Source organism: Mixophyes fleayi, chromosome 7 (genome assembly GCF_038048845.1).
Source record: "Mixophyes fleayi isolate aMixFle1 chromosome 7, aMixFle1.hap1, whole genome shotgun sequence".
Taxonomy (NCBI): Eukaryota; Metazoa; Chordata; class Amphibia; order Anura; family Limnodynastidae; genus Mixophyes; species Mixophyes fleayi.
This window is the reverse complement of record NC_134408.1, coordinates 2,360,248-2,504,426: the sequence shown is the minus strand read 5'-3', so window position 1 is coordinate 2,504,426 and position 144,179 is coordinate 2,360,248. Positions and strand designations below refer to the sequence as shown.

The 144,179-nt window shown below is 37.5% G+C and overlaps 2 protein-coding genes across 2 annotated transcripts; one reads left to right on the top strand and one right to left on the bottom strand.

Annotated features, from left to right (window-relative positions):
* Positions 1–41,277: 41,277 nt before the first annotated feature.
* On the bottom strand, positions 41,278–82,673 carry LOC142098202 (taste receptor type 2 member 40-like). Its single transcript, XM_075180845.1, has 2 exons — positions 82,589–82,673; positions 41,278–42,086 (listed from the first exon to the last, which is right to left on the bottom strand). The coding sequence occupies exons 1-2, from the start codon at positions 82,671–82,673 to the stop codon at positions 41,278–41,280; spliced, it is 894 nt and encodes a 297-aa protein (XP_075036946.1).
* Positions 82,674–125,450: 42,777 nt separating this feature from the next.
* On the top strand, positions 125,451–126,357 carry LOC142098196 (taste receptor type 2 member 119-like). The gene is made up of 2 exons (XM_075180836.1): positions 125,451–125,865; positions 125,999–126,357. Exons 1-2 carry the CDS (start codon positions 125,451–125,453, stop codon positions 126,355–126,357), a joined length of 774 nt encoding a protein of 257 aa, XP_075036937.1.
* The last annotated feature ends 17,822 nt before the right edge of the window (positions 126,358–144,179 follow it).

Below are 144,179 nucleotides of genomic sequence, written 5' to 3'. Positions count from 1 at the left end.
GGGAAACATTGACGAGTTTCACACAGTAGCAGATGGAGAGCCAGGTGGTGTTCCAAAAACTCATATTGTACACAACAAACATGACATATTGAGCAATGAATAATAAATTTCGGAAATGTTCTCTCTGTGTCGGAAAAAAACACAAGTAACTATTCAACAACACTGAGCACTCTAGAAGGACACTAGTGAGAGCCATAGTGAACAGGATTTTATCACAGACACCAGGACTAGTGGTCTTTCTCCAGAGTCTGATGTACACAGTGAGGATAGATGAGTTTATGATGATCCCATGTGCCCCGATGATAACTATAATGATGTTTATCACAATCTGCTCAGCCAGCTGCATTCTGTAAAACTGGACGACTTGTCTTGTTTCCTTTGGTATTAATAACAGCAGATCTGAACAAGTGTCAGTGGCATAATGATTTCATACTGGGCAGAGTGAGGAAGGAACGTGATGATGAATGCAAATCTGTTCAATATAAGGTTTCCCTCTGCATATTTTGGTTAATGTCATCAGTGAAACTTGAAGAGATGGGAGGAGAGGATGCTACAACAGGGTAACAGATGAAAAGGTAAATTATACTAATTGTACATACATAATTGTGCATTCAATGAACCAGTGAAAGGTAACAACAGAGAGGACAAGGATTAAATATTATTACAGTTACTTTCTACTCAGTATATAAGACACAGAATGTATTAAAGAGGGAACATGATATCTCTCTACATTTGTACGTTTTATGGGTATTGGGAAGCCAGGCTATATGTGAACAATATTAGTAAACACATTTTGAAATTAGTTACGATGTGTTCCTCCTCCCTCACTAAACTAACAACAGTAATAAGTGTTCTGGGCAGGGGTAGATTGGGATTTTCCAGTTTAAGACCAGTATTTCTGTCCAGAAACAAATAATTTTATCTTAAAAGTCATCTAGTGGGTACAATCACTTCTGGCTTTTGTTAGTTCTGTACAGGCTGATTAAACATTGCAGTCATATTAGCATAGGTACAAACACTGCAGATGGAAATATCTGCATTATTTCCCCAGCTCTGTTTTTCTAGCTCTTACAAATTATATATTATTAGTTCCATCAGTTCGATATATTAGTTCTCAGACTTCTGCTGGGTAGTTTATTTAAATATAGAAAAGGGTAGTATTAGAGGCATCAGACGGGGAAGGGGTACATTTCAATAAGGTAGCTCACATATGTTACACAGTAACACTATTTATTTATAGGGAGGAAACCAAATCCACCAAAAATGGCTATTTTTAGTTTTTTGCAGGGAGACACACTATTATTTTTATATGACTTTTAGTTTTCACTTATTTTGTTTAATATTTCCAGTAGTCTTATTTAGCAGGCATACAGTTCAACTCCTGTCTAGTTCCATGCAATATGTAGCAGGATAGCACCAGGGTCATGGTGGTGATACCAGAGGAACCTATCTACATGATGTGTGAAAACAAGAGAGAGTTACGCACAGAGATAGAACTGATGTTGAACATTGTACGTTGGAGGTGGATGAAAAGCTAGAAATATTGTTTCCTGCACTCAAATTTTGTGAATTGCTGGAAATATCATAATAATTTTTAAAAAATGGAAATTTACCCAAAGACCTCAGCACTGGTCCTAATTTTTAAGGACCATATTTGCTTAAAGTTAAAAATATATATTATATGTAAAAAGGGCAGTATTGCATCCCCCCTCTATAGTGAATACCAGTCCTAGATGCAGGACTTGTACTTCTGGGGGTGGGGCCATAAAACTCCACCCCCTCCTAGAAGCTTCCAAACTTTCTCACTCCCAGTATAAAGGAGATGTCACTAAGACAGATTCATATTGAATCATAGTGAATCAAAGCAAATTAAAGTGAATTATACTGTAAATCACTTTGTAGTTGCCCTATAAATACATATCTGTTCTTAAATCTCTGGTATGACGCAGAAGACAGTGAATGTAAACTTCATTTACTGTCAATTTTCAGAAATTATTAATACTTTGAAAAACTGATACATAGAGATCAATGATTATGTCAGCATTAATACAGCAATATATTATACTTAGCATGTAAGTGACATATAATGGGTGCAGTTACTTTCAGCAGAGTAAATATAACCAGGCTAAATAGACAGCGCCGCGATCATGTGTGTATAGAAATGCTCACATGATCATGGCGTCAGCGTCCCTCTTCCCCTCTCGGCTTGCAATGAATGTCGGGAGTGACATCCAGTGAAGACCCACGCACAGAAGAAGACAGAAGAGAGAAGAGAGAAGAAAAGAAAATAAAGATGAAAGAAAGCAGTACAGAGGTAAGTGAAAGAGGAGAAACGCAGAGAGGCACAGGGGCATAAAGAAAAGAGGGACAAGCAGCATGGCACGGGGGTTAAAGAAAGGAGGGACAAGCAGCATGGCACAGGGGGTTAAAGAAACGAGGGACAAACAGAATGGCACAGGGGGTTAAAGAAAAGAGGGACAAGCAGCATGGCACAGGGGGTTAAAGAAAAGAGGGACAAACAGAATGGCACAGGGGGTTAAAGAAAAGAGGGACAAGCAGCATGGCACAGGGGGTTAAAGAAAGGAGGGACAAGCAGCATGGCACAGGGGGTTAAAGAAAAGAGGGACAAACAGAATGGCACAGGGGGTTAAAGAAAAGAGGGACAAGCAGCATGGCACAGGGGGTTAAAGAAAAGAGGGACAAACAGAATGGCACAGGGGGTTAAAGAAAAGAGGGACAAGCAGCATGGCACGGGGGGTTAAAGAAAGGAGGGACAAGCAGCATGGCACGGGGGGGTTAAAGAAAGGAGGGACAAGCAGCATGGCACGGGGGGGTAAAAAAAGGAGGGACAAGCCGCATGGCACATGGGGTTAAAGAAAAGAGGGACAAGCAGCATGGCACAGGGGTTAAAGAAAAGAGGGACAAACAGCATGGCACAGTGGGATAAAGAAAAGAGAGAGACGAAGACAGTATGGCACAGGGGGATGATAAAAGAAGGGGGCAGAGGCAGCATGGCACAGGGGGATGAAGAAAAGGGCAAAGGCAGCATGGAGGGCACAGTGTGATCATAAGGGGGCATAGCGTGGTGATGATAAAGGGGCACAATATTGTGTGTGTTATGGTACGGAGCTTTTGGCAATGTAGTGTGTGAGAGGTAGATGGTGGCTAATTAATGGTTGCTATTTTGTTTGCGGGGTAATGAGAATACTATTTTAATTTTGGGGCTGGAGGAAGGCCTAATTATTAATCATGGATGCTATTGATTTAACGGTGGGGCTGGCTGTAATTTTCTAAATGTAGCCATTTTTTTCCCAAATAGGTCCTTTAACATTCCAGGATCCAGACAAGCCGCAACTAAAGAAACCAGCAGCCACATGCAGTAAAAGTGAGAAGAACAGGTAGGACAGAGCAGCACAGTGTGTGTAATGTTGTGATTCTAGTAGGGACAATGCCAATGTTTGGTGAGTGTTTGGTGAGCCCAGTGGGTGCAGGTCAAGGCTGAACTCTTTCTGTACACACTGCATTCTTCCAATACTACACAAGGGTGCTAGATGTCCTGAAAGTCAGGAGTGCTTGGACAAATGTCACACTCCGGGGAATTCAGGACCTAATGATTTTGTTGTGCTAGCCACGCCCCAATGGCGCATTGCCACGCCCCCAATTGTGTGACCACACCCCTGAATTTTTTTTTTGCTTACTCAACTATAAGGGCAGGGGGGGCATCAATTAGTTGTACCGGGGCTCTGAATTCCTCTTGGCAGCCCTGTGTAACAGTATTGAAAGATGTAAACTAATAAGACACATTATAAAGTATTTTTAAATCAAATAATTGTGTCAAGGCTGCTATAAAATTATATAAGGCTAAAACCAGCAATAACATAATATTTTATATTTTGTATATTCATAGCTGTCTGATGGGGTATGGAATATAGCACTGTTTTTATTGAAAAATTTAAATTGTCCCTGCTTAAATGAATGAACGAGACCCACAGGCATTAATATGTAAAGGTGTACATGTCATCATCATCATCAACATTCATTTATATAGCGCCACCAATTCCACAGTGCTGTACAGAGACATGTCACATCAAAGTCCAACTTTGTCCCTCTTTAGTTTCATATCCTTTCACCTAAAACTCATTTTTTTACTCTCATTTATGGCCTAAACTAATGATGATTATAAAGGGACATCAGGGGGTAAATGTATCAAGCTGAGAGCCTCCGACGGGTTTAAAATGTGGAGAAGTTGCCTAATCATTTTGTAGAAGGTACTAAATAAATGATAACTAGAATCTGATTGGTTCCTGTTGACAACTTCTCCAATTTTCAAACCCGCCGGAAACTCTCAGCTTGATACATTTACCCTCAGGACTGTTATATAGTGATTGTGTATGTCTTGAACTGGTTATTACATTCTTGGAATGCATCTGGAAATATGCTAAAGTCACAATATTCCCATTTATAATATAAGAATTGGAGAACACCAGCTCTGAGCTTGTTCAATATTAAAGCTTCTTCGTGGAGTGGACTTCCACTAAATATGTACCCTCTCCAGTCCTTTAGCTCCTTACAATAATCTCCCTTTACATAAGCAAATCTCATTTCTGCACTGCTCTTCAAAATAAATCACCTGGTGCTCCTCCTCCATACATCAGGGGGTGACGTCCTCACTCCCCTCAGTCTTCTCCCAGTACTCCTCTGCCTGTGCAAACCTCAGCTTCATAGGCACCAACATCTTTCTCCATAAATCCATGTACCCTGGTGGATATCTAAATGCATTTATGGAAATCATGGGGTACAACCAATCCACAGCTGCTTCTGTCCTGCACAGTGAACCATTTGTGTTTTTTAAATTTAAATCTTTAACTTGGGATTCACAAGGGCTGTCTAAGTGATTAAATGCTAAGAGAGGTGTAATAGCTGCCCACAGAGATCACTAGAATTATAAAGCTAGCAAATCGATATTTATCTGGAAGCTCATGTCTACAATGGCTCAAACAGTTATTTTTATCTTCAAATAATATTAAGTTTAGGATATCCAAATTATTACAAGGCAAGGCAAAGTAAAGTCAGAATATTTTGTGTACAGCAACTAAATATCACACTAAACAGAATCATAATTCATTGTAATTTAAGTCATAATTGAGTCTTCTGTAATATTTTGAGGATAGTTAAGACATATTGTACAGAAAAAGATATGCTAATGACATAGGATTAGAGATGAGCGGGCGCGGTTTCTTTGAAACTGAACCCACCCGAACTTCCGGGATCTCGCGCCTATTCAGATTCCAAAATGAGGCAAAACGTCTTTGTGACGTCGTCGGATCTTGGATCTCGCTAGTTTTAGAATAAATAAATACCCGCTTCCACGGTGATCTATTACCATTTGAGAGAGGGACAGAGAAGGGTTAGGTCACAGTATAGAGCAAGGAAAGTGATAGAGTAGAAATAGGAGGGTGTGTATGTTTCTGATTTTGCACTACAAAGTGTTTGGGGTGTCATATTTTCCCCCTTCTAAAAAAAGCTGTATTTTCTCAGTGCTGAAATCCTAATATAGCACTGTATTTGTCTAAATTTGCACTACAAAGTGTTTGGGGTCTCGAATACCCCCTTCTAAAAAAAGCTGAATTCTCTGAGTGCTGAAATTCTAATATAGCACGGTATTGTTTAGGGAGGGCCTAGCAGGGATTAAACTGTATTTTTCTGAATTTGCACTATGTTGAAGAATCTTCTCCTATGATATGATTCTCAAGCTATTTCATGCATTGTTCAAAGTATCTCCCCTCCTCCCAGCCACATGGCAACATTAGCTATTTTGCATGTGTTTGTAAAACCCCACACACAACTCAGGTATTAAAGCTGTTATCTGAAACTGACCAAATAGAGACAAAGGAGGGTGTTGGAACACTGGGAGGGTCACTTGCTTTTTACTGTTGGACACATACACAGTGGGAAGAACTGCCAGGGGTGATGAAATCATCTCCCATGAATACAAGAAGCTCCACGTGTGTGTGGTGAATCGCCGCACACATGCTGCTGCTGGGGAGGCTTGGAGTTTCCGGGTCTGGACTATAAAAAAGTCCAGACCCGGGACTCCCCCTCTCTCTTGCTGCCTGCTGCCCCTGGACAATGAGCCTTACACTGCACTACACTAGGGCCACAATACACTACAGAAAACATATAGGACACACTACACTACAGAAAAGGTATATTATAGATATACTACACTACACAAAATATACATAATATAATGCACTACAGGAAAAATCTATAGAAAACCTACACTAAGCTACAGGAAAGGATTCTATACTACAAGAATGTTCCCTACACTGCAGACTAAGAAGTGGATCCAGGATACAAGGATTCAATAGGTTTCTTTGATAATATATACATAAAACTATATGTATGTTTCTAATGTGGATTTAACTATTTATATACATATGACTGTGTAGCTACTGTCTGATATCTGTCATAGTTAAATCAATATTATAAATACTGATTCTTATCAAGGATACATATGTAAAGCTAGGATAGTGTAAGGAATAACGGTGGTGAACCTAGGATTAATGTTATATTAACATACTATGTTATGTTAAAAAACGTTATAATATATGTGTGAACTGTGAACACAAGCTTTTCTGTGTTAACAGTAAACCCACCCGAACTTTGGGTATCCAAGTACCGAGCCGCGTAGTTCGGAATCCAAATCGAGGCTGAACGTCATTGTGACGTCGTCGGATCTCGGGGCTCGGTTCTCGTGAAGATTATAAATATACGCCTCTACAGCAATCCATCGCCATTTAATAGAGGGAGAGAGCAGAGTGTAGTCACAGGCTGATTAGAGCAGGAACAGAGAATGCAATATTCTTATTCCAATTGAGCTATCAAAAATTGCTAGAGAAGAGAGGAGGATAGAGGATTTTTTTTCAATATTTGGCACTCCCCAGTGCTTTTGGGGTGTCCCCCATAATTGTGCTCAAATCTTTCTAGCTGTCAAAATTACTATCTGTCAGCAGTATCTACCAAATAATTTCTAGCACTCCACAGTGCTTTTGGGGTGTCCCCCATAATTGTGCATAAATATTTCTGGCTGTGTACTTTCTATGTAAGTGTAGGGTGCAATCTGCCCCCAAAGAGGAAAGGGACTTGGGGCATTTCCATTCCATATCACGTACCATCTTGAAAGGCTGCTGTTTAAGCAATTTCTCCTTAACGGTAGGGTGTCATACACAGAGTGACCCCAAACTGGCTTTTTCCATTTCTCTTAATATTGTACAGTCTATAACAGCTGATTTTTTTTTGTATTTTCGACAAGTGGAGGGGGGCCTAAAGAGCCAGAAACCAAACTGGCTTTGTCCATTTCAATTAATATTGTACAGTCTATAACGGCTGAATTTTTTGTTTTTTTTGACAAGTGGAGGGGGGCCTAGAGAGCCAGAAACCAAACTGGCTTTGTCCATTTCAATTAATATTGTACAGTCTATAACGGCTGAATTTTTTGTTTTTTTCAACAAGTGGAGGGGAGCCTATAGAGACAGAAAGCAAACTGCCTTTTTCCATTTCTTTACCTATTCAACTATAAGTGTAGGGTGTAATATACATCCAAAGACGATGGCTGCATTGCCAATATGCATAGATGGAGAGGAAGACAATCTGTTTTGTGTGTAGAATAAATGAAGGCCTACCTACCAGGAATTAAAACTGTTTTTTGGATGATTTATTACCTGTTCAATTAGATTACTTATCTATGAAATAGTTGGAGCACTAAATTGAGTTATCTTAGGCCCAAAAACATTGATTTTCCAACAAAATAGCAAAACAAAACCAAACAAAACCAAAACCAAAACCAAAACACGCAATGGCGATTTTGCAAAACCAAAACACGACGGTAATCCAGATTCAGAACCGAATCCAAAACCAAAACACGGGGGTCAGTGACCATCTCTAATTTAAATACATACATATGTTGTGAGTATTGGTTATTTATAACGAATATATACTGTGAATACTGCTGAGATACAGTGGTTAACGGATAATTAATTCTGTGAAGCTTAAGTGTTATTTAGTGTGGTCAAAAGACTGAGTAAGGTAACATTGTGTAAGGAAAAGTGCAAAAAAGTGTGAATTTTATAACGAGTGTGTCTGAGAACAGAATAAGAGGACAGCGTGCGCATGTAAGGCGCTACCACAGGGCCTTTTACACACTAATAAGTGTAGGGTAAAATATACACCTAAAGACGAGTGCTCCATTGCTGAGAGTCAAAAATGAAGGAGAAGACAAGCAGGCTTGTCTGTAGAATTTGCAGGCAAATTCTACAGCAGGCAAATTCTACAGCATATAGTGAAAGGAAAAAAGGGCGCTTCTTTAAATTAATGAAATGTGTACAAGTGTATAAAATCATTTGAAACGGCAGCCAAGGACAAATAGGACCAATGTGCAAGTGCAAATAAAAGAAAAATGTTGTCCGGCGCTCAGAAACAAACAGAATTTAAAAATCACTGTGTCAGCATAAACATAAAGGAGAATTGTGTGCACAATATAGCTATATTGGGGTTAAGCTCACCTGCCGGACGTCAAGGCATCTCCTGTAGGTGAGTCCCTAAGCTAGTGATACAAATTTACATTCAGGGTGTTCCATTTAAAACCTTCCCCTGAACCTCCATCTTATAAAGCCTGCAGCACCTTTGTAAGGAGTGGTCAACTCCCAAAAAACTAGAAAATAGTGAAAGGAAAAAAGGGCGCTTCTTTAAATTAATGAAATGTGTACAAGTGTATAAAATCATTTGAAACGGCAGCCAAGGACAAATAGGACCAATGTGCAAGTGCAAATAAAAGAAAAATGTTGTCCGGCGCTCAGAAAATTCTACAGCAGACAAATTCTACAGCAGGCAAATTCTACAGCAGGCAAATTCTACAGCGTTATATAGATAACACCCAAAGACGAGTGCTCAATTGCTAAGAGTCATCGATGAAGAGGAAGACAAGCAGGTTTGTCTGTAGAATTTGCGGGCAAATTCTCCTACGTTATATACGTAACACCCAAAAGAGAAGAGCTCCATTGCTCCATTGCTAATTGTATTTGCTGAAATAGAAATGATAGGCCTGTCTGGCTTGGTCTAAATCTGCAGTTACATTTTATTGTACCATAGCTCACTCAGAAACAGGAGAGGTGGCAGGGTTCAGTGCTGAAACAGAAATTGTAATAATAGGGCTGTCAGTGTTCTTCAAGTCTCAGTGACATTGTATTGTGCCATAGCTCATACAGAAACAGGAGGGGTGACATTGTTGGTGTCACTCTCCAGTCTCAGTCACGATTATACTAATCCCTCTATCTCATGTGCTAAAGCCTATGTTGAAATGCATACTGGTTTTAAGTCAGGGAAATAAAAATGTAAATAAAAAGCTTTTACCTTTTTAAAGAAAAAAAAACCTCTCTAAAAAAGGTGAAAGTTTACTGTAGAAAAACATAAAATTACCAAGAAACCATTCTACCCAAAATATTACCAGGCATACCAGCATCAGGTAGCTCCCTTCTCTTAGCTAGATTTCAGCACCTGCTGCAGTCTACACTGTCATCAAATTCACCCTCATCATTGTGTACATCTTCCTCAAACAATACTAATTTATCCCCGCTGGAATCCACCATCCCAGAAGTCTGTGTACTTTGATGTAATTGCCAATAATGGCCTTTCTCATGGAATTTGAAGTTAATTTTATGGCAGAGCTGTCATGACTTTTGGGCAATTCTTTTACATCAGAGCAAATGTCAAAATGTTGTGCTGACTCATCTGCATCACCACTGGGTGTCTTGGGAAAGCTAAGTTTTTTCAGAGAAGCAGTTGCTAGAGAAATTGAAGGAGTAGATGTCATTACAAGATGTTGATAGCTCTTGGATCCTGGTGAAGCAAATTAAGTCCTAGATCTACAATTACATTATAGTTAGAAGATTTGCTTAGTTTTATTTCATCCATAAAATTTTTCTAGCTGCGTCTCAAAAAGTATAATTAAGGCAATCACTTGACTCAAGCTAACCTCGTCCCCACTCCCTTTACAGGTGACTACTTCGCTGGACTAAAGTACATTCCCTTCAAATGCTAGTCTTCTTGCAGCTGCTGCATTCTCCTACATGCTGTTGCAGAATCCCGAAAATTACAATACATTTTTTCAGGACACGAACAGCATCTCCTGCATGTCATTGTCATTTTTTAAAAGTTCTGTAACACCAAGTTGATTGTGTGAGCAAAACAAGAAATGTGAAGGCACCCCCCCCCCCCCTGCTGCAATGCTCTAACAATATTGGTGTCGTTATCAGAAATAACATATCCAGAGTCCAAGTGGGATAAACCATGTTGCAATGACATCCCTTAGTTTTTGTAACAGATTGTCAGCTGTATGCCTCTTACTGAAGCCGCTGGTACAGAGAGTAGCCTGCCTCTGAAAAATGTGACGTACTTGGGTACATGCTGCTGCTGTTCCTGCTGGTGAAGGTGAATCACCAACTCAGTGGACTGTCACAGTCATATAATCTTTAGTTCTGCTTGTCCCCATATCTGTGGGTAGAGTGGGTAGAATGGCATTTTGCAGCCCAATAATTACATTTTTACAAACTTTCTGGTAGAGGTGAGGAATAGCTTTTTTAGTAAAATGGTGTTGTGATGGAATTTGGTAATAGGGACAGAAGACCTCAAGTAACTATATAAAACCAGCTGCATTAATAGTGGACATTGGACGCAGATCTAATAATAGTATAGTCCCCATGGCGTCTGTGATCCGCTTTGCAACTGGGTGACAGCTTTCTTCCTCTAGCGAAGATTGTTTAATAGTCAATTGTTGCAAACTACTTCTCAGTGTAAGATTGACCCCCAGCAGCAGCAACAGCGGGGATAACGCTCAATAATTCTTCAGAGGAATCATGGATAGTGGAGAAGTCATCTAGCCTTAGCAACTTGGATGCAGGACTAAGTCCCTTCACTTGTGAGGATATTGATGATGAAGGTGTTGGGGTGTGTAGATTTCAGGTGCTGGGATCTAGATGAGAGAAGGGAGGTAGATGATGCTGGACTGCTTGCTGTTATTTTTTTAACATTTCCCAACAGCTTTCCATGAACTCGCTTTAAATGCCGTAACATGGATGAGGATCCTAGATGGTTAAGGTCCCCCTACCTCTACTGAGTGTGGCTTTAAAAACGCTACAAAATGGCTAGAAAACTGTTGTCAGGATTTGTGTAAAAATTATTCCACACATAGGAGGTGGATTGTTGGTCTTATGCCCAGGCATGACAATGGCCTTTTTCTTGTCACTGGCAAGAACTGCTGCAATCTTTGTTTGAAAGTGTATAAAAATATTATTGTGACCTGTGAGGTGGTCAAAATTGAATGCAAATGACTGGAAATGAGTGTTAGTAAGGTTAATAATAATGAAGGTATAAATTAATACCGAAATTATGTGATTTTACCCCAAAAATTGATTTTTGTAAAAAATAGCTAAACAAAACCAAAACAAGAAAGGCCGGTTTTGACAAAACCAAAACCAAAACCCGAAGGTAATCCAGATCCAAAACCAAAACTGAAACACGGAGGTCAGTGAGCATCTCTACATAGGATACAACTTCTAAAAAAGAGCGAGTGAATGTAGACAATAACCAGAGGAACAACTGGTGATCAAAGATGACTATTATTAGACAATGGCAAATTAAGTGCCAAAAATACGATAAGGATTTCAATGCATTGTGTGTAATGTATTCAAAGTTATCATCACAACAAAATGATCCATTCAGGAGAGTACTGGGCAGCACGGTGGCTCAGTGGTTAGCACTTCTGCCTCACAGTGCTAGGGTCTTGAGTTCAATTCCCTACTATGGCCTTATCTGTGTGGAGTTTGATGTTCTCCCCGTGTTTGCGTGGGTTTCCTCAGGGTGCTCTGGTTTCCTTCCACACTCCAAAAACATACAAGTAGGTTCATTTGCTTCTATCAAAATTGACCCTAGTCTCTCTCTCTCTCTCTGTCTGTCTGTGTGTGTATGTTAGTGAATTTAGACTGTAAGGGACTGATGCGAATAAGTTCTCTGTACAGCGCTGCGGAAGTGGCGCTATATAAATAAATGGTGATGATGATGATTCAGGAGAGAACTGGTGATCCCCATGGAGTGTGGGATTTAAAGCCCAATGCACATTACCAGCATGGGTATCACTAATCATATTATTCAGGAGCAACAGTAATGCAAACACTTAATTGGGTGAATCTGATTTTAGAGCAGTGCTCCCTATTGGATGCCCTATATTAGACTTATAGGGATGTGTAGGCTGAAACTTGTTGATTAACATGAACAACAGATATAAGAATGTTCTTATATATCATTGCTCTTCCTGTAGAACCATTTACCACAGGAAAAGTTGGAGTAAGGATGTGACGGACTTCAAATGGTTATTGACCTTCGACATAGATATAATTGGAAGACTGGACTACATAAACTTAAATGGTTAATGAAGATGTAGTAGGGGAACATGGAAGACACTACAAAGATGGAGTTATTTTAAGTGAAAAAGTAAGAGAATTTTCTTACTTTATGATTACCATTGAAGCAAATTTTATAGAGGGTATTTTTAGTCTAATGTTAAGTAGATTCATTGTGGAACATACCTGTGATGCCTATCTGCAATTTTCTTAACAATAAGTTGTTTTGCCTGTGGCCACCTGAATTTTTTTTAAATGCCCTTTGTTCATACTGTTGCTTTAACAGAAACTTTCTGAGGGTTTGCAAAACCGATGGTTTTCAAAAAGCACTTTAGACATCTCTATACCAATTATTTCCACCTAAAAAATATAAACCGCAAAAATCATCAAGATTTGATTTTGCAAATCACTGAAAAATCGATCTGAAAATGTAGGTGGTTGTGAGAGGTGAGAGAGCTGAAACCTCTAGCTATCGTGCTTGTCAACATGTTTTTATAATGCCCCCATACATAGAGCTGCCTGGCCCGTAGAAATATTGGGCCCCGCCTGGAGCCCCATGACCATTTCATACCAGGGAAAAATATATCTTGTGGTCCATATATTAATATACTAAACATTTATGCCCCTTATTTTAACATAAAAATGATTTCTGAGCTGTGTTTAATACAATAACTAATGGTGTCCCCTATTTTAATATAATAACAAAAAGGTGCCCCCTTTTAAATATAATAATTAATTAAAGCCCGTTTTTTCTGTAATGCAGGGTAATTCATACTTACCTACCATCTTCTTTTCTTCTTCCAACTTAATCCATAAAAAAAACAAAACGTAGAAATGAATAGGACTGCTCCCAAGAAGCTCCAGTCATGACATAAGCTGCTGTCCGGTGAGCCTACCAACTTAATACTGACTAATAAGAGACTGCTGCTCATTGGCTTCACGTCTCTGAACATTTGTTTGCCCCCTCACTTAGATTCAATTAAGCCAAAAATAGACCACAGAAAACCATCTCACTCAATCACTAGAGCTTGTTAATAGAAATGAAAACTTAAAATAACATACTGTATGAGGCAGATACACTGGCTAGGCGCTTTCCCCGCACACTCGTTAGGTGCCAGGGACGGCCACCTTCCTCTCCTGTGCAATCATCTCCCATTGCCAAGCAACGGAATGCTTCTTTCTTCTCTCCAGGCCCGGTGTCAGCTGTGTCCTGACCACCGATCCCACTGCTACCAATTAGGGGCTAGTATTTAAGGAAGGCTCTGGCACCATTAGGGTGCCAGAGTATCACGGTCCACTTATGTTCCAGCACTCCTGCCTGTTTCCCTGCATTCTTTCTGCCCTCCTGGCTTCTGACCCGGCTTTACCTGACCCTGCTTTTGGATTCCACTTTGGCTTGTCTGATCCTTTTGTATTTTATTTGCCCATACATTTTGACTCTGTATTGCATGACTACACCTGTTCACCTACTGCTTAGCTTGTGGCTAGCTTTGAGCGTCTCCTGCAGCAAACTCCAAACCTCCTTACAGAGGTCCCTGGCGAAGACCAGAGGCGCGTTACACTCTGTGCCTCCTAGCTTTAGCAGTGTCAACTCTAAGCAGACTTCAGTTCAAGCAGATCTGTGACAATACTATGATATTTAGATAAACAATGACTGAAAAACAATATGTGATGTACTAATAATTACTGTATTTAATATGTGTTGCATGTAAATGGACACTATCTTATTATATACTATATATGGGAGTGGATAAGGTCAAACCAACATGCAATAAGGGGCTCTTTACAGGAATTTCTTTGACCAATTAGGAACACACATTACCCAGATTCAACTCATTGTATTTAGAGTCCCATAAGTCTATTTTTGCAGTTTTCTATTCATACATCAAACCTCATATCACATAAGAATGTCTCTAGATAAACTAATATCTAATAGACATTAAATAAAGCTCAGAGATACAGAGAAAACAGACTCATTTACCTTTTGTTGGCCACCAATTTCAGAACATTTTGGTTTTTTTGCATAATAAATGTGGGCCCCATGTGGCCCCGACTGCAGGAACAAATTCAAGTGCTAAAGTGCTAAAAGCAGTGGAGTCTTCCCAACAATTATGGGCGGTGGGTTCTGGGGTATAAAAGTGTTCAATAAAAAATGATGCAGGGGATGCTGGCACTTCTAGAAGTTAAAAAAAATTCATGTTTCAGGAAACGGTGTGAATTTAGGGCATATGGTTTATTTTGTAAGGTGCAGAATGATGAGAATTGTAGTACTTAGTAATGACAGCTGAATTGAGAACTGCAATGGAGTATGCAACACACACATCCTTAAATGAGGGAGGTACTTATATATATGTTTAACCAAGTAAATAGTTTACAATAAAGGAGTACTGATGATGTACTATCTGTGCAAATATATTTCATATTACACGTTATTGACGAATGTTATGTTAGCAAGTGTATGTAAACATATATATATATATATATATATATATATATATATATATATATATATATATATATATATATCAATCACCTTAAGTGAAGTTATATATGTGTGCAATCTTTCCTGGTACAAGTATCATTTATCCTATGGTGGGTTATGTCTATCTAACTATATAGGATCATTGAAATATCCCAAAGCAAGAGCATAAAGGGAAGGTCTTGGGAAAATGGGGGAGGGTGTATGTTTTTATTAAACATTTTTTTGTCTAAATGTATCTGGATATGTCTTTACTACTCCCATATTTGTGGAACATGATTTTTAGGTAAGACTCACAACTCTAAATAAATGTTAATAAGTGTTACCATCAGGATCAGAAAATATAAACATGCCTTTATTTAACATGTCTCATGTAGACAATTTCAATCCTCATAATTATTCATATACCACACTAGGACCACTACTCTACAAATTTTTTATGCATTAAATTGAACATCTGAACAATCAACATGAGGCAATACCAACAATTTACATAAACAATGGTAGTAATATGGTAGTAATTAGATATAACATTAAATGGATATCTGAGGCAAAAAGTTAATGAGGGACTATTGTTCTGCTCAAAATCGATGTTTAAGCAAATTGTACGGTACCATTATTGTTTCATTATGAAAAAACATATTTCATTTGTATTTAAATTCATAACCGTGTTTATAACCTAGGAATGGATAAGATATACAATATTGGGGCTCTGTTACAGAGTTAGAAAGTTTACTGTTACCAGATAATCCTAAATGTATAAAGATCAAAGGATGGCTTGTAAGGGAGGGAAAAATAACAACTGAAGAACAGACGCTTATGGCTTAGCAGAATCACCAATGAAACAAACATTTTATTAAAGAGTAGACAGGCAGTGGGAATGGACTTTATTAAAGACAATTGCCTAGTAGTACACTGGAGAGTTACAATGAATGACTGGCAGTATAGATTGCAGATAAACAGACAGGAAGCATGTGATTGAATCTTCAATCTGTTTCAGTGTGAAAAACTCTTCAACATGTAGATTGATGAGTATTCTCACTCCTTAACCGGGAAGAGACTGTCCAAGGACAGCTCACACGCTCCTCATAGAAATGCTTCTGATGACAGTGCTCATATCACAGTCTCACACTGAAGTGTTTGTACAAACCAGACTGTGTGATTTTGTGAACTGAACTGAACCATTCTAAATATGTTAGAAATCAGTCTGCCAGATAACTTGTTTCTGCATTCATTACTCAGATTTGTATGATAAATCAAGTTCAGGTACAGGGTGGTCCATCAGTGTGGAAACACCCTTTTAAAATGGGAATGAGCAAAGAAACATGAAACCAGTGTCTACACATATGTTATGGGTGTGGTGAAAAACATACCATAAAACGTTTTCTATCACGCCCATATTCCCCGGTTATGGACCCCCCTGTGCATCAATCTGTCTAATCTCTGTCCTCTGATCTCATACCCATATTTCTTAGATACATGTAAACACTGTTTGTATTCATAGTTAGGAGACATTTTAATTATTTTTACTCCATTTGTCATGTTACAGTTATGACATATCTAATTTATGTCATAACCTTTATTAGTCTGACTGTATTCATAGGTTAGTTGTGTCTTTTTCTGTATTTAGGAGAGTAAACCTAACTACGTTTTGCACTAGGATTTTTTTAAATACAGTAGAGAATATAGGGTTGATTTATATCCTAAAGCTGCACGCAGAGTAACAAGCTAATTAGCGCGCTTTCAACTTTTTCTTGAAGAAACAAGGATTTCTGTTGTTGATTGTGAAAACAAATTTATATATAATAGAGTTAAAATGTTAGAATCCATAATACACTTGTCAATTCATTGTCTCCTCTATATCTTTTGTTTTTACTTTAAACCTTTAGCCAAATGGATCCCATTCCTTGGTCAACTCTAGATATTATTTTGCAATAATGATGATAATTTTGATTTAAATAAGGAGGAGTCTGCACAGGGAACATTAGAAGCGTTTGTGTTTACAGGCCGCATTTTTCAGTACATAATTTGCTTGGCATTCCTCACCCTCATGTTGTCATAGTTATAAACATTCAATTAGTCTTGAGACACATTTTGGGTGAGATAACTGCATATACTTTAAACTTTTATGGACTGATTCATTAAGGAAAGTAAAGGAAAACAAAATGAGCAATTTTGAACTTTAGCAAAACCACATTGCATTGGAAGGGGAGGTAAATTTAAAATCTGAGGGCAGATTTATAATTGGGGTAGAGCTGATGAGCTTTTAATGTTAGTGTAAAAACAAAGCTATCAAGTATTATTATTATTATTATTAATTTTTATTTATAGTACGCCACTAGGTATCCGTAGCACCGTACAGGGACAGACAGAAACACGATACAAGTATTTGTGTGCTGCATGTAAAAACTACAGTATTTTCCTTATGTGCAAAATAATAGACTAATTTGCAACCCTTGTGATAAAGCAAAAAGTATTTCTCAAAGTCTTCTTAAGTAAGTATGAAGTCTTTATTCCTTTCACATCAGATGTGGACACCTCTCAAGCAGAGAGAGGTGTCCCCTTGTGCAGACAAGTACAAGCTTTAATACATTTTAACAGCATCTGTTACACAATGTGAAGATCTATAACCTTATTTACAATATACTAATATGGTAAAGAAGTTTCTATTAAACATTGTCTACCTTGAGATGAAGAAACCACATAAACCAACATTGTTAAAATTGTTGGGATACAAAATCTCACTTCACTTTACTTAGTTTGACCTTTCTCATTGTTCTTTAAACCTATAGGTAAATAAGATTGTCCTTCTGCACTAAGAATACATCTGTTGAAACCATGTCACCCGCTGACCCCTTCCAGCTGGATTCTGAAAAGAATAGAATTGGACACATAAAACATAAGAATATTGTATTGCTTAATTGAAACAATATTAACCATAAAGTCAATATTTTGTCAATCAGGTTGGCTTCCACATCACTTGCATTGTAACATGGTTTTCCCAAGGTTCAAAGTTACTCATTTTCTTGCTTTACTTTCCTTAATGAATCAAGGCCATTAAACTCTGCAAAATATTTTTATCAAAATTACCAGCACTGGAAAATATCTCTCACACTCTTTTGTCATATTTTTTATTGCTCTGAATGCTCAATTGCGCTGCGTCCATATTTGGTGTCCTTAGTAAACATGGCCGAACCCTTCGGCATGCGAATAGCCGCCCTCATCGGAGATCTACTAATCTCTCCGGTGTCAAAAGTGTCCCCTGATGGGTTAGTCTGGATCCCATTGTCTGCCTTTCTGGATTTCCTCAGCAGTAGCTGCAGTCACAATGGGTAGGTAGGATATAACACACTTCCCCGTGATATATTCTTTAATTACCGACCAATACAGACTCTAACCACGTTTGTGTGTCTACGGGACCAGCACTTCCTCATGAAGTGGATATTGCCTCAGCTTTTCAGAGTGAATATCTCCCATACCTCCGGCTAGTTGTGTATCATTTTGTGATAGATTGTATTGGCTGTTTTATCTTAGTGGTTTATGCGGTTGTTCTCAACTCCCCTTTGCTGTCGCACACTAGGTGACCCCGGCTTCCAATTACTTGGATACTCTGGCTCATTCTACATTTACCTATTACTATACTATTCTCTATCGATACGGACACCATGACATTAATGTGCAGTCTCAGTACACACAATAGATAGCGCACAATTTAATAACAAAATGATTATACACAACAAAACTGCTCAAGTTGCAACAGTCACACCGATTGTTAGTTGCCTGTTCCTTGCTAGTACTTTCAGCATATACTGTGTATAACAAGCAATCAATTTGTTATACTATGACTTATAGTGCTTAGATTTATGTCAATTTAACAATAAAAGAACACAATATTCATACACAAAATAAAAACTGGTTGAGAAAATAGCTCAATTCTGAAAAAATAACTTTAAAACATTTCCTGGTCTTGTTTAAGGGAAAAATAAGCACAAAAACAACATAATTTAGACATTTTAAATCTGTGACCGTCCAGTGATACGAACAACATATATATATATAAAGATGGGCACCAAATTCAAATCAAGTCCTTCTATAGTTCATAGGTTGCACCCGAAACACATCTCATGTACAAGCGGCAGCTGTAGTGCAATCACCCGGATGGTGGGATGGTGAGTCCTTAAAAAATCTGGAAAAAAGGAGAGTAAAGCGCCTAATAGTTTAGTATTTCTGGAACTGTAGGCAAAAATAGATAAATAGATAATGTGATATCATATATGTGTACCAGATGTATTCTTGATTAGGTGTATTAAAGTTGTGAACCTCACAGACTGTACCCAGATGTTATCCAAGGCTCCACACCATGTATAAAAAAATATATAGAAAACAGCAATAGTGTAATATTGCTTCAGGATGATTCCCAATCACCAAAACACCCTGTGGATGTATTTATAGGTACCAGTTAGAAGACAGATATAGCTGATCTATAATGATTACTGGATCTCAGACCTCTTTATGTTCCTCTTCGCTGCATTTCCAGGTTGTCCCTGTGACCCTCAGGCTCTGCTGGTTTCAGTTCTTTGTAAAATGCTGCCTAGTCTGTCTCCACTACAGAGATCACTGTATATATATATATATATATATATATATATATATATATGAGATGTATGAATACAGTGTACTAATATAATTATAAATACACAATACATCACATGTCGAGCTGTTTAGGAGGGCAAATGGCCCCCAGTTTAATCTTGAACACCAACACTGAGAGACAGAGATGATCATGGCTTTCCTCATTGTGCTGAACATTGTGAGGACAGCAACAAAATGTGATTTTGCATAGAATTTATGTAGTTAATGGTAATTACATTTTGCTGACATATGTGAACCATCAGGTAGTGGATTTCACTATAGGGCTTTGAGAGAGGATATAATTGTAACCACAACATATACTGTATTTTCTTCCATAGTACCTATTACTTTCAATATGTAGCCACTATTTCTGTTTTCCTGGCCCTCCATCTATAGTTATTGCAGTGTCAGACAGTGTTAGAGACTAGATAAGAGCAGGTAGCACTAGACGCTCAGTATCGCTTGATGTGTGTAGGGAGCTGTTGGACAGGACAGTGCACAGTAGTATTGGGCCAATGTGGGATGAATGTTCCATAGATGACTGAGGGAAGATGATCACCTTGAAGACACTGTACGGCATCTTTCTACTACAGTGACTTACCAGAAAACCAGAATATACTAAATGACTGTGTAGATCATATGGCAGCACTATACCAGTAGCAGGGAGAGTAGTGAGAAAAGAAGGGCACTGTGTATGACAATATTTATATATATATATATATATATATATATATATATATATATATATATATATATTACCTGTATGTATTCATTACCTTCAAATTATTGAATGACATTAGAGGTGGACTCTCGTCCCAAGAGTCTGTTCTTCAGTTTGGGATTTCCAAGGATTAATACGAAACATTGTACTGAGGGATAAGACACTAGAAACAGACGGATGAACATCCCTGTTGCATGTTCCAGATGGTAAGACACTACAGTCATGTAAATATTGATAATTAGGAAAGTTAGTTCCAACATCAGACGCAGAGTCATTGTTACAGCCGCCCGAACCAGAGCCTGGATCTGAGGAGATGAGCTGACCTGTGATACATTCTGCCTGCTCTTCCAGACATGTTGTATTAGAGACCTCACACTGAGTCCAATACAGATTAGAGTCAGGATAAAAGGCACGGTGTAACTGATCAAAAATTTGAACACACCATAGTAGACATTCTCATTTATTTTAAAATGTAATCGCTCATTAGTAATACTTGTATTTTGAAGAACTATTAGGTGTGTTGTCCAGAAAAATGGCAAATTAACCAAAGCTGAACATATTGCCGATCCTATGAGCAGTTTGGTAATGGATGAGGAGACCCAGATTTTCAACCGAAGGAAGATCCGGTGGGAAACATTGACGAGTTTCACACAGTAGCAGATGGAGAGCCAGGCGGTGTTCCAAAAACTCATATTGTACACAACAAACAAGACATAAAGACCAATGAAAAATAAATTTCGGAAATTTTCTCTCTGTGTCTGAAAAAAAACAAGTAACTATTAAACAGCACTGAGCACTCTAGAAGGACACTAGTGAGAGCCATAGTGAACAGGATTTGGTCACTGACACCAGGACTAGTGATCTTTCTCCAGAGTCTGATGTACACAGTGAGAATAGCTGAGTTTATGATGAGCCCATGTGCCCCGATGATAACTATAATGATGATTATCACAATCTGCTCAGCCAGCTGCATTCTGTAAAACTGGACCACTTGTGTTGTTTCCTTTGGTAATAATAACAGCAGATCTGAACAAGTGTCAGTGGTATAATGATTTCATACTGAGCAGAGTGAGGGAAGAACATGATGATGAATGCAAATCTGTTCAGTATTAGGTTTCCCTCTGCATATTTTGGTTAATGTCATCAGTGAAACTTGAAGAGATGGGAGGAGAGGATGCTGCAACAGGGTAACAGGTGAACCAGTGAAAGGTAACAACCGAGAGGACAAGGATTAAATATTTTTACAGTTACTTCATACTCAGTATATAAGACACAGAATGTGTAAAAGAGGGAACATGGTATCTCTCTACGTTTGCATGTTTTATGTTTATTATAATAGTCTTAGGATAGCCAGGCTATATGTGAACAATATTAGTAACCACATTTTGAAGTTAGATCGTTGTGTCCCTTCTCCCTCACTATATTAACAACAGGAATATGTATTCCGGGCAGGGGTAGATTGGGATTTTCCAGTTGAAAACCAGCATTTCTGCCCAGAAACAAATAATTTTATCTTAAAAGTCATCTAGTGGGTACAATCACTTCTGGCTTTTGTTAGTTCTGTGCAGACTGATTAAACATTGCAGTCATATTAGCATAGGTACAAACACTGCAGATGGAAATATCTACATTATTTCCCCAGCTCTGTTTTTCTAGCTCTTACAAATTATATATTATTAGTTCCATCAGTTCAATATATTAGTTCTCAGACTTCTGCTGGATAGTTTGTTTAATCGAAACCAATATAGAAAAGGGTAGTATTAGAAGCTTGATACAGGTTAAGGAGTATATTTCAATAAGAGATTTCATATATGTAACATAGTAACACATATTTTTATTTATAGGGGAGGAAACCAAATCCACCAAAAATTGGCTATTTTTTTTTGCAGGGAGACACACTATTATTTAGGTTTTCACTTATTTTGTTTAATATTTCCAGTAGTCTTATTTAGCAGACATATATTGTAACTCCTGTCTAGTTCCATGCAATATGTAGCAGGATAGCACCAGGGTCATGGGTGGTGATAGCAGAGGAACCTATCTACATGATGTGTGAAAACAAGAGAGAGTTACGCACAGAGATAGAACTGATGTTGAACATTGTACATTGGAGGTGGATGAAAAGCTAGAAATATTGTTCCCTGTACTCAAAAATTGTAAAATTGCTGGAAATATCATAATAATAATAAAAAAATGGAAAATTACCCCAAGACCTCAGCACTGGTCCTAATTTTTAAGGACTATATTTGCTTACAGGTACAAATATATATATATTATATATAAAAAGGGCAGTATGGCATCCCCCCTCTATAGGGAATACCAGTCCTAGATGCAGGACTTGTACTTCAGGGGGTGGGGTCATAAAACTCCACCCCCTCCTAGAAGCTTCCAAACTTTCTCACTCCCAGTATAAAGGAGATGTCACTAAGACAGATTCATATTGAATCATATTTAATCATAGCAAATCAAAGTGAATTATACTGTAAATCACTTTGTAGTTGCCCTATAAATACAGGTCTGTTCTTAAATCTCTGGTATGACGCAGAAGACAGTGAATGTAAACTTCATTTACTGTCGATTTTTACAAATCATTAATACTTTGAAAAACTGATACATAGTGATCAATGATTAAGTCAGCATTAATACAGCAATATATTATACTTAGCATGTAAGTGACATATAATGGGTGCAGTTACTTTCAGCAGAGTAAATATAACCAGGCTGAATAGACAACAATCCCAGTAAATAGCCGACCACATGTGTAAGTGGCACAGATGTTGTCTGTGGTCAGCAGCTACAGGTCTCCTTACAGTCTGAAAACACCAACCCTGTAATATCTATTGAAAGCTTATGTGGAATATTTAAATTTACATGATGAAATATGATTGTGCATTTATGCTGAATTTGTTTTTTTATTGACAATTTATGTGTTGTTCCACCCTTAGGATGGCTGCATTGGTGTTCTGTAGAAGTTTAAATAATACTGAAAAAAACCCAGCTTTAGACCTCACTGTACGCCTGCACATTCTTTGCTATCACTGTTTTGGGGGAAATAAATTCTGCATAAATAGTTGCCCATATGTTGTCCAGTCACTACGTAGGAAATGATAAATAAAGTCCAATGCTAGAACACAAGAACTCACACAAGAAAGTATTATCGTAACATTAATGGTGAAGTAAAATGCGGAGATGTAACAGTATTGAAAGATGTAAACTAATAAGACACATTATAAAGTATTTTTAAGTTAAATAATTGTGTCAAGGCTGCTATAAAATTATATAAGGCTAAAACCAGGAATAACTTAATATTTTATATTTTGTATATTCATAGCTGTCTGATGGGGTATGGAATATAGTACTGTTTTTATTGAAAAATGGAAATTGTCCCTGCTTAAATGAATGAACGAGACCCACAGGCATTAATATGTAAAGGTGTACATGTCATCATCATCATCACCATTCATTTATATAGCGCCACCAATTCCACAGTGTTGTATAGAGAAGAGATGTCACATCAAAGTCCAACTTTGTCCCTCTTTAGTTTTATATCCTTTCACCTAAAACAGAATTTCTTACTCTCATTTATGGCTTAAACCAATGATAAGTATAAAGGGACAACAGGGGGCAAAAGTATCAAGCTGAGAGCTGCCGGCGGGTTTAAAAAGTGGAGAAGTTGCCTAATCATTTTGTAGAAAGTAATAAATAAATGATAACTAGAATCTGATTGGTTCCTGTTGGCAACATCTCCAATTTTCAAACCCACCGGAAACTCTCAGCTTAATACATTTACCCTCAGGACTGTTATATAGTGATTGTGTATGTCTTGAACTGGTTATTACATTCTTGGAATGCATCTGGAAATATGCAAAAGTCACAATATTCCCATTTACAATATAAGAATTGGAGAACACCACTCTGAGCTTGTTCAATATTAAAGCTTCTTCGTGGAGAGGACTCCACTAAATATGTACCCTCTCCAGTCCTTTATCTCCTTACAATAATCTCCCTTCACATAAGCAAATCTCATTTCTGCACTGCTCTTCAAAATAAATCTCCTGGTGCTCCTCCTCCATAGATCAGGGGGGGACGTCTTCACTGCCCTCAGTCTTCTCCCAGTACTCCTCTGCCTGTGCAAACCTCAGCTCCATAATCACCAACATCTTTCTCCATAAATCCATGTACCCTGGTGGAAATCTAAATGCATTTATGGAAATCATGGGGAACAACCAATCCACAGCTGCTTCTGTCCTGCACAGTGAACCATTTGTGCTTTTTAAATTTCCTCCATAATGTTTTCTTTAACTTGGGATTTCCAAGGGCTGTCTAAGTGATTAAATGCTAAGAGAGGTGTAATAACTGCCCACAGAGATCACTTGAATTATAAAGCTAGCAAATCAATATTTACCTGGAAGCTCATGTCTACAATGGCACAAACAGTTATTTTTAACTTCAAAAAATATTAAGTTTAGGATATCCAAATTATTACACTGATTCCAAGGCAAAGTAGAGTCAGAACATTTTGTGTACAGCAGCTAAATATCACACTAAATAGAATCATAATTCATTGTAATTAAAATCTTAATTGAGTCTTCTGTAATATATTGAGGATAGTTAAGACATATTGTACAGAAAAAGATATGGTAATGACATAGGATTAGAGGTGGGCGGGCTCAGGTTCTGTGAAACTGAACCCACCCGAACTTCCGGGATCTCGCGCCTATTCGGATTCCAAAACGGGGCAAAGCGTTGTCGCGACGTCGTCGGATCTCAGATCCCGCGAGTTTTAGAATAAATAAATACCCGCTTCCACTGCGATCTAGCGCCATTCGAGAGAGGGATAGAAAATATTACCCAAAATATTACCAGGCACACCAGCATCAGGTAGCTCCCTTCTCTTAGCTAGATTTCAGCACCTGCTGCAGTCTACACTGTCATCATAATCAACCCTCATCGTTGTGTACATCTTCCTCAAACAATACTAATTTATCCCCGCTGGAATCCACCATCATAGAAGTCTGTGTACTTTGATGTAATTGCCAATAATGGCCTTCCTCATGGAATTTGTAGTTCATTTTATGGCAGAGCTGTCACGATTTATGGGCAATTCTTTTACATCAGAGCAAATGTCAAAATGTTGTGCTGACTCATCTGCATCACCACTGGGTGTCTTGGGAAAGCTACGTTTTTTTCCGAGAAGCAGTTGCCAGAGAAATTGAAGGAGTAGATGTCATTACAAGATGTTGATAGCTCTTGGATCCTGGCGAAGCAAATTAAGTCCTAGATCTACAATTGCAATATAGTAAACAGATTTGCTTAGTTTTATTTCATCCGTAAAATTTCACTAGCTGCTCCTCAAAAAATATAATTAAGGCAATCACTTGACTCAAGCTAACCGTGTCTGCACTCTCTTCACAGGTGACTACTTCGCTGGACTAAAGTATATTCCCCTCAAATTCTAGTCTTCTTGCAGCTGCTGCATTCTCCTACATGCTGTTGCAGAATCCTGAAAATTGCCCTAAATTTTTTGGGACACAAACAGCATCTTCTGCATGTCATTGTCATTTTTTAAAAGTTCTGTAACACCAAGTTGAATGTGTGAGCAAAACAGGAAATGTGATGGAATTACCCCCTGCTGTAATGCTCTAACAATATTGGTGTCGTTATCAGAAATAACATATCCAGAATCCAAGCAGGATTAGCTATGTTGCAATGACAATCCTTAGTTTTTGTAACAGATTGACAGCTTTATGCCTCTTACTGAAGCCGCTGATACACAGAGTAGACTACTTCTGAAAAATGTGACGTACCTGGGTACATGCTGCTGCTGTTCCTGTTGGTGAAGGCGAATCTCTGACCCAGTGGGCTGTCACAGTAATATAATCTTTAATTTGCCCAGTTCTGCTTGTCCCCATATCTGTGGTTAAGTGTACAGTGGGTAGAATGGCATTTTGTAGCCCAATAATTACATTTTTACAATAGCTTTTCTAGTAAAAAGGTGTCATGAGGGAATTTGGTAATGGAGACACAAGATCTCAAGCAATTGCCTAACACCAGCTGCATTAATAGTTTATATTGTATGCAGATCTAATACTAGCATAGACCCCATGGCGTCTGTGATGTGCTTTGCAACTGGGTGACAGCTTTCTTCATCTAGCAAAGGATTGTTTAATAGTCAATTGTTGCAAACTACTAGTAGTATGGGTTGAAGATCGACCCCCAGCAGCAGCGGGGATAACGCTCAATAATTCTTCAGAGAAATTAGTGTTAGTGAGGTTAGTAATAATGTAGGTACAAAATAATACCGAAATTTTGTGATTTTTCCCCAAAAATTAAATTTTGTAAAAAATAGCTAAACAAAACCAAAACATGCAAGGGCGGTTTTGACAAAACCAAAACCAAAACCCGATGGCGCTATATAAATAAATGGTGATGATGATGATGATGATTTAGGAGAGTACTGGTGATCCCAATGGAGGGTGGGATTGAAAGCACATTATCAGCATGGGTATCACTAATCATATTATTCAGGAGCAACAGTAATGAAAACACTTAATTGGGTGAATCTGATTCTAGAGCAGTGCTCCCTATTGGATGCCCTATATTAGACTTATAGGGATGTGTAGGTTGAAACTTGTTGATTAGCATGAACATCAGATATAAGAATGTTTTTATATATCATTGCTCTTCCTGTAGAACCATTTACCACAGGAAAAGCTGGAGAAAGGATGTGACGGACTTCAAATTCTTATTGACCTTCCACAGAGATATAATTGGAAGATTAACTACATAAACTTAAATGGTTAATGAAGATGTAGTAGGGGGGCATGGAAGACACTGCAAAGATGGAGTTAATTTAAGTGAAAATGTAAGAGAATTTACTTACTTTATGATTTCATAAGTACCATTGAATCGTAAAGCAAATTTTATAGAGGGTATTTTTAGTCTAATGTTAAGTAGATTTATTGGGGAACATACCTTCGATGCCTATCTTCAATTATCTTTAGACAATAAATTTTTTAAAATGCCCTTTGTTCTTACCGTTGCTTTAACAGAAATTTTATGAGGGTTTGAAAAACCTATGGTTTTCAAAAGCACTTTAGACATCTCCATACCATTTTTTTCCACCACAAAAATATAAAACGCAAAAATCATGAAGATTCGATTTTGCAAACCATTGAAAAATCGGTCAGAAAAATTAGGTGTCTGTGAAAGACGAGAGAGCTGAAACCTCTAGCTATCTTGCTTGTCAACATGTTTTTAGAAATAATGCCCCCGTCCCTCGAGCTGCCTGGCCCTAAGAAATATTGCCCCCCCTGGTGTTTAATACAATTACTAATGGTGTCCCCTATTTTAGAATAAGAACTATTGGTGCCCCCTTTTAAATATAATAACTAATTGAAGCCCTTATTTTCTGTAATTCAGGGTAATACATACATACCTACCATCTTCTATTCTTCATCCAACTTCGTCCATGCAAAGAAAAAAACCATAGAAATGAATAGGACTGCTCCCAAGAAGCTCCAGTCATGACCTAAGCTAATGTCCGGTGAGCCCAACAACTTAATACTGACTAATAAGAGATTCAATTAAGCCAAAAATAGACTACAGAAAACCATCTCACTCAATCATTAGAACTTATTAATACAAATGAAAACTTAAAATAACATTCTGTATTAGGAAGAAACATTTGTCAGGCGCTGTCCACGCACGCCTGTCAGGTGCCAGGGACGGCCAACTTCCTTTCCTGTGCAAAATCCTCCCATTGCCTAGCAACGGAATGCTTCTTTGTTCTCTCCAGGCCTGGTGTCAGCTGTTTCCTGACCACTCATCCCACTGCCACCAATCATGGGCTAGTATATAAGGAAGGCTCTGGCACCATTAGGGTGCCAGAGTATCGCAGTCTACTTATGCTCCAATTTTCCTTTCATAATTATTCATATACCACACTAGGACCACTACTCTACAATTATTTTATACATTAAATTGAAATTCTGAACAATCAACATGAGGCAAGACCAACAATTTATATAAACAATGGTAGTAATAGGGTAGTAGTTACATATATGGATATTTGAGGCAAAAAGTAAATGAGGGACTGTTGTTCTGCTCAAAATCGATGTTTAAGCAAATTGTACGGTACCATTATTGTTTTATTATGAAAAAACATTTTTCATTTGTATTTAAATTCAAAATCTTGTTTATAACCTAGAAATGGATAAGATATACAATATTGGGGCTCTGTTACACAGTTAAAAAGGTTACTGTTACCAGATAATCCTAAGTGTATAAAGATCAAAGGATGGCTTGTAAGGGAGGGAAAAATAACAACTGAAGAACAGCCGCTTCTGGCTTGGCAGAATCACCAATGAAACAAACATGTTATTAAAGAGTAGACAGGCAGTGGGAATGGACTTTATTAAAGACAATTGCCTAGTAGTACACTGGAGAGTTACAATGAATGACTGGCAGTATAGATTGCAGATAAACAGGAAGCATGTGATTGAATCTTCAATCTGCTTCAGTGTGAAAAACTCTTCACCATGTAGATTGATGAGTATTCTCACTTCATAACCATGAGCAGACTTTCCAAGGACAGCTCACACGCTCCTCATAGTAATGCTTCTGATGACAGTGCTCATATCACAGTCTCACACTGGAGTGTTTGTATAAACCAGACTGTGTGATTTTGTGAACTGAACCATCTTAAATATGTTAGAAATCAGTCTGCCAGATATATTTTAGGTGAGAAAACTGCATATACTTTAAGTTCTTAGGGACTGATTCATTAAGGAAAGTAAAGGAAAACAAAATGAGTAACTTTGATCCTTATCAAAACCATGTTGCATTTGAGGGGGAGGAAAATTTTAAATCTGAGGACAGATTTATACTTGGGGTAGATCATGTCCTAGATCCACTTTAAATGTCAGTGTAAAAACAAAGCTATCAAGTATTTGTGTGCTATATGTAAAAATAACAATATTATCCTTATATGCAAAATAATAGACTCATTTGCAACCCTTGCATTGTAACATGGTTTTCCTAAGGTTAACAGTTACTCATTTATTTGCTTTACTTTCCTTAATGAATCAGGCCCTTAAACTCCAACATTGGAAAAGGTCTCACACACTCTTTTGTCATTTTTTTTATTGCTCTGAATGCTCAATTGCGCTGCGTCCATATTTGGTGTCCTAAGTAAACATCGCCAAACCCTTCGGCATGGTAATACCCAACCTCATCGGAGATCTACTAATCTCTCCGGTGTCAAAAGTGTCCCCTGATGGGTTAGTCTGGATCCCATTGTCTGCCTTTCTGGATTTCCTCAGCAGTAGCTGCAGTCACAATGGGTAGGTAGGATATAACACACTTCCCCGTGATATATCCTTTAATTACCAACCAATACAGACTCTAACCACGTTTGTGTGTCTGCGGGACCAGCACTTCCTCACAAAGTGGATATTACCTCAGCATTTTTCAGAGTGATTATCATCATCATCATCATTGACATTTATTTATATAGCGCCAGCAAATTCCGTAGCGCTTTACAATTGGGAGCAAACAATAATAAATCAATACTGGGTAATACATACAGACAGAGAGGTAAGAGAACCCTGCTCGCAAGCTTACAATCTATGGGATCTCCCATACCTCCTGCTAGCTGTGTATCATTTTGTGATAGACTGTATTTGTTTTTTTTCCTTAGTGTACTTAGCACTGAGGTTATTCTCAACTCCCCTTTGCTGTCGCACACTAGGTGACCACCGCTTCCAATTACTTGGATACGCTGACTCATTCTACATTTACTTATTACTATGCTATTCCCTATCAGTTTGGACACCATAACATTAATGTGCAGCCTCAGTACACACAATAGATAGCACACAATTCAATAACAAAATGATTACACACAACAAAAATGCTCAATTCGCGACAGTCACACAGATTGTTAGTTGCCTGTTACTTGCTAGTACTTTCAACATATACTGTGTATAACAAGCAACCAATTTGTTATACTATCAGTTATAGTGCTTAGATTTATGTCAATTTGACAATAAAAGAACACAATATTCATACACAAAAAAAATTGGTTGAGAAAATAGGTCACTTACGAAAAAATAACATTTCCTGATCTTGTTTAAGGGAAAAATAAGCACAAAAACAACATAATTAAGACATTTTAAATTTGTGACCGTCCTCTGATACGAACAACATACATACAGGCTTCTGTCGTATCACCAGCTTGCAAAAACAAAATATATATTACAATTCTTATTGTATTATGTAACACTTAACAATACTTACCGATATGCTTAGTGTTTCAACCATTTTTATAAGTAATAATATTCTGAAGATGTCTTTAAAATGATAGGAGTATGCTGCATTCATATATCTCATATATATATATATATATATATATATATATATATATATATATATATATAGTCATCATATCATTCAAAGGTTGCACAAAAATCCTCATAGACTGTACCCAGATGTTATCCAAGGCTCCACACCATGTATAAAAAAAATATGGAAAACAACAATAGTGTAATATTGCTTCAGGATGATTCCCAGTCACCAAGACTCCCCGTGGATGTATTTATGCATTTCCAGTTAGAAGACAGATATAGCTTATGTTACAGATATAGCTATCTGTAATGATTCCTGGATCTCAGAACTCTTGATGTTCCTCTTCGCTGCATTTCCAAGTTGCCCCTGTGGTCATCAGGCTCTCCTGGTTTCAGACCTCTGTAAAATGCTGCCCAGTCTGTCTCCAATACAGAGATCACTGTATATGTATATATATATATATATATATATATATATATATATGAGGAAAATATGAATAAGGAAGAGCGACACCTTCTGGTGTAGTACGATAGGTATTAACGGCTGCAGGTATCCCAAGGAATGGCAAGTGTCACATAGGTAAAAGAACAAGCCTCAATGCGTTTCGTTCCGTCTAGGAACTTCATCAGGAGAGTAGGAAAATCAGAAGTGTATACCGATGAAACCGAGTCAGATATACTGCGCGCCGCCATTTTGCGTGTTCGCCGTATCATTATCGGGATATCGCGCATGGGTGACCCCATTCTTTATTCAGATATTTAACAGTATAAGTAATGTGCTAAGAGCTGCTAATTTTTTTTTAGCCAGATTATTGGATGGAGTGTTAAACTAGGAATGGCAAAGATCTTGTATTATTAATTCTTGAAAGATATCTATGTAACTACTTTTAGATTCCAAAGGATAATATTTAGATGTTTGTTTTAGTCCTGATTTTGACTTATTATCAAAATTTTTGATAATGTCCTAGTCTTTCTTGACAAAGTGGCGTGTAAGTGTGAGATTTATGGTGAATTTATTGATGTCTACATAGAGCTGAAATTTATTAGGTTTCTGGGTGGGAGCAAAAGATAGGCCTTTACTAAGAACTTCTGTTTCATAGGTTGTGTATATATATATTTAAGACCTTAAGTAGCTTGATTTGACTAGAATGCATGAGTATCATGCACGGGTTAACTTGTAAATATATATATATATATATACATATATATCTATATATATATATATATATATATATATATATATATATATATATATATATATTTATATAAATATAAATATATATATATATATATATATAGAACAAAAATAAGCGAGAGGGGGCGCCACATAGCATAATACTGTATGTAAAAATACAGACTGATGTACCAAATAGTAGAAATAAGGATCACCACGTGGGTACAGACACACAGGTTAGGGTGAATCAACGAATAAGTGCACTCAGGGGTACCGGCACCATACAAATGTAATATGCGTACCAGATATAAAATCTTTAAAGCTTATCTGTTAGTGTCCTGTGTCATCAGGAGCTCAGATTTTTCTCACAAGTCGGTGTTGTCTCACACAGCGATAGGGGTACAGAGCTGGCACTTCATATGTCCACAGTAACCAATTATAAAATAGAGGAGACTCACATAGTGTGATATTGTATATCCATACATTTATTTTGTAAAACAATATAGGTGTAAACTTACATAAAAACACTTCAAAAAGATCTTATCTGGGTATCTTTGTATACAGCCTAAACACTGAGAACATCAATGAAGGCTCACCAACATATTCCTGGATTCAGGCTCACCAACGTTCAGCTGGACTCAGTAATAATGTGATTACTGAGTCCAGCTGAACGTTGGTGAGCCTGAATCCAGGAATATGTTGGTGAGCCTTCATTGATGTTCTCAGTGTTTAGGCTGTATACAAAGATACCCAGATAAGATCTTTTTGAAGTGTTTTTATGTAAGTTTACACCTATATTGTTTTACAAAATAAATGTATGGATATACAATATCACACTATGTGAGTCTCCTCTATTTTATAATTGGTTACTGTGGACATATGAAGTGCCAGCTCTGTACCCCTATCGCTGTGTGAGACAACACCGACTTGTGAGAAAAATCTGAGCTCCTGATGACACAGGACACTAACAGATAAGCTTTAAAGATTTTATATCTGGTACGCATATTACATTTGTATGGTGCCGGTACCCCTGAGTGCACTTATTCGTTGATTCACCCTAACCTGTGTGTCTGTACCCACGTGGTGATCCTTATTTCTACTATTTGGTACATCAGTCTGTATTTTTACATACAGTATTATGCTATGTGGCGCCCCCTCTCGCTTATTTTTGTTCTAGATTTTATCCAGTACACCATCTGGCCTTGTGAGGATTTGGCAGCCGCCTGAACATAGGACTTTCGTTTATCTAAAGAGACATTATCTCCATTTTCAATTGTCTACCTAGAGTTACGCGCTGTATTATCTATTGTACTTTGTTATATATATATATATATATATATATATATATATATATATATATATTTACAAGTTAACCCGTGCATGATACTCATGCATTCTAGTCAAATCAAGCTACTTAAGGTCTTAAAAAGGTTCTTGTCATGCATTTGGGCCTAGCCCAGGCCTCCTCAGGGGAAGAGCATTACTTCCCGACGCAAGCGGCCTTTTTAATGTGTGTTCATGAGGTAAAATTACCTCACGAAAATGAGTTTGACCCCTCAACTCGTAAATTTAGCCTTTACTACCCCTCCCACGGGGGGAAGGGGGGATGATGGAAGTTAACTGACTTGACTATTCTAAGTTTTTTGTCAAATAATGTCAGTATACCAAATTTCAGGTCAATTGGATGAGCCCTTTCTGAGAAAATAGTTTTTTCCACACACACACACACACACACACACACACACACTAACGCACGCCTCTACACATGTGTGTTCATGAGGTAAAATTACCTCACGAAAATGAGTTTGAGCCCTACCAAATTTCAGCCCCTTTTGAATTTTTTTTCCCACACACACTAAGAATTTAGTAGGTCAGTGTATAACTCTGTCTAGCAGGTGGCGCTGCAGCTCGGTTTTATTTTTTCCACACACACACAGACGCCACTAGACATTTATATATTAGATATAAAAGTGAGATGTATGAATACAGTATACTAAAATAATTTGAAATACATTTTGAGATTCATATCATTATATTTATATTTGTTTCTTGCAAAAACTTTAATTTCCACATATCCTATGTATATATATATATATATATATATATATATATATATATATATATATATATATAAATATATATCACATGCCTTGCTGTTTAGGACAGCAAATGGCCCCCAGTTCATTCTTGCAGACCAACACTGAGAGACAGAGATAATCATGGCTTTCCTCATTGTGCTGAACATTGTACAAACAGCAATAAAATGTCATTTTGTATAGAATTTATGTAGTTAATGGTAATTACATTTTGCTGGCCTATGTGAACCATCATGTACTGGATTTCACAATATGGCTTCGAGAGAGGATATAATTGTAACCATAACTATACAGTAGTAACTGCAGCCAAAACATATATTGTATTTTTTTTCTTCCACAATACCTATTACTTTCAATATGTAGCCACTATTTCTGTTTTCCTAATGTGTGAAGGGAGCTGTTGGACAGGACAGCGCACAGTAGTATTGGGCCAATGTGGGATGACTGTTCCTTAGATGACTGAAGGAAGATGATTACCTTGAAGACACTGTACGGCATCTTTCTGCTTCAGGGACTTTCCAGAAAACCAGAATATACTAAATGACTGTGTAGATCAGTGGTTCCCAAACTGTGCGCCGCGTCTCCCTGGGGTGCCGCGGTGATCTCACAGGGGTGCCTCGGCCAAGGCCAGTTGTAAGCAAGTCAGGGGACTACTTGGTAATTATTTTGGGTTAGGGGTGCCTTGAAAAAATTATGGAGACCCTAAGGGTGCCTCGAACTGAGAAAGTTTGGGATCCACTGGTGTAGATCATATTGTAGCACAATAGCAGTAGCAGGGAGAGTAGTGAGAAAAGAATAGCACTGTGTATGACAATAAATATATATATATATATATATATATATATATATATATATATTACCTGTATGTATTCATTACCTTCAAATTATTGAATGACATTAGAGGTGGACTCTCGTCCCAAGAGTCTGTTCTTCAGTTTGGGATTTCCAAGGATTAATACGAAACATTGTACTGAGGGATAAGACACTAGAAACAGACGGATGAACATCCCTATTGTATGTTCCAGATGGTAAGACACTACAGTCATGTAAATATTGATAATTAGGAAAGTTAGTTCCAACATCAGACGCAGAGTCATTGTCACAGCCGCCCGAACCAGAGCCTGGATCCGAGGAGATGAGCTGACCTGTGATACATTCTGCCTGCTCTTCCAGACGTGTTGTATTAGAGACCTCACACTGAGTCCAATACAGATTAGAGTCAGGATAAAAGGCACGGTGTAACTGACCAAAAATTTGAACACACCATAGTAGACATTCTCATTTATTTTAAAATGTAATGGCTCATCAGTAATATTTGTATTATGAAGAACTATTAGGTGTGTTGTCCAGAAAAATGGCAAAGTAACCAAAGCTGAACATATTGCTGATCCTATGAGCAGTTTGGTAATGGATGAGGAGATCCAGATTTTCAACCAAAGGAAGATCCGGTGGGAAACATTAACGAGTTTCACACAGTAGCAGATGGAGAGCCAGGCGGTGTTCCAAAAACTCATATTGTACACAACAAACACGACATAAAGACCAATGAAAAATAAAGTTCCGAAATTTTCTCTCTGTGTCTGAAAAAAAACCAAGTAACTATTAAACAGCATTGAGCACTCTAAAAGGACACTAGTGAGAGCCATAGTGAAAAGGATTTGGTCACTGACACCCGGACTAGTGGTCTTTCTCCAGAGTCTGATGTACACAGTGAGGATAGATGAGTTTATGATGATCCCATGTGCCCCGATGATAACTATAATGATGGTTATCACAATCTGCTCAGCCAGCTGCATTCTGTAAAACTGGACCACTTGTGTTGTTTCCTTTGGTAATAATAACAGCAGATCTGAACAAGTGTCAGTGGTATAATGATTTCATATGGGCAGAGTGAGGAAAGAACATGATGATGAATGCAAATCTGTTCAATATAAGGTTTCCCTCTGCATATTTTGGTTAATGTCATCAGTGAAACTTGAAGAGATGGGAGGAGAGGATGCTGCAACAGGGTAACAGATGAAAAGGTAAATTATACTAATTGTACATACATAATTGTGCATCCAATGAACCAGTGAAAGGTAACAACAGAGAGGACAAGGATTAAATATTTTTACAGTTACTTCCTACTCAGTATATAAGACACAGAATGTGTAAAAGCGGGAACATAGTATCTCTCTACGTTTGCATGTTTTATGGGTATTATAATAGTCTTAGGATAGCCAGGCTATATGTGAACAATATTAGTAACCACATTTTGAAATTAGATACAATGTGTTCCTCCTCCCTCACTATACTAACAATAGGAATACATATTCTGGGCAGGGGTAGATTGGGATTTTCCAGTTTAAGACCAGTATTTCTGCCCAGAAACAAATAATTTTATCTTAAAAGTCACCTAGTGGGTACAATCACTTCTGACTTTTGTTAGTTCTGTACAGACTGATTAAACATTGCAGTCATATTAGCATAGGTACAAACACTGCAGATGGAAATATCTACATTATTTCCCCAGCTCTGTTTTTCTAGCTCTTACAAATTATATATTATTAGTTCCATCAGTTCAATATATTAGTTCTCAGACTTCTGGTGGGTAGTTTATTTAATGGAAACAAATATAGAAAAGGGTAGTATTAGAGGCATCAGACGGGGAAGGGGTACATTTCAATAAGGTAGCTCACATATGTTATACAGTAACACTATTTATTTATAGGGGAGGAAACCAAATCCACCAAAAATTGGCTATTTTTATTTTTGCAGGGAGACACACTATTATTTTAACTGACATTTAGGTTTTCACTTATTTTGTTTAATATTTCCAGTAGTCTTATTTAGCAGGCATACATTTCAACTCCTGTCTAGTTCAATGCAATATGTAGCAGGATAGCACCAGGGTCATGGTGGTGATACCAGAAGAACCTATCTACATGATGTATGAAAACAAGAGAGAGTTACGCACAGAGATAGAACTGATGTTGAACATTGTACGTTGGAGGTGGATGAAAAGCTAGAAATACTGTTCCCTGTACTCAAAATTTGTGAATTGCTGGAAATTTCATAATAATTAAAACAAAAATGGAAAGTTACCCCAAGACCTTAGCACTGGTCCTAATTTTTAAGGACCATATTTGCTTAAAGTTTAAAAATATATATATTATATACAAAAAGGGCAGTATTGCATCCCCCCTCTATAGTGAATACCAGTCCTAGATGCATTGCTAGTACCTCTGGGGTGGGGTCATAAAACTCCATCCCCCTCCTAGAAGCTTCCAAACTTTCTCACTCCCAGTATAAAGGAGATGTCACTAAGACAGATTCATATTGAATCATAGTGAATCAAAGCAAATCAAAGTGAATTATACTGTAAATCACTTTGTAGTTGCCCTATAAATACAGGTCTGTTCTTAAATCTCTGGTATGACGCAGAAGACAGTGAATGCAAACTTCATTTACTGTTGATTTTTACAAATCATTAATACTTTGCAAAACTGATACATAGAGATCAATGATTAAGTCTGTATTAATTCTGCAATATATTATACATAGCATGTAAGTGAGATATAATGGGTGCAGTTACTTTCAGCAGAATAAGTTTAACCAAGTTGAATAAACAGCAATTCCAGTAAATAGCCGACCACATGTGTAAGTGGCACAGATGTTGTCTGTGGTCAGCAGCTACAGGTCTCCTTACAGTCTGAAAACTCCAACCCTGTAATATCTATTGAAAGCTTATGTGGAAAATGTGACATTTGTGGAGTATTTGAAATTACATGATAAAATATTGTGATTGTGCACTTGTGCTGAATTTGTTTTTTTATTAAGAATTTATGTGTTGTTACACCCTTATAATGGCTGCATTGGTGTTCTGTATAAGGTTAAATAATACTGAGGAGAAAAACAGCTTTAGACTTGTACACCTGCATATTCCTTGTATTACTGTCTTGGGGGAAATAAATTCTGCATAAATAGTTGCCCATATGTTGTCCAGTCACTATGTTGAAAATGATAAATAAAGTCCAATGCTAGAACAAAAACAATCACACAAGAAAGTATTATCGTAACATGAAAAAGAATGGTGAAATGAAAGGTGGAGATGTAACAGTAGTGAAAGATGTAAACTAATAAGACACAATTAAAAATTATTTTTAAGTCAAATAATTGTGTCAAGGCTGCTATAAAATTATATAAGGCTAAAACCAGGAATAACATATTATTTTATATTTTGTATTTTCTTAGCTGTCTGATGGGGTATGGAATATAGTACTGCTTTTATTGAAAAATGGAAATTGTCCCTGCTTAAATGAATGAACGAGACCCACAGGCATTAATATGTAAAGGTGTACATGTCATCATCATCATCACCATTCATTTATATAGCGCCACCTACTCCACAGTGTTGTATAGAGAAGAGATGTCACATCAAAGTCCAACTTTGTCCCTCTTTAGTTTCATATCCTTTCCCCTAAAACAGAATTTCTTACTCTCATTTATGGCTTAAACTAATGATGAGTATAAAGGGACATCAGGGGGTAAATGTATCAAGCTGAGAGCTGCCGGTGGGTTTAAAAAGTGGAGAAGTTGTCTAATCTTTTTAAAACAATGTTCAGCAATAGCCTCATGATTAAGCTGTGACTCCTTTTTTGCTTGAACTCCCTTCTCCTGTTCTCATATAGATACATGCAAATGAATCTGAGATAAAAAACATTTAATAAATTTGATTAAAATCACACTCACATTTAGTAGAATGTTCATAAGTCAATTAGTGCTCTCCCAATGGCAATTGCCTCGGATCTGGAACGGCGGTCCGTGCATTTCTACCTTTCTGAGCCCGATTTCAGGGACTGTGGGGATTCTGTGATGTAACTGTCAGGGGTGAGATGCCTACAACCCTACACGTTTCAACATCACAGACTTTGTCAGGTGATGTTGCTACTTGTCGGTGATTGATTTAAGTACTATGTTTAGCCAATCACATGCTTTCTATCTATTTATCTCCAATCCATAATGTTTTAAAAAGTGCAATACTGAGACTGAAGTAAAAGTGCTATGTGGTTTTCATATGAAATATATGCAATCAGTAAGGATAGGCAATAGGCTATCATAGATTGCCATTACAGTTATTTTGCCGGTTAAGAAACATGTTTCACAAATATTGGAGTAGAAAAAAAAATATCTAGATACATTTAGACATTTAAAAAAAAAACAAACAAACACATATACCCTTCCCCATTTTTCCAAGATCATCCCTTTGCACCCTTTTTCCTATTTTGGAATATTTATATAATTATTTAGGAATAGTAAGACAACCCCAAATGGTTTGTAACAGAATCCAAAATCCCATCCCCTCTTATGCCATAGGAAAGCACCAAGAAAAACCGTACATGATTATTTGTTTGTACTGTATGAATACATAACAGAATCTGTGTGTAAGTGTCTAATTATACATATTGGGCTTGATTCATCAACAGGGGCAGGCTGGGCTGGGGGACAGGGGGGCATCTACTCTCTGAGCCAATACCATAGGGGCTACCTTGAACTGGGTCACTGTGCCACCTGCATTTTTTTCCCTTTAAAATTATACTTATAGGCTGCTGAGTCGAGTCTTGTACCCCAGGCTTAAATTTGCCAGCCCTCCCCTGTTTATCAAGGCAGGCAAACTAGGAATAACCTGTGTTTTTAAAAGATATCATAAATCGGCTCTGTGTACTTCCAAATTCAACAAGGGACAGATCTGAAGATACGTGCGCTTATGGTTACAGGTGTAGGGATAAATTTTATCAAAAAGAACGCACATAAAAAAAAAAGATTCAATTAATGTCAATTGGTAACAAAATATACATTAATGGTAAAACATAAAAATATAAAAAAAGTGGTTTTTTTTCTTTAATTTTTATTTAAATACGTTTATTAGGATTTTCTTAATGTTTACTGTACATAGAATTCATTTTGGTTTCTCCTGATTGCAAACACATGCTCTAGCATACATACGTGACTGACATCACTAGTAATCAGGATTTAGACTAGCCCTGTAGCTGGAGTAAGATTTATGGCAGAAAAACAAGTACCTTTCAGATGCCCAAACATTGAATTGGACATGGCTGTGTGCACTCGAGTTTGGCACACCCTCACTGTACATTGACTGTGGACAAACGTCCCTTTAAATGCCCCGATCCCTCCCTGAAATCGTAGGATGAATTAAGTGTCCTTTTCATTTGAAAATGAATCGCCTGTTGCTGCATTCTGTGGAGCGTAGCCCAGTTCTGGGCATGCGTAGACTGATTTTGCGTATGAACACACAAAATCGTCTGACCCATTCCTTAATGAATGAGGCCTATTATTATTCTGATTGTAAGTTCCACATCTATGGTATGTCTGAATAACATTTATTGATACATACATCAAATCAAACACAATGGTAATTTAGAGTAAAAAGGAATTGTATTTATTGTGGAAACTACCTTTGCAAGTGATTAATAAATTAGATTAGCTATTACATTGTCATTAGCATATTTGCTGACTATTATCCCTTCTGTGACATTAGCATGTCCTTTGACACACACTATACACTTTATGTTTGATATGATGTTAGTTATCACCTCTGGGTTTATTTTGGTTTATTTATTTTGCCCCTGTGGCATATATGTAACAAGTTGTTGCCCATAACGGCAGATGACTGACTGTATTTTAACCAAACTGATTTATTTGATTTACCATTTTCAAAACCAACTGAAGTTTATTAGTTATTTGCCTATTATTCTTAAAATATATACATGATATATACATGATCCATTTCTTTGACTATATACCAGGATTGGAAAAGTTATGTTCATTATTACCATTAATATTGCTATAATTATAATATAATAAATATAGTAATGGTTTAACTGAGTGTTCCATACAAATTCCTATTTTCAGATGATAGTAATTTTAGAATAACAAAAATAATCCAAGTACATACATGACGTGCAGAGATATGTGTTTTTTGTTAAATTTTGTTTATTTTTTTTATATCAGAGGAATTCCATCAGTAAAGTCAGATTTAGAGCAATTTAAATGGATAGGTTTTTATTAACTCTTACTAATTGGAACTTTTATTTTTGGAGAAGGTAGATTAAATGAATAGAAATCATAACCGTGTTGCTCTGCAGTGATGTCAAACCTCAAATGGGATTTAGAGTTGGGAGTTGGATGTGTCATAGGTTATCTCTTATTACCAGGTTATCTCTAATTACCAGTGTAAGAGTAAAGCTGCCCAGTATTTGGGTGGTATGTGCAAAAGCAGACATTAATTTCCAAGCAAGCAAAAAAGATTGTATGTTCACTCCTTATATAGCAAAAGAGAGAGAGAGAGATAATAGGTAGAATGTAATATTGATATCAAGAGGAGATATCTTGACCAAATAATTTACTGTATAATTTGGGACTTCCCAAGACTAAATTGACAGTTTGGGCTGAGGGATATGACATGATAATTGTCCAGAGAACTGCTTCCAAATTGTTATTAAGCTTGAATGATGACAGGAAGATTGAAATGACAGCCAAATAAATGATTGAGTTAAGCATTACTTGTAGAATCATTGTCCTGACTGCTTGAACATGGACCTTGAGCTGAGGAGATGAGCTAAAATGAGACATGTTCTGCTTCATCCTCCAGACATGTCCCAGGAGAGACTTCACACTAAGCCCAATACAGATGACAGACACAACAAATGGAAGACAACAGCCAATCACCATGTTAAAGACAGTGTAGTGAATGTTTAAATCAACAAAATAAATATTTCTAGATGGATCAGTCACATTTTGAAGACATTCTAATTTAATTGTCCATATAAATGGCAGATTAATGAGGAATGATCCCACCAATGTCATTATGAGTAATTGTAGAATAGAAGAGGACAATCTCTTTTTCAGTGAAAGGCAGAAATAATAGGAAGAATTGACCAGTTTCAGGCAATAGTGAACTGAAAGCCAAGCAGTGTGCCAAAAGTTGCCGTAAATTAGAAAGAATTGGCCAACAAATAAATATAAATAAGTTTTGTTGACAAAAAGCAGGTGAGTCCAGAAACAATATAGGAAAGCACTGATTACCATGACACATTGGAGGACGACATTTGTGAGAGCCATGGAGAGAAAGATTTTATCACAGACTATGAAGTGTTGTTTCTTTCTCCAGTCTCTGAAATATACTGTAATTATTGAAGAATTTAGAGTAATTCCTGAAACACACATGATAACTGCAATGACAATCATGTAAATATCTATAGACGTGGACATCCCTTATGTATTTTTTCCGTCTAGGTGTGAAGTTGAAATGCGACACTGGACACATCAGCATTCAGAAGCATATATATATATATATAGTATATGAGCAAGGCATGCAAATACCTACAAGGATATGTATTACAGAGAACATGGGACAGGGAAATGTGTTTGTCATAGATTGGAATTGTTCCATTATCTATCTTTCTATCTATCTGTCTGTCTGTCTGTCTGTCTGTCTGTCTGTCTGTTTGTCTATCTATGTTCTAGACTACCCTGTGTAAAGTGGTTTGCACTTGTTTATCGTGAGGAATGTCTGACAAACAGCTTGTATCCTGCCATTCACATCCAAATATGAAAGAGTAGAGATCGGTAAAAAACTTTACTGGGAAAAAGAGCAATTTCATACTGGTTTATGGGTTGTAAACTCCACTTAGTGGGCTTCTTTAAATAAAAATGAGATAAAACAGTAAATATATGTATGACAAATAAACTGTGAGATTCTCAAAGTAATGAAAACCACGTTATATTATCAGGGAATTATTTTTTCTGCACAGCCCATATGCTTCAGGATGAATATGATAGTTGCAAATTACAAGATCCAAGGCAGTATGAATTTGCTACTGGAAGATCATGTTAGATAAGTCTAGTAAGACTCTCTTAGTGTTTTACATTTCCATTGTGTTTTGTCTTTTCTTCATATTTTTGTTGAAGTTTTACTAACTAGTGCCCAATTACTTCATCTTTTCCTGATTTTTCTGTGTGTATTTTTTTTATTTAGAGGTTGGAAAGTTTGTGTTTCACATTTTTTACATTTATACCACTATGTTTATAACACAGGATTTGAATATGAAGCAGCCTGTATTTTGTTAAAACCAAATTAATAGTATGACCAAAAAGAAGGAGCTCTGAAAGGAAACACCTCACAGTGAGTTTGATATTTTTTAGCATAGACAAAGGATCGTGCTTACATATAATGTAGAATGATTATCATGTAATAAAACGTGTTAGCCCATTGTCAGTGTTCCCCCTGCAAACGTGTTTTTGATGGAATCATTCTACAGGCAATTTATTTATAATGTTACACCAGTAAAACGTACCCTTCCTGGTTCTAGTGATGTCTGCTCCCGTCTCGCCACTGTACACAGCGGGCGTGGCACTCTTGGACTAGAATGCCTGGCATCACATGACCATCCCTAGTGGCAGTTTTTTGGCTAATACTTGGAATCTATTTTATTTGTGACATATAAGCATGGAGTAGTGTTGATTGAACATTAAGGAGATGCCAATGTTCCACTATGTTATTCAATAATACTAATCAATGTATGGGTAATTGTGTTACCCATACATACAGAAATAGTCAATTCCTAGAACAAGGGACACAAATATTCAATTTTTTTTAAGAAAATGTGCATGAATGCTTTAGCAATAATTTTACTACTGTTTTCATATTTTGAGAAAAACACACACTTAAAAAAATAAGATTATGATGGAATGTAGCGTGTCTAGAGTACTATGTTAGATAAAATACCTAAAGGTCTACATATTCTGAAACCTTGCAAGCGCTGCTATATATTTATACAATAATATAGGGAAAGATTGGTATACTTATATTGTCAGATGTATCATCATCATCATCATCATCAACAACATTTATATAGCGCCAGCAGATTCCGTAGCGCTTTACATTTGACTTGATGCCTCTCTATAGTCACTCTCTCAGTTTCCACATAGAAATAAAGAAAGATCATAGTGTAATATAGTTTAACATATATATATATATATATATATATATATATATTGTAAAATAGTCCCACTTATAGTCCATATATCTGTATTATTTGAAATGTCTTAGTTCATCACCCCCTCATGTAGGGCTACTCACTAAAATTTGATGTAAGAATAGCACATCAATCTGAAGATTCTTTTCTAGCTCTTTATAGCATATTCTATTGTGTCTAAGGGGACTCATCATCATTTCATAAAAAAAAAAGAAAATAAAGTGCATCTAGTGTGATATTGCTTTGATAAAAATAGGAAATGTATTCACACATCATGATACACTCACATTTTAAATAAAACAAATAAATCCCACAAGAAAAAGTCATACACTCCTACCGAATAGCAATGGATATCTTGGCAGTTAGTATATCCAGAAGAAACTCGGGATGTCAATATTATAGAAGCCAAAGAAGTCCTTATTCAGCACAGAACATGCAGACTTTCTAGGAAAAGTGTCAATCAATTTACATGCTCCAACATGTTCTGACAGTAAATGTCTTTCTCAAGGTGCTTGTCAGCTGATTGGTCTCATGTCGCTTTTTATACACCATTTGTCCAATCAGAAACAAGCAGGTCTACGTATTCACCTACCTTTATAATTAACAATGTGCATTTTACCCAAGAATGGGATAGAATTTTACGTGAATGTTCTTTAAGTCCCATCAAACTGATAATTTACAAAATTAACAAGATGTTAAAATCAATTGAATTAGAAATGAAAGCTAAAGAGACAAAAATTTATAGGTACAATGTGTATTTGATTTATCTCTTGAACTACACAGAATTATGTGCTATGTTCATGCATTATAAAAAATAATGAAGTAAGTGAGAGTCATAGAATATCCACTAACACTATTATGACAAAACATCCAGTTTATCATACATTTGTTTCAGGATGATTTGCAAGTCTCTGTCCTTCCAACAAGGATGATGGTGTGTATGCAAAGCAGAACCTGTTGAAGAGGAAAACTAGATACCACTAAGATTTGCATCTACCTCTGTGATTCACAGTCCTCATCCTCCGTGTAAATCTTGAATAACTAGAGAACACATTATGCTTTCTCTTGCTTTTTTTGGCACTGAAACATAACAAACAGGAACAAACACAGTTATAAACAATACTGGGTAAAACAGACAAATAGGTAAGAGGGCCCAATATTGCATATTGGTCCAGCCAGATTGCAAAGGTAAAAAGTGATTAGTGGGCCATATGATCCAGGTACACAGCAATGTTGGTCTGGGGTCAGAGGGTTGTTGTCTTGTGTGAATTGTGCAAAGGGTGTAATAGGGTAACCTAGGGAAGTAAATAGGGTGGTTAAGGAATATTATACGCTTGCCTGAAAAGGTGGGATTTCAGAGAGCGCTTGAAGGTTTGTGGACCGAGGGAAGTCTTATTGTGCAAGGGAGGGAATTCCACAAAGTGGGTGCAGCACGAAAAAAAGTTCTTTAAACAGGAACGGGAGAATGTATTGAGATGGATGAGAGACACAGATTTTGTGCCGAACGGAGGTGTCGAGTTAGGAGATATTTTGAGACAAGTGAGGACATGTATGTTGGTGCAGTTTTGTTAATGGCCTTGTATGTTAGTAGAACAAATTTCTATTGGTTTCAGTGAAAGACAGGAAACCAATATAGACACTGACAGAGTGGCTCAGCAGAGAAAGAATGATTTGCAAGGAATAGCAGTGTGGCCGCTGCGTGCAAAGCAGCAGCCACACTGATTATTTTGTATTGGTGCTGGGGTATCTAGAATTATATTCAATACATGGATTGTAAATGTGAATTTTAAAGATTGGAGAAGAGGTGTCCGACTGAGTCCATCTGATCAAATTCTCAGTTTAAAGATCTTATAAACATAGTTCTGCAAACTGTGCTGAGTTTTGACATGTTTCTCTGTGAAATGCAATCTTTCAAGAAGAGTGACAATTTCACCTAATTTTTCTATTTTTCCTGATTTTCCATGTTTCCTGCACTATGTGTCTCACTACCTGGCTTTCTACCTACTATTGTCTGAGAATTGTCAACTTCACATGAGGAATTTTCTTAATTTTGAAGAGGAGGATTTCTAGGTTTCTACCAAAGCTTCTGGTGTTGTAAATAGAGATGCTCAGGCTCGGTCCCTGAGAACCGAAAACACCCAAACTTAGCAGATCCGAGTACCAAGCCGAGCCGGCTATGTACTTTCGCATGCCCTCGGAATTGAAAATGAGGCAAAACATCATTGTTACATCCTTGGGTCTTGCAAGTTTTGGATTCTATAAGAACCGCCCTCCACGGCGATCCAGCGCTATTTCACAGAGGGACACAGAAGGGGTAGCACGGTTCTTGGCAATCTCTAGTGCAGTTGGGCAGCATCATAAGTAGAATAGAAAGAGGAGGGGTAGCAGTGTTTTTCGAAGTCTCCAGTGACATTCAGGAGAGCTTCATTGCTCCATTTCTAATTGTCATTGCTGAAATAGAAATAATAGGGCTAACAGTCTTGGTCTTCTAAATCTGCAGTCACATTGAACTGCGTTATATAGGTAACACACAAAGAGGAGAGGACCATTGCTCCATTGCTAATTTTCATTGCTGAAATACAAATAATAGGGCTGGCAGTCTTGGTGTAAATCTGCAGTCAAATTGTACTATGCTATATAGGTAGCATACAAAGAGTAGAGGTTCATTGCTCCATTGCTAATTGTCATTGCTGAAATGCAAATAATAGGGCTGGCAGTCTTGGTGTAAATCTGCAGTCAAATTGTACTGTGCTATATAGGTAACATACAAAGAGGAGAGGTTCATTGCTCCATTGCTAATTTTCATTGCTGAAATACAAATAATAGGGATGTCAGTCTTTGTCTAAATCTGCATTCAAATTGTACAGTGTTATATAGCTAACACGCAAACAGGAGAGCTCCATTGCTAATTGTCATTGCTAAAATAGAAATAATAGGGCTAACAGTCTTGGTCTTCTAAATCTGCAGTCACATTGAACTGCGTTATATAGGTAACACACAAAGAGGAGAGCTCCATTGCTCCATTGCTAATTGTCATTGCTATAATAGAAGTAATAGGGCTGGCAGTCTTGGTCTAAATCTGCAGTGAAATTGTACGATGTTATATAGCTAACACGCAAACAGGAGAGCTCCATTGCTAATTGACATTGCTGAAATAGAAATAATAGGGCTGGTAGTCTTGGTCTTCTAAATCTGCAGTCAAATTGTATGGTGTTATACAGGTAACACACAAAGAGGAGAGGTCTGTTGCTCCATTACAAATTGACATTGCTGAAATACAAATAATAGGGCTGGCAGTATTGGTCTAAATCTTCAGCCAAATGTTAGGTGTTAGATAGCTAAAACGCAAACAGGAGAACTCCATTTCTCCATTGCTAATTGTCATTGCTGAAATAAGAAGACCAGGAGCACCAAGCAGCTGCTGGCACCAGTCATGATGATAGTAATCCCTCTGCGTCATCTGCTAAAGCCAATGTTAAAGTGCATAGTGTTTAAACAAAAATATAAAAAAAACACCTTTTACCTTGGTCAAGAAAAACAGACCTGTAATCCAGGCAATATCCTGTCTGCTGACAAGTTCCCTCGCATTTCTGCTTCTCGTCCAACTCCAACCCTCTCTTCCTGTCATTCCCTCGCTCCATATCATACTCACCCTTGCAGTCGAGCAACCCCAACAATCATATCCAAATCTCTCCTCTTCCCTCTCTTCCACTGTCCTGTGGTCTCTGGAATGCCAGATCAGTCTGTAGCAAATTGACCTTTATCCATGATCTCTAGATCCTTCAACCTGCTTGCCATCACTGAAACCTGGCTATCCCCTGAGGACACTACCTCTCCTGCTGCTCTCTCTTTCAGGGGCTTGTCATTCTCCCACACACCCACACATTTTAGAAAAAAATAGGGATCCAAAACCAAAACACCAAGTTAATCCAGATCCAAAACCAAAACCAAAATCAGAACATGGGGGTCAGTGAACATTTCTAGTTATAAACTGTTTATTGCTTATTTTTGACAATTTCATCACTCTGGAATATTTCTGCTGGAAACATTCAAGAGATAATAAGAAACGCTACAGAAAATTATACTAATGGTTACATGATGATAGTAAGCTTCACGTACCTTATGACAGCATCTATGGGGTGCATTTTACCCCTCATATTAACTCTGATCCCCATAGGATTGACTCTGATCTCACTCTGGAGACACACAAATAGGATGAGGACTAATAAATCAGACTCCTGTCATCCTCAGACAGAGGCCCATGTCAGAACAGCCAGATCTATGGTTCTTCTGGTCACCCTACAAATCATTTTTTATGGATCCTGTGACAGGATGGACCTCCTATGCCACCCTGTCTGTTGTTGCAGGGAACCAGCTGGGCTTACTTTGCCACCATTCCTTTTCCTTATCCCAGTTGCGCCTTCTAACCGCAGTACAAGGGGTTAAAGCTGCTGCCACCACTGGACCCCTTCACGGCATCTAGAACCATGTACCTTCTGGGTAACTATCACTGCTAGTGTACTCCCTTACTGATGCACCTGTGCTGGTACCCCTGACCTCTTCCTATAGATCAGGGTTGCTGTGGATGAATCCCCCTGGCCTATTTCACTGGCCAGAGCTGCTGGGTAGCGGGCAGACCGATGGTACTGGAAAGCTGGGTACAAATGTCAGAACAGTCGTAAATGGATTCAAATGGGTCTAATCTGTAGGTTACAGGAAATTACTGCAAGGAAGAAGTTGTCAAGCAGATCTTGAAGCAAGTGATGTTTATTTAGCTCAAGTGTTCTAACAAGGACAGTTCACACTGGTTGAAGGTACCAGTGATCAGAAAGTCAGATGGAACAAGAATGATACATTACATGCTCAAACAGCTCACTTTATATACACCTTCTGACCCACATGTTAGCAGGGGTCAAGCCACCCCCTGATCGTCCCCTCCCCGGCCCCAACACGTCTGAGTTATTTTCACTATCAGGATGCAATATGTTTTCCACAACATGGATTTAAATACAATTTATACCTAACAAAATTTACACTTTTCTGTGATATTCTACATTATGTGCTGTTTACAATGCTTCAGACAGGTTCTAACACGCTGGACAAAAGGCCAATAGTAACGACCTCCTGTGGTGCATTTAGGCTAATAAGGACATGTTGATTATTCATGTCAATAGACTTAATCAGCCTTAATGAGAACTTCCTCTCGAAGCTACACAACAGATTTCCTCAACAGTTGCTTATTGCATCTAAAATCAATACATCAGAAATGGATGCATTTTCTATACAGAAATATAACACAATATAATAAAATAAGTACATTTCCAATACACAGTATCAAGAATCAGTACATTTGCAAAAATATAAATTGGCACACTGTGCTAATAATTTAAATATATTATTACAATAAGTTACCTAGAGGTGATCCAGCCACAGATCCTCCATCTGTATTCTGTTGAAATCATTCAATGTTACAGAGATTTACACAAACTTTAGTTGATTTTTTATTTTGTTTTATCCCACAAAGCCCCTGGTCATTATAACAGGCAACTCAGAACTGTGGAAGGCCAGTAAAGGAATCCTAATCCACACTGATATGAGGTTCAATGTGCTCTCAGCCGTTCAGGATGGACTTTGACTTAAATATACATCTGGTTAATGTCCAATAATTTAGCAAATATGAAACATTATAGTGCAGGCATTGATATTAATGATTTAATACATTTTCTGTACAGCCTTTATTTTCTTAAAAAAATGTGTATATATATATACACACACACAAGTGAACCCGTGCATGATACTCATGCATTCTAGTCAAATCATGCTACTTAAGGTCTTTAAAAGGTTCTTGTCATGCATTTGGGCCTAGTCCAGGCCTCCTCAGGGGAAAGCGTTACTTCCCGACGCAAGCGCCCTTTTTAATGTGTGTTCATGAGGTAAAATTACCTCACGAAAATGAGTTTGACCCCTCAACTTGTAAATTTAGCCTTTACTACCCCTCCCACGGGGGAAAGGGGGATGATGATAGTTAACTGACTTGACTATTCAAATTTTTTTGTCAAATAATGTCAGTATACCAAATTTCAGGTCAATTGGATGAGCCCTTTTTGAGAAAATAGTTTTTTCCACACACACACACACACACACACACACACACACTAACACACGCCTCTACACATGTGTGTTCATGAGGTAAAATTACCTCACGAAAATGAGTTTGAGCCCTACCAAATTTCAGCCCTTTTTGAATTTTTTTCCCCACACACACTAAGAATTTAGTAGGTCGGTGTATAACTCTGCCCAGCAGGTGGCGCTGCAGCTCGGTTTTATTTTTTCCACACACAGACGCCACTAGACATTTAGATATATATATATATATATATATATTTATTTATTGATAGTGTCCACTGTATAATTGCTAAAAAATGAATATGAAGAGACGTATCTGTCTTAATGCTTGGATACAAACTTGTGTTTTCTGGTGCCTGTTTGAACATTAGTGATATGGTCTTTGTGTCTCCAGACACATAAAGGTGCAGTGAAAGGGCAGCCACTGTAGCTGGTTTTGAAGTAGAATCGTACTTCCCCACATTGCCACTTTTTTTCCTGCTTTCCTTATATTCAATATTTTCTTAATTCACTCTTTAATTTTTTTATAGCTCCTTATCAACATACTAGTGAAACTAATCTGTGCACATTTATCTCCAGGTGCTTTCGCTATAGTTTCTTGCACCCCCTATTAACCAACACCACCCATCTCTAGAAACCCACTCTTCTTCCTCTGCTTTAACCCCCACACAACCTAGGGTTTAATGCAGTCTTACTCCAGACATCAATCTACAGGACTCCACACTGCACTCTATGGCAAGACATTGTAAATTGGACACTGATTTTTGGTTGGTTTCCCTAAAGTAACATTGGACCCAAAGCCTAGAAAGAAGCTCATTACCATAGTACATTTTTATTACCCTACACATGCAGACATGAACCGGTTCTTTAGAACAGTACTACCAGGGCACAAAATGTGTCACATTCTAATTGTAACAAAATGTACCTGACTAAGTAGATTATCTGAATGGAGTGGAATGCAATAAAAATCTTGGTGTGTGGGTGGAGGATGGTAGGGAAATAAGAGTATTGGGTGGTGGGAGTGCAGGTATTAGGTAGGGTTGTGTAGGAGTAGGGAGGGAGGTTTAAGATACCAGAGGGGAGGTATATGGAGCACGTGGAAGTCAAATAATTGGATGAAGTAAACTAAAGTGAATAATATTAAATTACCATGCGATTGCGATTAGCACACCACATGTAATGACGCAATCACACGGATTAACAACACACACATTTATATTTGCACTTACACTTGTAAATAATACACATTTATTAAGGTTTCACTTCACATTTATTTATTAGTAAAATGTGTTAGAGATTACTTATACATAGATAAAACTATAGTAAAGGTATTTATGGTTCAAGTCCTCTAAATGGAAAATGAGTTTGGTCTCAAATTAAAGCTTATTTCACCAGCATTAACCTGGTTTTCACAGAGCAGTGATCGCAACTAGTGGTCGCAAGTTATGAGCAGTATGAGATTAATATTCAAAAGTATTTTTTTATGGGTCAGTTTAAACTGGTTATTTGGTAGGAAGACACATAGGCAACAGTTGGAGTAAGTTGCCCCCCCCCACCCTTGGAAGAGATGAAATGAACTGACCTATGACCAGCAGACAACTGGAACATTGTTAATCCTGGACCAATGAAGACCTCTCTGAGTGTTATCTGTCTGTATTTGTGACATCATTACTGGTTTTTTTTAATGTAAACTACATATAAGCTCCCTGGCCCAGATAGCTCTCTCTCTCTTCCTGACAACAGACAACTTGGCTGTATCCTAACATGGGCCAGGTGAAGTGCAAGCGTTATGTATCTGGTTTATACTTCTCTGTTTATTGTTATATCTTTTATGCTCCAGCATGGCTTGCTGTAAATCCTGCTATATGTTGCAATTACATTTTTTTGTGCGTTGGAACCATAATAATCGCATTGGACAATGGGGTATAAAGTAGATAGTATGGGATAATATAGTTTGCAGGAGTTGTTGAAATTAGAGAGAATCAAAACAAATAAGTAACAAGCGCCAACAGACAAGATGTATAGGGTCAAGAATAGCAGCCAAGAATAGAGAAGTTTGCAACCTTGCTTCTGTGGTTCATCTAGCTCAGAAAAAAAAGTTTATTCCAGTGCTTAATCCTTAAAACTCTAGTGTAGAATCAAAATGAAATAATAGTGTACACCGTGTAGTAAGCAGATTACGTATTAGTAATGAAAAGCACTCACCTAGTGTTGATAATATCAATGCTCTGAACATTCTTACATTGATGTCTACTGGGGGTTGTTAGACATAGCAAAGCTATTTCCATCAATAGAGGTTCTGCACCCACTCATCTATTAATGCATAAGCTGGACATTATTTCATTGTCTCTCAACTTTCCTGCTCACCTCCTTCACCTACAGTCATGGCCAAAAGTTTTGAGAATGACACAAGTATTGGATTTCACAAAGTTTGCTGCTTCAGTGTTTTTACACCTTTCTGTCAGATGTTGCTATGGTACACTGAAGTAAAATGACAAGCATTGCATAAGTGTCAAAGGCTTTTATTGACAATTACATTAAGAGTCAATATTTGCATTGTTGACCCTTTTTGTAGACTTCTGCAAATCGCTCTGGCATACTCTCAATCAATTTCTGTCCCAAATTCTGACTGATGTCCACCCATTCTTGCCTAATCATCGCTTGGAATTTGTCAGAATTTATGGGTTTTTTATTATCCTCCCACCTCTTGAGGAATGACCACAAGTTCCCAATGAGATTAAAGTCTGGGGAGTTTCCTGGGCATGGACAAAAAATTTTGATGTTTTCATCCCCGAGCCACTTAGTTATCACTTTTCCCTTATGGCAAGGTGCTCTATAATGCTGGAAAAGGCATTGTTCATCACCAAACTGTTCTTGGATGGTTGGGAGAAGTTGCTCTTGGAGGATGTTTTGGTATCATTCTTTATTCATGGCCGTGTTTATAGGCAAAATTGTGAGTGAGCCCACTTCCTTGGCTGGGAAACAACCCCACACATGAATGGTTTCAGGATGCTTTACTGTTAGCATGACACAGGACTGATGAAAGCACTCACATTTCCTTCTCCAGACAAGAGTTTTTACAGATGCCTCAAATAATCTGAAAGGGGATTCATAAGAGAAAATGACTTTACCCTAGTCCTCAGCAGTCCAAACCCTGTACCTTTTTGCAGAAAATCAGTCTGTCCCTGATGTTTTTCCTGGAGAGAAGTGGCTTCTTTGTTGGCCTTATTGACATCAGGCCATCATCCAAAAGTCTTTGCCTCACTGTGCATGCAGATGTACTCACACCTGCCTGCTGCCATTCCTAATAAAGCTCTGCCCTGGGGGTCTCCCGATCCCGCAGCTGAATCAACTTTAGGAGATGGTCCTGGCACTTGCAGGACGTTCTTGGGCTCCATGAAGCCTTCTTCTCAACTATTGAACCTCTCTCCTTGAAGTTCTTGATGATCCGATAAATGGTTGATTTAGGTGTAATCTTACAAGCAGCAATATCTTTGCCTGTGAATCCCTTTTTGTGCAAAGTAATGATGACTGCATGTGTTTCCTTACAGCTAACCATGGTTTACAGAGGAAGAACAGTGATTTCAAGCACCACCCCTTTAAAGCTTACAGTCTGTTCTTCTAACTCAATCAGCATGACAGAGCCTTGTCCTAGTCAACACTCTTACCTATGTCAACAAGAGAATCACTGACCTGATGTCAGCTGGTCCTTTTGTGACAGGGCTGAAATGCAGTGGCAATTTTGTTTTTGGGATAAAGTTCATTTTCATGGCAAATAGGGACTTTGAAATTAATTGCAATTTATCTGATCACTCTTCATGACATTCTGGAGTATATGCAAATTGCCATCATGAAAACTGAGGCAGCAGACTTTATGAAAAATAATATTTATGTCATTCTCAAACTTTTGGCCATGACTCTCTAAATTACTCATGATTTAAACAGAGTTCCATATTTTTTCTATATTCTCACCTTCAATAGTATTTTTTCAGTGCATGTAAAATCAATCCTTAGAAGATTTGTATTCATTGAGAAATTTATTTTAATTTTTATTGAATGGTTTGCACTATGGTCTGTTTTTGTTCTTTTTTATTTTCACATGGCACACAGGATTTAACACGGAGGATGACATCATTACAAAGACAGAACACTCAAATCACGTTTGAACTTCTTTTTTCAAACCAGAACTGTGAAAGTTTTTATTTTATTTTATATATATATATATATTGGGACTTATTACTATATGCATATATTTTTCTATGTCTGCATACTTAATTCCCATTTGATTTGTTGATTTTGAGCATAGTTTTTTTTATATGTTTGATATGTTTTGCACATATTAGAAAAAATCTATTCACTAGTCACACGAGTTCTTGGTCTATTTTGGGATCTTTTGTGGATAAGATCCTTTCAGTTGATGGCTGCATGTCAGTGTTTGTACCATTCATCCTAGTATTTTTTTTTTTATTTGTTTTTAATTAGATGGCTGTTCCCCTGCTCATTGGTGCCGGCTGCTACAAGACTGAAAGTTCAATCACATACTGCTGAGCTACCTGGACAACTTCTGCCAATGTGAAAGGCTCCCAGTCCAGCACACTTTGCCTCATTTCTGGTGTGCACCATCTATGAAACCATCACCTCTCTCCATCACATTTGATTAGATACAAATCCTACATATGACATTGTGTCAGACTGTGTAGCTAGTTTACAGGCATTTGGTGCTGTAAAATAATTAAAGAACTTATGTTACAATAACAACATATATTCAGAGGATAATGGACCTTTAAACTGTGTCCAGTGAGTGGATTCTTAGGAATATAAACATTATCTAATTACATTTTTTATTACATGAAAAGAAATAATAAACATTTTAATATACTATATATATTATACTATATAATAGCAAAGGATATCAGCAATTAAACTTTCAGGTGCACGAGGGGTTCATGGTGTCAGTAGTAGGAAGTGACGCGATGATGGGAGTGGAAGGTGGAGCTGATATATTGCTCCAACTGCTGCTGAATCACAAATTAGCTCCTTCTTTATGAGTAATTAATTTCATTATGGAACGCAACAATGCAGAGGGGAAAATCAGGCAGCAAAAGGGAGAAGTTTGGCTGGTTACTCCTTAAAAAAATTGCATAGAAAGGCAAAACTAACCATGAAACATATTACTAACTAAAAAAATCTATACAAAAACACAACTTGTACCTCTTGATTGGCCAACCCAAAAATAAATTTCAAGCAAATTGTCAATACAAGCATTGGTTTCAAACACATCTAAAAATAATAATAAGTCCAATTTTATAATATTATCTTAAAACTGCCCAAAAATTCGAAAACAAATGACTAAAATCTCAAATATGGAAAGAGACATGTGCTCAACTATAGTAAAACTAAATCGATAAACTGATGTTTTAGTTTTCAGAATTAAGGGCTAATTTAATGATATGACCAGTGTTTCCCAAATCCAGTCCTCATGGCCCCTAACAATGCAGGTTTTCCAGGTCACATGTGAAATAATTAGAACCACCTGTGGATCTGCTACAATGTGTCAGTCAGTAATGAATGAACCTGTGCTCCAGCAAGGAGATATGGACTGTTAGGGGGCTATGTCGGACTGGATTTTGGAATCACTGATATGGACTCTCTAGTATGAACTCTCTATCATTTCGATACCCTATAATTAAACCATCTTATTTATCATAATGTTTTTAATGACTACAAATGTTTTAGACTAATGTTCAGTACACTTCAGTCTCAGACAGCTCCCATGATGATCATTGCTCCCAAGGGTACTTTGAAGGTAATGACTGGCCCTTCCCAGTGTCCGGGGTGTATGTCATAGATGTTTTTCCTCATGATGTTTCTTTCATATATACCAGATGAAGCTTGCACATATATATTAAGGATACACATTTACATTGAGCTGTGTCTTTTTCCTGTGATTATTAATGGTTCCCATGTGTTAGTGCTATGAAACCAGCTGCCGTTTGAGACACCATTGTTGAGACCACTGAGTCATGAATGTAAAAGTGTCATTAAAAACACTCTAAACTATAAACAGAAAATCAGACATTTGTCAGATAAATATAGAAGAAAATGCTTACTTACTATCACATACCAGAAAACAGTAACATACATAGTGAGAAGTAATAGCTACATCTTATTTGTAATAATACCCAGAAACATGGAATAACATTATATAGATTATTACTACATATATTATTGTTCATTACAGTACACTAGTACACAAGTATATTGTGAGAGTGTAACCTATCTATGTATACAGCTTATTAAATATTTCTAGAAGTATTTTTTTAACAGTGGTGCTACATTATTGTCAATGGCTAGTTCTAGCAATAAATAAAGGGATTATTTGTGTGTTTTAACTGATATCTTGTTTCCCATCTGGCTTATCCTACATGTAGTATATTTATAGGTCTGTGTTGGACATTGATTGTTCTATTTGCATATTTTAAACCATATTATATAAATCTTATTGTCACAACTTAAAAAAAACAGTTTCAGTTAATGATTTAGCTCTTGTAATGATTCAGTTGCTTGAACATTTAATTATTGTGGGCATTCAGTTGTTTAGAGCAAATTATATAAACAAACATATCCTTCCAGGAATTCTTCAGTTTGGGATTACCAAGAATATGTATAATAGAATGTGTTGGGGTAAAGGAGAATATTAGTATCAAATTTACCCAATATGCAGGACTTTGCTGAGGAAAAACAGAAAAGTAATAAAGAAACATAACCAAATAAAAGGCAGCATAGAGAAATAAGAAGCGCAGCATTTTACACACAATGCTTTTATACATTTTCTGAGTGACTTCACCAGAAGTTATCCTGTTCTTCTTCATCTTATGACTGTGAAGCTTCAGGAACCGAACAATTGAGAGGGTTGTCATTATAACAGCCAGGAATGGCATGCACATCAAAACCAAAATAAAATTTGTCCCAACTAAGTTTACAGATCTTGTTTCAATATTAATGCTGACAGGTGGGATAAAGGAACTGTTTGTGGAAGGGTCCTGAGGAATACTAAAAAGCAGCAAACTTAGGAAACTGATGCCCATAGACAACATATTCACCACCACTATCATGTAGGGAACAAAATAACTTATCTCCATCTTGACCCAAGCAAGAAAGGCAGATTTGACATCTACAACCTTTATGAAGTAGAAGAAGCAAAATAAGGCAGTGAGCCACATACTTGAACTCATGCTGTATATGGTAAGTAAGGTAAATATGCCTTGTGAATACAGTGTTTTAAAGAGTTCAGGCCACAAGATGTTGCCAAATAAGTCGGTAGATGACACAATGGTGAAACAAACACTGGAGATATTCAGAGCAACCCGAATCTTATTACTGGGCTTCATAGTTTTCTTTTTATGGAGATCACGTAAAATTACAAATGTAATAAAGTTATTGGTGAATAGTGCAACAGACACCTCTAATGATAGAATGATAAGACAAGTCAGAATACCGGGGCTCCTCGGATTAATATCCATGTGGTGGGATCTTCTTGTTACTTTTCTTCTGATCTGTCTACAGGTCTCTGACTCTGGTTGTGGAGACACAGAAGTATTTTTATATCACGTCCAAAAGTTTCATCAATATAAAATTAGAATTTGCTATTACTGGATGATCTTCAGTCTGTGCCTGAACATGTAGTGAGATGTGATTATGAGCAATGGTTTGACTTTGTATATATACAAACTGGGGAGAAGTTGCGCTACTGTATCTCTGCTATTATTTGACTTAATTTAAATAAACCATCACTATGCAAAATAACTTTTCTTTCCAGTTGATAAAGATGGATGATGGGAGAACAACATTCTCTTGTTACATACATATTCTATGTAATGTTCCAGGTGATTAGACTTGGGTCATATTAAACTCCCAGAGATAACATTGGCAAACATGAGAGATTGAGACAAAGTACATGTTTTCTAACAAGCTGAAATCAACACAAGTAGTTAAAACATAACCACAGCCTGGGTGGGATTCTCCATGCATGCAAATATTTCCAAAGTCTATTATCAAAAATCACCGGTATATGATCCAGAACTAGTTCAAGGTTGCACTACCAACTCCCAGGGTGTGGAGTCAAATATGATGCCAGTCTTCACCATGGACCCCCGCAAGAAGTTATGGGTTTGGCTGTATGTGTCAAGAGGACAATTTGTGTACAGTAGATGTATGTAGAACCAGGAATACTGCAGCATGAGAATGCTGTACTGGATATATGGTAGCAGGAGAGAATGGCACAGGATATATGGTAGCAGGAGAGAATGGCACAGGATATATGGTAGCAGGAGGGAATGGCACAGGATATATGGTAGCAGGAGAGAATGGCACAGGATATATGGTAGCAGGAGAGAATGGCACAGGATATATGGTAGCAGGAGGGAATGGCACAGGATATATGGTAGCAGGAGGGAATGGCACAGGATATATGGTAGCAGGAGGGAATGGCACAGGATATATGGTAGCAGGAGAGAATGACACAGGATATATGGTAGCAGGAGAAAATGGCACAGGATATATAGCAGCAGGTAGCAGTGGTACTGGATATATGGCAGCAGAATACAAGTACCAGAAATATATAATAGCCAGTAGGATTCATTACCAGCAAATATATAATTTTCAGCAGCATACAGCAACAGGGATTATAGTAGCAAGATAAAGCACCAGGTATAATGGTGCTGGGGGACCCAGGAGCGGATGCTGCTGTGCAGACGAGGACCTGACAGTGTTGCAAAACTACAAATAAGAAAGTCCATTTAGTACAGTATAACATTACAGTAAGATGTCTCCTGCCCAACATAACAAAGCACTTGCTTTGTGTATCACACAACTTGCATCTGCTAATTTATGAATTGCAGTCAGTGCAGACCCACAATTTTAAAAAGTGTGCCCATTTACCCACTAAGTACATTTCAAATTGACCGACTTCTCATTTCTTGGAACTATCCTCGGAAAATCAATTTGTGCTTACTTGTGCCTCACTGCAAAGTCCAACAACCAAAGCTTTAGGACCTTCCTTTCATAATATTCAACCTTTACATTTTACCAGTAGAGGTATAGGAATGATAGTAGTACAGAAATAGTTAGTAGCATGCTAGTAATTGAAGTAGAGTAGCAGTAGTACCTTCAATGTTAGCCCTGTATATTGCTATTACCATATATTACCATATATATATATATATATATATATATATAATTACTGCTACTTGGAGACATAGGTGAAGGTAGGAGTGAAACAGTTTATATTCTGCTAAATGTGGACAACACAGGGCACCCAAAGCTGACTGATGATCCATTATGTGACAGAAGTGGTGTCTGTTCTGTAGAAGACTCAGGTTCTGTGACTAGATTCCTCACACAGACAGAACCACTTTAATGGGTTTCATTTTGCTGCATTGAAAGGAAACCATCAGCACAGCAGAAATAGCAGATAATCATTGGATAAAAGATGATCATTAGACACAGTATATAACATCCAGACAATAATATCCTCCATCCACCTTAGTAGTAGCAGGTCTAGATAGTCTGAATGTTCCCTCTCAGTACTGACTCATCAGGTTAGGAATGCCCTTGTTGACTCCTATGATACTTCCAATAAATTGGTGCTTCAAGTCATCCAACACAAGCTTAACCCAACAATCGCTTTATGACCTGACTTAGAGATTGGGTGTCTGCATTCTGCTTGTCCTGCACAGCTGTGTGATGGGTGAATGTTTATGTATAATAAGATGTGATGTGATGCGAGTGCACAGATGATGTTGGTTATGGGTGCATGAAAATTTCCACACTGAGCTAAGAACATATTAGGACTCATTTACTAACGTTGCACATGTAAGCTCAACAATTAGCTTATGTCTGTCTAGTGGGTGGTAGGCAGCTAAATCAAGTGTCATATTTGTGACTGTGATAGATAAATGGATGTTAGTAAATTACCTGATACATGGCCCAGTTGCTAGTTAAGGACACCAGAGTGAACCCCTAGTTACTTCTTTCTGATACCCGGCTTTTCAGTGGACATGACGTAACTTGACTTCTCCTGACTTTGTTCTTTTACTCTGACTTGATGTGTAACCTCCTTGTACTTGAAGCTTTTTTTTGTCATGTTGATCTATCTCCAGGCAGTAAATGTATCAAACTGCTTTTTTTTCTCAGTGATTTAACATCACTACGAATCGCAATAGACAACCAGCGATTTTTAAGTGCGAAATCACCATATGTATTAACTTGCAGTTTTGACTTTACAAAATCCAATTTCTGGCGATTTGTGTCAATTTTAAAACCCCTATCTCTCCCATATTATAGTCAAACTCGCCAGAGATTAAACACCAACTCCCCGGGTTCAACAGAAACCGAAACTCTCCCAAGATTGAGCAGAAATAAAAGCATGTAGTTATATGATATCTGATCAATGTTAATATAACAGGAGCCACAATGAAAGCTTTAAAAAGCATGTTTTTTGTTGGAGAGGAGCAAAAATGATTATTAATTTTATTTTATTAATTTTATTACGTGAGACAAAATAGTTTATGAATAATTTAGTGTGCCATATTTAATTAATTATTATATGTATCATCATCATCATCATCAACTTTTATTTATTTAGCGCCAACAAATTCCGTAGCACTTTACAATTGGGAACAAACATTAATAAGACATTACTGGGTAATACATACAGACAGAGAGGTAAGAGAACCCTGCTCACAAGCTTACAATCTATGGGACAATGGGAGTTTGAAACACAGCGGCATGTGCTACATCATATTGCACACTGGACCAGCTAGAACGCAAAGGCAAAAGTGTTAAGTGGGCTGTGTTGGTCAGAGGGTTGTTGTCTTGTGTTAGATGTATAGAGGGTGGTAATAGGGTAATCTAGGGAGATTAAGATGATGGTTGAGGAATATCATGAGCTTGTCTGAAGAGGTGGGTTTTCAGTGAACGCTTGAAGGTTTGGAGACTAGAGGAAAGTCTTATTGTGCGAGGGAGGGAATTCCACAAATTGGGTGCAGCACGAAAAAAGTCCTGTAGCCGAGAATGGGAGGATGTGATGAGAGTGGAGGAGAGACGTAGATCTTGTGCAGAACGGAGGTGTCGAATAGGGAGATATTTCGAGACAAGTGAGGAAATGTATGTCGGTGCAATATTGTGGATGGCCTTGTATGTAATTAGAAGAATTTTATATTGGATTCGTTGAAATACAGGCAGCCAATGTAGAGACTGACAAAGTGGCTCAGCAGAGGAATAATGGTTTGCAAGGAAAATCAATCTAGCCGCTGTGTGCAAAATAGATAGTAGGGCTTCAAGTCTGACTTTGGGAAGACCAGTAAGAGGGAATTGCAATAGTCGATGCGGGAGATGATGAGTGCATGAATGAATGTTTTTGCATGTCTTGTGTCAGATATGTGCATATTCTGGAAATGTTCTTTAGGTGTATGTAACATGATTTAGATATAGAGCTGATGTGGGGAACAAACGACAGTTGTGAGTCAAGGATTACACGTAGGCAACGTAGGGTGGGATTTATGGTCATGTTATCAACAGAAATAGAAATGTGAGACAGGAAGCTACTGTTTTTGGGTGGGAATATTATTAATTCAGTTTTTGAAAGATTGAGTTTGAGTTGGCGAGAAGACATCAAAGATGAAATGGCAGAAAGACAGTCAGTAACGCGAGACAACACAGATGGTGAAAGATCAGGAGAGGATAGATAGATTTGTGTATCATCCGCATAGAGATGATACTGAAATCCAAAGGAGCTTATTAGTTTTCCAAGAGAAGTGGTATAGATTGAGAAAAGCAGAGGGCCTAGTACTGAGCCTTGTGGTTCTCCAACTGATGAAGATAAATCTATAGAAATCTGTTGATTCTAGTCCAGAGTTAAGAGCTAATTAAATTGAGGAAAATGAGTTAAATCAACGCAATTAAGATTATGAACCACCATCTGTTGGTGATAAAATCAGTTATTAGTAAATCAATATCCTCATTGCGGTACCTTTATTGTGATAATGTACAAGAAGAATCCTTCTATATGAGGGATATCTCAGAGTAATAATTGGGGTAATTGAACTTGAAACAATGGAGTTATAAACAGATCAATATGGAATATCAATGAAGTGCACACATCAGGTTTACGAGGTGAAGTGTAACAGGAACTCACAGGAGAGTGATTTTATCCTCTTGTAGCGGTGTTTCCATGTAGAATGTTCCATTCCTCTTCATCTCCTGTATGACAAAAACACACATTGAAATATACATTGTGGACTACTGTAACAGGTTGCGGTTTGCCTTTTCACTGATTTTCTCAGATGACTTTGAACCTGCGATGTATGAAAGTGCTAGTTGATGGTAAATCGCCAGTGATGCATCCAAAACCAACACACTATAAATGGCCATCCCTGCTTTTGGCCATTCTAAGAATACAAGTCGCCATATGTATGAAGCTGGGATTTTGCAAACACACCCGAGATTGCTGTGACTGTCACCAAACTCAACCCACTGCTTTATATAGGCGAGATTAGCAAACACATCAGCTCTCCACTGCTGGCCAATGTTGTCATAACAGGAGGCACAATACAAGTGTTAATTGTGACAGTAATCATGATTTCTTGTTTAGAGTAGTTAAAAATGTTTATTAATTATCTTATTGGGGACAAATTATTTTATTAATAAATTAGTGGGTAAAATTTCATTAATGGTTATATGTTTTATTTTATTATATTATAGTGTCATATTATTTCATTACCAATGGGGTAATAATATTTGTTTTCTGATGTGGCGATTTGAAATCGCCGAAAAAAATCACACCTTGATACATTTACTCCTAGATCTGCTTCTACGCAGACTGAATTTTGAGGGCTACAGAGATATGTGATCAGTGATTGGACTTATCACCCCAATACCAACAAACTACATAGACCTGCTATACAGTTCTTAAGCAATGCACATATTCATGTAGATCATATTGTTTGTGGTTACTGTAGGCCCGGTGTAAAATATGTGATGCTGACACCAGGAGCAATGTCCAACTCCTTCTTATTGGATGTAGCGTATTGACCCCTTCAGCATCATCGCTATATTATATCACGTCATCTGTTCAGATTACTTTTTTGTAATTTCCATTTGGACTACAGCAAGAAAGAGGATTCCCATTGGATTTATAAAGCGCTAAACAATGGGTATTTGTATAACATCACATTTTATGTTTTGAAAATATGACTTTCTCATTTATTAATAACACTTTCAAGTCACCCTTCTAGCTTCTGTAAACAGTAAAACAACTTTTGTTTTTACAACTAACACTGCATCTCTGCTCTATGGTGTAACTTCAGTATAAGCGTTTGTTCATCTGACGTTCACCTGACAAAGAAATACTGCTGTGTGTTAGATGGATTGATCTATACACATGTAATATCAGAAAGCAAATGTCCAACTCCATTGAGGCTCACAGCGGTTCATCAAACACTCAGTATACCCAATTGGTCATAGAGAATTTCATAGTTAATATTTGCTTTTTATGATTACAATGCTATTATTTATTAGATATGAATGTTAAACTATGATGTTAAGAGAACACATTTGTATATTACGCTTGGTATATAATTTAGTAGGATAACATACAATTATTCAGACAAGCAGTCAAAAAGCAAAAAATGTTTAAGCAAACACATAAAATAAATGTAATAAAAAGATTAGGCACAAGAAAAGTATTCAGTATGGTAATTGCAGTCAATACACTCGAGAGATGAGCAGAGGGGGAAGAGATCCACAGCTCCCATGGTGTGAAATCTGGTAATCTAGTCAAGAGCTACCAGATACTCGTTGTGATCTATGGGACACATTACTACAGACTTATAACTAGCCTATGAGAATGTAACACCTTCAGTTCAGTGATTTATAGCAGACAATCAGCACCACGGTCAGCACTGTGGATAAAGGGTGTGAGCTGCTGATTGTTTTACTTTATCCTCTTACCCAATTAAAGACAGACAAACACTTCCCGAGTTATTGTACAGCCATCAATGTAAAGCACATTCTAAGTATATTGTAGTTCAAAGCCTCAAACATCTCATGTTCCTCCTATGTAAAACAGAGGGAAGATTCGGTGACAGGTTCTATTTGTGATCTGTTCACTAAACAAAACCTAAGAACTTATGATGCAAATCCCCTGTGGTGACATCAAATCCTGGTGGTTTCTGTTACATTGTAAAAGAAACAAATCTTTGTGATTTTACTAAACATATTTATTCCTCTTATTCTGTAGAAAATTAAAAAGAGGTAAATAAAGAATGTGTAGAAATCACATAATTTCAAAATATAAGATGTCTAGTAACAGTAAAACATTCTGTTAGTGTGATTAGAAAATTACAGAACACATATTAGTTTGTTCACAAAATGGGCTTTGATTTACTGGGAACAAGATGGCGGCATTAGAAGAGGATCTGTGTGTACAGGCAGAGGGCAGCAGGTGGGCAGACGTCGGTAGAGTAGGTTCATCAGTGGTCACTAAGGTAGTTGTAATGAGATAATGAGGTGGAGAGGGTGCATTTTAGGGGTGGTCGATTGCTTAGCACAAACATTCCAACTTCACAAAAGGACTTGAAATCTGCAACAATCCAGAGCTGACAAAGATCAGATATTGTCCTGTACTTTTATTGAGACTAAACACTTCCCGCAAACAGAGCTTTGCATAGAAATAAATAATTAATAAAAAATAGCCTGTATGCACCCCAATATCCTTAACTAACACCAGTGCTAGACAGCTTTGGTTCATCTACACTGTAACAGGGTGACTATGAGAGTTTGGTCCAATTTTTATTGAAACAAACTATCCAGGTTGATCAATGCAAGGCCAGTGCCTCTCTGCCTCTAGGAGATGAGCAGATTATTATTATTATTATCATTTATTTGTTAGGCGCCACAAGATTTCCACAGCGCCATACACTGTACAAACAGTAGACTATACAGGGTGAAACAGTACAGAACAATAAACAAAAATGCCAATACTTCAGAAACAGGCTGCTGCAATAAGCATGGAGCCGAAGAACAGGTGAGGAGACAGGAGGGAAGAGGGCCCTGCTCATGTGAGCTTACATCCTAAAGGAGGGTAGACAGAACCAGGCACAAGGGGAGCCAGAAGAGAGAAGGGAGAGCGAGTGGAGGAGGTGAGGTGGTTAAGTAGATGGTTGGTAGGCTTTGCGGAAGAAGTGAGTTTTCAGTGCACGTTTGAAGCAGCACAGAGTAGGAGAGAGACGGATGGAGTGAGGGAGGTCGTTCCAGTGAAGGGGGACTGCACAGGAAAAGTCTTGGATTCTGGAGTGTAAAGAAGTAAAAAGAGAGGAGGAGAGGCGGCGATCATTGGCTGAGCGCAGGGAGCGGGCAGGAGTGTGTATGGAGAGGAGGTTAAATCTGTGCTGAAAAGCATTGGGACCGTTCCAGACACCCCTGGGGTGATGAGTGCTGGTATTTCTGTAAAATCGTCCAATTGAATGGCTAATATCTATCCACCAATTGTGGCACTACATGCCCCAGCAAGTCCTGGCAGCCATTAACTGTGTGTGTATCCTAGACCTAAATATATGTCTTTCATCATTGTCATCAATCTGATTATAATTACTTCCATTTAAAGTCAAAATAATAAATACATAATGTATTAAAAAGTTTACCCGCACTAAAAGAGTAACCAGCAGCAGTGGCTGGGCTGATTTTCACTGCTCCAAGGGGACAAAGAGTGTTGGTTAACTCAGCAAGAGCACTATCAAATAAAAACCCACAATAATCGGTCCACTGTCATAATGTACCATCCTGGTTCTGCATTTCACATAATTCCACAGGAGAAACAAACAGCTCCCTTATAGGCAAATAACCCATGTACAGAATAGCACTGACTGTCACCTGGATAATAGTTAAAATGTATATAAGATGTAAGCAAGTTGTAGAACTACAAGTCTCAGTCAGCCATTAACTGTTTGGGCATGCTAATGCTTGTACGGTCTACTGGAACCTACCAATCCATCTACAAAGACTTTCAAGAAAGGGGACACATGAAAGGATAAGACCACAAGACACTATCACAGCAACTTGCAGAACATGTTACATTTGAATCAATGTAATCTGAGGTACTAAGATTGTTTATATCTGAGACCGCTGTGGTCAAAGCTCCATTGTCAGAGGACTTATCACCTGATGAATGAGAGCAGAGCTGGTCTACTGATGGCTCTGACACATTAACAGATAACGCTGAGTGTGGGCTGCTGGATAAATGCAGCCAACTTTACAATCTATCATAGATCAGACAGCAGAGGTTGGATCCAGAATGTTTACTGAACTTATAGATGTTTCCCAAGTTATTGAAGAGCCTACAGACCATCTAGTTCTTTACACTGATAGCTGGAACTAGTGTACATTATCAGCTGTTTGGATGCCCTCCTGGATATGATAACAAAACAATTAATAACATACCAATTTGAAGAGGAGCTAAGGTATGGTAGAATATATGGACTGCTGCCCATAACTGAAAATCTATGTGGAACATTTTAATGCACACACCTGTAACTTGCATAGTGAGCATTCAGTACAATGCGTGCAAGTTATCCCAGATGTGGAAGCATTGATGGTGCTAGGGTGATACAATAGCTCCAACATTTGGGCATTTATGGCTCAGACTTCATAAGCTTCAGAATAAGTGGGGGATATTCATAAGCAGGACACAACGTCTGGATAGCTCCATCAATTAAGTGTAGATGACTGGAGAAGTACATGGGGCCCAGGTGATACTGCTGCGGTTGTTTTACTTGGTGATCATGATTGACATCAGATATTTTCCTTTACATATGTTTTACTTTTATTGCAGTCAGATATACTGCTGCATTGTATTGTTGGACATAGCCTTACTATGAAAGACATTATCTAAGAACATGAAATGGGGCAAGGTTATAATGTTCCTGTTAATCTTTTCATATCTCTCTTTTTCAAATGCCTTTCTCACAAACATTTTAATGTGGAATGTGTCAGGAGTGATTAAATTACCAGTAATTCACAATTAAAATTAAATGAAACTTTCATATGTACCACAAAGAAAGTGATATGTAAATGTAAGAGAAAGCTAGACATATACAGAGAAGAAGGCAATAGATCAAGCAATTCTCATTTATTAAGGTGGAAGTAGAAATTGCATTTACCTATAAATCCCATGTGAACACCTGGCTGATTCCCATCAACAACAGCGGATCTGGAACAGCCAAAATTGTTGATATTGTGTATTCAGACTGAACGTTTCACAAATGTCTCTTCAGCAGGACGAGCATAATACCAGTTACTCATGTACAGCTCTAAACTAGCCCCTTTACATTATGACAGGTGTTTCCTTGAAGTGCCACAGGGCATAACATGATGGTACTTAGAGTCATTTTAACATTTTCTACATTTGTATTAGTAGGTCCAGGGAGTGACCTGTAGCTGGGTGGGCACCATTACCTCTCAGATCGCAGTCTACGATATCACACCAAGCGCTCAGAACCCTCAGCAGAGTCATCACTCAATTCCAATTCTGTACAATGTGATTGGCGAAATAGCTGTTTTCAATTAGGATGTTATCATTTCTTCCATGACTTGAGCTCGGCAGCTGGAGATTTAAAGCAACAGTTCAAGTGGTAGTGGCACAGTGCAGTGATTTTGAGTTAAAGTGGCACCCGTAGAGTTAAAAAGTACCGAATGTTATATATGTATCACATGTCTAATCTATATGGTACAGTGATAGTTTAGTGTCAGAGGGTTCATCCACAATGTTATTATACACAACATGATGGACCTTTTTTAAAAATTACCTACAGTGGCATTTTCCCCAAATTCATTGACAACTAAGAATAAATCCCATCTCAAGCTTCATTTTATGCAAAAACAATAAACAGCTTTAAAAAAATGACACTACATCTGTCAAAAATGAAAATTTCTATCCATATTTACCAACAGAATCCAAAAATACCTATCACAAAATTTGTAAAATGGGAAAAGTTATGTTTTCTTAAATTAAATATAATACACACCGTATGTATTTATATTTAGGATTTCACACATATATCCATATATTAGTGGACTTGTGATGCTGAAAATCTGCTATTTACAGTTGTATTGTTTTTAGAACAACCATTATTTAAAAAATATTTATTATTTCCATGCATTATTTAAAATCTTAAACTACATCTAAACCTACTGAAATATCCAACGCCAACTGTTGATCAGTATGTTACTTATTTCTAAGTAATGAGGAGATGTCTCGTTGTCCAAACGCGTCTTTTTAACTTGGGGTTGCCAGTAATTAGAATGATGGATTGTAGGTAAAGATAGAACAAGATATATGTCCAGCTGAGTGTTCCCAGAACAGGTCCTACATTGAAAGACAATAATAATACACCAATAGTTATCATGCAGAAGACCATGTCTATGAACACCAGTAGAATCATTGTCCTGGCTGCCCGGACATGGACCTCAAGTTGGGAATGTTTAATCTGAGATGTGTTCTTCAGGATCCTCCAGACATGTTTCAGGAGTGACGTCACACTGAGCACAATGCAGATCAATGTCACAAAAAACAGCAGACAAGAGCCCAGCATGATCTTAAAAACCATGTAGGACAAATTCATGTCAAATCTATAATCATTTATACTGGAGTTTCCAGTGCGATTTAAAGGAACATTTATATGTGTTGTCCATAGAATTGGGACATTAATGACAATTGATCCCAGTGTGGATCCAATGAGGAGCAGAGAAGCAGCAGATGGGAACATTGACTTTAACCAAAGTAAGTATCGGTGTGAAACATGGACCAGTTTAATGCAGTAAGAGATAGAAAGCCAGGATGTATTCCAGAAACAAACATCAATTAAACACAGAAAACTAGTTAGAAAAGGTAAGTAGGCATTTTTGGAGAGTAGCATGAATAATTCTGTAGCACATACTATGCCATCATATATTATTACGCACTGGAGGAGAACATTGGTTGCAGCCATGGTAAGTACAATTTTATCACTCTCACCAGCCCTGAGATTCTGTCTCCAGCTTCTGATATATATGATGATAATGGATGAGTTCAAGATGATCCCAGAGATCAATGTGACAAAGACAGTCCCTAAAACAAACATCCATAATGCCGATATCATATTGTTGGACAGGATGTTCTCTTATTGATCCCAGATGGAAGTTGTTCGTATGTGATGTTTGGCAGAGACTGCAGAACAGGAACCATTTCAGGATCAGCTGCTGATGTGGAAAATGCAAATCAGTTCATGATCTAATTTCCCTTTACATGAGGTTTCTCTGTTCAAACATTCTAGTGGTAGAAGGTGATGGGCCTGAGTCATTAAGGAGAGCAAAACAAAAAAAAGGAGTAACATTTGCACCTGGGCAAAACCATGTTGCATTGGAGGAGGAGGTAAATTTAAAATGTTGGAACAGATTTATACTTGGGGTAGGACATGTCCTAGATCAAGTTTAAATTTCAGTGTAATAATAAAGCTCAGTGTAATAATAAGGCATCCTCGCTGTCTGTCTACTTGATATCTCTCATTCTGGCAGCTGCTATAATACCCCGATATACCCAGAGTCAGTTCGGTGGTATTCTTTAGGTAGTTAGCAATTCACTCCCCGTATTATTTAGTATTAAATTACTTTTAAGGCTAATAGATTATACCTTTTAATCACTAATCTAGGTACTGATTAGAAATACTACAGCCTAATTTAATACAAGGGGATATGTTAGCTTGATGTGGTTACGAGCAATAGAAATATCTGATATAACAATTACCACAGCGCTACTATAATTCCTTACCAGCATAAGTCCCAATATTAAAAGAGATTACATATACAGATAGCGAGTATTTTTATTCATTTTAACCTATATTTCGCTTAATTTTAACCAATACTTAATAAAAGTTATATCTTACATTTATAATCCAATACGATCATCAGAAAGTGTCAGTGCACCTACAATATAACTTCTTTTTCTTTATTCTTCTAAAATACTAATAATAAAGCTAGCAAGTATTTGTGGGCTAGATGAAAAAATATCCAGTATTTAACTTATGTGCAAAATAATAAACTAATTTGCACCCCTTAAATTGTAACATGGTTTGTCCAAGAGAACATTTACTCCTTTTTTGCTTTAATGACTCAGGCCCGATATGTTCACAGAAGAGTAACATAACCTTTCTATTTAATGCTTCTAAGTGTGACTAGGCAGTTTTCCTATATGCAGGTAGTAGCTGCTGATCAGTGGATCTTTATATATTGAGCCAATGGTTCAATTTTCTCAGACTTGAATCAATCTTACATGTGCATGCCATTACTGAACTTACATGTAAATGCCTTTGATTCTTTTTCCCAGGGGCGAGGGGAAACAAGTTTTTTGCAAGGTCAGAGTGCCAAAGCACATTTTTGCGTGATAAAAAAGATCATTGGCTGCCAGATATATTTTAGGAACTTGGCATTTTTGCTGTGATATATGGGACATATTACAGACTTGGAGAATGTTTAGTTCAGTGATTTATAGCAGATGAGGTGCAGACTGTTTTACCTTAGCTACCCACCCAAATCACAAGGACTATAACAAGTTATTGTGCAGATAGTAATGTAATACATATACTAATTACATTATACTTGACAGGCTCAAACCTGTAATTTGTGATCTCTTCATGAATCCAAAGTATTTAATATTTAAATCACTTGTGTGGACACCAAATTCTGGTGGTTGAATTACATTGTAAAAAAAGATAAATTAATGCAATTTTATTAACAATTGTTTGTATTTCATAAATGAAAAGGAGATTAAAAAGATGATGTGTGACTCAAATACATAGAAATACAAAAGTAGAAGCTGCTCAAATCAATTTATAGGCCATAACAGGTACATACAACACAGAGTCAGGCAGAAGTATCAGTGCCCGGTTTGGTCACACAAGGAAATTGACATATTGGACAGGATCTAACCTTTTGGAGCATGAGCTGTGTGGTCAGGTAACTTCTGAGGGATGTTTATGTAGTTGGAAAATGACTGTATGGTTAGGAGGTTATTTATAAACTGTGAACTGACTTTTGTCTGGATACAAGATTGCTGTATTTGCAGAAGATCAGCAGTTTGCCCAGTTAGAGGGGAAGAGTTAGGAAACATTTGGTGGAGTGAAGGTGTTCCTAACAATGTAGGAAGTAGATGTACCATTGTAGAAGCCAGATTTCCTGTTGTGAAGCAAGTTTCTTGTAATACAAGAAAGGGATGAAGAGGTCACATTTTCAGGACCGTGTCTTGTACTACATGAACATTTTCCCTCCACAGAAGGACAAATGTTTCTGCATTACACACATTAGTAATTTCACATGTTAGATTTTATATTTAATTAGCACAACAACAATATATCTGCATTTTGAATTTATATTGTTCTATAATATTGGAACAATTATTATTTCTAACTGTGAGGATATATTTTTCTGGCTTAACACTAAACTATAACTATATATACACAGAACCAACTACTTTGCTTTGAATTGAATTAAAGTTTCCTGTTCTATTATTATTAATCTGATGCATCCATATATTGGTTTAAAATAACCTGTGTATTTCTACTGATCTTAAGTAACCTTTTAATACTTCAGCACTACTATTGCTCTTAATATATGATTACTGTGATACACAATATTATTACAGTTTTTGTTCAAATTGGTAATGTGTTATTTGGTATTAATAACTAGGGGCTAGATTTACTAAGCTGCAGATTTGAAAAAGTGGAGATGTTGCCTATAGCAACCAATCAGATTCTAGCTGTCATTTTGTAGAAGGTGCTAAATAAATGAAAGCTAGAATCTGATCGGTTGCTATAGGCAACACCCCCACTTTTTCAAATCCGCAGCTTAGTAAATCTAGCCCTAGGTCTCTTATTTATGTATCAGAAAGTCAATCACGTTTTGTGAATTCACAGATATTTCTATTATAATGATTCATTATATTATACTTTGGCTTGCCCTTTTTATACATATCTAATAATTTCATACATTTATTTATAGAGGATCCTTTTAATTGGTGCTGGTCAAATTTTCTTTTTATACCCAATTGATCCTTTTCTCCAGATTAAGAATATCTTTATGTCTATCACGTGCATGTTTAAAATCCCCTTCCAAATTAGTCTGTGTCACCTCTTTTGGAAGGCTGTTACAAAGTGGCATACAGGTTAGAGTTGTATATACATCAATTTCCCTAATGCATATGAGTACCAAATACGTCTGTACCTAGATTTGTGCATATCTTAGACTCACAGTTTCTTATTTATTCACTTCTTTATTAACATTTATATAGTGTGAGCTTATTTCGCAGTGCTTTACAATTGGGAACAAACAAAGTAATAAGCAAAACTGGGAACTAACAGACAAACACAGCACCAAGAGGGCGCTGCTCACAGTCTATAGGACAGCAGGAGTTAGATACATGAGGGTAAGTGAGACATATTGCATTTTGGTCCAACCACACTGCAATTGGAAACACTGCATCATGGATCTATATGATCCAGTTACACAGCGATATTGATTTGGGAGTCAGAGGGTTGTTTGAGTAAAGAAAGAGAACATGAATATGTTTTGCAAGGACTGTGTAAAGGGGTGGTAAATGGGTAGAATAACTTGGGATGAATATAATTAGGTAGAATAGACTAGGATAGGTTAAGGGGGTGGTTCAGGAATTTGAAAAGCTGCCTGAAGAGATGAGTTGTCAGGAAATATTAAAAGGTTTAGAGGCTGTTGTACAAGAAAGGGAATTCCACAGGGTGGGAGCAGCCTGAGAAAGGTCCTGTAACCGGGAATGGGATCAAGTGATGAGTATGGATGAGAGATGCAGATCTTTGTCAGAGCGGATGGGACTAGTTTGGAGAAATGATGAGACAGGGGAAGAGATGTATGTTGCTGCAGTGTTGTTAATGGTTTTTACATTGGTAGAATAATTTATATTGTACATGATAAAATACCAACAATAAATGTCTGACTGACAGAGCGGACCAGCAGCAGAAGAATGATTTGCAAAGAAAATCAGTCTAACAGCTGAGTTGAAAATAGATTGTAGGAGTGGTTAGAGGAAGACCTGTAAGGGAGGAATTGTAACAAGTAATGCACCTTACTCCTTTTCCAATGCAATAGTCAATGCGCCTTATGTTGCTTCTCCAATGTGCCTAATGAATGAAAAATTATAACAGTGGTGATGAAGTATCAGGAGAGTACAGTACGGGTGTGGTGATGTACAGCACGCCCACTGGAATGATCTCCAGATACGCTTCTGAAGAGGCGTATTGTTTGCGGCTACTGTAGGATACTGTAGGCCCGGTTTAAAATATGTGATGCTGACACCAGGAGCAAAATCTAATTCCTTCTTATTGGCTGTTGCATAATGACCAATTCAGCATCATCGCTATATTATATCACGTCATCTGTTCAGATTACTTTCTTGTCATTTCCATTTGGAGTACAGCAGGAAAGAGGATTCCCATTGGATTTATAAAGCGATAAACGATGGATATTTGTATTTCATCACATTTTATGTTTTGAAAATGTGACTCTCTTTTATTAATAACACTTTCAAGTCACCCTTCTAGCTTCTGTAAACAGTAAAACAACTTTTGTTTTTACAACTAACACTGCATCTCTGCACTATGGTGTAACTTCAGTATAAGCGTTTGTTCATCTGACGTTCACCTGACAAAGAAAAACTGCTGTGTGTTATATGGATTTATCTGTAAGATCAGAGAGCAAAATGTGTCCAACTCTACTGAGGCTCACAGCGATTAATCAAACACTCTGTATACCCAATGGTCATGGATAAGTTCATAGATAATACGTGCTTTTTGTAATTACAATGCTATTAATTATTATATATGATTGTAAAACTATGTTGTTAAGAGAACACATTTGTATATTATGCTTGATATAGTTGTGTATGAATGTGACTTTTATTCTTTGATAGTTTAGTGGGATGAGCATACATTAATTCAGACAAGCAATCAACAAGCAAATAATGTTTAAGCAAACATAAAATAAATGTAATAAAAAGATTATAAAAGTACTGAGTGTTGGTAATTGCAGTCAATACACTCGAGAGATGAGCAAAGGGGGAAGAGATCCATGGCTCCCATGGTGTAAAATCTGGTAATCTAGTCAAGAGCTACCAGACACCCATTGTGATCTATGGGACACATTACAGACTTATATCCAGCCTATGAGAATGTCACACGGTCAGCGCTGTGGATAAAGGGTGTGAGCTGATTGTTTTCATTTATCCTCTTACCCAAATAATGACAGACAGACGCGTCCCGAGTTATTGTACAGCCATCAATGTAAAGCACATTCTAAGTATATTGTAGTTCAAAGCCTCAAACATCTCATGTTCCTCCAATGTAAAACATAGGAAAGATTCGGTGACAGGTTCTATCTGTGATCTCTTCACTAAACAAAACCTAAGAACTTATGATGCAAATCCCCTGTGGTGACATCAAATCCTGGTGGTTTCTGTTACATTGTAAAAGAAACAAATCTTTGTGATTTTACTAAACATATTTATTTCTCTTTAGTCTGTAACATATTAAAAAAGGTAAATAAAGAATGAGTAGAAATCACATAATTCCAAAATGTAAGATGTCTAGTTACAGTATAGCATTATGTTAGTGTGATTAGAAGATGACAGATTAGGTCAGAGTTTCCCAAACCCAGTCCTCAGGGCTCCCCAACAGTGCAGGTTTTCCATATCTCCTTGCTGGAGCACAGGTGTATGCACTACTGACTGATACATTGTAAGAGATCCACAGGTGGTACTAATTATGTCACATGTGATCTGGAAAACCTGCACTGTTGGGGAGCCCTGAGGACTGGGTCTGGGAAACCCTGGATTAGGTTATTTACAAAGCACAAAATAGGTTTATATTTCCTGGAAGCAAGAGGAGGATCAGGACTGTGTACAGGCCGAGGGCAACGTGTGGGCAGACTTTGGTAGAGTAGGTGCACCTGTGGGGAGCAGTGTATAAACAAGATTCTATTTTGCTCGCTAAGGTAATTGTAATGAGATAATGAGGTGGAGAGGATGCATTTTAGGGGTGTTCATTGCTTTGCACAGACAGTCCAACTTCACAAAAGGACTTGAGATCTGCACCAATCCAAAGTTGACAGAGATCTGATATTGTCCTATACATTTATTGAGACTAAACACTTCCCTTACACAGAGCGCTGTGTACAAATAAATAATAAATAAAAAAATAGCCTGTTTGCATCCCAAAATCCTCAACTAGCAACAGTGCTAGACAGCTTTGGTTCCTTTACACTATAACAGGGTAACTATGAGAATGTGGGAGAAATGTTATAGGAAAAAACAATCCAGGTTGATCCATGCAAGGGTAGTGTCTCTAGAGGGGCACATAAAACCGAATTTCTTTCTGCCAGAGGTTATCAGACCCATTCTGCATGCACACTTTATTAATGACTCACCGCAACACTACGAATGGCTAATGCAAAATGATCAAGGCTGGACCCTCCTTCAACGGCAGCCAGTCACAAGTTGCCAGTGTAGGAGAACACTTTGGAAGGGAAGTCCCAATTACTCCCAGTTCTAGTTATTTTACATTGGCTGATTATAGTGTTTAGCAGTCCTGGCCAACTTGTGGCTCTCCAGCTGTTGTGAAACTACAAGTCCAAGCATGCTTTTCTAGATGATAGCCAGCAGAAAGCTGTCACTACATGCTGGGACTTGTAGTGTGACAACAACTGGAGAGCCCAGTTTGGCCAGGCCTGGTGTAGAGCATTTGTTATGGGGATTTTTCCTCTGCGTTTGCCATCATTAACTATGTGCCATGCAATATTATCAGTATTATTCTTTCATGCTATTGCCATTGCACAGTAACAAATCACATGTACTATCTGGGTAAATCTTTACACATAAATGGGGATCAATGTTTATCAGTTAAATGTTGAAGTATGGCTTTTATACCTTGTTCTGTTTATCGCTGAAGCTGGAGATACCAAGATGTTTCCTGGTCCAGACTTCACATATTTATCTTGACATTTAAGCTAGAGGTAGAGGTCTCTAGGTTGAACATTGGTACTTCTCAATTTTTAAATCTCCCTCTTACCTGTTTGAAATAATATAAGAATGTGTTTGACAGCACCTGGAGAGCCACAGTTTGGTCTGTTCAAAATAATATAGGAATGTGATGATATTACATGTGTCTTGAGGGTGTGTCAATTTATCATCCATGTGATTGGAACAATGATGTGACAGATGGGTGCAATATGAGAACCTTGAGGTTTTCATGTGTTTATTGATTCTGCTTCTTAGATTATGCATCTGTACACTTACTTACTTACTTACTTCCAGAGCAAGCATACGCCAGTCATTAACTTATGTTTAGAATATCCTGTAGATGCATAGTGCTTCTTTCATTGTTTTAAATAATCTTTTTTTATTTGTTTTTTTAAAAAAAGACCATTTCACTCCTAAAATACAACTAACACAGGGGGACATTTAGAGTGAGGTCCTCCCTGTTACCAACACTACTCTATACAGGCTGTATAGCAGGGTAGCCCACAGAGTGTGCTCATAATATCATAATGTGATCCATCTCCAGCCTGCTCAGCACTGGACTGGATCCTAAAATGAACAACTATGTCCCACCACTGTTAAAGATGAGCAGATCTGTGCTGAATAGCAATGAGACCGTTCCAGACACCCCTGGGGTGATGAGTGCTGGAATTTCTGTAAAATCGGCCAATAGAACGGCAAATATCTTTCCACCAATTGTGGCACTGCATGCCCCAGCAAGTCCTGGCAGCCATTAACTGTGTGAGTACTGGACCTAAACATATGTCTTTCATCATTGTCATCAATCTGATGATATTAACTTCCATTTAAGTCAAAATAATAAATACATAATGTATTAAAAAGTTTACCCGCACTAAAAGAGTAGCCTGCAGCAGTGTTTATGGCTGGGCTGATTTCACTGCTTCAGAAGGACAAAGAGTGTTGGTTAACTCAGCAATAGGAAACCCCACAATAAGGGTTCTACTGTCTTAATGTACCATCCTGGTTCTGCATGTCACATAATTCCACAGGAGAAACTAACAGCTCCCTTATAGGCAAACAACCCATGTACAGAATTGCACTGACTGTCGCCTGGAAAAATGGTTAAAATGTATATAATATGTAAGCAAGTTGTAGAACTACAAGTCTCATTAAATCCTGGCAGCCATTAACTGTTTATTCATGCTAATGCTTGTACGGTCCACTGGAACTTACCAATCCACCTACAAAGACTTTCAAGAAAGGGGACACATGAAAGGATAAGACCTCAAGACAGTATCCCCGCAATTTGCAGAACATGTTATATTTGAATCAATGTATATTGTTTATATCTGAGACCCCTGAGGTCAAATCTCCATTGTCAGAGGACTTATCACCTGATGAATGACAGCAGAGCTGGTTTACTGATAGTTCTGACACATTAACAGATAACGCTGAGTGTGGGCTGCTGGATAAATGCAGCCAACTTTATAATCTATAATACATCAGACAGCAGAGGTTGGATCCAGCATTTTACTAAAATTACGGATGTTTCCCAAGTTATTGAAGAGCCTACAGACCATCTGGTTCTTTACACTGTTAACTCTACCTAATGTACGTTAACCAATGTTTGGATGCCCTCCTTGATATGATAACAAAACAATTAATAACAAACCAATTTGGGGAGAAGATAAGGTATGGTAGAATATATGGACTGCTGCCCATAACCCAAAATCCATGTGGAACATTTTAATGCACACACCTGTTGCATAATGAGCAATCAGTACAAAGTGTGCAAGTTATCCCAGATGTGGAAGCATTGATGGTGCTAGGGTGATATAATAGCTCCAACATTTGGGCATGTATGGCTCAGACTTCATAAGCTTCAGAATATGTGGGAGATATTCATGACATAATCAGGACACAATGTCTGGATAGCTCCATCAGACAAGAGTAGAGGGTTGAAGAAGTACCTGGGATCCAGGTGATACTGCTGCGGTTGTTTTACTTGATGATCATGATTGATATTAGATATTTTCCTTTACATATCACTGACTCTGCCATAAGATGAGAGAATAATGTTTTACTTTTATTCCAGTCAGATGTACTGCTACATTTTATTGTTGGGCATAGCTTTTACTATGACAGACAATATCTAAGAACAAGAAATTGGGCAAGTTGTTGCCGTTATTCTTTTTATATCTTTCTTTCGCTTTTCTCACAAACATTTTTAAATTGAATAAGAAATGTGTCAGGAGTGATTAAATTACTAGTAATTCACATTAAAATAAAATGAAACTTTCATATGTACCACAACGAAAGTGATATTTAAATGTAGGAGAGTGCTAGACATATACAGAGAAGCAGGTAATAGATCAAGCAATTCTCATTTATTAAGAAACAAGTAGAAAATGCATTTACCTATAAATCACATGTGAGCACCCAGCTGATTCCCATCAACAATAGCGGATCTGCACCAACAAAGATTGCTGATATTGTATATTCAGAATATACGTTTCACAAACGTCTCTTCAGCAGGACGAGCATAATAACAGTTACTCATGTACAGCTCTAAACTCGGCCCTTAATGCTTTGGGAAATACACTTTACATGATGACAGGTGTATCCTTGAAGTGCCACGGTGCCTTACATGAAGGCTACTTGTAATTTTAGCTTTTTCTATATTTGTATTAGTAGGTCCAGGGAGTGACCTGTAGCTGGGTGGGCACCATTACCTCTCAGATCGCAGTGTACAATATCACTCCATGCACTCAGAACCCTCAGCAGAGCCATCACTCAATTCCAATACTGTACAATGTGATTGACGAAACAGCGGTTTTCAAATCGGATATGATTATTTCTTCCGTGACTTGAGCCCGGCAGCAGGAGATTTGAAACAACCGTTCAAGTGGTAGTGGCACAGTGCAGGGATTTTGAGCTAAAGTGGCACCCGTAGAGTTAAAAAGTACACAATGTTATATATGTATAAATTAATTGTATGTATAAATAAATTACCTACAGTGGCATTTTCCCCAAATTCATTGAAAACTAAGAAAATATCACATTGCAAGAGCTTCAATCCATGCAAAAAAAAAAAAGAGGTTTTGAAAAAATGCCACTAGAATTGTCAAAATGAAAATTTCTACCCAATTTTACCAGCATAATCCAAGATACCTATCACAAAATTTGTAAAATGGGAAAAGCTATATATTCTAATTTTAAATATAATATGCACTGTGTGTGTTTTTGTTTAGGACATCACACATATATCCATTTATTAGTGGACTGGTGATACTGAAAATCTGCTATTTACAGTTGTATTGTTTTTAGGACAACCATTATTTAAATAAGAAGTATTTATTATTTCCATGCATTATTTAACATCTTAAACTACATCTAAACCTACTGAAATATCCAACGCCAACTGTTGATCAGTATCTTACTTATTTATAAGTAATGAGGAAATGTCTCTTTGTCCAAACGTGTCTCTTTAACTTGGGGTTGCCAGTAATTAGAATGATGGACTGTAGGGAAGGATTTAGCATGATATATGTCCAGCTGAGTGTTCCCAGAACAAGCCCTGCATTGAAAGACAATAATAATGTACCAGTAATTACCATGTAAAAGACCAAGTCTATGAACACCAGTAGAATCATTGTCCTGACTGCCCGTACATGGACCTGAAGTTGGGAATATTTAATCTGAGATGTGTTCTTCAGGATCCTCCAGACATGTTTCAGGAGTGACGTCACACTGAGCACAATGCAGATCAATGTCACAAAAAACGGCAGACAAGAGCCCAGCATGATCTTAAAAACCGTGTAGGACAAATTCATGTCAAATCTATAATCATTTATACTGGAGTTTCCAGTGCGATTTAGCGGAACATTTATATGTGTTGTCCATAAAATTGGGACATTAATGACAATAGATACCAGTGTGGTTCCAATGAGTAGCAGAGTAACAGCAGATGGGAACATTGACTTGAACCAAAGTAAGAATCGATGTGAAACATTGATCAGTTTAATGCAGTAAGAGATGGAAAGCCAGGATGTATTCCAGAAGCTAATATCAATTACAAACAGAAAACTAGTTAGAAATGGTAAGTAGGCATCTTTGGAGAGTAGCATGAATAATTCTGTATAATATATTATTCCACCAAATGTTATTACGCACTGGAGGAGAACATTGGTTGCAGCCATGGTAAGTACAATTTTATCACTCTCACCAGCGCTTAGATTCTGTCTCCAGTTATTAAAATATATGATGATAATAGATGAGTTTAAGATGATCCCAGATATCAATGTAACACAGACAATGACTAAAACAAACATCCATAATGCCGATATCATATTGTTGGACAGGATGTTCTCTTATTGATCTCCAGATGGAAGTTGTTTGTATGTGATGTTTGGCAGAGACTGCAGAACAGGAAACATTTCAGGATCAGCTGCTGTAAGTGGAAAATGTAAATCGGTCCAATATCTTATTTCCATTTGTGTGAGGTCACTTTGTTTGTGATCATATTTCTTTACAATCTGATTTCTCCATCCAAACAAATGTAGTGGTAGAAGGTGACATTTTCACAGAAGAGTAACATAACCTTTCTATTTAATGCTTCTAATTGTGACTAAGCAGTTTTCCTATATGCAGGTAGTAGCTACAGAAGAGTGAATACCTGTGTAATTCACAAAACTTTTGGCCATGACTGTTTTTGGTTGCACAAAGTTTGTATGGAAATTATTGAATGTTATTGGGATGTTTAGTCTCCCCCTATAAGACTGAAAGGAAATTAGTGGACAATGTGTGATGACTCATGAATAGAGAGAGATTTGTGGTGGACTGGCTAATACTGGTTGTAAAACTTATTGGGCTGTTGCTGAAGATTACAAAGTCTGCTGCCTCATTGTTTATGATGTCAATTTGCATATACTCTAGAATGTCTTGAAGAGTGATCAGATGAATTGCACATAATTTCAAAGTCCCTCTTTGCCAGGACAATTAACTTTATCCCAAAAACAACATTTCCACTGTATTTCAGAATTGCCACTAAAGGACAAGCTGACATTAGGTCAGTGAATCTCTCATTAACACAGGTGAGAGTGTTAACGAGGACAAGAATGGAGATCACTCATGCTGATTGAGTAAAAATAACAGATTGGAAGCATTAAAAGCAGGGTGGTGCTTGAAATCATTGTTCTTCTTCTGTTAACCATGGTTACCTGCAAGTAAACACATGCAGTCATCATTGCTTTGCACAAAATGGGCTTCGCAGGCAAGGATATTGCTGCTAGTAAGATTGCACCTAAATCAACCATTTATCGGATCATCAAGAACTTCAAGGAGAGAGGTTCAATAGTTGTGAAAAAGTCTTCAAGGTGCCCAAGAACATCCAGCAAGTGCCCAGACTGTCTCCTAAAGTTGATTCAGCTGCGGGATCGGGGCACCACCAGTGCAGAGCTTGTTCAAGAATGGCAGGAGGTAGGTGTGAGTGCATCTGCAAACACAGCAGGGTGAAGAATTTTGGAGCATGGCCTGGTGTCAAAAAGACCAGCAAAGAAGTTACTTCTCTCAAGGAAAAACATCAAGGACAGACTGATATTCTTCAAAAGGTACAGGGATTGGACTGCTGAGGACTGGGGTAAAGTCATTTTCTCTGAGGAATCCCCTTTTAGATTATTTGGGGCATCTGGAAAAACACTTGTCTGGAGAAGGAAAGGTGAGCGCTACCATCAGTCCTGTGTCATGGCAACAGCAAAGCATCCTGAGACCATTCATATGTGGGGTTGCTTCTCATCCAATGGAGTGGGCTCACTCACAGTTTTGCCTAAGAACACAGCCATAAATAAAGAATGGCACCAAAACATTCTCTAAGAGCATCTTTTCCCAATCCTCCACAAACAGTTTGGTGATGAACAATGCCTTTTCCAGCATGATGGAGAACCTTGCCATAAGCAAAAAGTGATAACTAGGTAGCTTGCGGATAAAAACATCAAAATTTTGGGTCCATGGCCAGGAAACTACCCAGACCTTAATCCCATTGAGAACTTGTGGTCAATCCTCAAGAGGTGGGTGGACAAATAACAACACATAAATTCTGACAAGCATTGATTAGACAAGAATGGGCGGCCATCAGTCAGTATGTGGCCCAGAAGTTGATTGACAACATGTCAGGGTGAATTGCAGAGGTCTTCCAAAAGATGGGTCAGCACTGCAAATATTGACTCTTTGCATAAACTTAATGTGATCGTCAATAAAAGCCTTTGACACTTAGGAAATGCTTGTAATTTCACTTCAACATAGCAACATCTGACAAAAAGGTGTAAACACTGAAGCAGCAAACTTTGTGAAAACCAATACTAGTGTCATTCTCTAAACCTTTGGCCATGACTGTAGATTATAAAATCAATATTCTTACATTCTTCTGCAGAGGCCTGGGATGTACCTGCTCTCTCCAGCTCCTCTATGGTGTCTTCTTCCAGGGGCTCATCGATAATGACCATGTTTTCCTTTCACATTTCATCCGGTGGTGGGTAAAAGGGATTCCCTGAGGGCATGGGAAAAGGGGTCTCCTACCTGTGTGCCTCCTTATGTAGTGTCCCCTCTTAAAACGTCTCCTCATGGGGGGCATCCTCAGCAGGAACACAGACTGTTCATTAATCTCAAGTGGAACTAAAATGGATATTTAGAAGCAATTGTCACAATTTAAGAAACAATAAAGATCGCTTTGTCGATATTGACAGTCAAAATGAATAAGTTTCCATCTATTCTTACATAACCTCAGTCAATCTATAATGACAAAATATTTTTTTTTGAATATCATAATAAAACAATTCTTTCTTATAATAAGGGTGTTACGAGCCGCGGCGGTACTCACAGCCGCCGTGGCCCACTTCCAGTGCCCTCTAGCATCCTGACCGTCACCTTGACGACCGGGAGGTCACTTCCGGGCAGGACCTGACCATTGCCAAGGATGCAGGACCACAGCGGCTGGCCAGGAAACTGGTAAAAAGCTGCGGGTAGTTAAAACGATAGCCAAGGTCAAGGGTCACAGGCAAGCCGGGTAGTCAATAAACACGCTAGAGGTTGGGGTCACAGACAAGGTAGCAGGGTCCAAGTTACAGGCCAAAAGGGTCAGGGTCACAAGCTAAACAGGCAGAGTCCAAAATCCAAGCAAGGGGGACCCGCGTCTTTCTACCAGTCTCCTGGCCTGATGCTGTGGTCCTGCATTCCCAACCCACACTACATCTGGAGCTAAGTCCTGGGGACATCTGAGTACCGGTGAGCACATCAAGCTCTAAGAGAAAGGCAGCTGCTATAGGTGAAAACCTCTGTCATCTTGTTCTGTGGGTTGGTGATCAGACCAGAAGCCTAAAAAAGGGCTCATTTGATTTCAAACAAATCCAATAAACAGCACTTAAGGATCAGTTTCATTAAGATATTCTGAATAAATATTAAATCAGCATTTAGAGATATTAAATCAGAAATTATCTGATACAATTACTAAGTGGTTCTAATATTTTTCTTTTTAATATAAAACATATTTTAAAGGTATCTGACAAAGGTGTATTTTTATTATGTTCATTTTTGTCCTGACAGATTATATTATACATTGAGTAACATTTACAGTTGATCCCATATATTCAACCTTTTGGTAATACTGCCTCAGGAATACCTCGTTATAAAAGTAGTTCCCTTTTTGTTTACGATAACATAAGATTATCAAATTAACCATAAGAAATGTGAAAATGTAATTGTTACCATGTTCCTTGAAATGTCGACAATGTATCTATACGTAGTCTTGGTCCTCTCTGTTACCTTTCATCAGTTCACTGAATGGATGAATTATTTATGTAATTTCATTATAAATTTTATCTGTTACATCCAAATACAAAAATGTAATATTTACAAGTAGCGTCCTCTTCTCCCATCTCTTCAAGTTTCACTGAGGTCAATAATCAAAACACACAGAGAACATATTTGCATTTACCTTCCTCACTCTGCTCAGTATAAAATCATTACACCACCGGCACTTGTTCAGATCTGCTGTTATTATTACCAAGACAAGTCTTCCAGTTTTACAGAATGCAGCTGGCTGAGCAGATTGTGATAATCATCATTCTAGTTATCATCGGGGCACATGGGATCATCATAAACTCATCTATCCTCACTGTGTACATCAGACTCTGGAGAAAGGTCACTAGTCCTGGTGCCTGTGATAAAATCATGTTCACTATGGCTCTCACTTATATTCTCCTGCAGTGCTCAATTTTGTTTGACTATTACGTGTATGCTTTTCAGGCACAGATAGATATTTACACCTATATATTATTTGATCTTTTTGTGCTGAATGTCACATTCAGTATGAGTTTTTGGAACACCACCTGGCTCTCCATCTGCTACTGTGTAAAACTTGTCAATGTTTCCCACCGAATCTTCCTTTGGGTGAAAATGTGGTTCTCTTCTTTCGTTAACAAACTACTCATAGGATCAGCAATATGTACAGTTTGCGTTAATTTGCACTTCTTCTGGACAGCAAACGTGACATTTATTCAAAATACTAATATTACTGTTACATCAAGTATTAAAATAACGATAAATGTGTACTTTAGTGTATTCGATATGTTGTTCAGTTACACCGTACCTTTTACCCTGACTCTCATCTGTATTGGACTCAGTGTGACGTCTCTAATACAACACGTCTGGAAGATCAGGCAGAATGTATTACAGGTCAGCTCATCTCCTCAGATCCAGGCTCTGGTTCGGGCAGCTGTGACAATGACTCTGCGTGTGATGTTGGACCTAACCTTCCTAATTATCATTATGTACTCATCTGTAATGTCATACTATCAGGGACCTGTAGTAGATATGATCTTCTATCTGGTTTTCATGCTATATCCATCATTACAAGCTTTTGTATTAATCTTTGGAAACCCAAAACTGAAGAGAAGTCTCCTAGGGTGAGAATCCACCTGTGAGGTTATTGCTTAATTTGAAGGAGACAGTTATTTTTATTTCATTTTATATTCATTCAATGAAGTTATATATTTGTTTTTGAATGTCCAAATTATTATGATTTAGAGATAGAAAATAGAAACCCACATATAGAGGTAATATATATTATCATGATCATCCATTGAGAATCATAATAATAATGGCTCTCATCTGCTGTCTATCTGCCAATCCCAGGAGTCTAAGCTAAGGTTTGTAGTCAGACTGTAACCCAAAGTGTAGTATAGTGAGCATTTCTTCCATCTCAAACTCCTGTGAGAGTAAAGGCATAATTAACATACAAAGACACATTTACACGTAAAGATTCACATACTCTAATACATTATGTCTTTGTCATTGAAACAATAACATTTACTTGTCACTCTTCTCCCTGCTCCTTAAATGTAATCTGCATAATGATTTGCTATCTCCTGGTTTTCTGGAAAATCCCAGAATCAGCAGAATGCTAGAGAGCATCCTTCGGACAAATATCCTCCTACAGTCATCTAAGGAACAGTCACCCCACAGCACCTCAATGCCACTGTGCAATATCACTGTCCTCTCCTACAGCTTCCCCTGTACACAACTATGGATGCTGAGCACCTAGGGCCTGAATCATTAAGGATCTTAACTTGAGAAACTTCTTATTTCAGTCTGCTGGACAAAACCATGTTACAATGCAAGGGGCGCATGTCCCACAGTACAGTTATGGTTACAACTATATCCTCTCTTCTAGCTATGTGGTAAAATGAGCTAAATGACAATTCATATAAGCTGAAAACATTTAGGGAAAACAACAAAACTAGGCATAAATATAATGAAATCTTTCAACTGACTAATTTAATGACATTTATATCCTATATAAGAAGATATTTGGTGTGGAATTTATTTTAAATTTTCTATTGTGGACTTTAAATAAAGAAGTGTCCTGGTCCTCTTCTACACAATGGTGTTCTTGGGTTTGGGGTTTTCCTGCACAGGTCCAGATTTATTAAATGCTATGCTAACCTCATTATTTGAAGCTAAGTAAAAATATTTATTTTGTTCATTAAAACCTTTGTGTCTGTGTCATTCCTTCTAAGCCTTATCTTAAAACAATAGTTTTCTACCGAGGAACACATACAAATCTGTCCAGCACTAATCAGCAGCAGAAACTTTGCCAAATTCTATCATGTAGACTGGAGGAGATCATTTGCAAGTAGATATCATAGGAAGAGGAGCCACATTTTTACTCTGTGGGCATGAATGAGGTGAAGCTCAAAGGTTCCTCCATGCAAGGCTTACACATTATATGGGAACTTATGTGACAGAAACACACACAAAGTACCATGATACACATATATATATATATATATATATATATATATATATATATATATATATATATATGTATGTAACATGACCTTGATCCTGTGTCTCAAAATGTACTTATTCTAATTTCAGGAGACAGTGCTTACACTATGCAGCTGTGGCTCCTCACTTCTCTATTGCACACAACCTCAGAGAAACACTTTTCCTACAATTCGGCACATAATAATATGCTAATACTCAAGTTAATGATTAATGGACATGTAATTAATGCAGGCTACAAATCTCTTTCCCTGTTATTTGATGAACAAATACAATATTTGACTTATAAGTTGGCACAAATTTCCCCAGATTTGATGTTACAAATGTACATCAGACTCTATCCTTTATATCATTTTGTATTTCCAATATGGTTGTGCTAACCAGTTTATCACACTGACATTTTCCTGATGAGATCATGGGGAAATATGTAACAATGTAAATTTTACTGATGTATAGAACTAGTACATATAGCACAGGGAATTAATACAGACTACAAATCATATTCACCTCTTATTTGCTAATTCATAGTTTTAGAGGCTTAGAAGACTCCACCCACCAAAGTTTTAAAGGACACGAGACATTTTGTCCCCTGCCACATGTACTTATTGTACTTATGATCATACCTTGAAAATACATTTTTAAATAACTACAAATACATAGTAGCCCAAGTCTTATAAAATGCAAGATGTATGACTGTGCATCTACATGACAACACATTTGTTTTAAATTAAATATTTTATTAAGAAATGTAGAAATGTGACCTTATTTGTTCAACTTTTGCAAGGTGTTTGACCATAGACGCTTGTGTTGGCTTTTAGGGACAGACTTTGCTATGTGTGAGCTAATCCGCATAGGATGTAGGAAATGAATGAGAAGGTATCTCCTGGAGCTCAGGCTCACCTGCACCAGATGCACAATTGAGGCCACAGTGTGTTTTGCATAATTTGGCTACTTTTTCTTTGTACAACAGACACTCTTTCTCAATGCAAGCATCATTGTTGACTTATAGAAGCTCCTGTGAGGTCCTAGATGGAACTTGTCAGTGGCCCAAGTGTAGATACGCATGTAAGTGTTTTTTTAAATAAATTGGTAACAAATCCTAGTGAATAAACTTGGTGACCATAACTGATTGAGAGAAGTGAGAGTGCAGTGACAGTCCTCTATGAGAGAATGTTAGCTCTTGTGTAACTTTACTGGTTAAACTAACTAAGTGAACTGTACTGCAGTATTATGTTGGAGGATACCTACCTAATGTAGTGTCATCAAGGCAGAGGGCTGGCACCTATTTATTTCTCACTGGTAACTGTACAGCACTGAACTTGTTGCATCTACACTACATGAACATTACTGTCATTTAACCTGCATGTGGAGGTACACTTGTTTGCTGATTCACTTACAGAGGCCTCAGAGGAGGCTGAGATAGAGTGGATGACTGTCCTAATCCACCTAATGCACCTAAACCACCCAGCAAGCAAACAGGGGGTTACACATGTAAAATAATGGAAAGTTCTATAAAAAATAATAATATTCCAAAAAAAAGGTTCATAAGATAGCATACAACAAAGGTTCCTGAAGGTTCCTGATTATATATATATATATATAAATATATATATATATATATATATATATATATATATATATTGGCGTCTTCATCATACAATTTTCACCTCCTGATGAAGTTTGAACATTTAACCAGACGAAACGCGTTGAGGAGTGTCTGAGGACCTTTTTTATTATCATTTGGACATCGTGGTACTAGCGTGGTGGGAGCGCTGTGGAGATCCATCTATGAGTTGATTGATATCCATGTATACATCTCTGAATGCATCCCAGATGAGTACCTAAAGATACCAATATATGCTTTTTAACTTGTGTTTTTATGTAAGTGTGATACTTACTGTTTATTAGTAAAATCTGATTTTTACAATATTACACTACATGAGTTTTTTATTGCTCCTATGACGCTGAGGTTCCAGTCCTAAGGAGATTATTCATATGGATGAGTGATGTTACTGGTAACATCTGTACAGCTTTGGAGACATCCATTCAACTGATTCTTACACCTTCTAGTTCTACTATCTGGTACGCAGATATATGGTTATTGGTGATTTTAATTGTGGCATTGAATACAGTGTGCTGTCACGTGTGTATATCTCTAATCACTTTTTCAAGTCCATCTTTCATAGTGGAGAGTTGTTACAATTCTTGAGTGTGTATCTGACTCATCACACCTTATCTTCTCTCACTATAATACCTATTTATATTGTGGTAATACACTATGTGGCGCCGTGTTTCCTTTATTCCTATATATATATATATATATATATATATATATATATATATACACACACTATCAGTCAAAGAGGGACAGAGAGTGTGGGAGAGGGAGAGCTAAAGCAACAGAGAAGTAGAGATATGTAGAGTAAGACAGAAAGTGATGAACAGAGAGAGAAACAAAGAGAGAGATTAGAAGACAGAGAGAGGAAGAGAGAGATAGAGACAAAGAGGGAGAAAGAGAGAGGGAGAGTGAAAAGAGAAGAAGAGAATAGACAATTGGATTTGTAAGATCACTTCTCATAGAGTTGACTAACCAAACCTCTTTTAATATATTTGTAAAAGAATTTATGTTGTGATGATGAGGTTTTAAATCGCTTTATTAATCTGGCAAATGTATGGCTGACCACATAATACCGTTAAATATGCAACCAACTCCTCGCAAAGGTGCTTTATGCTTTCTAATGCTTTAACCTAAGAAATATAATTCTTATTTTTCCTTTAAATGCACAGGATCAATATTCATATAATAGCTTATGCTGATATCTTCAAGAAAGACTTTGCACAAAGTATAGTTTCATATAAAATGTGTTGTAATAACATTCTAATTGTAAAACTTATGTATATATTATAAAACAGTAAACAGTGTAACAATATTTTACACAAAGTATAGATTTTGGTGCCATATATTACATTTATTGCCTGTTATATATAAATATACAAGTCATTGTGTGTGTGTTTTGACTAACTATTGTCTAAAGGTGTGTGTGTGTGTGTGTGAAGCAATACCTATTGTTCCAGATGTGTAAATGCATTGTGTGTGTGCAGGGGGAGAAGGGAGGGAGACCACACAGAGATTCATGTACACAACTTAACCTTCCAAACATTCTCCAACAGTCAGTATTCACGATCCACATTCCCTTCACATGAGAGTTTCTAGATGGCAGCCATTTTACAGGCTTGCCAGATACTAGATTTTCTCTATTGTCTGAAACGCGGCTGTAAACACATGGTATTTAACTTTGCTGACATATTAACTACACCATTTCTAGAGCTATAAACCACATTATTTCAGAGATTCAGTTACAAACTACCCTTTAAACCAACAGTCTAACAAAACGTTATATTTAGCAATCTGACAACTTCCTGAACCATCCAATCACTTTCTATGCATCTAAATCCTAATTTCCTCAGATATTCAGAGCTGCAAACTCCCTTTTAAACAAACACAGAACCACACAGTACTTTGTATAACACAAATGCTTCCATTTAAACCAACAATCCATCCCAAACACAACAGGAATTCCAAGAATTGTACAGCATTACAGGAGTCAACACATGGTCAGGTATCTTAATAACATGTGTTTGTGCACTAAATTCAGGCAAATCCGTTCACATTTACCATTTGTATACAAACTTCCATATACCCAACGCCAAATAATCATTCATTCTCATTTACTTTACCACATATGTGTCCAGATTCAACCACCTTTCATTCAAATTACATACTATATATTTCCAGATTCACTTACCTTTCACTCATTCCATTCAAAAACTCAATTATTCCTGCTAGTCAGGGACTTTCAAAGCCCCATATTAAGACCTCCATGGAACTAAGCTTGCAATCTCCATCAGCTAAGTTCTCTCATCTTGGGAGCAGGGCAGGAAAAGGAAATTTCTTCCTTGTGTAAGTGTAAACCCCTCTTGTGGGCAGAGACCACCTTCCACAGGAACCAGGCCTCAGTCTTTCATATGCTAATTTGACCAACTGCTCAAAACCTCTTTCTCTGGTATTCACAAGCCATATGTTTCCAGTGGCGGTGGGAGGGTTTGTTCCTAGTCACCTTTCTAATTCAATTGTGGCTGAATCCTGATATATATTATAAAATTAGACATAAATAATAGATTATTTATGTACTCTTTATCAATATTAAAATGGAGACTTTTGAACTTACTTTACTAGTTTTTATCATTATCATTTTATGTTCTGGAGAATATTTCAACATATATATTGCAATTTCAACAGCAAACCTTGGACAAAAAAATGGATTTCAAAATTCTCGAGATCATTATATATTTTATTGGACTGTTCAGTGCTTTATTGGGAAGTATTTATTTTTTTGTTAATATATAAATGTATTACTGGAGTGATGTGTCCTCAACTCTCAATGTGTGTCGTATATGTATTAATGAAGTGTTCGCAGCCTCCGCTATCTTCACTATTTACCTGAACTTCTGTTGTATTAAACTTGTCTCCATCCAGAACCAACTCATCTTCCTGAAGTCAAAACTCACCACATTATTTCCCAGGATAATAGGAGAAACCTGTGGGATGTCCAGTATGTTATTGATCTCACTGCTTGTTGTGATCTTTATGTCGCTTCCTATAGATAATACTAATAACAGCACATTTTACTGCATAATTTAATGATACATATAGCGACATTGTTCAGGATATTATAGCTAGATTCAGCTTCATCCTAGTTTTACCATTCCTCCTGATCCTGGTATCACTGGGCTCCACAATGATAACTATCATTCTACACATCTATAGAGTACACAGATCATCCAACCTGGATACTTCTCACCTGAGAGCTCACATCAATGCAGCCAAAACCATGATGCTGCTCTGAGTACTAATCATAGCTCTTTCTGTATCCCAGTTACTAGTGAACAGTCAGTTGTTACCTATTCCGTCCTTTTTATACTGGATATGTGCAATATTTAGTTTTTCCCTCTGGAACATCCAAGCTCTACCACTGATCTTAAGAAATAAGAAATTAGCTGTTATTTTATGTGTCAGTCACCTCTACAGATATGTTTATTTTAAATAGATGAGAACAGATGATATTAATAAGAGTAATTACTGAGCAAACCAACTTAATTACTATCTCCAAACTGATGATCTACAGCATAGTAAATACATTTCTGTAAGTTTTAAGCTGCAACTAAGTCAATTCACTAGAGGGAACAGAGAGGGGGAATATCAGGTTGATACTGTTTTAAAGGGAAATTATCGTGAAGAATTTGTAAGAAATGGTTAATAAATAATATTTACAATATATTTTGCTACTATGCACTATTACAATGTGATATCTCTCTTTCAGGATACAATTTAGCGTTTCTCACAGCAAAACGTATGTATTAAAATCATTTCATTCTTCAAAACCTTGTAAGAAAATACTTCTAATCAAAAAAAGTATGTTAAAAAAATATTTTTAATAATTAATTGATTAAAGAAATCCAAATCTGATATAGAGCAGCAGGGTTGTAAATTGTTCCAATGTATAATCATCAAAGTAATTTGACATATTTACTGCTGGATACGTCTAACAGTTGTTTAGACAAATCCCGTAATCCTACTCCTGGGTAGCTGCATATGTACAACATTGTCTCCTCTCATGGCAGTGTGTGTAGACCTCGAACATAATCCCAGTCTATGACATTTGTAGCAACATTCATGCAACTGTATTTAAGTTATTATTATCTTATTATTACTGTTATTATTATTTTGTATTGTTCATGTGTTGAAAACATAGGGGCTGATGCAGAGGGAGCACAATGCTAGCTTGTGAACTCACTCACCCCTGTATACATAGTGGCCACACACATATGCAGTATGGCAGTGTGGTTCACGTGTAAGACTTGAGCCTCCTTCTCATTACAAGCAGAAGGCGGGTAAGGGAAGGGACAGAGAAATAGTACTGTGGTCACCTTCACTTTCCTGAAAGGTAATTTTGGTGGGACGAGCAGCATGAGGTCCTGATTGGTCAGAGTGTGGGAGAGCAGCTTTGCGTTGGTTAGTAGTGTTGAGAATGTTAGATCTGTAGATGGAAGTAATGAACTATTTCAAAACTAAACACTGAACTCTTTCGATATGGAATGAAATAGAACAAGTTACTTCATATACATTGGTATGCCTCAAGTTGCTCAAATCCTTACACTTGACCATTTTTCCTCCATCCAACACATCAACTTCAAGAACTGACTGCTCGCTTGCTGCTCAATATATCCCACCCCTTGACAGGTGCCATTGTAAAGAGTTAATCAATGTTATTCACATCACTTGTCATTGGTTTTAATGTTGTGGCTGATTAGTGTATACTCTATGGTATATCATTCAATAGTTAGTATCTCCTATAATCTTGTATATAAATAATAGACAACAATGATATTAATTACAAAAATACAGTTATTAAATGCAATATATTCAATTTCCTTATTTAAAACAAAATCTTTAAGTGTATTAAAATGATTAATCCAATATGATTATCTCTGTAAAAGTTTTATATATTGATTGCCCCTTTATTTGTTGAATGTCTATACATTTAAGACCCACATTACTTTAATGGTGATATTCCTTAAAATGATGTGCCACCGTATTGTCATCAATCATATAAATCCTGCTCCTTTGTTCACATAGTCTTAATTATAGTGGGTATATAGTACAACCTACATAGAAACAGCACCAAATGCACATGGGGAAGTAAACAACACATCACAATGACTACATTGATTGAGCTGAATGAGAGAACCATTCCTAGGATCTATAACATACTTTTGTTGTACCATATTTGAGTATTGGGCATATCTCCCACACCTAAAACAACCCATAGGTTTAGTATTTAACAAGGACATAGTACCTGCTAATTATTGTTGTCCTCATAGATTTAAATTCAGCACAAGCCAAATGATCCACCAAGTTCCTGCAACTTCTTTAGTAAAGGCTTGGAGAGCCCTTGATGAGAGCTACAAAATTAGCTTTCTTCATAAAAGCATTGCCGATGTTTCTGTATAATGGCATTTACCGTTGTAAATGCTTTAGAATATATAGATGCAAAATTAATACAATATTTTGTGATACGCCTCACAAATTGAAGATGGTACATCTATTTGTCCAAATATAGAATTCAACGACCGTGAAGAATAACTGTTCTTTCAAAACAGCATAACATATCATGGTTATGTTTTTTGTACTCTTGTGATTCATCATATAAATGTTTCAAGGGTATCACGTGACTACTAGGAATATTTTGTATCATATGTACTGGATAAAAAGATGAAGAGTCTTAATGTAAAACAGTGTCTGGTGAGGAATCCACCCGGCTCACTGAAGAAGCTACAGAACCCTGGAGAGAGATAGACACAGGCTTACAAATTTCTGAGAAGAAGAAGAGAGAAAATACTAACTGGGGAAGGCACAACTCAAATGTGTAGTCAGATAGTAATTTTAACGAGGGCTAGTGTATTCCCAAATTATTATCTAATAGTTTATATTGTTCATGGTCATGGGATGAATGAAAAAAACACAAATAAAAACAAAATTTTATATGTATAAGTTAAAATTGTATATATTAAAAGCGAAATATTAAAACATAGTGGTATAAATGAGTAGATACAGATTATATCTATAATATAAATGTCTAGTGGCGTGTGTTAGTCTGTCTGTCTGTGTGTGTGTGTGTAGAAAAAATAAAACCAAGCTGCAGCGCCACCTGCTGGGCGGAGTTATACACTGACCTACTAAATTCTTAGTGTGTGTGGAAAAAAAATTCAGAAAGGGCTGAAATTTGGTATACTAAGATGTTTTTAATTTGTTAATTTAATTTGTTAATTGTTAAAAGTGTTTATAAAGATTTAAAAAATATATATATATATTTCTTGAAGGAGAAGTGACAGTTGGGAGTGGTTGGTGGTTGAGGCCTGGGCTATGGCCCAAATGCATGACAAGAACCTTTTTAACACCTTAAGTAGCTTGATTTGACTAGAATGCATGAGTATCATGCACGGGTTAACTTGTATATGTATATATATATACATACACATATATTTCAGGTAATCCTCTTTATAAGGCTCTTATTATAAGTAAATAACTGATACTGCTCTCATAAATATTAATAATAACAGACAATAACTGATGCAAATTTTATGTGGCAGTATTTGAGACTAGTACATGCTCCACTGAAGTATGTTAAAAACAAATGTTAGTTACTATGTCCAAAAAAGACCTTTCTAAGTTATAAAACATATGGCTTAGGAGCCTATGTAGTTACAATTCTGAGGCTGAGTTTCAAAATTCTAATAAATAGTCATGCAGCCAATTACTCCCATCTGTGTGTAACTTGTAAACTAGATAAAAGTAATTATTATGGCTACAGTATTTTATACCATTTATTTAATTTTAATAGTTTAAATTTTTATAATACCAAGCACATTACTGAGTGTGACTTATTAAAAAATCTGCACGGACAAATGATTAGTGCTGTTCAGTAGACTATAGATAATTATCTGAATCAGATTGCTCACACCAAACAAATGCTTGCTGGTGCAGCTAAATAAAATGGATCTATAGTGTTAATCCTGTTACTAAATTCAGTGGTGAATGAATTGTATACACTCCTGAGATGACAGAGATCTGTTATTATATGCAAAGTGATTTATATAGCTGAAATATTTGTCTCATTTGTTTATTCTAATGATATCCATTCAGTTCTTCTAATGCCAAGCATGTTACTAAATATAGCTTGTTCAAGGATGTGATTTCAAGTTGCAAGAGTCTACATGGACAAATGATTTTTGCTTTCGTTTGTTATCTAAACGAAGTTGATACCACCAAACAAAAACTCACTGATACTTCTAAATATATTAGATCTATAATGTTAATTCCAACACAGAGGTAAGAACTAAATGAATTGTATACACGCCTGAGAAGGCAAAATCTGTTGTTTTGAGCTGTATTAGAACTGAAAGTAAATATTCTAAACACTCCTCAAACAGAGCCTATCTGATCTTAAATCATTAATCAACCACTTGCTAAAAACCTGACACACATTTCTCTAAGGCTTCTTCAATTAGGCAACCCAGTCCTAATCTGGGCTGATTATTTAAACAAGTCCCAGCCAATGAGCATTAGATCATGAAGATTTCCACTCATACCTGCCAATGAGAATTATGGTGTATTGATCGTGCAGGGAATTTCATTAATGAAAATTCAACTATATATAAGACAATGTGCAAAGAGAACTATGATAATTCTGAAGGATCAATATATAGTGATAATGCAACCTAATATTTAGGAAAAGTAGGAAAAAGGTTAATTACATATTATGTAAAATAAAGAGATGTATTATATATGGATTATGTCATTATTTTTATGCAGTTCTATTATTAAATATACCTCCAAAATGTATAAAAAAATATTTTAAAAGATAAAAAAAATTGTGTATAAAAAGAAACAAACTAAAATAGTGAGTAAAGTAATTATATGAGTGATATATAATGGTGAAATTAACCTAAAATGAAAATAAAATGAAATAAAATTAAATTAAATGAAAAAAACTAATAAAATATTGTGACTAATATGTGACATATTATATATAATATATGATATGACCTAATGTGAACAATGAAAATCTATGTGCTAAATTAAATAATAGGTGATAGTCCTATAAATAGTATATTTTAGAACCATAATTATTATTGAAGTGAATATTTAAGATATAGTGAAAATAAATTAAAACTGAAAAGAGGAGTGGTGAGTACAAAAGTATTATTAGAATAAAAAATTAAAGTGAAAGTAAGGTGCAATTATAATAATAGAATAACTTACTATATAGGACATTTTATAAAAATGCCTATGAAGCTTTCATACTTTAGTATGACTTGTTATATAAATAGGTTAATCTTAGATTAATGATATTATAATTTCAAATATTCTAGATCACATAGGACCTAGAAAAGAACTTCCTATCAAAGGTATGTACAAAAAAAAATGTTATTCATGAGTTTATTCATTTATATATTGTATTAAATTATTACATTTTTAATATCTCATTATTAATTTATTATAAAATTATAGTGTTGTGCAACGTAAGTGGGATACTCTAAGGAAAAAAGTTAAAATAAAAACAAAATAACTATAGAATATAATAAGTGTTATAATTAAACTATATTTGGTTAGTTACATTAATACTAATTCTCTACATATAGATTATATTATATAAAAATATTATATAATATATATTTTTGCCACTGTCTCTCTGTTCCACTCTGTGTTTTATTCCATAGTTCTACTCTGCTCCGCTGTTTTTATCTACCTATCTACTGTTTTGACTTAACTTCTACCTACTACTTATCGACCACCTCACCACTTACTGCTTTTCCTTATGCAATTCGTTACATATTTACTGTTTTACTTTTGACTGTTTACTTATATACTAGTTCTCATATTTCTGTTACATATTTTGGATCTACTATTTACATATTGACTGTTTTACACTGATTTACTGTTTTACATATTTAGTATGTCGCCCCGCTCATTTCCCATACCCATCCTCTCCCCTCACCACCTTCATGGGCCCGCCTCCCACCGCCCTGCCTCTCACTGTCCCATCTCTCACCATCCCCCTCGCTCCATCAACCCTGACAACCTTATCCACATCTCCCCACTTTCCTCCCTCCCCTTCTCGTGTGCCCTCTGGAACTCTAGGTCTGTCTGCAACAAACTCTCCTCCATCCATGACCTCTTTCTCTCCAAGTCTCTTAACCTTCTCGCTATCACTGAAACCTGGCTCACCTCTTCTGACACCGTCTCACCTGCAGCTCTCTCCTATGGGGGCCTCTCCTTCACCCACTCCACCAGGCCGTATGGGCATCAGGGTGGTGGAGTGGGCCTCCTCCTATTCCCTAACTGCACTTTTAAGATCGTCCCCACTGAACCTTCCCTCTCTTTCTCCTCCTTTGAAGTACACTCCATCCGTCTCTTTTCCCCCATCCACCTCCGCATCTCTGTCATCTACCGTCCCTCCAGCCCCACCTCCCTTTTCCTGGACAATTTCTCTGCCTGGCTCCCACACTACCTTTCCTCTGACCTCCCCTCCATCTTACTTGGTGACTTCAACATCCCCATTGATAACTCCTCTGACCCTGCCACCATCAAACGTCTCGCCATTTCCAGCTCCCTAGGCCTCACTCAGTGGACCTCCTCCCCCACCCACTGTCTTGGTCACTCCCTGGACCTTGTCTTCTCTCATCTCTGCAATCTCACTGAATTCTCCAACTCTCCCTTCCCACTCTCTGACCACCATCTCCTCTCCTTCACTCTGTCCTCCTCCCCTGCTCCCACCTCGCCTAAAGCTACCTTCACTAGGCACAACCTTTAGGCTATCGACCCCATCTCCTTCTCCTCCTCTCTTGATACTCTCCTATCACCGCTTCCCTCCCTGGTCTGCCCTGACCAGGCATCCTCTCTCTACAACCTCTCCCTCACTACTGCCCTAGATGCTGTTGCCCCAGCCACTTCTATCCGCCAGCGCCACCTCATTCCCCAACCCTGGCACTCCAAACTCACCCGCTTCCTCCAAAGGTGCTCTCGCACTGCTGAACGCCTCTGGAGGAAATCTTGCTCCCTGGCCGACTTCCTTCACTTTAAATTTATACTCACCTCATTCTGCTCTGCCCTCCCCCTGGCTAAACAATCCTTCTTCAAATCCCTGACCTCAGTCCTCCAATCCCCGCTGCCTCTCTCCCCCTCCCGCTCCTGTCCCATCTTCCCTCTCCGCTTCTGACTTCGCCACTTTTTTCTCTTCTAAAATTGAGACCATCCGTCTGAACATTTCCTTATCCCATCCCTCTCCTGCCCCCCTCATCCCTTCTCTCTCCAACAACCTACTCTGGTGCTCCTTCTCCCCCACTTCGGGTGATGAAGTTCGCTCCCTCATTCTTTCCTCTCCACCCTCCACCTGTCCTCTCGACCCTATCCCCTCTAACCTCCTTCGCTCTCTCTCCCATTGCTTGCTCTTACCTTGCTCACCTTTTCAACCTATCACTCTCCTCTGGTGTAGTCCCCTCTTCATTTAAACATGCTCTTATCTCTCTTATCCTCAAAAAACCTAATCTTGACCCTACCTCTCTTGCAAACTATCGTCCTATCTCATTTCTCCCCTTTGCCTCCAAATTACTTGAGAGGATTGTCTGTTGCCGCCTCACTAGACACCTCTCAGACAATTCCCTCCTCGACCCTCTCCAATCCGGTTACCGTCCCCTCCACTCCACCGAAACTGCCCTGGCCAAAGTTACTAATGATCTACTTTTAACCAAATCTAAGGGTCACTTCTCCCTGCTCATCCTCCTTGACCTCTCTGTTGCCTTCGACACCGTGGACCACCCCCTCCTGCTACAAACACTTCTCTCTCTTGGCCTCTCCTGATCTGTCCTTGCCTGGTTCACCTCATACCTCGCTAACCGCTCCTTCTCAGTATCCATGTCTGGCTCCTCCTCCACCCCCTTCCCTCTCCCTGTTGGTGTCCCTCAGGGCTCTGTTCTTGGCCCTCTACTCTTTTCGCTTTACACCTCCTCCCTGGGGGCTCTCATCTCCACATTCGGTCTTCAGTATCACCTTTGCGCTGACGACATCCAGCTCTACATCTCCTCGCCTCATCTCTCCTCCACTCTCCTCTCTCGTGTATCTGACTACCTCTCTGCCATTTCCTCCTGGATGTCATCGCACTTTCTCAAAATTAACATCTCCAAAACTGAACTGATTGTCTTTCCTCCCCCTAGACTCCCCGCCCACCACATCCTCTCTATCACTGTTAACAATACCACAATCTCCTCTGTCACCCAAATCCGCTGCCTGGGCGTTACCCTCGACTCCTCTCTCTCCTTCGCCACACACATCTAATCCCTCGCCCAAGGCTGTCGCTACCAGCTATGCAACATTGCCCACATCCGACCCTTCCTCTCCCAGGATGCCACAAAAACTATCATCCACGCACTCATCATCTCCCGCCTTAATTATTGCAACCTCCTTCTTACCGGCCTCCCCATTCTCATCTCGCCCCCCTCCGCTCTATACTCAATTCGGCTGCAAGACTCATCTTCCTTTATCGCCGCTCCTCGTCTGCCTCCCCTTTCTGCCTTGCCCTACACTGGCTCCCCATTCCTTACAGAATCCTTTTCAAACTCCTGACCATCACTTACAAGGCTCTCTCCCAGTCTACTGCCCCTTATATATCTAACCTCCTCTCAATTCACACCCCTGCCCACCCCCTGCGCTCGGCCAATTACCGTCGCCTCTCCTCCACTCTGATCACCTCTTCCCACTCCAGAATCCAAGACTTCTCCCGTGCTGCCCCCCTTCACTGGAACGACCTCCCTTGCTCCATCCGTCTTTCTCCCAATCTGTCCTCCTTCAAGAGGGCACTCAAAACTTACCTGTTCCTAAAGGCTTACGAACCTTCCACCTAACCTCTCCTCTACCTGTTCTTCCCCTCTCTCCTCTCAGACCCCCTGCTCTCTCCCCACTTACTTCAACTTGCTCCCTGTGTGCCTGTGTTCTGTGTACCCTCCCTTAGGATGTAAGCTCATTTGAGCAGGGCCCTCTTCCCTTTGTTCTCCATTCCTGTTCTTTTGCTCCGTCTTTACTGCATTAGCCTGCCTGGAGTCTCTGAAGTTTTGGTATTTTTTGTTAACCGTTTCTAATGTGTCACCTTGTTTAGTCTACTGTTTGTGCTATGTACAGCGCTGCGGAACTCTTGTGGCGCCTAATAAATAAAGGATAATAATAATAATTATAATGTAAAAATATGAATTATTTGGATGTAACCTATGGAAGAATAAAATTTATTTAGATGAATAGCTTCATAAGGTGCTGAATATTTTTGAAGATGTATATTGAAAAATTATTTAAATTTTATTTCAATTTTATAAGAAGGCTGAGAATTGAATATTCTCATTCAGACCATTCGGGAACAAAGCATATACAAGGAAGATATATTTACTTTCCTTTTTCAGCAGTTCCTGATTAAGGTTACCCCCCTCGATTTCCTAAATTGATTCTCGTAATTCCAAAAACTTTTACCCCTGTTGAATCTGCATTGTGTGTTGATAAAAAATGTCTATCCACAGAAGTTAGAGTTTTAAAATTCTCTTTATCTTTCTTGGCTCTTCTGATATTACAGATATGTTCTAATATCCTTTTTTCTGAGGCGCTTCAATGTCATTCCTACATATTTTTTTATTGTAAGAGCAAGTTAGGCAATAGATGACTTGAGCAGTATTACAGGTAATGTAGTCTATAATTTCCTTTTTGTGACCATATCTATCGTTAAAATTTGTTATATTCTTCATATATAAACAACATTTGCAGGATCCACATTTAAAGGATCCCTGTTTTTTGTAAGGATTTTTTAGTTTTGAGGTCAGATGACTGTGTACCAAAACATCTTTTAAATTTCTTGCCCTTCTGCAACTCATAGAGATTTTATGTCCTAGGATCTCTTCAAGATCAGTATCTACTTGTAAAATATAATAAATTTGCTGCAGAATATTCCGAATTTGATGCCATTGTTGGCAATAGGTTCCTACAAATCTGATCTCCTTCTTCTCTTTCTTTGCTTTCTGTGTATAGAGAAGATTACATCTGTTTCTATATTTTGCCATCTTGTATTCCTTCTTAATAAGAGTACGGCTATAACCCGTTTCTTCTAATCTGTGAGAGTTCTCCAGCTCTTTTTTCAATCGTAACATAATCCAAGCAATTCCTATGAATTCTAAGAAATTCACCCTTGAGCAATGCCTTGATTGTAGAATTCAAGTGAAAGCTTTGACTATGAAGCAAATTGTTAGTCGCCTTCTATTTTCTGTATAGGTCAGTACTTATCCTCTTATCTGGTGTTATCAAAATAGATAGGTCAAGAAAATTGACTAATCTCTTGCTACATTCATAAGTCAACTTTAAGTTGAGAGTATTCTCATTCAGAAGGGAAATAAATTCTTCCAAAACAGATTCTGGTCCATCCCATAGGATGAAAATGTTGTATATATACCTGATCCACAAGGTGACGTATATTTAACATGCTCATCTTTGAGAACAAAAGTATCCTCCAACCAGCCCAGGTAGAAATAAGCATATGTATGGGCACAAGCTGTGTCCATCGCCGTTCCTCTAATTTGCATATAAAATTGATCATTGAAAACAAAATAGTTTTTACTGAGAATGAGCTCCAAAAGTTCAATGATAAAGTTATTCATATCAGTATCAGAATTAGCCTTCAGAAATGGTTTCACCGCCTCCACACCAGTACAATGTTGTATACTGGTGAAGAGTGATTCCACGTCACAAGTCATTAGTAAGATATCTGTATTTACAAATATATCTTCCAGTTTCTTAATACATCTGCAGTGTATTGGACGTAAGAAGGTAATGCCATTACATAATTTCTTAGATACTGATCAACAAATACGCTCGCTCTTTCTGTGAGATTACAGATCCCAGATAAGATTGGCCTGCCTGGTGGGTTAACTCTGTTTTTGTGGATCTTAGGTAAGAAGCAGAAGGTTGAAAACCTACGATTATCCACCCAATGAAATTATTTTTCCCTTTTATGGATAATACCGATATTGTACACTTTGTCAATTATTTTTTGATATGTGATCATGAGAGTCTTAGTTGGATTGAAGATAAGTTTTTTATAGCAACTGCTATCATTCAACTGTCTCTTTGCCTCATCCAAGTACAGGGTCTTATCCCACAAGACGATATTACTGCCTTTATCAGACGGTTTTACTATTATGTCTTCCCATTTACGTATCTCTTCAATAGCTCGAATTTCTGCTTTGGTTAAATTATTTCTCTTCCATGAAAATGAAAGAGTCTTTAGCCTTAAGTCATCTAATTCTTTAGAGACCAATTTAACAAAAACTTGTAATTGCGGACTAAGATTAAAGTCTGGAAAAAAAATCAGATTTTTTCTTTCATAATGGTCTCTGATCCAATGATGCAGCTTGCATGATATTCTGCCAAGATTCTTGCTCAAGCTCTGTTAAAGAGCATATTGTTATTGTATGGTTTCTAAGATCGTATTTTCTGAATTCCTAAGGGTATTTATGGGAGGTTCAGTTTCTCGATTTTTAAAACATTTATGAAGTATCAGTTTCCTGGCATAAAGATGCAAATCTCTCTCCCATTTAAAACGTTCAAAGGTGTTTGTTGGTGAAAAAGAGAGACATTGACTAAGAATTTTGATATGTGATGCTGTTAATTCCTTGTTAGTCAAGTTAATAGTTTCCAATTCTTTACTTAAATTCTGCGTCTGTATGGCCTATTCTCCTGAGGTGAATGGTCTCTACAATTTCGCCTGCTTCTTGTTGTTTCCCTTACCTCTCCGTATTTTCTTTTTCTTTTTCTCTGTTCCTGTAAAGAGGTATTTTGTTCTACAAAATCCCTTCTGGAAACATTGTGAAGGATGTTATCAATTCTGCTCCTAAGATCAGGTCTGCTCTCTATATCCTTATTCTCCGATGACTCAATATCTGATGTCGTATAATTTAAATTAACAGTCTCCCTCTCTTTTTTGGGTCTGGAACAGGACCACTTGAAAACTTTATTTTGTGAGTAGTCTAATTTATCTCTCTCAAATTTATGTCTTTTACATTCCTTGATTGTCTTTTCTGACTGTTCAAGTTTTTTTCTATATTTTTCAAACATTGAATGAAAGTCATTCTTCTCTTTCAATTGCTCAATAAGCTTATCAACTTCGGTAGCATATTGTTGTAGTAATATTGTGTCATGTTTCACAACTATGTTAATAAGTTCAAAAGAGCACCTTGTCAGCACATTCTCCAATCGGATTTTATTTCTGGGGAGGCTAATTTATATGCAGGATTAAATTTAGGCCAGAGACCTCTAGGGACCATCTTTTGTTTTTGGTAATTAAGAAATGTCGTTTTATTCCACCATGTTTTAGATTGTTTAAACAGACATTGTTTTAATTTTATAAGATTCTTTTGCCAGTCATTAGATTCAAGGTCTTCAGAGATTCCCTCCACAAACAAAATTTCAGAATCTTGACACCATTTCTCTTGTCTTTTATTAATAAGTGTTTTTATATGAAAGGTTGCCATCATAAATATAAATATAACTGGCAATCCTATTGTTTATGGAGCTATCTGTGCTGGAAGATTAGAAAAAAAAGGGATAGCCCAGTAAAACAGCCAGTGATGCAAAGAGAATTATCTTCCGAACTAGAGTCCTTTAATCCATTTTATGTAACAAATGGTTAACACAGAGTGGCCCAAACAAGATATGGGTGTCTAAAGCTGGGTACACACTTCAGAAATTTAAACCAGCTTTTTATGCCGAGCGATTTTATATGCGATCGATGTTCCGATCGCTCGGTCCATGGACTGCATACACACTAGTCTTGTTTAGGACGATAAAGGGAAGAGCGGACGTCCCTTTAGCAACTTTTTACAGCCATGTTGTCGTGAGCAATGATTGCAATTTCGTACTCACTGTTGTGGATCGGTTGGAAGTTTATACACACTACACAACGGAAACGAGATTGGAACGAAAATATTAAACAGTACGACCAACCAAATGAGGCGACGATCATCCATTTGGGCAGACTTTCGACCATCACTACACACACTGACCTGACTTTTGAACGAGCGGTCGTATGTCGGCTGATTGAGCCGATTATTGGACGAAAACCGTGTAGTGTGTACCCAGCTTTACTTGTAGCAGAATGATATTCTTACAAAAACCTGCTAATGAGGGTGCTGCTTCCTGCAGTATGAATTAATAGTTTTCTGAGAAAAGGAAGAGCGAAAGCTACAGAGATAGATATATATATATATATATATATATATATATATATATCTATATCTGTAACCACTCATTTACACAACTAAGTTTTAATATTTCGATTTTCATATATACAATTTTAACTTATACAAATAAAATTTTGTTTTTTATGTGTGTTTCTTTCATTCATCTCATGAGCAATACAAACTATTAGATAAGAATTTGGGAATACACTGCCCTCATTAAAATTACTATCTGACAACACGCTTTAGGTGTGCCTTCCCCAGTTAGTATTTCTATCTCTTTTCTTTTTCTCAGAAAAGTGTGCTCACACTAAATTATATATCACTCTGACAGTTGTTGGACATGTTTAGGAGAAACCTTCTGTGGCACATCCAGAATTTCAGAGACCTCTGCACTTACCATAACTATTTTTTATATCATGTTTCCCTTTACACTTAGGGGCAAGAGCCAGATCCTTGGTTGCTAGATTACAATTCCCTATTTAGACAAGGTGTTAAATACTTTTTAGCAGTGTTGCATAAAATGTCAAGTGTTACCTGGGTCTCAAATGCATGAAATTTGCAAAGATATATGTAATATTTAAATTGTATTAATACTTATTAAATAATTCCACTATAATGGTCAAATATAAATTCCATTCTACATCTACCCTACTGAAATACACAATGTCAGACATTAATCATTGTCTTATTTTTAACACATTTGTAAATAATGGAGATTGCCAGACAAATGTCTCTTTAACATGGGGTTGCCAGTAATTAAACTTGTGGACTATAGAGAAGGATACAGTAAGATAAATATCAAGCTGAGTGTTCCCAAAACAAGTCCTACATTGAAAGAGAATAATTATACACCAGTATTCACCATGCAGAAGACAAAGTCCAGGAACACCAGTAGAATCATTGTCCTGGCTGCCCAGACATTGACCTCAAGTTCCGAATATTTTATCTAAGATGTGTTTTTCTGGGTCCTCCAGACATGTTTCAGGAGGGAAGTCACACTGAGCACAATGCAGATCAATGTTAAAAAAGCAACAAAAACCAATCATGATCTTAAAAACCATGAAGGAAATATTCTTCTCAAATCTATCTACACTTACACAGAGGTTCCCAGTCCCATTTGAAGGAACATCTATAATATGTTGTCCATTTGAATTGGACACTTAATGACAAATGATTCCAATGTGGGTCCAATGAGTAGAGGAGTAACAGGAGTAACTTTGGTTAAAGTAACCTTTAACCAAAGTAAGAATTGGTGTAAAACATTGACCAGTTTAATGCAGTAAGAGATGGAATGCCAGGATGTATTACAGAAACAAACACCAATTAAAATCAGAACACTAAATAGAAACGTAAGTAAGAATTTTTGAAGACCAATATGAATAACTCTGTTTAATATAACATCCCACGATATGTTAATAAGTACTGGAGGAGAACATTGGTTGAAGCCATGGGAAGTACAATTTTATCACTCTCACCTGCCCTGATATTCTGTCTCTGGTTTCTGAAATAAATGATGATAATAGATGAGTTGAAAATAGTTCCAGAGATCACTATGACAAAGACAATGACTTAGACAAACATGATGGCGATATCATTTCGTTGGGCAGGATTTTCTGTTCGATTATTGATCGTCAGATGAAAGTTGCTCATATAAGATTCTCAACAGAGACTGCAGTACAAGAATCATTTCAGCATCAGCAGCAGTCTGAGGAACTGCAAATCAGTCCATTGTCTAATTTTTCTTTATGTGAGGTTACTCTGTTTGTGATCATATTTCTTTGGGGAAGAATGGAGTACCGTTATAAACTGTTTTTTCTGTCCAAACAAATGAAGGTCATATTTTCACAGATTTGTAACATAACCTTTATTAATGCTTACAAGTGTAATTAGGCAGTTTCTCCTGTATGAAGATATTATCTACATTCAATGAATCTCTACATATGTGGCCAATGGTTCTATTTTCTTTGACTTGATTTAGTAATCTGATTTTTTCTATTTTTTTTTAATTAAAATGACATTCTAAAGTACAATGTTTAACAATGTACAAAGGATAGAGAGGGCACTCAAAGGATTGAGAACTTACAGTCAAGGGCAGTAGTGACCAAACCCTATCACTAAAGCTGTTTGCGGCTCTTTGTGTTTTAAAATGTGTCTCTCAGCAGGTTTAGATTGGAAACCAGTAAGCTCCTTGACTTTGCACAGTACAGGGAGGTCACAGTGTCACAGATAATCCAATCAGGGAAGGAGGAGGAAAGAGTGTAGTGTGCTTCCCCTCCCTCCTCTGTGCAGGGCACCAGTGTCTAAGTGTGGGAGATAAGTAGGGAGCATGTGAAGAGATTGATGGACATGTAAAGAAATCTAACATACTTGAAATTGATTTTTCCAGGTGCAAATGGTAAGTTATGTGGTAAACAACTTATGTTAGAAGTGTAGAAAATAAGTATTTTTTTCTGTATGAAGTTACATACAAAACAAAGCAAAATAGCATTAATAAATAAAAAATTATACAAGGTTTAGAAAATAAAATAAATCAAGCAAAGAAAAGAAAAGAAAAAAGAAAAAGTAGGGTACATACTGTATGCCTATAAATTTTGGCCAAGAAACCAATAACAGTGGACAGATAATAAAGAACCCATATGGAAATGGTGCTATGCTGAAGGTAATATGTGGGTCATTCCACATCAGATCACCCAAAAAACATGAAATGTCCACCACCCATCTCAGATTTTTTTGAAAAATGTTTAGTTAAGAGAGGATGTCAAAACAACTATTTCTGCCAAATATCTCAACTGTCTGACAATTAGTTGATTAAATATTGATTTTTCAATTTATTATATAATTTACTAATCGCACTTCTTTATCCAGTTTATTTGAAGTATTACAGGTGTTTATTAAGGAATCGACACAAAATTTGGACCCCTAAGATAACTCTTCCTCCCGAATTCAAAAATCCAAACCAAATTACTTTATCTGTCTCATGTTTTGCGTTACGGCAAAAACGCACATTTTTCAAATATAATTAAAAATGCTAGATTCAATTGACATTAGGGATCCCATTTTTTGTGTTGAGGCAATGGGATAAAACTCCCATACAGGAAATGAAACAAACAGAAACTGATGGGAAGGGGATTCCCTTTAGAGAAACCAAAACTGAAACTTTCCAGAGAAAGAGAGAGGAAGACACAGAAAGAGTCAATCATGGCAGCTGCTCATTTGGCAGTCTTTTAAATACGGACTGCCATATTACTATTTACTCAAAAACCATTGGATTACATAGCTGGGACCACTTTACATTTGACATTAGGGATCCCATTTTTTGGGGGGTGTTTAAAAAAGGTATATATTACTACCACAAAAAAAATCAGCAGGGTACTCTGTTTCATAGTGGAGATAAAAAAGAATTAAGTTGATGTTCGATTACTGTTGTACCGCATACATAACACAAGAAACCATGAAATTTAAAACCTTTAACATAACTTAAGTCCTTAAGTGAAGTTGAGTCAACATTCTCATAATTTTTCCCTTGTTTGGAACTTGTTGTAATAGTCTGTAATTTTCCTTAAAGTGTCAGCAGAAAGTGTATACTGCCTTCCAGTACTTCCTTGGATAGTAGGCACTTCCGTTACACAGAGGACGTGAATAAAAGGAACAAAACACTTATCTCTTGAAGGCCAGGACAGCACATTTGTTGATTGGTTTCGTTTCATGAAGTGTACCAGCACATCTTGTTCCTCCTTATTACATTGAATGATATACCCAATGTACCAGATGTTACCATACACTGCTGCTATGTATGTTTCAGGTAGCAGATCACTTTTGCCAACATTTTTTGTGACTGTGGTCATAGTGACACTAACTCCTGTCTTTATGTCGTCTGATGACAATCGATATATGTGTTGCTCATCATTACTAATAGGCCGAAATCTGTGATGAGAACATGTTCCTGCCACAGTGTTTGCTGTTTCTAGACGGCTATGCAGCTTGGTTTTGCAGTCTTGTATTTCGTTTTGTGACACGTAAAAAAACTTTATGCTATGTATTTAAAAAAAGTTTTTGCAGTTCTTGTATTGTGCACTAGCACCATCACTAAAGTAGTAAACATACTCCAATTTTGACAATAGTATCGCTAAGTGTTTCATAACTACCGTAATGAAGGCATGCACAGTTATGGCTACATGGTCACAGGTATCGCTAATAACGCACAGGCTCACACAGTTTGAAGTGTCACAATCATCTTGCCTAAAATATACAACAAGCTGACAGTCACCATGTTCTTTGGTCCACTTCAGTGACATAACTTTTAAGCTTTTTCTGTATCCTTTTTTGTGAGACAAGAAAGGATTACAGCATGTTCTCTGAAATTCTTCATATCTTAGCAGCAGAAGCTTTTCATGATGGTAGCAGACTGAGGTTTCAGGATCATTGGTTACTGCATTTGAAATTTCAGGTCTCAGAATCAAAAGTTCTTTATTTAATCTGTAAAGTGGTCCCAGCTATGTACTTCAATGGTTTTTGAGTAGATAGTAATATGGCAGTCTGTATATATAAGACTACCATATGAGCAGCTGCCATGACTGACTGTTTCTGTGTCTCTCTCTCTCTTTCTCTGGAAAGTCTCAGTTTTGGTCTCTCTAAAGGGAATCCCCTTCCCATCAGTTTCTGTTTGTTTCATTTCCTGTATGGGAGTTTTATCCCATTGCCTCAGTTTAGTTCACTTTTTTGGTATGGTTTTTAACAATGTGTATATTATGTATGCTGTACAGCAGTAATCGAGCATCAACTTCATTATTTTTTTTTCTCCACTATGAAACAGAGTACCCGGCTGATTTTTTTTGTGGTAGTAAATTATACCTTTTTTAAACACCCCCCAAAAAATGGGATCCCTAATGTCAATTGAATCTAGCGTTTTTAATTATATTTGAAAAACTTGCGTTTTAGCCTTAACGCAAAACATGAGGCAGATATAGTAATTTGGTTTGGATTTTTGGATTCGGAAGGAAGAGTTACCTTAGGGGTCCAAATTTTGTGTAGATTCCTTAATAAACACCCGGAATACTTCAAATAAACTGGATAAAGAAGCTGTGATTAGTAAATTATTTAACACATTGAAAAATCAATATTTAATCAACTAATTGTCAGACTGTCGAGATATTTGGCAGAAATAATTGTTTTGACATCGTCTCTAAACTAAAAAATTTTCGTAGAAATCTGAGATGGGTGGTGGACAACCCTGGTTGATCTGACATGGGATGACCCATATGTCCTTTTTTAGGGTTATATTTTTAATGCTCAAAGCAGCCCGTAGTGAAAGTCAAGAGTTAATTTGATCACTTAAAATGTGGGTATCACAATGGAGCTGAATTACAATGTGTATTAGGACTTCAGTAAACGGAAAGTAAAAAATCAAATCCATATAAGAAGAGGTAAATATAACCAAACATAGTAATCCAAAGATATATAAAGTAACAAGTTTATTTGCCAAATTCAAAATCCGGTGTCCGTCCATATAATGGCAATAATAAAATAAAACAAAAGTTCTGCACAGCTTTAGGCTGACACCTACATATCCTTATGGTCATCTGCAGAATTGTTGAACAGGTTCTTTTTGCCTCTCCGAAAGTATGAGAGGTGTAACGTGGACTGCTCACCTGTAGAAATGCTCCAAGTGTGATATTTAATAATTGATATTAATACCTAAGTTTAGGTTTAAGTATGAATCTATCTAGTAGAGAAAGATTAAATGTAATAAAAGTGTTTCATATTTCTTCCAAGACAACACAGCCATCATCATCACCTACAGGAGTCCTGAGAGGAGCACTAGGAGGAGACCATGGAACCCTTTGAGTCCCTGGAAGAACCCCTTGAGTCCCTGGAGGAAGTCCAGAAAGAATGTTGGGGAGACCCTTAGTGATTGTGGAGCACCCCATGGAGGAACACCAGGAGTGACAGCAAGAAGAGGCAGATAGCTCATCCCAGTTTCCTGAAGAAGAAGGTAAGTATCTTGATTTAATAATCTAGTATATTATTTTATTTATTTTTATTATAAAAGTCTAAGCCTCAGAACATTTTTTCTTTACTAAATCTGTATTTTCCTAGGGCTAGACAATGATTTCTCTTATACAGGTGTTTGACTTAATGGGCCTATTCAAGTTTTGACCTTAAGTAAAGCAACACCCCACAATACATCTTCATGTACCTCCAAAATGCAGACCTCTGGCTAGTACTGTGTTCACACTAAGATAAATATTTTAGAGGATTCCTATTAATGTAGCACCACAGAACTCTGCAAAGCTAAAAACATGTGGGATCAATTAACACCCATAGAGCAAAGAAATGTTTCTAACACATAATAATGTTTTGCTGGTAAAATGTAGTCTTTTAATTGGCTTTATATTTTTTTGGCAGGTGAAGAACAAATACCAACCCTCCATGTTTGAATAGAAAGATGAAAAAAAATGAAAAATAAATAAATAACTTTAAATAAATTATTAACATTAATTAAAAATGAATACACAATTTTATAGTTCAATTATATATATATATATATATATATATATATATATATATATATATATATCTATATATATATCTATATATATCTATATATATATATATTTGTTGATAAAATAGTTTGCTGTTTTAAAAAAACTGTCTGTTTTTCCTAAGCAAATGTTTAGTAATAAAACATATTTGTTAGTAAAGAGTGCAATAAAGGTTTTTTTGTTAGCATGTAATAGTGAAAGGTTTAATATGATGCTATTGTCATGAAACACGAGTTACCAGCTGGCACCTTTCCACCCTAGTGAAGCACTGCATTAGGCAAGCTGTAACAGAGCAGGTCAATACCGAGGCTCCTATTATACAGAGGGAAACAGTGAGAAAACTACTATTTTATTTTTATTTGTAGGCAAGGGAATACCAAAGTCTAAACCCTTTCTAAATATAGCAATTTAAATATTTGCAAGCTTATATTGCAACATGTTTTAAATGTAAAATTTAGATTATGGCTGTGATTATTGTGTGACCTTTAGGCTCAATAACATATTGCGTTTATATCTATATGTATGTAAGCAAAAGTACTTTAAACTTGTTTTTGCCAGTATACAATGTAATTTTCTTCACTTTGAACATTTCACACAGATGACAAGACTTTAAGAGAAGACCTAAGGACAAATTCAGCGACTACTACAGACATACCAATGGGACAGGTGGTGGCCCATGACGTCCTTGGACCTCAGTCCTCTGGAGCCCATGGCATTGACCTGAATAGATGACCAAATGGTGCAAGGCATGAGGCGCATTTATGCCTGTGAGATCCTTCTCCAAACTGCACAACAAACCCGCCCAGGTAAATTTCATCCCAAGATACATGTATTAACTACTCAAATGACTGTTATGTGGTGACTAATTAAATCCGAACATCTTCCACCAACAGTGTAAATATAACGTGTTTCCTAAATTAATCTCCACCTGCCTTTTAACAAATGAGAGCTAGAGCTCTAGACTGCAAACTAGTCAGCCTCTTGGATAATCTGGCCATGTATTCAGTATTACTATGTATTTTCTGTGATGGTTCCTGAGATGATAACAAAGTTATACATAGATGCATAGGTAAAATTGCCATCAATGCAAAGATATGCAGTTTGCACTAGTTATATTGTCAAATCATTTGGTGTAATATTTTCTCTACAACACTCAACATATACACACATGACACCAAAAAAGTACACATTTCACAAGTAAAAATAATATATACCGTATTTCCCCATGTATAAGACGCACCTTTTTCCCCAAAATTTTGGGTCTAATAACTGGGTGCATCTTATACAGGGGTAGTAGCACTTACCCTGTCAGATGACTCCTCTGTCCGGTAAAGTCTTCTCTCTGTCTAATCCTGATGCTGGAAACCCGATTAAGGTCCTCTCTGCGATGTCCGGATGTCCTTTCAGGACCTTGACAAGGTCCTGAAAGGATTGTCAAGGTCCTGAAAGGACATCCGGACATCGCAGAGAGGACCTTAATCGGGTTTCCAGCATCAGGATCAGACAGAGAGAAGACAGAAGACTTTACCAGACAGAGGAAGCATCTGACTAGGGTAAGTCAGAATTCACTACAGCGTTGTCTCTCCTCTGTATAAGCTGCACAAATACTCTGTGAAAAAATTGAGGATAATGTTTATCCTCTATTTTTTCACATGATTTATATAGGTGCGTCTTATACAGTGGAGCGTCCTATACATGGGGAAATACAGTATATTATAAAAACAAACATAGACATTACAAATGTATGGTAGTACATAGGCACACATAGTAGATGACATGGGCATAAAGCTTTTACAGCACACAACCACAATGCATGTAGGAACTATAAACACGCATGTAACATTTTAAAACAGACAAGCATTAGGAATGTTCACACATGACTACATTATATGTGTAGAAAAATAATTTGAAAATCAGAGACAATTTTGAACATTCACAGAAGTATGTAGTTCTTGAAACATATAAAAGATTGCACCTACCTCTGTGGTAGAAGAATCATCTCATTTAACCATATTGGAGTGTCAGAAAACATGAATAAATAGTCAGTTTGACTAAATGGCAACATAGTATTCTCCCTCTGTCAGACTTACACAGTTTTGTATAACAAGACGAGGTGTATAGTCAGCATTCACATCCTCCTCACCTAATGGGAGTATTGTGTATGATCATCACTATCATCCGTGACTTACACTTGCCCTTGAGCAGGCGCAAACTTTACTTCTGAAAACAGCGCACTGCTGCCTGCGCTGGAGCTTGAATCGCACCTACTGTATCTGTCAGGGAACGCCTTTACTGTACATTGACAACGTGCACACGCCAGTTCCCCTCCCTACTCTGCCCCTGAAATCATAAGCTGTAATAAGAGTCCTTTGTGCTCGAAGATGCATTGGACATTGCTGCGCTCACTGGTGTATGCTCCGGTTTTGGATGCACAGAACATTTTGCGCAGAATATGACACGTATTGGCATTTGCATTTGTTAATGATTCAGGCCCTCAGTGTGCATACGCATGTCCATGTTCAAGATAAAGTGCACACAGGCAATACATTCCTTGATGAATACTATATTAAATCACTTACGGGGACAAAAAATGTAATACGTGTATCACTGCGTTGCATTTGCACCTCTATATGATTTAAGAGCAAAGACACCTCAATGTACTACATACTACTGTATTACTCCTGATAGGCAGAGGAGCACACAGCTGTACTATCCCTTTATCACCCTCATTCACCTTATTACATCAAAACACTCATTTTTCATAACAATTACTGAACATTAATCCTTTATAGGCAATACCAAACCAACCGGTACTATTCCATGATATGCAAAACACATTTAGAATTTAAACTACCTTAATCAAAGTAGTGCACATTTGTTTTGAAAAAAACTAAAACAAACACACAAAAATTTGTTTTTTAAAATGAAGCTTTCTTTAGTAAAAAATAATCAAAATTCAAAATAACACTTAACAAATTTTAAATAATTGTCTTTAATCATATTGACATAGTTCACTATAGATTTTATTTTTTTTCCATGTTTTCCAGAATCACGACCAGTGGTAGGATCTCTTCTGCACCTGGGAGAAAAAATAATTAAAAGACTTCATTTTAATATCAAAACATTTTTACATGTGAGACACATTACATATAGAGCATATGGGTGTTGTTTGTTCCCACATTTTCGGGCTCTGCAGATTTAAGAGGTGCTACATTAATATAAGTTCTCAAAGACATTCATTTTGGTGTGCACACAGTACTAGCAGAGGACTGCATTTTGGAGGCACATGTAGATATATTGGGGGGGTTACTTTGCAACAAACACTTATTAGGCCCATGAAGTCAGACACCTATAGAATAGCAATCTTTGCCTAGGTTAGGAAAAGAAACATTTAGTAAAGAAAGGCTTTACGAGACCTACAGTTTTATGCTGCAATACAAAATGAATAATATATTACTACAGTCATGACCAAAAATTTTGAGAATGACACAAATATTATTTTTCACAAAGTCTGCTGCCCCAGTTTTTATGATGGCAATTTTCATATGCTCCAGAATGTCATAAAGAGTGATCAAATGAAATGCAATTAATTTTAAAGTCCCTCTTTGCCATGACAATGAACTTTATCCCCAAAACAACATTTCCACTGCATTTCAGCCCTGACACAAAAGAACCAGCTGACATCAGGTCAGTGATTCTCTCGTTAACACAGGTGAGTGTGTTGAAGAGGACAAGGCAGAAGATCACTCTGTCCTGCTGATTGAGTTAGAATAACAGACTGGAAGCTTAAAAAGGAGGGTGGTGCTTGAAATCATTGTTCTTCCTCTGTTAACCATGGTTACCTGCAAGAAAACATGTGCAGTCATCATTGCTTTGCACAAAAAGGGCTTTACAGGCAAGGATATTGCTGGTAGTTAAATTGCACCTAAATCAATCATTTATCGGATCATCAAGAACTTCAAGAAGAGAGATTCAACAGTTGTGAAGAAGGCTTCAAGGCACTCAAGAGTGTTCAGCAAGCGCCAGCACTGTCTAATAAAGTTGATTCAGCTGCGGGATCGGGCACCACCAGTGCAGAGCTTGCTCAGGAATGGCAACAGGCAGGTGTGAGTGCATCTGCACACACAGTGAGTTGAAGACTTTTGGAGCATGGCCTGGTGTCAAGGAGGCCAGCAAAAAAGCCACTTCTCTCCAGGAAAAACATCAGCAACAGACTGATATTCTGCAAAAGGTACAGGGATTGGACTGTGGAGTACTGGGGTAAAGTCATTTTCTCTGATGAATCGGGTTTCAGAATGTTTGGTGCAACTGAAAAAACGCTTGTCCGGAGAAGGAAAGGTGAGCACTACCATCAGTCCTGTGTCATGCCAACATAAAAGCCTCCTGAGACCATGTGTGGGATTAATTCTCAGCCAAGGGAATGGGCTCACTCACAATTTTGCCTAAGAACACAGCCATGAATAAAGAATTGTACAAAAACATCCTCCAAGAGCAACTTCTCTCAACCATCCAAGAACAGTTTGGAGATGAACAATGCCTTTTCCAGCATTTTGGAGCACCTTGCCATGAAGCAACATTGTGGATTGGGGATCAAAACATTGAAATTCTGGGTGAATGGCCAGGAAACTCCCCAGACCTTAATCCCATTGAGAACTTGTGGTGAATCCTCAAGAGGCGGGTGGACAAACAAAACCCCACAATTCTGACAAACTCCAAGCATTTATTAGGCAAAAATGGGTGACCATCAGTCAGTATGTGGCCCAGAAGTTGATTGACAGCATGCCAGAGCGAATTGCAGAGGTCTTCAAAAAGGAGGGTCAACACTGCAAATATTGACTCTTTCCATAAACTTAATGTAATTGTCAATAAAATCCTTTGACACTTATGAAATGCTTGTAATCTTACTTCAGTATAACATAGCAACATCTGACAAAAAGGTCTGAAAACACTGAAGCAGTGAAGTTTGTGAAAACCAATACTTGTGTCAATCTCAAAATGTTTGGCCATGAATGTAGATTGCAAAATCAATACACTTACATTCTTCTGCAGGGCCTGGTATGTACCTGCCCTCTCCTGCACCTCTATGGTGTCTTCCTCAAGAGGCTCCTCCATAATGACGAGGTTCCCCTCCAACTCTTCATCTGGTGGTGGGGAAAGGGATTCTTATGGGCATGGGGAAAGGGTCTCCTACTGTTGTGCGTCCTATTGGGATGTCTCCTCTTTGGGGGCATCCTCAGCAGGAACGCAGCCTTTTCATTCATTTCAAGTGAAACTAAAATGGATATTTAGAAGCAATTGTCACAATTTAACAATTGTTACAGATCACTTTGTCGACATTGACAGTCAAACTGGATAAGCTTTTGTCTGTTCTTACTTAACCTCAGTCAATCTATAATGAATAAATTATTATTTCTTAATATTGTAATAAAACAATTCTTTTTTATGATTAGGGCTCATTTGATTTCAAACAAATCCATTAAACAGCACCTTAGGATCAGTTTCATTAAGGTATTCTCAATAATTATTAAATCAGCATTTAGAGATATTAAATCAGAAATTAGCTGATATAATTAATAAGTCCTTCGCTCGCTATCTTATTTGGTTTTAAGTGGTTCTAATATTTTTATTTTTAATTTAAAACATATTTTAAAGGTATCTGACAAAGGTGTATTTTTATTATGTTTATTTTTGTCTGGGCTGCTTATATTATACACTGAGTAACATTTACAGTTGATCCCATATATTCAATCTTTTGGTAATACTGCCTCAGGAGTATCTCGTTATAAAAAGTAGTTCCCTTTTTGTTACGATAACATAAGATTATCAAATTATCCATAAGAAATGTGCAAATGTAATTGTTACCATGTTCCTTGAAATGTCCACAATGTATCTATACATAGTCTTGGTACTCTCTGTTACCTTTCATCAGTTCACTGAATGGATGAATTATTTATGTAATTTCATTATAAATTTTATCTGTTACATCCAAATACAAAAATGTAATATTTACAAGTAGTGTCCTCTTCTCCCATCTCTTCAAGTTTCACTGAGGTCATTAATCAAAACACACAGAGAACATATTTGCATTTACCTTCCTCACTCTGCTCAAAATAAAATCATTACACCACTGACACTTGTTCAGATCTGCTGTTATTATTACCAAAGGTAACAAGACAAGTCGTCCAGTTTTACAGAATGCAGCTGGCTGAGCAGATTGTGATAACCATCATTATAGTTATCATTGGGGGACATGGGCTCATCATAAACTCATCTATCCTCACTGTGTACATCAGACTCTGGAGAAAGATCACTAGTCCTGGTGTCTGTGATAAAATCCTGTTCACTATGGCAGTCACTAATATTCTCCTGCAGTGCTCAATGTTGTTTGACTATTACTTGTATTCTTTTCCGGCACAGAGAGATATTGGCACCTATGTATTATTTGCTGTTCATGGGCTTAATGTTGCATTCAGTATGAGTTTTTGGAACACCACCTGGCTCTCCATCTGCTACTGTGTAAAACTTGTCAATGTTTCCCACTGGATCTTCCTGTGGGTGAAAATGTGGTTCTCTTCTTTCGTTAACAAACTACTCATAGTATCAGCAATATGTACAGTTTGTGTTAATTTGCACTTGTTCTATACAACACAGGAGACATTTATTCAAAATACAAATATGACTGTTATATCAAGTATTAAAATGACGATAAATGTGTACTATGGTGTATTCAATCTGTTGTTCAGTTACACCGTACCTTTTACTCTGACTCTCATCTGTATTGGACTCAGTGTGACGTCTCTAATACAACACATCTTGAAGATCAGGCAGAATGTATCACAGGTCAGCTCATCTCCTCGGATCCAGGCTCTGGTTCGGGCAGCTGTGACAATGACTCTGCGTGTGATGTTGGACTTAAGCTTTCTAATTATCATTATTTACATGTCTGTAATGCCATTTTATCAGGAACCTGTAGTAGATATGATCTTCTATGTGATATTCGTGTTTTGTCCATCATTACAAGCATTTGTATTAATCTTTGGAAACCCAAAACTGAAGAGAAGTCTCCTGGGTCGAGAATCCACCACTGAAGTCGTTACATAATTTGAAGGAGACAGTTTTTTTTTCTTTCCATTTTTTATTCATTCAATGAAGTTATATATTTGTTTTAGAATGTCCAAATTATTATGATTTAGAAGTAGATAATAGAAACCCACATATAGAGGTAATATATTATCGTAATCATCCATTGAGGATCGTAATAATAATGGCTCTCACCTGCTGTCTATCTGCCAATCCCAGGAGTCTAAGCTAAGGTTTGTAGTCAGACTGTAACCCAAAGTGTAGTATAGTGAGCGATTCTTCCATCTGTGAGAGTAGAGGCATAATCAACATTCAAAAACACATTTACACATAAAGTGTCACATACTCTAATAGAGTATATCTTTGTCATTGAAACAATAACATTTGTGTCCTATTTACATGGAGTCACTGGAAGTATTGTCATTAACTTGTCACTCTTCTCCCTGATCCTTTATAATACTGCAATAAATGTAATCTGCATAATGATTTGCTATCTCCTGGTTTTCTGGAAAATCTCAGAATCAGCAGAATGCTAGAGAGCATCTTTAGGACATACATCTTATCACAGTCATCTAAGGAACAGTCACCCCACAGCACCTCAATACCATTGTGTCACTGTCCTCTCCTACAGCTTCCCATGTACACAACTATAGATCCTGAGCACCTAGTGATTACCCACTGTAACTTATTATTCACCTACATTAGAGTGCTAGTATCTATACTGACACTGATAAGGTCATCATTTCCAGTCAGGAGAAGAAACTGAGACTATCCCAGACCAGCAATGGGACAGATAATAATGCTGGATCCTAATACTTTACCTTACACTGCAATACCTAGAGGTGAGGAGCCAGGAGTGCAAACATAAGTGGTTACATATGGAAAATAATATGTGTTATGGGAAGGAATGCAGAGATATTTATTCAATATAGTACAGCAGTCGTTTCTTATAGTATAGCTATAGTTACAACTTTATCCTCTATTCCAGCTATGTGGTGAAATCAGCTAAATGACAATTCATATTAGTCGGAAACATTTAGGGAAAACGACAAAACCACATAGATGACTTTGCCTCGTCAAAGGACTCACCCTATTAATGGTCTAGCAGGTGGAGACAGAAGTTATAGCATAATTCCTAGCTGCATTACTGTGAGAAGATTAAGATATTTAATGATATTACTATCTGGGGACCTTAACAATGGAGTTATCTTTACTAACATAATATAGCAGATTTATTTCCACCCTCCGAACTATTAGACCATAGTTGATATTAAAGGGATTATACTCGCCCTAGTGGTGTCTATTATCAAAGACCAGCAATATTTAATTATTAAACAGAATTTCTTCTCATATTTGAGGTGATATTTGACTAATTATACGAGAGGACTAGATGATATAGCAGAAATGGTTTGATGCATTTATACATGACATATGATAAGACTTATCAAATTAAAAAGTTATAATTATTTCAGAGTAGTGCCGCGGCTAGACAAGAATTAATTGTCTATTTTAACAGAACCTACTCTCATTACAGTGTGTGATTCAATTGCAATTTTCAGATATTTTGCTACTAGACACTTGTTTTATTCATTGAACTAATAAAGATTTATTAACAAGATTTCAAAACATATGAATATAATTCAAATATATATGTTTTCTGTCTATTATGAGTGCCCCATAAGATCCTTCTTCTTCTTTTTTTTTCATGAATCTTGGATTAAAAACTAACATTATGAAAATACATATGTATAACCTGTGTTTGTTGCTAAAAACCTCAATAAAAACTTATTTAAAAAAAAAACAAAAAAACCTAACATTATGATCGGGTGCACCCTTCCTCTATAGATATTCTATATCACGAAAGTCAAAGAAGGATCTATATAATTGGAGGAAGAGTAACAGATCGCCTGGTGCAGTCATTTTCCTTTTACAATATGGCTCTTGTTCTCTATCACATCCTCTGTTGTGGAACGCAGGTCTGCGTGTCAAAAGCCAAACTTCCGGTTTAGACGGCTAAGACACGCAGCAGCACACTGATGCAGTTTGGTGAAAAAAAAAAATATAAAAATATGCACATTTTCCTCTTCTCCGGTAAATGGAGAAGACTTGGGTAATATGAAATATAACCAAAGGGTTTCACCACACGTAACATGGGCTTCCTCAGGGTATGTGGTGAAAAAAATGTCAGTCTAATTCACAAAGAAAAACGGAGGTGATTATATAGGCAAAAAATTTACTTAGAGCATCCCCTTATGATTCTTCTTATTATTTTTTATTTATTAGCGCCACTAGGTATCCGTAGCGCCGTACAGGGACAGACAGAAACACGATACAGGGTGAGACACCACGGTACAGTTAACAAAAAGCACAGTAACTCCGAAGCTCAATGTACAGCTAGATGAGAGGGGAGAGCCCCAAGCGGGGTAGAGAGGGGGGTAGAAGGGCAGGAGGACCTCGCGGAAGAGACAATGAGCTGGAGAGCAGAGTTAAGGTGGTGGAGAGGAGGCCCTGCTTGAAGGAGCATACAATCTAAGGGGAGGGTAGGATCCTTTTTGAATCCTATTGGTGGAGGTAGGCACACCTCAAAAGGAAGACATTATAGTAGTGAATGAGGGAACACCCTCAAACCTCCTTCCAATGGACTCAATGGTTATGCAGAAATTACACATAATACAAATAAAATAAAGTGGAAACAATAAAATAAAATAAAAATAAAAATAACAATATATATATATATATAATAATAAAAAATATGTTTATTAATATAAATAAAAACATTATAATACTGAAGTAAAAACCGAATCAAAAACATTCTACAGAGGCTGAAAATCAATAAAAGGAGGGAGTGATGGTAGATCCCTATAAAAATGTGCCTAGATCAAAATCAATATTTAAGCCCCTCGTGGTTAATGTTTCAAGATTAAAAATCCATTTAGCTTCTTCCTTGGATATGGTCGCTATAAAGTCCCCTCCTCTCCATGGTTTTTCCAGTTTCCTAATTCCAACAAATATCAGTACAGTTGGGTCATGATTATGCATTTTGGAAAAGTGAGCAGATACACTATGTGATTCCAATTCATTTTTATTCAACAACAAAATGATCACTTACAGCGCTGAAAGGGTCACACATACAGGAATGCCAGCGTCAAACAGAAAGCTGTAACATAAAATAAAATGGACATAGAGCAGTAAATGGGGTATCCAAAGTTTATAAGCAGATAGACCCTCTTCCAAGTGTGTTCCAGATAGTCAAAGAAAGGATAACCCCGTGAAGGGGCCCCTTGGTTGTGTGCTTACAGGCTGATTTCTTTAAATACAGCAAATCAATCAAAACTCGATGAGGGTGCTGGCCGCTGACTTCACCGCATGCTCCAACGATAAAACACGTGCGCAGAAATAGAATCATAGCATAATACCATTTATTTAAATGACAATCAAATATCTAATAAAATCCACAGAGTTAGTCTGCTTCTAGGAGCGTACCTCAAGGTAAAATCAATACAGCATATATGATGTGACAGGGAAGATCCCAAAGTCCAAACGACTTGTAGCCGCTGCCGTTACCCTCTGGTCGCCCCAGCAATCGTTTCCCTGTTAATCCAACGCGTTTCAAATCACGGAGATTCTTTTTCAAGGTGACCTCGTTTGGACTTTGGGATCTTCGTTTGGACTTTGGGATAGGCCTAGGCAATGATTTCTCTTATACAGGGGTATGACTTATGGGTCTATTAAATGCGGCGGTGGTCATTTTTACGGCTTCAATAACCCAGACACAGTAGACACCGACAAAAAAATAGCGATGTGTACAACGCCGGTAATGTAAAAATTGCGACTTACTATGTTAGTGACAACTGGTATTTGTGGCACCGTAAATTCCCAACCAGTGAAAAAAACGACTTTGCAAAACATGGACGGAAGAAATGACGTAATTTCTAGTGGACCCACAGCCTGGATTACATTATACATGCTGTGGGTCCAGCTTTTGCCGCTTTAAAACCGCAGTTTGGAATAGGTTGATTAGAAATTATGTCATTTCTTATTGTTCATGTTTTGCACGGTCGCTTTTTACACTGGTAGGGAATTGAAGGTGCCGCAAATACCACATGTCACTAACATGGTAAGTCGCAATTTTTACAATACCCGCATTGTACTCATGGCTATTTTTCGTTGATGTCTACTGTGTCGGGGTTATTGGAGCTGGAAACCCTACCACACCCATTAACTGTTTGCCCTTAAGTAATGCAACATCCCCCCAATACATCTTCATGTACCTCCAAAATGCAGACCTCTGGCTAGTACTGTGTTCCCACTAAGATAAATATTGTAGAGGATTTCTATTAATGTAGCACCACAGAACTCAGCAAAGCTAGAAACATGTGGGACCAACTTACACCCATAGAGAAAAGACATGTTTCTAACACGTAATAATATTTTGCTGTTAAAATGTAGTCTTTTAATTGTTTTTATATTTTTTTGCAAGTGAAGAAGAAATACCCCCCTCTATGTTCTAATATAAAATATAAAAAAAAATAAAAAATAAATAACAATTAAATTATTAACATTAATTAAAAATATATATACACTTTTGTAGTTAAGTTATTATATTTGGTATTTGTTGATAAAATAGTTTGTTGTTTGAAAAAAAGTTTTTTTTCTAAGCAAATGTGTAATAATAAAACATATTTGTTAGTAAAGGGTGTAATAAAGGGGTTTTTGTTACCATGGAATAGTGCAGGTTGATAACGAAATGCAGTGAAAGGTTTAATATGATGTAATTGTCATGAAACATGAGTAAGCATGCAGCACCTGTCCACCCCAGCGAAGGTCAATGCCGTGTCTCCTAGTTGAAGGGAAACAGTGAGAAAACTTTTTTTTTCTTTTTTAGGCAATGCAATACCAAAGTCAAAACCTTTTCTAAATATAGCAATTTAAATATTTCAAAGCTTACGTTGCAACCTGTTTTAAGTGTACAATTTTAATTATGTCTGTGTAGCAGTCTGTGATTATTGTGTGACCTTTAGGCTCAATAACATATTAAACGTATATCTATATGTATGTAAGCGACAGTAATTTAAACTTCTCCCTCTGTCGGTCTTACTTAGTGTTGTATAACAAGATGAGTGCGTGCAGGTGTATAGATAATACTCCCATTAGGTGAGGAGGAGGCAAATGCTGTGTTTGGTCATCACTAAAATCCATGAGTTACACTTGAGCTTCATCAGGTGCAAACTTTACAACCGAAAACAGCGCACTTCTTCCTGCGCTGAAGCTTGAATAGCTGGTATCTGTCGGGGAACGTCTGTACTGTACATTGACAACGTGCACACACTACTTCCCATCCCTACTCTGCCTGAGAAACTCATAAACTGTAGTTTGAGTCCTTTGTGCTCGAAGATGTATTGCACATTGCTGCGTTCACTGGCGTATACGCCGGCTTTGGTCATGTGGAGAGCATTTTGCGCCAAATACGTCACGTATTGGCATTTGCGCTTGTTAATGATTCAGGCCCTCAATGTGCATACGCACGTCCATGTTCAAGATCAATTGCATACAGGCAATACATTCCTTGATGAATACTATATTAAAACATTTACAGGACTTAAAATGTAATACGTATATCACTGCGTTTGCATTTGCTCCTCTATATGATTTACGAGCAAAGACACCTTATTGTACTACATACTACTGTATTACTCCTGATAGGCAGAGGAGCACACAGCTGTACTATCCCTTTATCACCCTCATTCACCTTATTACATCTAAACATTCATTATTCATAACAATTACTGAACATTAATCCTTTATAGGCAATACCAAACCAACCGGTACTATTCCATGATATGCAAAACACATTTAGAATTTAAACTACCTTAATCAAAGTAGTGCACATTTGTTTCGAAAATACTAAAACAAACACACAAAGTTCTCTCTTTAAATATTGAGCTTTCTTTAATAAATATAAACAAATTTCAAAATAACACAACAAATGATAAATAATTTTTTCGAATCATATTAACATAGTTCACTATAGATCTTTGTTTTTTTCTATGTTTTCCAGAATCACATTCAGTGGTAGGATCTTCTCTGCACCTGGGAAAAAAAATAATTAAAAGACTTCATTTTAACATCACAACATATTTCTATATGAGAAGCATTTAAGATTGAGCATATGGGTGCTGTTTGTGCCTACATTTCTCTGACTCTGCAGATTTAAGAAGTGCTATGTTAAGTTAAATTCTCAAAAACATTCAGTTTTGTGTGAACACAGTACTAGCAGAGGACTGCATTTGGAGGCACATGTAGATATATTGGGGGGTTACATTGCAACAAACACTTATTAGGCCCATGAAGTCAGACACCTATAGAATAGCAATCTTTGCCTAGGTTAGGAAAAGACACATTTAGTAAAGAAAGGCTTTATGAGACCTAGGAGGCTCCTGCCCTCTCCTGCTCCTCTATGCTGTCCTCCTCCAGGGGCTCCTCCATAATGACCAGGTTTTCCTCTCACACCTCATCTGGTGGTGGTTAGAGGGATTCTTGGGGGCATGGGGAAAACGTCTTCTACCGGCATGCCTCCTCTTGGGGTGTCTCCTCCTGAAGGGTCTCCTCATGGGGTGCATCCTCAGCAGGAAGACAGTCTTTTAATAAGTCTCAAGTGGAACTAAAATGGATATTTAGAAGCAGTTGTCATAATTTAACAAACATTACAGATCCCTTTGTTGATATTGACCAGCAAACTGGATAAGCTTTTATCTATTCTAACATAACCTCAGTCAATCAATATCGACAAAATAATTCTTATTGAATATTTTAATAAAACACTTATTTCTATAAGTGATAAGGGCTCATTTGATTTCAAACAGATCCTTTAAACAGCACCTGAGGATCAGTTTCATTAAGGTATTCTGAATATTTATTAAATCAGCAATTAGCTAATACAATTACTAAGTTCTTCGCTCGCCAGCTTATTTGTTTTTAAGTGGTTCTAATATTTTACTTTTTAATATATAACATATTTTATGTTATATGTTTTATGTATCTTACAAAGGTTCATTTTTACTATGATCATTTTTGTCTGGGCTGCTTATATTATACAGCGAGTAACATTTACAGTTGATCCCATATATTCGTTCTTTCTTTTTAATACTGCATCAGGAGCACCTTATATAAAAGTAGTTTCCTTTTTGTTACGATAAACTTATATTATCAGTTGTTACCATGTTCCTTGAAATGTCCTCACTGTATCTATATGTAGTCATGGTCCTCTCTGTTTCAAGTTTCACTGAGGACATTAATCAAAACACACAGAGAACATATTTGCATGTTCCTTCCTCACTCTGCTCAGTATGAAATCATTACACCACTGACACTTGTTCAGATCTGCTGTTATTATTACCAAAGGAAACAAGACAAGTCATCCAGTTTTACAGAATGCAGCTGGCTGAGCAGATTGTGATAACCATCATTATAGCTATCATGGGGGCACATGGGCTCATCATAAACTCTTCTATCCTCACTGTGTACATCAGACTCTGGAGAAAGACCACTAGTCCTGGTGTCAGTGATAAAATCATGTTCACTATGGCTCTCACTAGTGTTCTCCTGCAGTGCTCAATGTTGATTAACTATTACTTGGCTTTTTCTCAGACACAGAGAGATATTGGCACCTATCTATTATTTGCTCTTTATGGGCTGAATGTCGCATTCAGTATGAGTTTTTGGAACACCACCTGGCTCTCCATCTGCTACTGCGTGAAACTCGTCAATGTTTCCCACCGGATCTTCCTTTGGGTGAAAATGTGGTTCTCTTCTTTTGTTAACAAACTACTCATAGGATCAGCAATATGTACAGTTTGTGCTAATTTGCACTTGTTCTATACAGCAAACGTGACATTTATTCAAAATACAAATATTACTGTTACATCAAGTATTAACATAATAATGAATGCCTACTATGGTGTATTCAATCTGTTGTTCAGTTACACCGTACCTTTTTACATTGACTTTCATCTGTATTGGACTCAGTGTGAGGTCTCTAATACAACACATCTGGAAGATCAGGCAGAATGTATCACAGGTCAACTCATCTCCTCAGATCCAGGCTCTGGTTCGGGCAGCTGTGACAATGACTCTGCGTGTGATGTTGGACTTAAGCTTCCTAATTATCATTATTTACGCATCTGTAATGTCATTTTATCTGAAACCTGTAGTAGATTTGATCTTCTATCTGCTTTTCATGCTATATCCATCATTACAAGCTTTTGTTTTAATCTTTGGAAATCCAAAACTGAAGAGGAGTCTCCAGGGTCGAGAATCCACCACTGAAGTCGTTACTTAATTTGAAGGATAGAGCAGAATACGGTTATTTTTATTTCATTTTATATTCATTCAATGAAGTTATACATTTGTTTTGAATGTCCAAATTATTATGATTTAGAAACAGAAAATAAAAATCCCCATTTAGAGGTTGTAGGAATAATCAGAATCATCCATTAAGGATTGTAATAATGGCTCTCACTTGCTGTCTTTCTGTCTATCCCAGGAGTCTAAGCTAAGGTTTGTAGTCAGACTTTAACCCAAAGTGTAGTATAGTGAGTGGTTCTTTCATCTCAAACACCTGTGAGAGTAATACTGAAAGTACTATCATTTACTTGTCACTCTGCTCCCTGCTCCTTTCTAGTGCTACCATGAGTGTAAGCTGCATAATGATTTGCTATCTCCTGGTTTTCTGGAAAGTCCCTGAATCAGCAGAATCCTACAGAGCATCTTTCTGACAAACATCTTCCCACAGTCATCTAAGGAACAGTCACCCCACAGCTCCTCAATACTACTGTGCTCTATCACTGTCCTCGCCTACAGCTTCCCCTGTACACAACTATGGATGCTGAGCACTTAGTGATTACCCACTGTAACTTATTATCCACCTACATTAGAGTGCTAGTATCTCTACTGACACTGACAAGGTCTTCACTTCCAATAAGGAGAAGAAACTGAGACTAACCCATCATCATCATCAACATTTATTTATATAGCGCCAGCAAAATCCGTAATTGGGAACAAACATTAATAAAACAATACTGGGTAATACAGACAGAGAGGTAAGAGAACTCTGCTCACAAGCTTACAATCTATGGGACAATGAGAAATTGAAACACAAGGGCTTGAGCTACATCATATTGCACAATGGACCAGCTAGAATACAAAGGTAAAAGTATTGAGTGGGCTGTGTGTGTACCAATGTTGGTCAGAGGGTTGTTGTCTTGTGTTAGCTGTGTAGAGGGTGGTAATAGGGGAGATCTGCAATGGGACAGATAATAATGCAGGATCCTGATACTTTCCCCTTACACTACAATGCCTAGAGGTGGGGAGCCAAGAGTGCAAACATAAGTGGTTACATATGGAAAGTAATAGGTGTTATGGGAAGGAATGCAGAGAATTTTATCCAATACAGTACAGCAGTCAGGTCTTGCAGTATAGTTATTATTATTATTATTAATTTTTATTTATAGGGCGCCACAAAGTATACATAGCGCTGTACAAGGACAAACAATGGCACAGTACAAGGTGAAACAGCACAGTACAAGTAACAGTAAGCACTATAACTCTGGGGGCTCAGGCACAGCATGAAAGAGAGGGAGGGGAAAAGTGAGTATAGGCAGGTAACTATGGCCCAAGAGGGTGGGCACGGATGACAGGTTGAGAGTCACTGAGGGGAGCGAGGAAAAGCGAGAGGAGACAGAGGGCAGAGGGACTGAGAGGAGGTGAGCAGAGTAGCTGGAGAGCGCAGTTAAAAGTGATGGAAACAGAAGGTAGGAGAGCCCTGCTCAAAGTATCGAACAATCTAAAGGGAGGGAAAGACAGACAGACACATGGATGAGATGGAGAGACGGGAGAAATGGAGACGGAGTCGAGGAAGGGGGAGAAGGGAAGAAGGGATGAGAAAGAGAGGTAGCCGACCGGTGGGAGTTTAGGCATAAGACTGGAAGGCTTTAAGGAAAAGGTGGGTTTGGTTACAACTATATCCTCTCTTCTAGCCATGTAGTGAAATCAGCTATTTGACATTTCATATAAGCCAGAAACATTTAGGTAAAAACAACAAAACCACATAGATGCTCTGTACAATCACTATTTGCTGCTGACTATTTACTACAATGAGGGACAATATTATAATCTCTCACTGCCGGCTTTCAGCTTTATACGCAGATGTGAGCTGGGGAACATTTTTTCTCATGGACACCTTTGCATCTGTGATAGAATTGGTTTATTCATGATGTACATTACATTAATAAGTAACTCAAGACTTTACTGTAACTATTTATGTTTTTATCTAATAGGTGCCGGCATAATTATAATGACAACTAAAATTTTAAGTTTATTGTTCTCATTCTGTACCTTCCCTTCCTCCCTTCCTCCCTTCCTCTACCCTTCTTTTTTTTACCCCGTCCCCTGTTCTTTTCTTTGTTTTTTTTTTGCTTTTTTTTCTTTCTTTCCTGTTCCCTATTTATGTTAAACATAAACTTCAATAAAAAAAATTATTGGGAAAATAAAAGTGATATTTTTTTAGATCATATTTCTCTATAGATTTTTTTTTCAGAATAGAGCATATGGGTCATATGGGGGTAGTTTTTCTGGCCATACAGAGTTAAGAGGTTGTTTTGCAACAAACACCTATTATACCCATTAAGTCAGATACCCGATGATGATGATACCTGTAGAATAGCAATCTTTGCCTAAGCAAACACATATTTAGTAAAGAAATACTTTAAAATTTTATGCTGCAAAACAAAACAATTAATATAATACTAGATTATAAAATAATACTTACATTCTTGATCATGGGCCTGGGAAGTCCTTATCTCCTCCTTCTCCTCCATGGTATCTTCTTCCAGGGGCTTTTAAATAAGGACGAGGTTCCCCTTCACTTTTTATCTGGAGAAAGGGAAAGGGATTATTGGGTGGTTGGGGAAAGGTATCCTTGTGGGGTGAGTAAAAGGAATCTAGGGAGTTGGATAAATGGCCTCCTCCTGGGGGTAAATGTATCAAGCTGAGAGTTTTCCAGCACATTCTAGCTATCATTTATTTAATACACTCTACAAAATGACAGCTAGAATCTGATTGGTTGCTATAGACAACATCTCCACTTTTCAAATCCGCCGGAAAACTCTCAGCTTGATTCATTTACCAGATTCACACCAGGGGTGAGTGCCTCCTGCTACTGTGCCTCCTGCTGGTGTGCCTCCTCCTGGTGTGCGTCCTGCTTGTGTGCCTCCTGCTGGTGTACTTCCTCCTGGTGTGCCTCCTGCTGGTGTGCCTCCTGCTGGTGTGCCTCCTCCTGGTGTGCCTCCTGCTGGTGTGCCTCCTGCTGGTGTGCCTTCTGCTGGTGTGCCTCCTGCTGGTGTGCCTCCTCCTGGGGTGCCTCCTGCTGGTGTGCCTTTTCCTGGGGTTCCTCCTCCTTGTGTGCCTCCTCCCTTTTCTTCCTGATGACAGTCGGTGGCAGAGTCGTCTGCAGCATTTGAGGTCTGTTGGAAGAAATATGACACATTACTCTTTACTTAAATAAATATTGAATATACAGTATATGAAACCTTGTTGCTGGATTTGTTATTACCTCTAAATCAGGCCCCAAATACAGACACCATTCAGGAAAACACTTGTACTGCTAGGACCTCCAGAGGGTGAGGACATCATACCTTTTTGCTGTATGTCTCTTAAGAGGATACAAAAAAATTCCCCTGTTTCTAGGTCTTTTTATAACTTTTCGATTTGTTCTGTTTGTGAGATTCCCATTGTTTACATGCTTACATCTTATACATATGCAATTTTAAATTATGAGATTGATGATCTGGTTTCTTTTCCAATGCAACATTTAGGATATGATCTATCAAATGCCAATTTTATTCAGAAGCCAAAATATTCACAAATTGCAATAGATAAATCTCTAATTTGTTAAACAGAGGCAAAACTACTCTGCAGAGCACTCTGCAGAATCACAATTTTTGGGACCATTCATTTAAATAGTCAATGCATTTCAATGGGAGCAGAAAGCCCTTTGAAATGCATTGGTAACAGAAATAAATGGAAACAGCTCAGCCAATCATAGGTAATGCTTACATGCTGCCTGTTTTGACTGGCTGAACAGGTACCATGTGAAACCTCATTTATTTACTGTATAAATGATTAAAGGTTAAAATAAAAGTAATGTTACCCTCACTGTATTGGGCAACCACTTCTCAAATTGTGATTATAGAGAGTTGGACTATTTTAGCAGAATAGGCCAGTTTTCATTCAAACAAAACCATAATTGAATTGAATTTTCATTAATGAGGGGCCTAATACATGAACAGTAAACCACCTTAAACACTTGATAACACAGTATCTATAGTATCTGCCATAATGGATCTGTTCTAAGATCTGTTGTAATAACTGAAAAATAACTGAAAGTTATTGAGCAAAGCTATTCATTTATATTCATGGCAAAACTTAAATCCTTGTAGCAAATGGAGAGAAAATCCATAAAAATTATCATCTTACAGCTTTGTTATTATTTACAGATTTAGTCATAAGAAACAAAAAAAACCATAATTCGCATTATAGCTGCACAGACATTATAATCAGGTGGTGACGCTGTGACCACATAATCTGCTCTTGAACCTGGGATTTCCAAAGATTAAAATCAGAATCTGAGCAGTGGGATAAAGATGTAAAAATAGCCAGAGGGTGAACTGCAAAATATTATCAAGATGTAAAAACGATGCTAAAAATGCAGTTGTTATCAAATACAAAGCAATGTCCAACATAACACGTAGAATCATTGTCCTGACAGCTCGTACATGGCCCTGGAGCTGAGGAGATGTTACATGAGATTCTCCCTGCTTCATCCTCCAGATGTGTCTCAGTACAGTTGTGACACTGAGCCCGATACAGAGACAAGTCACAGGAAATGGAAGACACAGTCTAATCAATAATCTAGAGATGGTGTACGTATGGTTCCAGGTAAATGCATGACCAGATAGAATTGGTTTGTCAGTGTTATTTTTTGTAATGTCTAAGTTTGATGTCAGGACTATTGGTATATTAATGACAATGTTAAATAACAGTGATCCCATTATGAGTTGAGGAAGAAAAGATGTGAACCTTGTTTTGACAAGAATCAAAAACTGGTGGAAAACGTTCACCAATTTAACAGAGTAAAAGATGGAGATCCAGGTGGTGTTCCAGAAACTAACATCAATCAGGAAACTATATATCATAAACATGGATAAAAACACATGTTTGTCCACAATCAGATATATCCCAAAGATGTGAAAAACACCATAAACAGTTAAGAAGCCCTGGAAGGGAACGTTTGTAAGTACGATAACAAACTGGATTAAATCACCCACATTACTGATCTTTTTCCAGTGCCTGAAATACACATTGAAAAGTGAAGGACAGATGATGGTCCCAGAGATCCCAGTGATCATCAGAATAATGAATTTGCACAGACTCATTGCTGACCACATTGCCTAACAATTGTGATCCTTGTGTGATTCTTCCTGATCAATGATTACTTTGTGGATGAGAAGTCTGTAGTGAAATGATTAGACAGAGGCAGTAGGTTCAGATAAATCTGTGCTCTGAATGCAAATATGTTCAGTATCTGACTCACAGGTGTGGGCTGTGTTGGCAGAGCCTCTATAATCAGGTTACTGAATGATAGTCTGGTTTCATCTCTGGCTTCATCTTTGTATCAGTAAGATCTTATCTCATTTTCGCTTGAGCAGAAATTAAATCAAGTGAAATATGAAAGCCGCAGGAGATGCCATGATGGAAAGTTGTATTTATATTAGATCTTTTATTAATCACATAGATTAAGTTGATAACAGTATCTGAGGGTAAACTGACAGTTTTACCACTTTACATTATCAGTTATGCTCTAAATTGAGTTTATTATATAAATTACATAAAGCATCCAAAACTTTAGAGGATGGAGGAGTCTCCTTGGGCATGAAAGAACTTTCTATAGGTGGATAACAGCACAGAAGATGTCTTGAAAGCTCTGTTGGGATGTGGCTATCAGTACATAGATGGCAGAGCAGACAGGACGTCAGGGTGTGTGAATAAATAAAAGGTCAGGGGTCTATAGAGGAGGATGAATGCTCTGTAGGAGAGTGAGCAGAGTTTGAACTATGTTCCTTAGAGAACAGGAAACCAGTGAAAAGATTGGTGAGGTGGTGAAGAGGAAATGAAGAGGTAGAAGAGAAAAATAATTGAACATAATTGAAATAGGGAAGAGATGAGGAAGTTGTCAAAGCCAAGTTGAGAGATAATGAAATAGTAGATAATAGTTTCTGTAGTGTTAAAGGTGAGAAAGGTTCTTCTACTGGTGATGTTCAGAAGGTTGGTGCGACAAGCTGCGGAAAGAGACTAGATATGGAGAGGGTGGTACACAACGTTTGGATATAAGAGATAATGTAGCGTGTTAATTGTGCTGAGATTGATGTGAGGGTCTTCAGAGCCTCTTGAAGGAGAGAAGATGATGAGCCCTGTTTTAGACATGTTGAGCTTTAGGCAGCAAGACATTTAAGTAAGGAGAAAAGATAATAGGTCAGGGGAGTAAAAAAGATTTGGATTCTATCAGTGTAGAGATGGTACTGGAATGGAAGGACTACAAGAGAGGAGGCATACAGTGAGAAGAGCAGAGGCCAATGATAGGACCCAAAAGAGTAGGGGAGAAGAGGTAAGTAGTTGCTGGAGAGGAAGTGAAGTTAAGGTGTGCATGTAAAAGGCTGTCAAAGGTGTTGATGGTAGAAGGAGACTGAGCATGGATAAATGAAGAATAGATTTAGCAGAGATGGTAATTTTGATACTAACTTGCAAAATATTCACAAAAATAACCATAATGATAAAGAATGTAAATTAATATGCTATACGTGTGAATAAAATAGAACTACATCTTATAGGGAAATACTGTGTGGAGATGTATTCAATACAAGCCCCTGAAATATCATGCACAGATGATTATGATACTAGTTGTTATGGAAGCACACCTATGAACAATGATATTGTGCCAAATCACTATGGCATCTAAACCGATCCCGGGAATGAACAAGATTTCACCTCTGAACAACCTGAAAACCTAAAGCACTGAAGAGCCACATTTGTATTTGTTTTCCAGTTGACAAATTGATTGAACTTATTTTACAATAGCTAGCTGCAAAGTGGGAGATTGTGAGAAAAATCAACCAATGATGTAGCATAAGTTAAATGAGATAGATGCAGGGTTACAAGGAATTTTATCGTCTTGTGGTATAACCACACGATTAAGGTTGGTTAACAAAGCATTCCAATCCAAGCACAATATTAAAATCACTTTTATTGTTAATAAATGAAAACACTAGTCCATTTATATACTGGTCTCCAAAGGCAAAATATTTAAATGAAATAGGAGAAAAAAGAATAAGAAAAACTGTGAAATAAAATAATGATAAAAAAATAGACCCACTGTGGGAGCCGATATAAAGTGTGTGGATGTGTTATTTCTTAAGGGTGTCAAAAGTATCATATGTGTTAAGGAGATCACAACATAGATAAATCTTGCCTCATATTATCTTATTTTCTGTGTCTCCCTATATTTACCCCTACAGATACCAAACCTCCATATGCGATATACTGTATGTATCTTAATGTATCTTGGGAATATAATTTATCCAAGACTTATCACATTTCAAATCAATTAATGATTCAACACACACACATGTATTCTCCTAGATATATAGGAAATATCTACACTTTGACTATGTAAAAATATTGTGAACTGCGGGAAGATCCTGGATAATCCTAGAGGAAGTAGGTCTCTAAATAAACATAACCAACTATAAAATGTATTCACAAGCAATCCATTCTCTCCCCCCCTCCCACGGGAAGAGGGGAGAGAAAGGGTGCCACACAGAAAACAGGGTAAGGGTGTGGGAAATGATGCCACACAGAAAATGGGGGGGGGGGAGAAAGTATGCCCCACATGGCGGGGGGGATGTGAGGGAAAGGATGCCACACCGGGGGAGAGAAGAGAAAGGATGCCACATGGGGGGGGAGAGATAAGATGCCACATGGTGGGGGAAAAGAGAAAGCATGCTGTATAGTCCATAATTATTCCTGATGAATATTTATATTAACTCACAGTATATACAAATATAATTTAGTGGTGTTATTATGTTCACACTGTGGCATAATATGATTTGTGGGCACTACTATATGGCATAATATGATTTGGGAGCACTATTGTGGCATAATATGTATTATGCCACAATTGTATGGCATAATATGATTTCTGGGCTCTATGGTTGCTTAATATCAATTTTTTTAAACATAAATGCAATTTAATATATTGCTGGGGTTGTTTGGAGGGAGGGAAATTAAATGTGAATACTAGTATTTTAATGTCGAGGCTGGAGGGAGGCTTAATTATAAAATACGGGTTGCAGAGCAAGTAAGGAGCTGTAAGTCTCACAAAATTTGGTAATCTCATGAGTCTAAGAGCTTCCCTGCACACTCTACAGGAAGTTCCCACCCTGATGGATGTCAGCAGCACCAGAAGCATAGATAAGTACAGTGGGCTGGGAGTGTCATAATGTGTCTGCGGGGGTGGCGTGATGTGGCTGGGAGGACATGATAAATGTAATGTTTTATTATAATGTATGTATCAATGCCCCATATTGGCCACACCCAAAGGCTGCTGCTATAGGTGAAGACCTATCCTGCTAGCTCTAAAAGCTATACCCCTAACATAATACTTACATTACATTCAATGACAGCCGGGTCCTTCCATTACCCCTTTAACAGGAGTCGCGGTTTCTGATGACTTCATTTTGCAAATTCGGCAACAGAGCGAGTCGTCCCATCAAGTCATCTGCATCCTGGTAAGTAGTTTTTTTTGCAGGTCGCTGTACTATCTATTCGGAGTCCTCATGTCATCCTCATCTGTTTTGGGATACTCAGTACCGTTAATAGCTACTACACCCCCGTAGACTGCAACCTAGTCAGCCTCTTGGATAATCTGGCCATGTATTCAATATTACTAGGCATTTGCTGTGATGATTCCTGTGATGACAACAAAGTTATACATAGATCCATAGGAAAAAATTACCATCAAGGCAAAGACATGCAGTTTACACTAGGCATATTGTCAAATCATTTGGTGTAATATTTTCTCTACATCACTCCACATATACACACATGACACCAAAACAAATATACATTTCACATGTGAAAATACTAATATGTGTCATGAAATCTACTGATATGATGCAAAAACTTGGATGTAAGGGCCAAAAACATACACGGTTCTGATGTCATTTTTCTCTTCCATTAAGTTAGTTGGAGATGCAGAGGAGCCGAATGAGGTGAAATAAGAGCCCACAGGCGATGACACCTGTGATAAGGCAGAGTAACAGCAGCCACAGGAAGAAGAATCAGGGGGTAAAGGCCATCCGGCAATGTACCAACAGTTTTTCAACAAAAAGTCTTACCTCTTCGGAAAACCAAAATGGATCTCATTGCAAACACGCTCTGCATGATCCATGAAACCACTGAAACGGCTCCAACCAAAGTTACAAATGACCTCCTTTTAGCCAAATCCAGGGGCGATTTCTCCCTGTTCATTCTCTTGGACCTCTCAGCAGCCATTGACACCGTGGGCCAGCCCCTCCTTCTGCAGACCCTTCTCTCTCTTGGCCACTCTGGCACTGTCCTCACTTGGTTTTCCTCATACCTTGCCAACAGCTCCTTCTCTCTTTCTACTCCTGACTCATCGTCACCCCCTTCAACCTTCCCCGTTGGAGTCCCTCAGGGCTCAGCCCTCTTCTTTTCTCACTGTACAAAACCTCCCTTGGTGATCTCATCTCTTCCTTTGGCTTCCAGTACCATCTCTACACCAATGGCATTCAACTTTACATCTCTTCTCCTGACCCCTGTGCCATTTCCTCTTGGATGTCATCATGTTTTCTCGAAATTGCGAATACTGAACTAGTTTTTTCCCTCATTCCAAGTCTTCACCCCAAAGTGAACTATCCATCACCATTAATAATACCACCATCTCTGCTGTTCCTCAACTCTGCTGCCAGGGTGTCACCCTCGACTCCTCCCTCTCTTTTGCCCCCCACATTCAATCTCTTGCCCAATCCTGGAGTTTCCAAATACGGAATATTGCCCACATCCGGCCCTTCCTCTCTCAGGATGCCGACAATACCATGCTCTCATCATTTCCCGTCTTGATCATTATAACCTTCTCATCACTGGCCTCCCCCACTCCTATCTCACCCCTCTTTGCTCTATTATTAATGCAGCTGTGAGACTAATCTTTCTTTCACGCCGCTCTTCCTCTGCCTCCCCTCTCTGCCTTTCCTTACACTGGCTTCCTTTCCCATACAGAATCCTCTTTAAACTTCTCACGGTCACTTACAAGGAACTCTCCCAATCCACTGCCCCTTATATCTCTAGCCTCCTCTCCATACACACCATCCCTGCATTCAGCTAATAACCGTTGCCTTTCATCTGCACTGATCAACTCATCCCATGCCAGAATTCAAGACTTCTCCTGTGCTGCCCCCCTCCACTGGAACAACTTCCCTACCTCCATCCGTCTGTCCCCTAATCTTAGCTCTTTCAAACGGGCTCTCAAAACCCATCTGTTTCTCAAGGCCTACCAGCCATCCACTTAATCTTCTCCTTCCTTGTTTTCCCCACCTCCCTGTCTCATCCTATGCTTCATCCACTCTACTGACTCCTCTCGTGTCTGCTGTCTTTTTCTCCTCCTTTTAGTATGTAAGCTCTTGCGAGCAGGGCCCTCTTCTCTTCTGCCTCAATACCATTTCTTCTATTCCTACATCACTGTTCTTGCTATGCCTGGAGATACTGAAGTCTTGGTTATACTCGTTTTACTCTGTACTGTTGTGCCCTGGTATACTGTCTATATTGTATTTTTGAATTTTGTACGGCGCTGCAGGTACCTTGTGGCGCCATATAAATAAAGAATTATAATAATTATAATAACCTTGGACTTATTGACCGATGACATTGCTCATTATATTCTACACCTGTCAGTTTACCCTCCTTCCGCTGTGTCACCTATGTACCCACCTGCCCCTGTGCCATCTCTTTACTCTCCCTCCCATCTGCCACATGTTCACTCTCCTTCCCATCTGCCTGGCTATATGTGAGAAAGATGGATGAAAAAAAAAAAACTTTACTAAGCCTTGCAGATTTTGTAATCCTTGTACATTAAACAATGTATTCATATTCATACCAAAATTTCTGCATAATAGTCCAAAAATATATAAAGGAATACATGACTTGAAATTTATGAAACAGGACAATTAAATTATATTATAAAAACAAAAATAAACATTATAAATATATGGTACTACATAGGCATACATAATAGATGACATAGACATAAAGGGGCACATTTATCAATATTCACATAAAGTGAAAAGTAGTTTTCAATCCTTATCGTAATGATAAGGATTGAACTGTTTCTCACATTTATGTACACCCCTGCACAGAAACAGCAGTTCCGAAAAACTGCTGTTTCAGTGATACAAAAAATCATACTTACCCCCCTCTTCGGAAGCGCTGCCTCCAGGTCTTCTCTTCACTCTTCAATTGCGCATGTCCAGTTCCAGGAACTGGACATGCGCACACAGATCCCCTCTCTGTCTCTGCAACGATAGTTGCAGAGAGAGAGCGCTGAGTGACAGGGAGGGATCATGTGATCCCTCCACACATGCGCTGTCCAGCTCTGCTCTCCGGAGCAGAGCTGACAGCATTAGATTTCTTCAATTCTGATGATGTACGCCAGCTTCAGCAGAGAACATATTTACATGTTCCTTCCTCACTCTGCTCAGTATAAAATCATTACACCACTAGCACTTGTTCAGATCTGCTGTTATTATTACCAAAGGAAACAAGACAAGTTGCCCAGTTTTACAGAATGCAGCTGGCTGAGCAGATTGTGATAACCATCCTTATAGCTATCATGGGGGCACATGGGATCATCATAAACTCATCTATCCTCACTGTGTACGTCAGATTCTGGAGAAAGACCACTAGTCCTGGTGTCTGTGATAAAATCATGTTCACTATGGCAGTCACTAATGTTCCCCTGCAGTGCTCAATGTTGTTTGACTATGCCTTGGCTTTTTTTCAGGCCCAGAAAGATATTGGCACCTATCTATTATTTGATCTTTATGTGCTGAATGTCACATTCAGTATGAGTTTTTGGAACACCACCTGGCTCTCCATCTGCTACTGCGTGAAACTCGTCAATGTTTACTGTGACCATCTGGTGAGTGTATATCCGTTGGGGGTTAGGTTTTAAACCTTGTCTACACGTGGTGGTCTAATTGCTTTTTTGAATACACGGATTAGTTTGGGGATTTCCTTTTATGTTCCCATTGATCTACAGGCTCCACTATTGTTCTGTTTTTCTTTTTCTGTTTTTTATGTCTGATCTACAAGGGAGAACAAATTCATTGGGACTTATCCAGAGGAGTTGTGTTCTTTTTTAAAAGAGCATAGGACTTTGAATTTACTATTCTTCATTTTATTTTATTGTTCATAGCATTTGTAATATGCTTTTGTGATGTAATCTCTGGTTTGGCGCTTGTCTGCAAATTTATATGTGTATAAATCTCCCAATATGGTCTGAACATCAGGATTGAGAAACAAGTGACATGGATAAATATTGGCCAAATAATAAGGGACGTTAGTGAGTTGTATTAGACATATTCTCTGTACAGCACTGTGTATTATGATTGGTGCTATACAATTAAAGGGGGTTGATAATAATAATAATTGCACTTCAATTTTAATTTCTAATAGGATACAGAGGAAAACCTATATCATTAAGCTCTTTGAAATATGTCATCAGTTGGATATTGATTATAAAAGTATTAGACATAGTAATTAATTTCAACTGCTAATTATTTGCTAAAGGTGTGAATGTAAAACATAAGATATATGATGGACTCTAAAACACATCTCAGTAAATCAACAGGATCCTATTATTTAGTAGTTTGTATTTTACAAATAATACAAACTACAAATATAAGAGTAACATGAAATTAAACTGTAAGGACGTGTTAAAGGGAATCCTTGTTTGGCAGCTACTATCTCCACCAGCTGTCCCCTAATTCACTGTAGTCAGACTTTTCTCTACTCTGGTAACCCTGACTAATTCTACACATGCAGGATTTATATCATTAAAGCAAAATAAACACAGCAAATCTTCAAATCTTTATTAAAAACTCGCAATTCTATTAAGTCACCCGACTCTTAGCTCACTCTATGGCTGTTTCATATTCCTTGGTTATGTAGGTCTGTTATGTGGCCATTTGCTTATCTGTATGAATTGAATCATATGGTGTATGTAATGTTTGTTTAGCTTTCATTTAATCACAGTGGTATTGATAGTTTACATCTTTAATTCTTTTTATTATGTTTCATTTATACGAAAGATTTTGTGCAGTAGAGTATATAGATTGCAAGCTCCACTGGGGCAGTAAATCCAGCTTTCAGTCAGCACCATAAACAGGGATTAGATTCAGGGATCCAGCAGATCAGAAGAGTTAGGGGCTTTATATCTTGTCAGTCTCCCAGACCGACAGCTTTCTCCTCCTTACTAACCTGGTGTAGACTCCATCCTGCTGACTGAAGAAGCTACAAAACCCTGGAGAGAGGTATACACAGGCTTACAATTCTCCACATGGCTGTTACTGGACTTTGGAATGGAGCAGCATGGCAGTAATGGATGAGCCCCTTTGCTACATGTGGTCAAGTACCAGCATTGGACCATGCAGAAGAAGGTGCTCAGATATCTCTGCAATGACGAAGGCAAGGAAGTTACTATAGGAGATCACAACCCATCTATCAAGGAATCTGATTTTATAATGCAGGTGTATCCAACTAACTATCCTTGATCTTTTACATTTTTATAGGATTCAATGTGGTAACATTAGTAATACAAGTGTTGTGTGCCGTCTTATGCAATTCACATGATCACCTTGAATTCTTAAATTACTATTAATCGAATACAACTTCCTACAGGTATCCCAGTAAATAGACTAATATAAATAATGGAATCTTAACTCCAAACACACAGTCAACTATCTGTAAGACCTATCTCTAGAATCTATGACATTGAGGGTATTGCCATATTAAATTAATCAGATCCCCATTGTCTAGATGGCACTGGGTACATTCTGGAGACAGTTTTAGTTTGTAAGTTAAAGTGAGAGTGTGGTGCTCACAATAGATTATATATCACTCTGACAGTTGTTGGACATGTTTAGGAGAAACCTACTGTGGCACATCCAGAATTTCAAAGACCACTGCGCTTACTATAATTATTTTTTTTTTATGCTCCCATTTACACTTAGGGGCAAGAGACAGATCTTTGGTTGCTAGATTACATTTCCCTATATAGACATGGTGTTAAATATTTTTTTTAGCAGTGTTTCATAAAATGTCACCAATTTAAAATGTTATGAAATATGCAAAGATATATGTAATATTTAAATTGTATTAATGTTTTTTTTCAAATAATTCCACTATAATTATCAAATATAAATTCCATTCTACATCTACCCTACTGAAATACACAGAGCCAGACATTAATCATTGTCTTATTTTCAACACATTTATAAACAATGGAGATTGACAGACAAATGTCTCTTTAACATGGGGTTGCCAGTAATTAGACTCATGGACTGTAGGGACGGATACAGTAAGATAAATATCCAGCTGAGTGTTCCCAGAGCAAGTCCTAAATTGAAAGAGAATTGAAAGAGAATAATTATACACCAGTATTCACAGGGCTGGACTGGCCATCTGGCTCTTCTGGCAAACGCTAGAAGGGTCGATGGTCAGATGGGTCGGTACCAGGCAATCAGTGCACTGACACTGACAGCGACAGTGACAGGCTTCCTGGTGGCTGGTTCCTCCCCAGGAACCAGCCATCAGATCACTGGTGCCATGTGCAGCACTGCTTTTTCAAATTGGCCGGGTCCTGCACGCTGTCTGAGGAGCTGACAGAATAAGACAGAAGACAGAAACAAGAAGAGAAAAGAAGATGAGAAGATATGCACACTAAAACGGGGAGGGGAGATGAGATGCCACACAGAAAATGGAGGGGGAAGGATGCCACACAGGGGGAGGAGAAGAGAAATGTTGCCACATGGGGGGGGAGAAAGGATGCTGTATGGTCCATAATTATTCCTAATAAATATTTATATTATTATTATTATTAGTATTAATATTATTTTTTATTTATAGGGCTCCACTAGGTATCCGTAGCTCCGTACAGGGACAGACAGAAACACGATACAGGGGGAGACAGTACGGTACAGTTAACAAAAAGCACAGTAACTCCAAAGCTCATATTAAGCTTAATATTAACTCACATTCTATACAAATATAATTTAGTGGTGTTGATATGTTCACTATGTGGCATAATATGATTTGGGGGCACTATTGTGGCATAATATGATTTTTGGGCACTACTGTACGTTATAATAGGATTTAAGCACTACTATATGGCATAATGTGCTTTGGGGGCACTACTGTATGGCATAATATGATTTGGGGGCACTATTGTGGCATGATATGAACTGGGGCACTACTGTATGGCATAATATGATTTGGGGGCACTATAGTGGCATGATATGAACTGGGGCACTAGTGTGGCATAAAATGATTTGTGGGCTCTATGTTTGCTTAATATCAATTTTTTAAATGTAAATGCTATTTAATTTATTGCTGGGGTTGCTTGGAGGGAGGGAAATTAAATGTGAATACTAGTATTTTAATGTTGAGGCCTAATTATAAATCATGGGTTGTATTGATTAAACACCAGGGCTGGTTGGAGTTTTCTAAATTACATGTACCCATTTTTTTCCAAATTGGGACTGCAACATTCCAGGATCCAGACAAGCAGCAACTAAAGACACCAGCAGCCACAGGTGGTGAAAGTGACAAGAACAGGTAGGAGAGAGCAGGACTGTCTGCCAACTGTCCTGAATTTTGGTGAATGTCTTGTTTAGTGAGATTTGGACTGACTATAGGGACAGTTGGGAGGTATTTCCCACTTCACACTGTACTGCTTGTGAAGTCAGAGCTGCGTGCAACTAATCGTAGTGCTCACAGTATTTCCTGTGTATTTGTCTAACATTTGTCTATAATGATAATCATGTTACATAATAGGGGCCCCCTGTCTTAAATACCCCAGGCCCCCCCAGTGTTAATCCAGCTCTGGTTAGCAGGAGGGAGCGGAAAGCTGCTCCCAGTCCCTGGATAGGACACAGACTGCAGAGCAAGGCGAGGAGCTCAAAGTCTCGCAAGATTTGGTAATCTCATGAGACTAAGATCTTCCCTGCTCACTCTTCAGGAAGTTCCCACCTGATGGATGTCGGCAGCACCAGAAGCATAGATAAGTACAGTGGGCTGTATTTTGTAAATTTAGTTTTTTTAAAATAGGATGCTTGAATAGTGATGAAAAAATACCAGTAGAGAGAGATAGATTACAGATTTTAGTTAGAGGTGGAATAAGCACAGGAAACAGGGACCTACCGATTTGTGAGAGAATGGGATCAAGAGGACAAGAGGTAGGGTAGGAAGATGAGAAGAGAGTAGAAACTGAGCTGATTGCTTGTCGAGGGAGATGATATAATTCAAGTTTGATCTTATCTATTTTGTCCTTGAAAATGAGTTGGAGGATTTGGGGTTAGAGGATTTGGGGTGGAAGGATTCAGAAGAGATTTAAATGTGTTAAAAAGGTGTTTGGGGTTAGAAGCCTGAGCATAGATGACAGTTTGGAAGTATGTTTGTTTTGCAGTGTCCAGAGCATTTCTATAGAAGTGGTAGATACCAGTAAATGTGATGAAATCATTAGAGGTAAATGTAAATACTATTAATTTATTGCTGGGGCTGTTTGAAAGGGTGTTTAATAAATGTATTTATTAATTTGGAATACTATTACTTTAATATTGGGTTTGGTTGGAGAGTTATAGATCTATTTATTAAATGGGAATACTATTATTTTAATGTTGGAGCTGGAGGAAGGCCTAATTATTAATCATGGGTGCTATTGATTTAACGCTGGGGTTGTATGACATTTTTTAATTGTGCCTATTTTTTTCCAAATAGAGTCCCAAACCTTCCTGGATCCAGACAAGCCGCAACTAAGAAACCAGCAGCCACAGGTGGTGAAAGTGACAAGAACAGGTAGGAGAGAGCAGGAGAGTCTGTGAAATGTTGTGATTCTAGTAGGGACAATCCTGATTTTTAGTGACTGTTCTGCCCAATCTAAGGTACAGGCCAAGACTGTGTACTCTTTATATACACACTGCATTCTTTACATACCACAGTATAGTGCTAACTGTCCTTTGTGGGCTGACCACTCCCCCTCTAGAAGTTTGGTTACACCTCTCTAGTGGCTGACCACACCCCCTCTAGAAGTTTGGTTACACCTCTCTACTGGCTGACCACAGCCCGTCTGGTGGGCCTCTACCATTGTGGGCCCTTCATGCTCCAGTCCGACACTTATCCGATATATAAAAAAGTAGTTCTCTTTTTGTTACGATAACATAAAATGATTGTGTTATCGATGAGAAATGTGCTGATGTAATTGTTACCATGTTCCTTGAAATGTCTTCACTGTATCTATATGTAGTCACGGTCCTATCTGTTACCTTTCATCAGTTCAATGAATGGATGAATTATTTATGTAATTTCATTATCATTTTTATCTGTTACACCCTAATACAAAAATGAAATATTTACAAATATCGTCCTCTTCTCCCATCTCTTCAAGTTTCACTGAGGTCATTAATCAAAACACACAGAGAACATATTTGCATGTTCCTCACTCTGCTCAGTATAAAGTCATTACACCACCGACACTTGTTCAGATCTGCTGTTATTATTACCAAGACAAGTCTTCCAGTTTTACAGAATGCAGCTGGCTGAGCAGATTGTGATAATCATCATTCTAGTTATCATCGGGGCACATGGGCTCATCATAAACTCATCTATCCTCACTGTGTACATCAGACTCTGGAGAAAGATCACTAGTCCTGGTGTCTGTGACCAAATCCTGTTCACTATGGCTCTCACTAATATTCCCCT

What these genes read in the sequence shown, in the direction of transcription:
- LOC142098196 (XM_075180836.1), top strand. Translation starts at nt 125,451, where the DNA reads ATGCAGCTGGCTGAGCAGATTGTGATAACCATCATTATAGCTATCATG. An exon ending in ACTCATAGGATCAGCAATAT is followed by an intron (nt 125,866 to 125,998) that starts GTACAGTTTGTG and finishes TCTGTTGTTCAG; the next exon opens with TTACACCGTACCTTTTTACA.
- LOC142098202 (XM_075180845.1), bottom strand. Translation starts at nt 82,673, where the DNA reads ATGGTCATTATCGATGAGCCCCTGGAAGAAGACACCATAGAGGAGCTG. An exon ending in CCAGGCCTCTGCAGAAGAAT is followed by an intron (nt 42,087 to 82,588) that starts GTAAGAATATTG and finishes CAATAATTACAG; the next exon opens with TATATTTCAGAGACTGGAGA.